We start from the raw sequence: 114,102 nt of genomic DNA, 5'->3' as shown, positions 1-114,102 counted from the left end.
TGCTTGCTACTGGTGAAATAGAAATAATTTTAGATGTTCAAGAACCTTTTAAAATTATTTTACCCCAAGACAGCTAAAAATAAACTGAATTTCTTGAGGTTGGGGGTAATTTTTTCATGAAAAGGGAAGAGATTTGGAAGTAATGGAGAGGTTACCATGTCTTGGCTACCGTAAATAAAGCTGTAATGAACATTGGAGCACATATATCTTTACAGATAAATGTTTTCGGATTTTTTGGATAGATACCCAGGAGAGGGATTGCTGGGTCATATGGTAATTCTATTCATAATTTTTTGAGGAAACTCCACACTGCCTTCCATAACGGCTGCACCAGTCTGCATTCCCACCAACAGTGTATGAGGGTTCCTTTTTCTCCAAAGCCTCTCCAACACTTGTTACTATTTGTCTTGTTGATGATAGCCATTCTGACTGGGGTGAGGTGATATCTCATTGTGGTTTTTACTTGCATTTCTCTGATGATTAGTAATGTTGAGCATCTTTTCATATGTCTATTGGCCATCTGTATGACCAAAGTGTCCTTTGATAGATGATTGGATAAAGAAGATGTGGTATATATACACAATGGAATACTACTCTGCCATAAAAAAAGATGCAATAGTGCCATTTGCGACAACATGGATGGAATTTGAGATTATTATACTAAGTGAAATAAGTCAGACAAAAAAAGTTGACAACCATATGATTTCACTGATATGTGGAGTATAAAACTGAAAACAAAGAAACGAGACAAACAAATAAAGAAACAAAAACTCATAGACGCAGACAATAGTTTAGTGGTTACCAGAGGGTAAGGGAGGTGGAGGATGGGAGATGAGGGTAAGGGGGATCAAATATATGGTGATGGAAGGAGAACTGACTCTGGGTGGTGAACACACAATGTAACATATAGATGATGTAATCAGAATTGTACACCTGAAACCTATGTAACTTTACTGACCATTGTCACCCTAATAAACTTTAATTTTTTTTAAGAAAGGAAGTAATAGAAAGTTAGTTATATAACTTGATGGACAATTGCAATATTAGAATTTTTAGTGAAAGAATGCAAGTGTTAGCTTTTACCAGACAATGAAATAACAAGCCACTCTACCTGACATTACACATATTTTAGAAATATGTGGATTAAAACAGTGTAAAATTAGTGTAGGATAAGGCAAGTAGATCAGTTGACCATAATATAGTCCAAAATTTGGCTGTTGCTTATATAGCAATTTAGTATATGATACAGGTAGCATTTCAAATCGCTGGGGGGAAAGGAAGGACTATTCGATGAATGAGGTTGAGAGTTATTATTTGAAAAAATATTAAATTAGGTCCTTGGCTTACACCATTGGTAAAAAGTTCTCGACAAATTGAACTCTTAGCATTAAGACAAAGCAAAACTATAAAATAATAGATACACACACGCGCTCACGCACACACACACACACACACACACACATACAGAGGGTGCCAAAAAATGTATACATATTTTAAGAAAGGAAAAAATTATATTAGAATTATGCTGACGGTAACCATTTTGAGCACCTTTTGTAATTGCAGAAGTCAAACATGACTTGTATTCATCTTTTGTTATTGGTATAATTAAGTATTACAATTTTAATACAGTTTTATCCTTTCTTAAAATGTGTATACATTTTTGATACCCTCTCTGTGTTTGTGTATATATATATATATATATATATATATATATATATATATATATCCTTCAAATGAAGAAGAAAAGGAGATACATGCAAATAGAAAAAGTAGCCAAAAGTTATAAATACACAATTTGTGGAAGAGGTAATACAAAGGGCCAATAAACTTGAAAACATGCTCAACCTTAGGAGGTGCAAGATCAAATAACAGCCAGTATATTTCACCCACCCCTCAGGTTGACAAGAAACCAATTTGACAGTAGCAAACAGTACTGTGAGAGAGTGGCTGCTCTCATATGCCATGAATAAGAGTGTAAAATTCCAGCACAGTTTGTTGTATCTTTTGAAATTTAAAATCACAGTGATTGCCCTACTTACGCTCTTTCTTACAGAAGCACAGAGGAACAAGAAGGTATGCCAAGGCTGTGTAACATTTAGCATTTATCCTAACAGCAAAACTTTGGATACATCTTAAACGTCCATTCAGTTATTTTGTAATCATTAAATGACCACATGTTAAGTGGTGGTGATCTGATTATATGGTCAGTGGTTGAAACCTGATGCTCAATTTAATCTGAGATTTGGATCAATGCAATGCATTTCCCACTTGTTTTCTTTGAGCTATAATCCTGTAAATGAAAAACCTTATTTATGGTAACAATCAACACCGAAGTACAGAGTTTAATGGGCAATATATATATAAGGAGACTAAATTGTGAGATGTATTTTGCTAATACCTATTTATTGGTATATTCCAACCCTTCTCCAATGAGATATCTGTTACACAATTCTTGAGTAACAACTCATTTCTTTTAACTTAGAGTAAAAGCTCTTTCAACATCTGACTTATATCCCTTTTCCATGCTCTTCTCAGCAGTGTCTGCTTACAGTTAAGCCCAGGGCCAGCATTAAGTTACTGGTTCTAATGTTCCTTCTGCTCTAAGAGTCTTTGCCAAAAATTAGCTTCCAATTCCTAAGATTCCCTTTGCCCTACCAATTTCTCTATTTTCTCTCTCTAGTGAGGAAAAGCAGAGGAATAACAGTCACTTAAGGCATCCTTACCTTTTCTAAGGTGAAACTCTGTGGTTATCTCCTCTTGAACCAAAGGAAACAACACTCCTTTTCTTCAGACTCATGCCAGAGAGGAATGTTATTTAGATTCATCTGTTCTTACATGTAGTTAATTTCTTATTGTTGGTGAGTAGTATTCCATTGTGAGGATATACCATGTTGTTTCATCTATTCTCTTGCTGATGGATAGTCTTCTTTTTGTGGACATGTTTTTCATTTCTTTTGATTAAACACCAAAAGAGTGGAATTGCTATATCAAAAGGTGTAAAAATGTGTATTTAATTTATAAGAAATGGCCAAAAAATGTAAAGACAATAGTTGAACCATTTTACATCCTTACTAGCAATATGTGAGAGATATAGTTACTCAGCATACTCACCAACATTTGTCATTGTTAATATTTATGATTTTAGACATTTTTATGGATGTGTAGTAGAATCTCCCTGTGGTTTTAATCGGTATCCTCTAGACCAGTGATATTGAATATCTTCTAATCTGGTTATTGTGTTACCAGTGCAGGGGTCCTTGCCCTTTTCAGGGTAGAAATCAAAAGAGTGGGTGAAACAGTTTTGCAAAGAAGAAAGTTTATTCAAGTGAAAGCTTGATGCACTCCAGAAAAGAATGGATGTGACCCCCAGAGGTTTACAGGTATAGTGGTTTTATGGGCTCTTGGAGTTAAGGGCCACCTCTTTCTCTTTCTTTTTTCCATCTCCAAAGTATGTTGAGGTGGGTCCTACACTGTGCCTGCGCAGTGTACCTACACGCTACTCCCTGTGTCACTTGCCTCCTTGGCGTTTTAAATCTCCATTCAGGGGTGTGTTTTCTACTATGATAATGAGGAGAAGTCACTATGGGACAGCTCTTTTAAAGATGCACAAGTATGACTTTAAGAACTTTCTCTGTGCTTGATTATCTCTCCTGTGATTATGATTCTGTCCACTTATTGTTTTTTATTTTATTTTTTATTTTTTTGACTGAGGGACGTGGCTCAAGGTTGTTTTCCCTAGCTGCAGGTTCTGACCACAACTGGACCTTCACACATCTTCTTTTTTGAAAATGTCTGTCAAAGTCTTTTGCTCATTTATGTTGGATTATTGTCTTCTTATTATTGTTTTGTATGTGTTCTTCATATACAATAAAGTTGTTTGTTGCATATATATGTATTGCATATATTTTCTCCTATCCTGCTGTTCGCCTTTTTTATGTTCTCAAAAGTGTCTTGGTGAGTGATAGTTTTAATTTTGAAGAGGACAAGTTTATAATTTTTTCTTTTGTTTTAGTGATTGTATTGTGTTTAAGAATTTTTGTCCAGGATCACAAAAATATGCTCCTACATGTTCTTTTAGAAGAGTCATAATTTTAGGATTTATATTTAGGTTTGTTATGCCTATTTAGTTAATTATTATATATGGTATGTGTTATTATTTTTTTCCATACAGATATCTAATTGATCCAGAATCATTTGTTGCAGAGACTTTTCTTTCTATATTGAATTGCATTGGGAATTTAGTCATTTGACTGTGTATATAATGGATTTACTTTCAAATTCTCTATTCCTTTCTATTCTGTTCTATTCTATTCTTTCTATTCTGTTCCATCTATCTATATTTTTCTACCCTTATGTTAATACCACACTGTCTTAATTACTGTCACTTTAAAATAAGTTAAAAAATTTGTTGAGTAAGTCCTCCAAATTTGTACTTCTTTTTCAAGATTGTTTGGCTATCAAGATTGCTTTGGTCCTTTATATTTCATATGCATTTTATTTATTTATTTATTTTAATTAAAGTTTATTAGGGTGACAATTGTTAGTGAAATGACATAGATTTCAGGTGTACAATTCTGTATTACATCATCTATAAATCCCATTGTGTGTTCACCACCCAGAGTCAGTTCTCCTTCCATCACCATATATTTGATCCCCCTTACCCTCATCTACCACCCTTCTTTCCCCTTACCCTCTGGTAACCATTAAACTATTGTCTGTGTCTATGAGATTTTGTTTCTTTGTCTTGTTCCTTTGTTGTTTTCAATTTTATATCCCTTATATCTGTGAAATAAGATGGTTCTCGACTTTTTCTGTCTGATTTATTTCACTTAGCATAATAATCTCAAATTCCATCCATGTCGTCGCAAAAGGCACTATTTCATTTTTTCTTATGGAGCAATAGTATTCCCTTATGTATATGTACCACAGCTTCTTTATCCATTTATCTGTCGGACACTTTGGTTATTTCCATCTCTTGGCCACCGTAAATATAGGTAAAATGAATATTGGAGCAATATATCTTTATGGATAAATTTCAGTTTTTTTGGGGGGGTAGATACCCAGGAGAGGGTTTGCTGGGTCATATGGTAATTCTATTCGTAATTTTTTGAGGACCCTCCACGCTGCCTTCCATAACGGCTGCACCAATCTGCATTCCCACCAACAGTGTATGAGGGTTCCTTTTTCTCCACAGCCTCTCCAACACTTGTTATTATTTGTCTTGATGATAATAGCCATTCTAACAGGTGTGAGGTGATAGCTCATTGTGGTTTTTAGCGTATGGTTAAATTTTGTTTTTTGATTCAATCTCCTACTCTGTGCCTTTTTATCGGTGGGTTCAGTCCATTTACATTTAGAGTAATTATTGATACATGAGGATTTCCTATAGCCGTTTTATCTTGTTTTCTGGTGGCTCAGTGTCTCCATTGTTTCTTTGCCTTCATGTTTCTGTTCGTTATTTTAGTTTGGTGGTATTCTATTAATTTTTTCTTCTTTTTAACGTTATGTGTCTCAGTTCTGTGTTTTTTGTTTTGTTTTGTTTTGTTTGAGTGGTTACCATTAAATTTATGTAAAAAAAAGTTTCATGTATACATTAGTCCTTTATCTTGAGCATACGTATTATCTCCATTCCCCTTGGCAACTTCAGACCTTTACTCCCTCCCTTTTTATTGTCATAAATTAACCCTATATATGCTGTGAGTTCATTTCTGAGTTGCAGAAGCAAATTGTCTTCTTTTCCTTTTAAATGTTTTTATATCCTTTACCCTTTATTTTATGTTTAAGTGTAATAGTGCCCTATTCTGTGTAAAGGTTGCCATTTCCTGCTTCTGTCTGTCTGTTAGTAATCTTACTCCTATTTTTGTATCATTTTGTCTTTTTGCTTAAAGTATAATAACTTCCTTCAGTATTTCGTATAATGCAGGCCTTGCGGTGGGAAATTTTCTCAACTTCTGTATATATGGAAAGGTCTTTATTCTTCCTTCATATCTAAAGGATAACTTTGTTGGATATACTTTTCTTGGCTGGTAATTTCTCTTTTTCAATAGTTTGAATATTTGATGCCACCCCCTCCTAGCTTGTGGAGTTTCTGCTGAAAAATCTGATGATAATCTAATGGGTTTTCCTTTGTATGTTTTTGTCTTGTTTTCCTGGCTGCCTTGAGAATTCTTTCCTTGTCATTAATTTTTGACAGTTTCACTATAATGTGCCTTAGAGAAAGCCATTTAGGATTGAGGTAATTAGGTGTTTTGTTTGCTTCTTGGATTTGAGGATCCAGTTCTTTCCATAGGTTTGGGAAGTTCTCATTGACTCTTTGTTTGAATAGGCTGTCTATGCCCTCTCTTCTCCTTCTAGTATACCCATTATTCTTATGTTGCTTTTTCTGATGAAGTCAGGTAGTTCTTGTAGAGTTCTTTTATTTCTTTTAGCTTTCTAGTCTCTCCTTCCATCTGTGTTATTTCCAGATTTCTGTCTTCAATATCACTAATTCTTTCCTCTATCCTGTCAGCTCTATTTCTTAAGCTTGCTATTTCATTCTTCATCTTTTATTAACTTCTTCATCTCCAGAACTTCTATTTGGTTCTTTTTAACATTTCAGAATCATATCATATCAGAATACCTCCCTGTGCGAGAATGTGGTGAGTGACGGGGTTCTGAAACCCTGAAATCCCAGTGCTGCCCCAGCAGCCAGATGCAGAGCTGTGAGCCTCAGCAGCCCTGGGTGTCCCTGCTGGGATCACTTGTGAAAGGGGGTGCAGGGGCGGGAGAGGCTGCTGGGGTGTTTTTGTCTTTGCTCTCCGACAAGTAATTGCAACTGAGAGACCATCGTTGCCTTGCCCCTATATCTCCTCTCTTGTAACTGGAATTAACTGCACGATGCATCTGCTACTCAGGAATTGTGTCTCTAGTTCTCAGGACTGTTGATATTCTGCTCTTTAATCTGACACTGCTATAGTTTCTTCTGGCACTGGGAGGATGTGGGGGAGACAAGTTCTGAGACGGTGAAGGGGAGGTAGCCAGGCTCCTTGACTTTGTTTTCTGCCTGGCAGTGAGGGCTGTTAGACCACAGTTGTCACACTTCTGTATTCAGTCTTTGCCCTGAGGTCTCTGCCCCCATCGCTGGGTTCAGCAATATCATATGCTAACCACTCAGGCAGGATTGTTTAGGGCCACAGAGAGTGTACCTGTAGTCTCAATCCTCCCCTCTCCTGGGACGCAGAGAGCTCCACATTGTTTACATGGTCCCTGTCTCTGCGCTTCTCCCTTTTCTCCTCCCCTCTTTGCCCCAATTCACCCACCTTCAGATGTGTTGATTCGCAGGTCTCTCAGACATGTTTGTGTGTTGTGCAGGGAATCCTTTGTTGAATTACAGCTGTTCAACTTATTGTAACTTCAAGGGGAGAGATGATGGGGGACCCCCTCATGCCACCATGTTTCTGACGTCCCATTTGTTTCTTTTCAAATAATTTCTATTTTTATTGATCGTCTCTATTTGATGTGAAATTGTCCTCAAGCCTTACTTTACTTCTTTAATCATGATTGCCATTACTTCTGTGAACATGTCTATATTGGCTACTTTGATGTCTTTTTCTGTTAGATCCAACATCTGGTGACTGTCACAGGCAGTTTGTGTCGCCTGCTTTTCTTCAGTGTGTGGGCCAAAAGGTTTTCTTTGTGTGCCTCATGATTTTTAGTTGGAAAGTAGGTATTTCAGATAATATATTGTAGCAGCTATGGGGACTGCCATCATTATCAGGGCTTGTTAGTTTTATTTGTTTTTAACTGGCTGGCTCATCTTAGTGAAGTGATTTCCCACCCACAGTCTTAAGCCTCTGATGTTGCTCCTCTGGGAAGTGCAGCTTTGGCTCGCTTGCAGTCACCTTGGGATGACAGTGGTTTTGATAAGGCTCCATTACTCTCTTTCCTTGACTACATCCAGCTGTTAAATTCCACTAATTCCTGGCTGATTGTTTTATTGTTTTTAGTAATTCCCCTGGGCATAAATGGCTCTACCGAGAGGTCCAAACAAATTCTGGCTCCTTTGAAAAAATAGTTCCAGAGGTCAGTGTTTGATATTTGCTTTCATCTCAGGAGGGCTTCTCCCAGTTATCTTATTCCATGATTCTCTCCTGAATGTTAGCTGGCCTACAGGTTAGCCTGTATCATGAATCTCTTCCTTTTACTACAACTCTACTGTCCTTGAGAGTGAACTTAGGTTTGAAGTTCTCTGCCCTCTGTTGCAAATGAAATTAGTTCCTGTGGGAAAAATACAGAAGGTCTCTATATTTTGACCTGCTTCTCCCCACCAGGCAAAAATCTCTGAGTGAGGGCTCTGGAGATGTTGGTGGGAACAATTAGAAACTTCTCTTTGAGTGACACTCCTACTCTCAGAGCTGAGCACTTGATGGGGGGGAGGGGCACAGCCTGAGGTCCTCTTGGCTTGTCCTTCTTGGTATAGAAAGTCCACTCCTCAAGCCAAGTGAAGTTTTGATCAAAACTCCAGCATTCTAAGCACACTATGCCCATGATAGAACGTCTATTGCATGAATCATGGCTGGGAAGAAGACTATAGCCTCCATCCCTTGACCACTGTTGTCAAGGACTTAGCCTGAGAAACAGGTAGCTGGGGGCAAAATGAGAAATACTGATATCTTGCTTTTCCTGAGAAGAAAGTCCTCTGGCTGGGAGCAGGGGAAAGAAGGAACCCTGTGTTCTTAGCCTAGTAATCTGAAGTACAGTCTGTTTCTCTGAGCTGGGAAAGTGGGAGAGAGGAAGTGAAATTGATTCAAATATCACAGACCCTTATCTTCCTTACAGAATTTTCATGGATTTTCTTGATAGATGTTTCTTTATTTTCTGTTTTCCCTTAGGACCATTTCCAGAGGCTTTAAGGATCAGTGACATTTCTCAGGCTGTCTTGCCAGAGTTAATTCTTCCTATAGTGTGTGTGTGTGTGCATGTGTGTGTGCATTTCTTTGCATGTCATTTTTTGTAGTTGATATATATATATATACGTACATATATATATGTACGTATATATATATAATCTTTTGTTTTCACATTACCAGTTCAAGTGAAGCATGTAAACTTTACCCCTTTAAGTACTTTTCTCTCCCCCATTTATAATTGTCTTAAATATTTCCTCTATATACATTTAGAAACACATCAGATAGTGATAACATTTTTGTTTCAATCATTAAACACAATTTAGAAAACTCAAGAAAAGAAAGTCTTTTATATCTATTTTCTTTTTTTGATTACTGTGTTTTTTTCCTTTTTAATGTTCCAAGGTTCCTTTCTTTCTGGTTTTCTTCCTGTTTAAAGAACCTCCTTGGGCCGGCCTGGTGGCTCAGGCAGTTAGAGCTCCATGCTCCTAACTCCGAAGGCTGCCGGTTCGATTTCCACATGGGCCAGTGGGCTCTCAACCACAAGGCTGCCAGTTGGATTCCTCAACTCCCGCAAGGGATGGTGGGCAGCACCCCCTGCAACTAAGATTGAACACAGCACCTTGAGCTGAGCTGCCTCCCGGATGGCTCAGTTGGTTGGAGCGCGTCCTCTCAACCACAAGGTTGCTGGTTTCGACTCCCGCAAGGGATGGTGGGCTGTGTCCCCTGCAACTAGCAATGGCAACTGGACCTGGAGCTGAGCTGCGCCCTCCACAACTAAGACTGAAAGGACAACAACATGAAGCTGAACAGTACCCTCCACAACTAAGATTGAAAGGACAACAATTTGACTTGGAAAAAAAGTCCTGGAAGTACACACTGTTCCCCAATAAAGTCCTGTTCCCCTTCCCCAGTAAAATCTTAAAAAAAAAAAAAAAAAAAAAAAAGAACCTCCTTCAGTGATTTGATTTGTTTTTTTAGGGTAGATCTGATGATGATACTTTTTTTCTTAGGTTTCATTCATCTGAAATGTCTTGATTTCCTTTTCATTCTTGAAGCATATATTTTTCTGGGTCCAAGATTCTTGATTGACAGCACCTGAAAAATAGCTTTCTGACCTCCATGGTTTTCAGTGAAAAATCTTCTGTCATTTAAATGATGACATCTTATAGGTAGATGTCGTTTTTCTCTGGCTGCTTTCAAGATATGTTATTTTGCCTTTAATATTTAGAAATTTATGATATGTCTTGCCATGGATTTCTTTGAGTTTATTCTATTTGGAGAAACTCCTTTTTGAATCTGTAGGTTATGTTACATGCCTGACTTAGATTTATTCAGCCATTTTTTCTTTGAGTGCTTTTTCAGTTTTGCTCTCTTCCTCAGCACTCTTATAACACGAACGTTAGCCTTCGAACTCAATACAATTTTTCCCCTTGTCCATTTTCTTTCAGTTTTTCAGATTTGGTTATTTCTGTTGTTCTATATTCTAGTTCATTGATTCTTTCCTCTGTCCCTCCATTTTGCCATTGAGTCCATTTACTGAGCTTTTTATTTTAGTTGTTATATTTTTCATTTCTAAAATTTCCATTTGTTCTTTTTTACATCTTCTATTTCTTTGCTGAGACTTTATATTTTTACATTTGTTTCAAGCATTTTAATAAATGTTCCTTGAAGCATTTTTACTACAGTTGCTTTAAAATCATTTTCAGATCATTCTAACATCTTTATCTTCTTGGTTTTGGCTTTTTTCCATTTATTTATCCCTCTTCATTCAGTGTGAGATCATCTTGATATGAAGAGTGATTTTCAGTTGAAGCCTGGACACTTTTGTATTATGTTCTATGATCCTGGATCTTATTTAAACCTTTTGTCTGGCTTCCTGTGACACTGGTCTGTCAAAGGAAATGGGATGGTGCCACTTCATTACTGCCACATAGAGGAACAAGTCTAGGTTTCCTTCTGTTGACACCTGAGAGGTGGTATCCTCATTATTCTTGGGTGAAGATTGGAGCTCTGGCTCCCCATATGGCCTCCTTTGTCACCACAGTTGGGGGGGTGGTCTCACAACATTGGGCAGTTGTGAAAGTGCTGACTTTTCACTAGGCCTCTTCTGACAGAGAACAAGAAGTGCCTTCTTACTGCCAGGTGGTTGGGAGTCAAGGATCTTCATGTTGTTTCTACTGGAACCATTTGTGGAGTCCCATTTCTGGCCAGCTGGCATGAAAGTCTCATTTTCTTACTTGCCCTCCCCTGACACCACCCCAGTGGGGATGTGGAGGCACCTGATTACAGCCTCACAAGGGTGGAAGTACAGGCTTTCCACTCAGCTTTTGCTGGTGATGGGGTGGGGCCATATTATTTTCTGTGTTTTTGGCTACAGTACAGCCATTATTATCTGAAAGTTTTCTGTCTTGCTAGGCTGCCCATTACTTTGTCCTTTGGCTAGAGAAGTTTTTTTTTTTTTTCCCTGATCTCACTGGTGTTTCTGTGTTGTCTCCTTTGTCAGCTCCAAGACTGGGGCATATGAGGCAAAAGGAAAACTAGGGAACTTACCTAGCTGGTCCATCTTCTCTCCACCTTTCAGAATCTCTTATATTAGGTTTATGTATAATGTCCTAAAAAGTTCTACGTAGTGGGAGGAATAGGGAAGAGTGGGTCAACTTTATCTTCTTAGAAACAAAAGTCTTACTGATTTTTACTGTTGTTGTGGTTCTACCAATTACTCAATATCCTCTGCATTAGGATTTATTTTTGGGTGATACATGTAAAATATCTAACACTGTACATGGCACATATATTAAGTTCTTATTAAATTATTATGCATTCCCCAAATAGTTCTTGAGCAATTGTTACATGATAGACAATTTTCAACTCATTGGATGTTTATCAGTGAACAAAACAAAGTCCTGCCCTTGTGGAGCTAATATTTTAGCAGAGGGAGACAGAGTTTAAACAAGTAAATTAATAATCAAGTGGCGATTAGTTGTATGAACAGATTTAAAGCAAATCAAGGAGATAAGAAGTATAATTGTCAGGGCAGGGAGAAAGGGTGGCATTTTGATACTGAGTATCCAGGGAAGGCCTCTTTAGGTGTAATATGACCAGAATTCTGCAGATATGAAGGAGCAAGCCATATGGATATGCAGGTAAAGAGTAGAGATCTTTCCTGTCCCCTAGTGAATTGACACATTACTGACCTTGTTTCTAGGGGAAGAATGTCATCAGAACCTTTCATTAGTCAGGCTAGTCTAGAAATCCAAGACAGTGCATTACTTCCTGGATGAAGAGTTAGAAGATCTTAGTCCGGGTTTGGGTCTGTCATTTATTAGTTATACAACTTTTGACAAATCACTGTCCGCTTTGAAGTTCCGTTTCCAAAAGGATTCTATTTATCTCACATTGTTGTGAGTATACAGTGATTGGCAAATTGTACATGGAAGCATTTTGCAAATAAAACAAGGAGTACTACAAATGTAAGACATTAAATTGTATTATAATTACTGACAGTGCTGCCCAACTTGGACTCAAAGACATTTAGATTGGATTTTAGCAATAATTTAGGTCAATTTCCTCATTTTATGGATGAAGAAAACTGAAGTCCGTAGAGGTTTGGCTGAAACATAGGATGTAAACACAGGGCTATATAATATTATATGTAATAATTTTGTGAAAGATTTGGTGACAATATACAGCTGTGGTTTTCAGAATATAGTCCTTGGACTAGCAGCGTTAGCATAACCTGGGAACTTGTGGGAAATGCATAGTCTTGGTCCTTAACTCAGACCTACTGAATTAGAAACTCTGGAGGTGGAGCCCAACAATTGGTGTTTTCACAAGCCCTCCATAAGATTCTGATGCAAACTACATTTGAGAACCACTGATGTGGAGGTTCACACAATCTCTAGACTCATGAGGAAGAAGCTGGCTGTCTTAATACCCAGAATCAGTCTTTGGCAAAATTGTGTGTAAATGGTCTTTGTAGATGCATTTTCTTATCTCCCCCTTTTCCCTCCCTTAGAGTTGCCTTCCCTTCAGGCACTTGTCAAGAGACCTCTTTGTTTAGATGCTTTTTAGTTGGTTTGCCAACTAAAAAGTTAGGGCATTGGTTGAAATTAGTATATTTTCAACTTAATAAGATATTAAGTAAAGTGAACATCCTCCTGGGTGCCAAGGATTCAGTCTGTAATAGGAGGATATTTAGATATAAGGTAGAAGGGAAGGTAATGTTTTAGAGTAGAGGTATCTTAAGATTTCTTCTTTTCTTGATATCTGGTTATTTGAACACTTATAAGTTGAGTTGAGGAAAAAGATTCATGATATTCCCAAGTATCAGTATGTCAATGGTCCCAGAATTCACTTTCAGTTAGCATGGTCTTTAAGTCTTCAGAGCATAAGGAAGTAAAGAAACTGGCCTTATTACAAATTCTTAGGGGATTTCAGAGTGTAACGATGCCTGGTTGGATACTAGGGCACGGTCATCTCTACCTAGTTCCCTATGTAAACATTTTAAATAATTTTAAGTCAGAGAAAAAGTCCCTTGCCCTTTGTTACATTTCACAATCTTCTTCCGGTCTTATTCTTTCCATCACAGAAACTCTTCATGCTACTTATTAGGGAGGAATCAGGCTTAAACTACCTTCATTGTTCCTAATTCAGAGCTGTTCTTGGAGGCATTGTACTGCCTTCTTGCATGTATCCTGTTTGGGTTCTCATATCCAGCATCAATAGGTTAGAAATAGTTCCCATTTCTCAGCCATCCCTCATACCAATTAAAGAAAAGACAGAGTATTATGCGTATTTCTAGATTATCATGCATGGTTTTGTTGTAAGCGATCCGGAAGTAAGTCTGTAAATAACCTAATCTGTGAGGAAGAGTATTAACCAGAATAGCTGTGACTCTAAATCCTTCCTGTTTTAATCAGTGACCCAGAATAACTGACCCATATATAGTTAAATCTACTCTCAACTTTCTATATAAACAATTATTTAAATAGTTAGGACACAGAATAATAAAGCAATTGCCCAATGCTTTTGAAGCCAATAGGTTAACTCTACAGAGTTTAATTAAAATTTGATAATAAATGCTTACTCTAGGCAGGATATTTCATTAGTCTCTATCATGACCCAGGTGAAATATTCCTTATAATTATTTTCTATCCCCTTTAAATTCTCTTTTCATGAAGGAGGCTTCTTATTACTAATTAGGATTCCCACACTGGGGAATGAGATTCCCTCAAGCAGCCTCCTCATTAGAAAGGTATATCCACCATTATAAAATAATCAATTGGTATTCTACTCTTATATATTAAAGGTCCACACAATGAAGCCAAATTGTAAGCTTAATAAAAGTATCAAAGAAAAAACCACTCTGGCAATGGCTATGATAAAATACAGTCACATTCTTTTTGCTATTAAGAAATAAATTCCCTTTCTGGTTCCACCTTAAAATATGAATGGTACTAGAAAGATCAGGTTACTTGGTAAGCAGAATTGTATATATAAATTAGAAGGTTAACAGCAATAATTATCTGAAAAGTGTTGTCATTTTTCTTAAAGAGGGAGGTCCTTCAGAGGAAAAGAATTTCCCCCCAAAGAAAATAAAATCTATAACCACGAAGTAACTGGGAGGTTTGAATGCAGTGAAACTGTTGAACTTCTTCAGTGTTCTCCCAGTCCTTTCTTTACAGTAGTGTTAGAACTCTGCTTTCACTCTGAATTTTTGTTCATTTCCATCACTATCATCTCTAATTTCTCTATTTTCATAGCCTTCTTAATAGTCATTCCAGGCTCTGGTCTTTCCTATCGTACTCTATCCTCTGTACCACTGCCAGAATTGAGTCAACTGTCCTCTTCATGGAATTTGACCAGTTTGATGCATGTTCATTATAATTTCTCAGCTCTGCATATGAGGCTGTACCCTTCTCAGTCAGGTTTTACCTTCTACCTCTGACCTCACCTGCTGCCCTTTGCTCCTGGAGCCTATGTTTAAACTATGAAATTTCATGCTCATTTTCTCTTCTTCTAATGACCAGTCCTTTTCTCTTTCACCTAATAGCTATTCATCTTTTAGGAGCTAGCTCACAGTCTTCTTTGAAAAGTCTTTTTGGATTCCTCAGGTTAGCAGCTCACTATGTTATTGTCACGTTTTGTTTTCATACTTCAATCAGAGTATATATGTTGTGCTGTAATCTGAATTGCTGTCTGTCCCACTGGCTTGAGCTCCTCAAAAGCAGAGATGAAGTCATATGTTGGGTGCCCAATTCTGTACACACACATACTTGGTATTCATTAAAATGGGATGAATGGAATTGAGGGTACATTAACCACCTTTACATCCTCTCAGAGCACTTCATTTCATTTGCCTTCTATTAAAGTTCATTCATTGCCCACATTCATTTTGTCACCATCTCCGACTGCACCAGTAGGAGCTCAACAAGTGCTGAGTAAATGAATTAGTTCTAATAGCACTACAGAGCTTGTAATTAAGAGACCCATGTCTGTTTAGATTGCAAAATTATCTGCAGATTTTATTTCCTTGATATTACAGCGACAAGTGACAGTGACAAAGAACTTCACATTTTGCGCATTTCTTTGGTCACCTTTCAGGATTAGAATGAATTACTCTTCACTTATGATTTTTGTGTGAACCTCCCGGCTCTTCACCCGCAGCTTGTTGACCTGGGACTCAGCGATGTCAGCCCGTTCCTCAGCCTCTTCCAGCTCGTGCTGGATCTTGCGGAACTTGGCAAGATTGACGTTGGATTGTTCCTCCTGAGGAAAGAAATGCATTTGAGAGTATAAGAACATTTGACGTTTTCTGATTCTTAGTGTCTGTGTTACTAGAAGTAGCTACAGGATTTGCTTCATGAATGAGAAAGTAAAAAGTTTCTGTTGTTGGGTGATGTACCCACATGCTTACCTCAATTAATGAGTGGGCTTACAACCCCCTGCCCAATCCCTTTCTCTTAACTTCTTTCCTGGCAAACTTAAGATGCTACAATGACCACTGGAAAGTCAACATAGCAGGAATCTGAATCTGTCTTGTTTCTGTGAAACAAACTTTAAAAAGTAGGCACAGTAGTAGTATTGGCTACAGAGAACCTTAAGGAAGGTTTCAGAATTAACAGGATAAGAAACATAACTGCAGCCAAATGAAAAAGAAATGTCCTGAGATGGATTTATCATGAAGTTAAATAAAACTTAAACTTCAGAGCCCTCATTTGCATAGCCCTTATGAGGGCTGGGAATACAGCACCCCCAGATGGGAGTTATAGAGTGTTGTAAATAGGGAGAGAATTTGATTGTAATGAGGAAGCATTTCCGTGTTAACAAGTCTGGAAAATTGCTTAAAGAGGTCTCAGAAGAAATGAACCTGAATCTCTAAGGCGCTAGTAATTCATGGTAAAATTTTCTCCTTCTCAAAAATAAATACTCATTTTCATACCTAATTTTGTATTCCCAATTTTGTATTCTTTGCCTTAAAAAAAGCCTCTTACATTCTATAACCTTGAAGCTCCGCAAAACCTGGACTTGCTACTGAACCTTTCAAGATACTCACAGCCTCTTCGGCTTGTCTCTTATACGCTTTAACTTTGGTTTGTAGTTTGTCCACCAAGTCCTGCAGCCTGAGAACATTCTTGCGGTCCTCCTCAGTCTGAAATAAAAAAGGTAGCAAATAAATAGTGTCAATATTTGAAAACAACTCATTTTTTTTTCTTTTCTTGAAAATGAAATTGGGGAAACATGGAGAGGCTGGTCACCTGGTAAGTGAGTTCCTTGACTCTTCTCTCATGTTTGCGAAGACCCTTCACAGCCTCAACATTGCGCTTCTGTTCATTTTCAACCTCATTTTCAAGCTCCCTTACCTGGAGGACAACAAAAGTATTTAACAATTGGCTCTAACTAGCTGTATGAACAGTCTGGGAATCGAATGAAGTGATGGAGACCCACCCTGGCCTCCAGTTTCTGGATCTGCTTCTTCCCGCCCTTCAGGGCCAGCTGCTCAGCCTCATCCAGACGGTGCTGCAGGTCCTTCACCGTCTGCTCCAGGTTCTTCTTCATCCGCTCCAGGTGGGCGCTGGTGTCCTGCTCCTTCTTCAGCTCCTCAGCCATCATGGCCGCCTGAAAAGCAAAGAAATCAAGATAATAAGGAAACGTGGTAATGGTGGGTAGCATACCTGTATCAGTAAAACAAGTGCTCATCGTGCTCACGTCAGTGATGGCCTTCTTGGCTTTCTCTTCTGCGTTGCGAGCTTCCTGGACAATGTCCTCCATCTCTCCCTGGATTTGGGAAATGTCTGTCTCCAGCTTCTTCTTGGTGTTGATCAGGCTGGTGTTCTGTTTTAAATTAATAAAAAAAGGAGAAAAGCACATTTAATTATGAATATTTACATGATCAATTTTATTAGTGTATATAGGCATAAACTATTTATCTAAGAAATGTTCAGAATAAAAACCAAATCAAAAGTTGATTTTATGTTTATGCCTACTCTTCTTTCTACTCATATTTCTGTTCATAAAAATTCTCTGGAATTCTTCCAGGTAGAATTTAATTTTTGATATCAAAGATATTTGAAAATTATCAGTGGCTACTTATAAACATAAAACATTACACTGCCCCCGCAAAAAATTTAAAGTGCTGTACTGTGTAGCACCACACAGCTCATGAATAATTGATGATTAATTTTTAGGTGTTCATTCATATTTGTTGGCTCTAAATTTTAAGTATAAAGTATATATTTAAGTATATATTTTAAGAATAGCATCAATTAATGGTACAAAAATGATTCAAGAATCTCTTATGTTTTGGAAAAGTGATAGTATTTGAAATATCTAATCTATTCAAGGATACTAATACTGAGTAAGAAAAATGTTGTATTTTAATTTGGATATAAAATTATTTATAGTATGCGATTTTAACATTTCTGTGATGGCTATTTACTTATATTGTAACTTTTAAATGTATGCAATAATAATGTTTATTGTAATAGTAGAACATACAAATTAGCAAAAAAAGAGACAAAGAATAGTTATTGTACTCTTACTACCCAGAAATAACCACTGATAATGCTTTGTTTATCCTTCTGGATGTTTCCTAGATATTTTTAACAAAAAAGATCACGATTTATATATTATTTTCAAGTTGCTTTTTTTACTTTCTATATTGTGAACATCTTTCTTTGGAAATAAATGCATACTACAATGGCTGCATATGAGCTAGTGTGAGGATAGACCACCTTTTATGTAACGAATCCATTAGAAACAACAAATGCTGGCTAGCAGTAATGATCACCTCCATGAGTCTGAACTTAACAGTTTCTTTTTATATTCCACGAAGTTAGCTTCATGTGCATACACGGTGGCTTATTCCTTCTCTATTTTATTTGCTATCTAATGCAGTTTAGAGTTGCAAGACAAAATGGCCACCTATCTTGTATGTATGGTGATTAGTAGGGGGTCTTCTTTACTTTTTTACAAATTTTCTAGAACTCAAAATTATTTCAAATCAGCATGATTATGCCAGCCCATAAGTATACTTGCGAACAAGCTAGGACCCAGTATGTACTTATTGATGAACATTTTCCAGAATTCCAGGAAGGGACTCTTGCCAAGACCACTCCTTACTATACAAACAAGCTTATCCTCTCAAGTTATCTCAGCTTCAGGGAGTACATTTGCTCATCCATAGTCCTGAATCTCACCTGGGTGTGCAATAATTGCACACGCTCACTGGCATCCAGCAGCTCTTGCTCTGCCACCCTCCTGCTTCTCTCAGTCTGTTCCAGGGATGCCCTTAGCTCTTCAATCTCAGCCTGCATCAGGTTAGCTCTGCGCTCAACCATTGCCAGTTGTTCCTTAAGGTCGTCTTGGGTTCTGATGGCATCATCCAAATGTAGCTGAGTGTCCTACACAGAAAGAAAATGACTCCTGCTTATGCTCCAATTAAAGCAAATACAAATCTAACGTCATGTACACACATTGATCTTAAATTAATATCTTAGAGTATGATTAGACAGGAAAAATCTGCAAGTCCCTTTAATGACACATCTTTTGTAGCCTAGGGTAGTAGTGCTGCTCAAAAGAACATGATGTTGTATTATTTTGGATCCCGAATTATAGGAAAATACTATACAAAATTTTGGATCAGGAAATTATCCTTGGAGATCAGCTAGTCTAATGGTGTTATTTTGTGTACTTTAAACAAATGAAGTCCAGATAAATGAAGTTATTTATGTAGTGGCATGTAACAAAACTCTCTCATCACTTCCTCTGTCTCCTCACCCCTCACTACTTTGTCTTCTCTTCAGACAACAAAGTAAACTCTATCCAGTGCGTTCCAGAATTAAGCTCTTCTTTAGCTGTGTACATAAAACTTTCAACTGATCACCGTATTATTTAGATGACGTATGGCATTTGGTCCTCCTAAAATATTAAAATTCGAGTTACCAATCATACTCAGACTGTATGACACCATGTGTTTATCCCAATGTACCTTCAGTATTCCCTGTGTGTTTCTAAGATTCTTTATTGCCTCCGCAGCCTGCCGGTTGGCATGGTTTAGCTGAATTTCCATTTCGTTAAGGTCTCCCTCCATCTTCTTCTTGATCCTCAGGGCATCATTCCTGCTCCTGATCTCAGCATCTAGGGTGCTCTGCATCGATTCCACAACTCTGAGATGGTTCCTCTTTAGCTGATCAATTTCTTCATCTTTTTCAGCAATTTTCCGGTCAATCTCAGATTTCACCTGATTTAGCTCAAGTTGGATGCGAAGGATTTTGCCTTCTTCATGTTCCAGGGATGCCTTTAGAAAAAGCAACATTTAGGTTTACCTAAGCATAAAGTTCAAAGAACTTTTTTTTTTAGTACATTATGATAATTTCAAGAAGGCATTAAAAAAACTCACAAATTTTTATACATCTTAATTCAGACTATTACTTCTTCATTCCCAAGGTACAAGTCAGTATTTCTCACTGAATCAGATGAGTTATCCCCTAAAGGTTTGCAACATGATTCATCTCTGCTATTAATTTTTCAACTTATTTATAACGCACAGGTGAGCAAACAAAACATGTACCTCTGCTTCCTCCAGGGCAGCCTGTAATTCACTCTTCTCTTGATCTATTTGTTTCTTTATTTTCTCCAATTCATGGATATGCTTTCCTCCCTCTGCAATTTGCTCGGTTAGGTCAGAAATCTCCTCTATAGTTTAATAATAAAATACCAAATTCAGTTGAGACCAATGAAACATTGAAAAGATACTTCCCTGCCATTTTTGAAATAGAAGGATTCCAAAGACTCACGCTGTAAGTTCTTATTCTCTCGCTTTAAGGTTTCAAGGTGATCCAGAGATTCCTCGTAGGCGTTCTTCACCTTGAACAGCTCAGTGCTGAGAGACCGGGACTCCTTCTGGGAGGCCTCAAGTTCAGCCTGAGTTTCCTCATACTTCTGTTTCCATTCTGATAGGACCTGGAAGTACATTGGAACTCAGTCTCTGTAACCTAGCATCACTTCCGTTTTCCCCTCGGAAGCTGGTCACTGTGGGCTACCTTGTCAAAGTTCCTTTGCTTCTTATCAAGAGCCGCGCAGGCAGCGTTAGATCTCTCCACATCAATCATGAGGTCCTCCACTTCATTCTGGAGCCGCTGCTTGGTCTTTTCTAGAGAAGCACATTTGGAATTCACAGCTTCCACATGTTCCTCGGCATCCTGCAGACGCTGGGCCAGCTTCTTCCTGAAAAGTTGGTCAGGGGGAGTGACCAAGAGCAGAATCAAAGTTACTGCCGTCAACTTTATACAGCGGCTAAGAAAACACATTTTTTCTCAAGATTCTTTGCTCCTATAAGTTAAGGTTTTCTAAAATGTCTTCTCAGCACCCACTTTATCTCTTCTAGAATTCTGTTTTCCCTAGTGAATTTTTATCTTTATCTCAGGGGTTGTCAGATATATTTACGAGGCCATTTGTTTGTTTGTGTGTGGTGATGGAGGCAGAGAAGGAGGTGGAGAGGTGAGGAAAGATTTAGCTGACTGAGAAATGTGAGGATATGGGGATGAGGAAGATGCAACAACCATGACCAAGAGTCACATCATCAAAGAATGTTGGCATTGAATAGGATCCTTAAACATTTTCTTGTATGGTCCTCTTTACAAATGAGGAAACTGGCCCAGAGTAACATGTTCAAGGTCATACAATTAATCAGTATCTTTCTGGGTTTAGTCAGCCCAGACAATAAATATTATTCCATTATTACACTTCCCAAATATCCTCCAATTTTACTGCTCCCTTCACCAGCCCACCTAATTCGTGCTCTCTCCCAACCCACACTCTAATCTACAATAGCCCACCTGCTAAAATCTCTCATTCTGTCTGGTTCTAACAACTACTAAGATAAGTTAAATTTAAAGAAGCTTCCTTCACTGGGGACATAATGGTTATGGTTTTATGTGTAACTCCCATGAGTTTTATTCCACAAACTGTGTGTTATTAGTGAAGAAGTTCATTTTTCTGGTGGTTAGTTAAAGAATGACAGAGTATGAGAGTCTTATTCTGAATTTCCAATACTCCAGGTGGGGATAAACTAATTACTGTTAATTATAATGTTCATAATAATGTACCAGGTACTCTCAATATCTCCATATTTCTTTATATTAAAGGAAATTAATTCTACTTAATTCATAAAGGGTATGCTGATAGTTATTAACCCATTTTGGTGAAAATAAATTTAAGGTCCTTTTGTAGTGGATCAGAATGGGGAGAGGGTGCTGTTCTTGGCCCACGCTCCATGGACATGCACTAGGATTTAAGAAGGAGAAAACGGTGGAATCCACCACTCTTCAATAAAATGGGCTGAAATCCTTCACCTGTCTCCACGTCTGGAATGTTCTCTTTCTTTCATTTTTTCCTTTGCTGTTTTTAAACGTTTACTTCTTTCTGACCCCTCCCCACTAAGAGCCGTACTTGGCCTCCTCTAGCTCCTCTGTGCGCTGGATGGCGTCTGTCTCGTATTTGGTCCTCCACTGGGCAACCTCACTGTTGGCCTTGGACATCGCCCTCTGCAGCTCGGCTTTACCTTCCTGCTCCTCCTCATACTGTTCCCGCAGCAGGTCACAGTCGTGGCGGGCGGACTGCAGGGCGTGGGCCAGGGCGTTCTTGGCCTGAACCAACCAAAAATTGTGCGATGTAAGTTTATCTTCTGATCATCAATATTCTCTGTGGGAAGTTTAATAGTGGCTTCTTGATGCAAAATTCCAGTGGTTAAAAACATCAACTGGAGAATTCTCACCTTAGATTCCTCTTCTAGCTGCCTCTTTAATTCCTCAATCTGTTGTGTAAATGCTTGTTTGCCTCGGGATAGCTGAGACACCATAGATTCTTTCTCATCTAGCTGTCGTGAAAATTCACCTGTGAAAGACAAAACATGAGTGATTTTGTTCTGTTTGTCTAGGTGAAGAATAATTGAAAGAATTAAATAACGTTAGACCTCTTATTTCATATAATGGAAAGACTAACTCAAGAGCTTTGAGGCTGTTGAGAAGGTTATTTCCTGCTCTTTCAAAAATGTGTGCGTTTTCTTTGGTATTTTAGGGTTTGGGTTTTTTTGAGTAATGCTGAGGCAACAAAAATTTCCTTTGCTCAGGGAGCTTGATTCCTCTCCCCCTATGATAGCTTATAAATCATTCTTTTTACCATCTCACAATAAAAGGATGAAAGAATAACAAATCAATGGTAAATGGGTATATGTGGCTCAAGAAGTAATTTGTGTTTGACAGGTATGCACCGGTGTAGGCTTGCCTTTCATTCTTCACCTCTCCACAGGCTGGTCGTATTTATTTACTGACCTGATTCTGTGTGTAAACGTGCCCTCTGGGCTGACAATTCATTTATTAAGCGTTGTTGTTCCTCTTCCTTTGTTTTCATTTCATTAAGCTGGTCCTCTAGTGTGCGGCACATTTTCTCAAAGTTTCCCTGTGGTGAGAAGCACAAACAGAAAAGAGGAGACGTTTCGATTCATAAGTCTGGGATTTGGAGAGCTGTGAGTACTTGTGGAAAGGAGTTCCATTTTATTTACTTTTCTATCTACCTCAAAGCCCTACACATGCCTTGGATGTAGAGGTACATAATTTTGTCTGAATTAATAAATAAATTATTGTAAAAATGATATTGGAAATGATTGCGAAGCATAAACATCATTTAGATTCTGCGTCATGTAGAGTGTGGTTTTTAGGTACTTAGTTTATGTTTTTCCTGTATTTACATTCTCTCACGATGTTAGTGGCAAAGTTTAAAGTGATTTCTACAAATAATATGTGAAAACCAAAATGGTTCAATTCAATATAGTGATGTCTATTAGAAATAATCTTAATATTTGAGATAACATCTTAACTGTGTACAGTTGGATTAGATGTAGTTGTATATAATTTTGATCGTTTTGAATTGTTGCAAATAAAGATAAAAAGGGGACAAGAAAGACCTTGGCTTTGGAGACAGTCTCCATGTTGCTAGCGAGGTCATCGATCTCCATCTTCAGCTCACTCTTCTCCTTCTCCAGCTTTTGCTTGACCCTCTGCAGGTTGTCTATCTGCTCCCCGAGCTCAGCTACGCTGTCCGCGTGCTTCTTCCTCAGGGTGGCCGCGGTGGCTTCGTGCTGCAGGGTGGCTTCTTCCAGGTCCCTGCGCATTTTCTGGAACTCAGCCTCCCTCTTCTTGTTCATCTCAATCTGGGCTGAAGTTGCCCCGCCAGCTTCTTCCAGCCGCTCGCTGATCTCCTCCAGTTCCCGGGAAAGGTCAGAGCGCTGCTTCTCTGCTTTGGCCCGAGAGGCCCGCTCGGCCTCGATTTCCTCCTCCAGCTCCTCAGTGCGAGCCTGGGGACAACATATCCATATTAACATGAATACATGGCATCCTTGCTTCCTGTAATGCCCAGAGAAGGTGGATGTCATATACTTACCTGTAACTCCTTGATCTTCTTCTGCAGCTGCATTGCAAGGGCCTGCTCATCTTCAATCTTGCTTTGCAGATTGCTCATTTCAAACTCTTTCCTGTTAGAAGAGCATCACTTTAACTCACAGTCAATTCTCTTAACAGTCTTCTTTTCTGTGTATAATCAAATGTCTTTATACTGCTGGTGTTGAAGAAGTGAGCAGTACATGTTTTGCAAGTCAATAATCTACTATTTTCATTAAATAAAATAGTGAAAGATATCTTTTTTTTTACATATGCCATGAAGTAATGTTTTAGGGATCTTTAAAGCGTATATATCATATGAAATGACAGATAATAAGCAGGTTACAACTGTATTATATCGTACTCACTTTTTGAGTTTCTCATCAAGCTGCTGTTTGTCATTTTCTACATCCATTGTGGATTCTTGGGCCAATTTTAGGTCACCCTCCAGTTTTCTCTTGGCTCTTTCTAAATCCATGCGAAGTTTCTTTTCTTGTTCCAGAGATCCTTCAAGCTAAATTTATAATGTGTTTTATTTACTTCAGTTCTTAAGCACTGGACGCTGTATTAGTAGCTTTCAAAGATACACAGGACAATTGAAAAAGATACACCAAATAGCCTGATAACATTAATTATTACTTCCAACAGCAGCTAAAAGTTAATGAGCATCACTTATGGTTACATGTTACAATTGTTTATTTCCTCTTAAGGGGAAACACTGTGTTTTTCACACTTACGTCATCCACTTGCTGCTCCAGCTTGGTTTTAGCTTTGGTCAGGGTGTTGACTTTGTCCTCTTCTGCCTGCAGATCATCCAGGGTCTGCTGGTGGGCCTCCTGGAGGGCCTTCTTCTCCTTGGTCAGCTTAGCTATGGTCTCATCCAGGCTTGCCATCTCTTCTGTGAGGTTTTTCACCTTTAGATTTGGACAAATATCAGGAATGTTAATGACACCTGTCCTCTTGATGAAAAACATGGTAATAATCTTAGAGCAACGTCAGCCTGATAGAAAAGGGAAACTACAAGCTAACTCAGGCCTATGTGGCTAAAACCTATGGGAGATAAAGGTCAAGGTAAATAGAAATTGTAAAGACTAAAAAGATGACATAATTATGATGGTACTTTCCTTTCATATTCAATAATTTTAAGACAAACTTTCAATTAAAATACTTCAGTAATAAGCTCGCACTTGTAAATATTCTAAAAGGAATCATGATTTGTACCTTGTTCTCTGTGGCATGCTTTTCCTTTTCAACCTTGGCTAGTGTCAGCTCAAGGTCATCGATGTCTTTCTTCAGTTCTGAACATTCGTCCTCCAGTTTCCTCTTCTTGGCCGTCAGCTCGGCATTGATCTCTTCCTCATCCTCAGCTCTCTCAGTCACTTCTTTGATCTTGGCCTCGAGCTGGATTTTGGTTTTGATCAGCTGGTCACATCTTTCCTCTGCGTCAGCCAAACCTTCTGCTTCCTAAAGGGAGAAATTAAATATTTTCATTTTCCTAAGCTCTATCTGCACATACACAACATTTATTAAAAGGTGGAAACCTCAATAACTGAACCAGTTTGGTCAACACATATGCCAACTGACTTGCCAACTTTTAAAATCAAAAGGACAAAATGTGAGTAATTTCAATCTACTGATTAAATATAATAACAGATCTACAAATATCCATGCATGGAATCAGGAAAATGAGCCTTTTGGCAAAATTTGCACCTTTGCTACTTTGGAAAAGTCACTTATTTATGGTAAGACTCAGCTTTCTTCCATTTTCTATCCCAATAAAGAAAACATAACTTCTATTTTATGCGAAAAATATTTACCAAGGAGAGAACCTTCTAATCCAAGAGACGGTTCTATAAAGAAAGGAAAACGTCTATGGATATTTTTATTGCTTTGCTCACTGACAACCAAATGATGTATGAATGTACATATGAACATATGCAGCATAATTTCTGACTTTGCATCTATCGCTTCTTTAGGTCTGAGTCTTAGTATTTTTGAAAGGCAAACAATTACAAGAAATGTTTCGGTGGAAACCATTTATTTATAAACCTTAAATTAAAAAAGTTCTCATATCAAGTCAGATAGTGTTTGGACTATGTAAGAAATGGCTAAACTATGCAACATTTAATACTCACAGATTGAACTTGAAGCTGTAAGTCATTTTTCTCTTGCATCAGAGACACCATTTTCTCTTCAAGTTCTTTCCTTTTTGCCTCCGATTTCGCTAGATCTTCTTTGGTCTTCTCAAATTCTTCCTTCATGTTGGCCATCTCCTTCTCGGTCTCCGCACTCTTGAGGAGGGGCTTGATCTTGAAATACAGCTTCATCCAGGGCCAGTGTTTCACATTCATGAAAGCACGGATATTGTACTGGATGCAGAAGATGGACTCTCTGTAAGAAAGGAAAAAAGATGCAAATGAAAAAGAATGTGGAAAGTGACCATCCCTCAACAAAAGTAATGAATGCATTGGATTCAACTGTAAAAGTGGAAGAGGACTTGTACTTGGTCCCTTACCTCCTCTCCATCATCTTCTTGAACTCCACCCTCATCAAGTACCCTCTGCACATGGCTTGAGTGCGTGTGATGAGTTGGGCCAGCTTTTCATCTCGCATCTCCTCTAGAGTTCCCAACAGGCCAGCTTTAAAGAAAACCTTGCCAAAGAACCAATTGAATACGTTATTTCCATTCATGAGAAAGTCCAAAGGGGATGAAATTATGATAGGTAGCAATTTACGTAGTTAGTACCTTGGTATGACCAAATTTGTACTGGGTGTGGTCAATGTCAATAGACCCTAGAAGTTTCTCAGAAGCCTTCTTGCTGTCAATGAACTGACCCTCTGGGATAGCACTTGCATTTAGAACCTTGTATCTGTCAGAATAAAAAGGACATTAAAGTGTGGTTTTTCTTCACTGAATTAAAAAACGGTGGAACTGTTGGTAGCTATCATTGACAAAATTATAGATTGATTTTGTTGGGGAAAAATGCATTCACATAATCGATCAGGGCTTTGTGTAGAACTTGCAAAGATATGATGAAAAATGTATGATAATATAAACCAAGACTCCTTTCTTTTATGATCACATTTTAAATAATTGCATTTCAGTGTTCAAGGAAAAGTTGAAAAATATTTGAGTGATATGGCAATATTGGTGTAGACTAGCAAATTGAAAGGAATAAATCATGAGACACAAACCTCTGTTTGAAGTCTGCATAGATGATTCTGCTGGGGAAACCCTTCCTGCAGATACGGATGCCTTCCAGCACACCGTTGCACCTCAGCTGGTGCAGAACAAGTTCGTGCTCCATGGCCCCTGAAAAGAAGATATGTTTTCTGTATAAAAGTCTAATGAAAAGTCACATTGAAGTCTTATTTGGGTATCGGAAATATCTTACCAGGGGTTTTAGTTTCATTGGGAATGAGACAGCGTACAAAGTGGGGGTGAGTGCTCTTCAAGTTGGTCATCAGCTTGTTCAAATTCTCCTATAAAACCATATGAAATATTTGAAAATAGTCTCTAGTTCCATCGACTTGAGGGTCCCTGTCAATGAATGACCTGTGGTTAATGTGCTCCCGTTTCATGTTTTAATGAGCTGTCTCAATGAAGAACAAATAATGATAGCCAAGACAAAGCACATACATGAAGTATAGTTAGAAAATTATGGGTTACACAATACAGTCAACTTCAGTTTATTTTTCTCAATCACTGCCAATCAGCGAAAATTTGTATAGAGACTTTGGTCATACAAAATAGACGTAACTGAAACCAGTGGTTGCTTTTAAGAGAGGCTTTGATTTCATGTGAAGTTTATTTAATGCCAGATATTTTAGATTTGGAGCTTAGAGAGGATACGGTTCATTTATCATCAAGTTTGATGTGAAGAGATGCACTCTGGGTCTGCTTCTTGTTACATTTTTCCTAAGATATTTCTCAGGTTTTTTTTTTTTTTTTTTTTTTTAGTGCATAAGTACTTTTTTCAGCTTCACCATAGATTTCTTTAAAAGTTCTTGTACATTTATGATAATTTAATTTTTTTACATAAGCAATCCTTTGGAATTCAAGAATATACTGTACCCTGAAAAGAGCTGACACTGTCTGGAAAGAAGAACCCTTCTTCTTGGCACCTTTCTTTGCACCACCACCACCACCACTTTCTGAAAAATAAAATAAAATAATTAAAATGATTTGCAACAGCTCTTTTAAGTACTAGCCATAGACATCAGGGCTGCCAAAATTCCTTTGGGAATTGAAATTTGCACTCATTCATGTTATCATTCCTATTCGTCTTTCCATATCTCTCCTCCTTCAACTCTAGATTTGGAAAATATAAGCATTGGCTCACATTATAAGTATTCAGAAAAACAACACCAACAACGGAAGAACTGTGTATGAGAAGAGTATACTTGGGGAAGGGATGGGACTCCTCTAATCCAAATCAGCAAAGTCTATTCCCCTGGAGGAAGTGCGCAGAAGACAATCATAGTGCCTTCTTAGTGCACACATCCGTCACAGAACAGGTAAAGGTGCCTGCTTGGTCTCAGGTAGGGGAGCCTCTGCTGACTTTCAGGGAAGTCCTGTCTTCTATTTGTCTGTATTTTTATGCTATTACTTGTACTATTACTGATCTTAGGAAACGTAAAAGAACAGAACTTCAATTTCTCAAGCACTAGTGCCCTGACAAACAATTTGCTCATCTCCAATTTAGTGGGTTCCTTGAAGGAGTCAATACTATTAATATGGTAGAAATGAGATGTATGATACTGAGCAAGTCACTTAGGCTCTCTGAGTCTCTGTTTCTTTACTGGTGAAAGGAAACCATAGACTAAATGATCTATAGTGTCAATTTTAGTTCCTAAAGTCTATGATCATAAGATGGTAGCACACTTATTAAATATACTTCATTTCATTAGATCCATTTGGCTGGTATTTTCATGTTAGGTCTTGCTATAAATATATCTGTCTCTGATAAATAGTATATTTCTGGTTTGTGAATCGAGGAACATATTCATGATATTAAAAATGACCTTCAGCAGCTGATCCCCCAGCAAAGAGGAGAGCCAGAGTCTTCATTGAAGACTTCTGGTACAGCCCGACCACGGTCTCGTTCAAGGGGTCTTTGTTCTTGTCAAGCCAGCCGGCGATGTTGTAATCCACGGTGCCCGCATAATGCACCAGCGAGAAGTGGGCCTCAGCTTTGCCTTTGGCAGGCTTGGGCTTCTGGAAGTTGTTGGACTTGCCCAGGTGCTGTTCATACAGCTTGTTCTTGAAGGAGGTGTCTGTGGCCTTGGGGAACATGCACTCCTCTTCCAGGATGGAGAAGATGCCCATAGGCTAAGAGTAGGAAAAATGGGACAATGATGAGTCCCTCAGAAAAATATGCTCCAATAATTTATGTACTTGGTGGAAACCTGAAAATATAATGTTCCAAAAGAAGACTTGGAATGATAAGAAATTAAATAGGCATGATACTACTTTATAGCCTATTGTCTACTACTGAAATGTGAAGCAATCATGTACCAAGGACATATGGGAAATATGTTAACTAGAAAACTCAATTAAAAAAAAAAGAAGCCCATCTGGGCCACTTGACAAACTTTATGTGCAGAGTATAAAATTAAATTCCAAAGCTGCCATTTGAAAGCTGAATTCTTTATTCCATAAGTGTATATATCTAAATACTTTCTTTCCTACTGACAGTGTAACTTCCTTCACTGCAAATCTAGACATGACAAAAATATAAAGAGAAGAGAGATTATGAATAATGACTAGAAATGATCCATTCCCAGTAAAAAAGTTTGTCTTATGTTGTAGCATTAAAACTCTTTGTACTTGAAGCTATATTCTCCACCACTGTGGAGTTAAGTGATGCTAATTTGGTTTTGCTTTGTAAGCAGATTGACTCTTTTCAGTGGCAAATTTGATATGAAAGCCTGGTAGAAAATTCTACACTGATGATTTTGCTTCAGTCACAAATTATCTTCTCCAAACTATTTTCAGTGTTCCAGAAACTGAAATACTACAAAAAAACAGAAATGCCTGTTTTTGAGGACCATACAGTTTTGATGAATAGTAGAGATATTATATCATCGAATTAAAATATCTTTCTCTCCAACTGGGCACACCTAGTCTGCTTTTACGCTCTCATCTCGCATATTTTTTATGAATTCTGACATCAGTTTTTGAAGTTTTCCTCCAGGGCAGTTGCATTTGCTTTTTCCACTGCTTATGGTAGGATTCACAGAGATGCCTTATTGATATCAACAGGTATACGATGAGTTTCCACTACACTTTTGAAGGTGTTTGATGATTGATGAGTTTTAACATCTTCAGAACTGATATAACTATCGCTTTACCCTCTTGATAATGCAGAAGTCAGGGCTCATTTCCAGGTAAGGCTATAGGGAAGTTCGTTGTTTATTTAGTAGTCATTATCAGTTTACTCAGTAGTCATCATAGTTTTAATGACTGTAACCTTCCAACCTTTAAGATATCTTGACATATTCTGCCTTAACATATGAACGATGATATATATATATATATATATATATACATATATATATATGTATATATATATATATATATATACATATATATATGTATATATATATATATATATATATATATATATATATATATACACAATACACCATCATGAGTTCACCAGAGTTAATTAAAATACTCAGAAGGCTAGCTGTGATTTCATTTCTTTCTCATATGTGCATGAAATCATGTAGGAATAACAGTGAAGGAAAATAACAGTGAGGGATAAACGTGACTGTGTATGTGTGTGTGTGTTGTAATCATTTTTCTACAAATTACTTTCTTCGTTAAGAACAGATCACTTGTGACGCACCTCACAACTGATTGGAGTACACAAGTATATCATAAGACATCACTGCTTGTTTTTTGAAAATTGGGAGTGCAGTTAAACATGGGAAGGTGGACTATTTGTTTTTCATGTTTTGAAGGCTTGAAAAGTCAAACAGACCTTCTCGATGAGCTCGATGCAGGCAGCCAGGTCCATCCCGAAGTCGATGAACTCCCACTCGATGCCTTCCTTCTTGTACTCCTCCTGCTCCAGCACGAACATGTGGTGGTTGAAGAACTGTTGCAGTTTCTCATTGGTGAAATTGATGCACAGCTGCTCCAGGCTGTTGAACTAGAGAAAATATAAACAGTAGAAATTACTCATAACTTAAGTATTTGTATACTTAATAGTTGTATACTACTAATATCTCCTTCTGAATTTAAGGCATTTTGGTTTATTAAATTACGAAGGCTCAGATTGTTTTCTTAATATATGAAATAATTCTAAACAAGGGAGAAATGACTCTCAGTACTTTGCTTTCCAGGGAACTGCATGAAATCACGCATACGAGGCAAAATGCAACAGCAAATGAGGACATCTTTTAAATATTCAGAGTAATTTAAGGAAGTGTTTCTATACTCATCTGCTTGGATCCAGGATAGATGTTGACTATTTTAACCTTTCATGGACCATTTTTGAGACTTCTAGACTTGAAAGACTAAAACTCTCTTTTCCTATTTATACCTATTCACTAGTTTTCGTATCTCTTCAAAGACCCTCCTTTAGCACAAGTTCCATTTTGTACTTTTGTAAAGATACTTTTGAATGCTCGAAATAACTTAGTCTTCTTTCATGTGTCTAGTTAGTTCGTAGTACAGCTATTTTCCAATATTGACAGCAGCAGCAAGATCTGTAAACTTTCCTACTATAAAGTTCCTGTTAACTCACATCAAAGATCTCAAAGCCAGCGATGTCCAAGACCCCGATGAAGTACTGCCGGGGCTGCTTGGTGTCCAGCTGCTGGTTGATACGGGTGACCATCCACAGGAACATCTTCTCGTAGACGGATTTGGCCAGAGCGCCCACCGAGTTGATCACCTTCAAGAACAATGGTAGTTTAGTTTTTGGATTGAAGACAGTGATGGACCCTCGAGTCTCCTGTGGTTCAAATCAATCAGAGAGTGTTAAGTCATCTTTACCTGCTGTACAGTCTGGCCTTTGGTGACGTACTCATTGCCGACCTTGACCCTGGGGTAGCAGAGGGCTTTGAGCAGGTCAGCAGAGTTCAGGCCCTGGAGATAGGCTGCCTTGTCAGCAACTGCACGAACAAGGTAAGAATGGTGAAACCGATCATGGCTTACACAATTTAAGGTGTGAATGACAATGACACAGAAAAAAAGTTTTGCTCAAAGAGTAGTATGTACAAATGTGGCAAAAACAACTCATTTGCTAATATCGCTTCAAAAGCATTGCTAATTTCAGGCATTTTTTAAAAAATGATAATTTGACACTTGGGGAATTGATGCTCTGTGTGATATTTGAAACACAGCTAAAGTGGACCACGGATAAAAATGATATGAGAAACTCTAATCTAGATAAATAGTGATAGGAAAATTCAGATCTATTTTTTTTCCCATAATGCATGTGGGCACACAGTTTATTCACTGGAATAAAAAACGTTTTAATCACATAGCAAATACTAGCTTGCAAATAAGCCAATGAAGAATGGAATGGGCAGAAATCATATCTCCACAAATCTGCTCAGTCATGTAAAACACCAGGCAGTGAGTGTGTGTGTCATTTCTTTCCCTTGATACTGTTTCCTGTCATTCAATAAGTCAAAGAAAGTAAAATCATGGTCCGTGTCTTTGAGGAGCTGATGATGTCAATTCTGTTAATTGAAAAATATTCACAGGGTGTAGTACCTTCAGTGCCGTCTGGCTCAGCTTGCTCTTCCCTTTGCTTTTGCTTGAATTTCATGTTCCCATAATGCATCACAGCTCCTGTCAGCTTGTAAATGGCCCCTTTTTCCTCAGAGCTGAAACCCAGGATGTCCACAGCAGTCTGGGAAGAGTTGGATTTAACTCACCTCACAATTATCGCCATGGAAGCCTCAAGATACTCCTCCCTACTTTTTTCCTCATCATGCATTGTCTTATATTTGACTAACACTTTATCATTTTCAAAAGGCACTCAGATTCATCACCATTTTGCTCCACGTAGCAACACCAAGAGGTATTTAGTAAAAGTTGAGTCATGTGGACAGTAAAGATGTTAGATGACTTGTCCACGCTCACTCGGCCAGGACTCGGAGCCATGGCTTTGGATACCAAAACCAGTGCTTTCATCATTTCTCCACATTAGCCTGGCCTTGCCACACATACTTATTGTCTCATGGATTTCCTTGCTCTTTTCTCTAGCCTCAAAAATCTGTTTGCTCCTCCTTCTCCTATGTTGTCCTAACCCAATACATAATCAAAGTCTACCTTCCCACACTAATGGGCATGAAGCATGCAGTTGGGAAGAGGATATGAGGACACCAGCAGTGGCCTGAGTTTTTCTCCACATGCCTCTCTGATATCAGAGCACAGCTCAGCTGAGCATGAGACTCCTGGCAGTGAACTTTACCTGGCAATTATTCATGTAGGTAAGAGACATTTGTGGAAAGACCTTTCTCCTTTTATTGAAATACTTTTGCATCTTTTTTCTCTATCAGATTTTGATTATCTTCATAGTTGCCCATGCTAAGCTTTGAAAAGGCTTATGCAATGGGGGCAGGCATCAGAGAAGGTAGAAGAAGGTATGGTTATTTACCACGTTTGTCTCCTAAGACGCTTTCCTCAGCTGTTCAGTTCTGCTCTCTGACTACCTATTTACAGAACCTAGACATTATTATAGAAGTCCTGGAGCAAGACTGCTACATTTGTCTAACCTCTGTCACTAGGAGCATTTCTCAACTCCATATCACGTTTGGACATATGGATATAGTAATAAGTTATAGAGAGTAAGAGCTGATATTTATAAGATAAAGGCACACAACTAGTTTGTAGACTTCTTGAAAATAATACTTTAAAAGTATATTTGCAAGCAAGTTTCAATCCTATCTTGGGAATGTTGAGATATTCCCACTGGTATTAAAGTTAGGAATAATCAAAGAAGATTGACTATTCAGAAACTCAAAAGAAAATGCAAAAGATGTATAAAGAAAATAAACCAGAGTAATAATCCTTAAAAAAAAGAGGAGGGGGGTCTCCTATCCAAGTACTAAGCAAAATAAGTCAGAAAAAATCGAGACCCATATGATTTCACTCATATGCGAGATATAAAACTGAAAGCAACAAACAAACAAGCAAAAACTCATAGATACAGACAACAGTTTAGTGGTTACAGAGGGTAAGGGAGGGAAAGGGTGGTAAAAGTGGGAAAAGGGGGTCAAATATCTGGTGATGGAAGAACTGACTCTGAACACAGTGCAATATATAGATGACGTATTATAGAAAAGTACACTTGAAACCTATATAATTCTACTAACCAATGTCACCCCAATAAATTTAATTTAAAAAATTTAAAAAAGAGGAGGGGGAGAGTATCTATAGTTTCAAAAATGAATGTAAAGGCTTCATGGAGCCCCAAAAGAGTATGTTTCAGGTGGGCAATCCATTTCTTCTTACGCTGCATAGGCAGGAGATGGTTATATTATTAACCCATGGAGGTATATTCAAAAGAAAGTTTGTATTCACATTCGATTATAGAGGAACTGTGGGAATTTCATATTCTATTACAAAAAATGTAAAAATATTATAGCTCTTTCTCAGATTCCTGGATGTAGACTCTGGCATAAAATGAAAGGGAAGCATCGTTATTGGAGTACAAAAATTGACCAAAAATGACTGATGAGATAAGGAAAAGAAAGTCAATTATCCAAGGAATGACAGAGACCTAACATTTATTACAGACATTTAAAATTTCTAATACATGTGTGTGGGGGGGGGAAAGGTCGCATTGCAATATCTTGTAATTTCATTCTACGGGTAGGAAAGCCTGAAAGATAGTATTGCCTATTTATAGTCTTTCTGATTATCCACTCTAATAGAGGAGAGTGTTGTGGACTGGAAAAGATCTGTTACTTACATCTGTGGCCATCAGCTCCTCCTGGTCATCAATGCTGGGGACTGTGATCTCACCTTGACTGACAAAGGCAAAGTCATATGGGTTGGTGCTGATCAGAAGCAGTTCTGAACACATGGAAAAGAGTAAATACAGACAGAGTTACTTTAGTTATCAAAAACACTTCAGAGGGACTTCTTAGATGGGCTGTTATTATTTCTTGGTAGAAATCAATCGAAGCTATTTCTTACCAATCAGCTCTGGTTTTTTGTTGGACATAATTTGATAAAATATGTGGTAGCTTCTCTCAGCCTTTAGCTGGAAAGTGACTCGGGACTTTTCTAGCAGATCTAGAAAGTGAGATTAAAAGGAAAGGCCCCAGTGGAAAATGAGGTGTTTGGAAAGTTCACACAACATAGATAAGAACAAGATTTTTAATATGTACCCCAAAGAAAAAGATTCTCACTCACTAATATTTATTATTACTCACATGTTTCAATATCAGCAGAAGCCAGTTTCCCTGTGGCACCAAAGTGAATCCTGATGAATTTACCCTTGCAAGAAAAAAGATGACATTATATACATAACTTGAAGTACACAAGAAAGAAGAGATTGAAATGATAATTCAGACATGCTTTCTCTGGCATTTAAGGGCTGAGTAAACCCTTCTATGTCCAAGAGACTTACAAAGCGAGAGGAGTTGTCATTCCTCACAGTCTTGGCGTTGCCAAAGGCCTCCAGGAGGGGGTTGGCGCTGATGATCTGATCTTCCAGAGTCCCCTGCAAAGGCAAGAGCCGTCCTCACATCTGGGGCTCCAGATTTCCTGAGAGCCCTGGCAGTCTTGATGCTGACTCTGCTGTCAGACTCACCTGCATTTTACCAGGTTCCTCCTTCTTCTTCTCTCCAGTGACTGCAATTGTTGCAAAGTACTGGATGACACGCTTGGTGTTCACAGTCTTCCCTGCCCCGGATTCCCCACTGTCAGGTACAGACAGAAGGAAAAGTTCAGAATCTAAGGCTGTAGTAGGAACCACTACAAGGATCAAAACTCAACAGAAAAGAAGATGTGAAATGTACATACGTAATCAGGATCGACTGGTTCTCACGATCTGTGAATGAGAAACTGAAGCTGAAGATAATGTTTAGAAAAAAAAAAACACTTAGCACATAGATTAACCCAGACCTTGTAAACTCAAAATTCTCTTTTAAAAGCCCACACTGACACAAAAATTATAACTGTATAAACTGGTGCTCTGCTTTCTTCACAAGATATTTTTTAAAAATAAGTAATTAAGTAAAAATAAAAAGATGTGCTAATTAATCAGTGTGCTAAACTCCCAATACCTTTAGTGTGATAGACTATGTAATGCATTATTTCGCCATATTATCCATGAGAATAAACTATCGATAGCAGATGGATGAATAATAGTTTCATGTCCTCGTTCATAGTTCAAGCTGCTACCATGATGCTAATAATGTCCAATCCAAAGTTTTATATAGTAATTGGGGTAACTTATCACTATGAGATTTCAAAGTTTACTTTTTAGAAGAGATGATATGTTAGCTATAATTAAAATGCATAGTTGATGGCTACATTTAGTTGATTTTGAGTTGTAATTTACATTAATTAATTTGGATTTTAGCATAGAAATCTAAGCAGTGTTCCTTATAGTTTGGGAACGGATGCATTTCATTCTAAATATATTTCCCCAATTTTATTAGTTCTATTATTATGTTCATGCTGAACATTTTATTCTCCAAATACTGGACCTATGTCTTCTGTGTTATCAGTATACAAATATTTTATAAGTGGCTATAAAAATTGTAACTGTGGGCTCACTCACCAGTCAGCATGAACTGATAGGCGTTGTCAGAGATGGAGAAGATGTGGGGCGGGGCCTCCTGGCGCTTTTTGCCTCGGTAGGCAGACACCACCTCGGGGTTGTACACCGGCAGCCACTTGTAGGGGTTGACGGTGACACAGAAGAGGCCCGAGTAGGTCTGTAGGAAATGACATGGTTGCTCAATCAGTAACCACCTCATTAATCTGCCTTGGAATTATGGAGAGAGACCTAAGTACTGCATTAGTTCTCATAAGCCTTCATGGTTTCATTCATTTGCTGCCTCTCTCTAACACCCACTGTGGCACAAAATGCTTCAGTTTTTCAGCTAATTCAAGACTTAGGTAGATGGCTTTCCACATACATATTTTCAAATACATCAGGATTTACAACACTAACCAAATGATGGGTCTTGAGATAACACTTCAGTAGCAAAGTCTGAAAATAAAGTCTAGTTTGTTTTAGCTAACAGAGTACTTGGAGTTATGGAAACGTGATGTCCAAGGGGGCACTCACGTAGATCATCCAGGCTGCGTAACGCTCTTTGAGGTTGTACAGCACCGCGGGCTCGTGGAGATGGGTCATCATGGCCATGTCCTCGATTTTGTCGTATTTGGGAGGGTTCATGGAGAAGACTTGATCGTCCTTAACTGTGACAGTCTGTTAAGAAAAGGAGAAGCCCATGTGTATCAACTAAGTAGTAGAAAAGGGTTAAAGGGTCAATTATGTCTCTCCCTCCTTTTTTTTTTTTTATATACTCACAGCTCCAGCTTCAGTCTTGGCTGTCACCTTCCCCCCTTCCCTGCTCTGCACTGTCGCTTTCACGTAGGATTCCTTAGGGTCCGCCACAAAGACAGAGTTCTTGGCATCAAAGGGCTTGTTTTGGGCCTCAATGCGCTCCTTTTCAGGCTTCCGGAGGTAAGGAGCAGCCTCCCCAAAAATAGCCATCTCGGCGTCGCTACTCATGGCTGCAGGTTATGGATGGCAGCCCAGCACCAGGTGGACCTAGAGGGAAGAAACAGAGCTGGACGATGACCCAGGGTGTGGGTGGACAGTCTCCTGTCGCTTTCACATTAACGTGCTTTATTGGATTGGCCATGTTTACTTCCTAACCCTTGCTTTCATGCCTCACTCCTGTATACCATGTAAAGTTTCTGAAAGAGTAGATCATTGCTTCGAAAGCCTCATATTAGTAGCTTTATTTTTCTAGCAGTTGTAAGTCTCCATTGTATCTTCTCTATGAGCTGAGAAACGTGGAGGAATTGACGTTTCAGTCAGCAACATTTGTAATGCCTCAAGTGTGTCTAGAATCTTTTCTTTTTCTGCTTGCTTTTCTTTTCTTTCCTTTTTTCTACATCACCCCCCTTTTTTGATATAGTGATGATACAAAGAAATGGAAAATAACTGTTAAAAATGACTTTACAATCTAAATGGACCTGTTTTAAAAACTCAAATATTTAGGCAAATTTTCCCCCTGCCCCAAATTATTAAAGTTGGATGTATAAACGAGACATAAAAAATATTAAAATTGGATGTATGAAAAGGTACATCTGTTCTGTGAGGACATAGTCCAGGTTGAAAACATCTGATTAGCACAAATAAATTCCCAGTTAACTGACAAGTGTTAGGTAAATAAAGGGAAAAATAAGTACAATAAAAACTGAAAATCTAACAAATGATTTTGTCCTAAGTCGAAATTAAGTATGTTTTATCAGTTCTTCAATTGTGAAAGTCAGAAATATTGTCTAAACGAAACATAACTTTAAAAGTTTCTTGGAGAAAAAAATGAATTTTTAATAAAATTTTTGTAGCGATTGTATATTTTTAGTCTATACTTCTCTTTGTTTTTAGCTAGATTATAACATACCAATAATTTTTATGATTCTTATTGTTGTAGCTCTCTCTCTCTCTCTCTCTCTCTCTCTCTCTTTCTCTCTCTCTCTCTCTCCATCCCTTCTTCCCTCCCTCTCTCTTTCCCTCCTCCTCTCATCTTAAAAATACCAATCCTCTAAAAATCTCTTCTGAAATGGATAGCCAGTACAAAGTTTCAAGCCAAAGTAAACTTAATTTTTTTTCCCACTGAGAAATTAATTGTGAGAAAGTAAGTCCTTTTGCCCTGATGGCAAGGAGAGGATGAGTGACCACAGTTAAACAAGGCGACTTTTGTGGAGCAGAAGAGGGGCTGGTTTCTGGAAAACAGTGTCTTGGTTGCCAATGACAACTGCCTCAAACTTTTATAGGCTTTCCAGGAATCTTGGTCTTTTATCATCAGCATTAAACTTCCTCTCAACTTACACAATGTTAAATATGGAATTTGCTGTATATTGTATCTCTGAAATCAATGTAGTTCTTACTTGTAAAAGTTTTTAGACATTTTCAGGGGACAGATGTTAGAATTTAATATGAGAGGTTTTTTTTTTTCCTTCAAAGGAGAAATGTAATTCAATTACATTGTTTTTTGTTTCTGTGTTTTTTTTTACATCAGGCGACTTTGAATTAACAACACACTATCATGTAGAAACGACTACTATATACAGTGTGTCCACAAAACAGAAAGGGTGTTATCCTTCCCATCTCATGTCTGAAATCGCTTGTTTCCTAGCTGTGGGTCACAAGCCCCCAAGGATCCTTAGGCTTGTTGTGGCAAGTCCTTGAATCCACTTGCACAGTGATAATTGCCTCAAGTTCAACAAGCAACATTCCCACACAGTGTGTCCTGTTCTTTTCTAAATGAATAACCTGATATATGAAATATAAACTCATATGAAATAATTATTAAATGGATGTAGGTTTTCATCATTATATATATCCTTAATACAGAAAGTATAGGTCCTGACACGTGGAATTGGGCGAGGTCCTTTAAATGTTATTGTTCTATAGGAGAAGTCCTTGGGAACCCCTGACTTACATCAGAGATGGCAAGAGCTGGAGGGACCCTAGCAGTCACCTAGAACACAGCCTCCTCATTTTACTGATGAGGAAACTAAGGCTCCTTCAACTAAGGAGAGTGGCAGGGTCATTCAGTGTCACAGAGGTATAAGTGGTGGTGCTCGGACATGAACCCTGTTCTCCTAAGTCCAAGGTAAGTGCTAATTCCACTGCAATACACTATTTCAAGATGCATAAATGTCAACTGGCTTGACCCAGGAAACTAGAGTCAGTGAAAAGCCTGGCTTGGTATCTAGAAATTTTGACTTCCAGATCACATATTGTTGATATTACCACTCCATCTCTCTGATATATCCTTATTGATTAAGTTGCAGTAGTAGTTCACATTAAACATTGCATGCAATCATTGCATTCTTTTGGAAGTTCTAACAACATGTAAAAGAGAAGAGTCATTAAATTGTGTGTGCTTAAATGATCTCAAAAGTCAAAATTTTATGAGAAGCCATGTTTAAAGAGCAGCTGCTCCTTGTATCTTATTCTCAATACTAAATTAAGAAATAACGTGGTAGCTCTTTAAGACATGGCAATTTAGAGATGCCTTTGTTCTTTAGAGTGTAATAATAGATTACTCTTACCTCTTGTGTTACCAGATGGAGAAGATGGCAGGCTCAAAGCAGACAACTACTGTTGAAAGAAAAAACAAACAGGGGAATGCATATTCTTTTATCTTATTTTTCTCATTTAATCACAAAATAATAGTAACTATGTGCACAATATCATTCTTAGGAATGTTGGAAAGAAAAATTAAAATTTGGGAAACAATAGCCATCTCCCTTAAGTGAATAATAATTATCAGGAATGTAAAACTAGCCAAGTGTTCTTCCACGTATACATACCTTAAAGAATTTTGAGGAAGGACAGGACAGAGACATCGCCACTCCACTTTTATAGTGACCATTCTGCCAACACAGCAGCCACCTCAGCTGTCCTATCTGGGAAACTACTTGGCAAAACCTTGTTTTGGCAATCTCTTTGCACAATATTCACTGACTGTGGCCGTGAATGGATATAATTAGAAATATTTGTTGTCACCTATAAATAATTTGATGGAGGATGATCTAGGGGTTGTTTTTTTTTTAATAGGCATTTGATAGGGGATGGGGATTCAGAGCTTCTAAGGGTGTTTCTCCAGCTTGGCTTTTGCATCATTCAACACAGAATTCAAAGCCAGGTTCCCACTCATTCTCCTGCCTATAAAATTGGTCCGACAGAATCAGCCTGATGTGAGAAGTTTAGGACGAATTGATTTGTTAGTGCTTAGAGCCATTAAGAAGCTGGGTGAATTTTAGATCTGATGCTATGATGGGAAGCAGTGACTGATGGATATTAAGGCAGAAAATTCCTAACTCAGGTCCGGAGTTTAGAAACCCTGGCAGTCGATTCTCCTTCTAAACATGAAGGAGAAAGTCAATTCTTAGATTAGGCAGTGGTGATGAACCAGTGGTGGAATCATAAGGATTTAGAATAGATACAAACACTTCTGTTCCTTCTCTGGAGGAGTTGCCATGGATATCTCCAGCTCATATGTTTTCCCTGAGGGGAGAACAGGATGCTGTTGGGGGACAACATGATGATGGGGCACAACACGGTGTTCCGTGCATGTTTCCACTGCATAATGGAAGGAGACACAAACATGCATTCCTAGTTCACGGGCACAACCTCACGACTAACTGTCGCTCTAATGAGGTGGGTATTACATATTTTTACTTAAGGTGGGAGGAAAGGCACGGGATCCACAATACTCTCTTTGTGAATTAAGATGATGAGTGGGCCATCACATATGTGCATGATACTTGTAATCTGGGCTCTGGTGGTTTTGCCACCTACACAGCTGTTGCTAAATATGACAGGAAATCTATCTAGTCTAAGTATGTCCCTAAGATCTGGTGTGATATTTTTGACTGTCATCTGCTAGCTTAAATTACTGATGAATGTGATTAGAGTGTTTATACATCCTTTTGACTTAGAATTTCTCTTTAACACATAACAGATTGAATTGTTTACACTTTTTATTCCTTTTGATTCAATAATGTGGACTAGTTGGTCAGATGTTTTTAAAAAAACTCCATGGAAATAATTCATAGAAGTCTAATGATTTACCAAAAATGTTAGGTTCTAAACCAGAAAGAAGAAACATCTTCTTGATTTTTCTCTAATTTAAGATTTTCATGATTACTCACTTATTTTACTTCTTTTGCAACTTACCATGTAAATTATAGGCATAATAAATGTACTACTCTTCTACATGTGAGTAGTACTCTCCCATGTACTACTCTTGGAGCTGAAAGATAAAGGAGAAACTGTGAATGAGACCAAGACACATAGGCTGAGTTATACAGGTATAACTAATGAAACTCTGCCTACTTTGCTTAAAAGTCAGAGCTTTGACCTATTGCAGGTAGACTGATCATTCAGAGCTTCAAAGCTCTAAAACATGACAGTAACATTGTAGTGGAGATTGGCGTGGACCACCAGGAGTGGCTCAGAAAACCTTGCAGAGCTTGGATAAGGAAGAAGAGTACCAATGCAGGAGGAGACATTTCCTTTCGACTTGTTTCTCCAAGGATTGTCTAAATAAGAAATGAAGGAAGTTAATACTAAGATTTCTTGTATTTGTGTGGTTCTTTATGATTAGATATGGGTGTGAAGGAGAGTGATTTTGGATGCTATATTTAAGCAGTCTAGATAAAAACTTCTCTCTAGCATTTCTCCCTCATTATCCTCAAGATTTGGAAATATTACAGGCATCTGTGATCTTGTACTTCTTAATCAATTAAAAACATAAATCTGGTGGAAACCTTATATTTGCTTCACCTTAAAGAGCTGTATATAAGTAACATATATTATAGATTATTATATTACTATATCATAAATGGAGACGGTATGTAATTTATATGCAACGTCCTTTAATTTATACACACACAGACACATATGTAAAATACTTAGAATAGTGTCACCAGGGGCTGTTGAAGCAGACATTTCTTAATTGGAGGTAAAGGTCGCAATGGTGACAATTTACCTGGCTGACACTTCTCCCAAGCATACTTGGAATCAAAGTGGCAGTAAAGAGCTGAAGAGAGATGGGGTTAGGAAATGTCAATGAACAAGATTATTTTTGTTGTTATGTTTTTCTTATATAAATTGTGTTCAAACAATAGTTGGGAACGAGGTTGGAGAAGATATTCGTGTCCTAGCTTCTGTGGTGTCCAGCATGACAACATGGTCTCAATAAACCCCACTGAGATTTGGAAAGTCTGACTATTGTTGTCTTCTTTTAAATTTCTCTGTGACTCCAAATTTCTCTGGGTCATCACTACTGAAAAGAAGTTGTATATTAATTTTTAAGTCAACTGTTTGTTACACTCTATAGAGTTCTCATTCTAACAGGTGGTACAGTCATTTCCTCATTTGTCTATTCAATACAGATTTATTGAATATTCACTGTGTCAGCCACTGTTCTAGCACAGGGTATTACTATAAAAACTGGCAAAGCCCATGCCCTCATAGCCGTTTCAGTGAGTGGGGGTGGATATACTCAAGCAAACAAGTCAATACATGGTGTGCCAGATAGTATCAAGTGCTAAAAAGAAAAATAAAGCAGAGTAAAGGGTATAGGGAGTATTGTACCAATGTGGGTGATCTGGGAAAGCTTCTATAACATGGTAACATTTAGGTAGAAGTTTGAGGGAAGTGAAAGAGCAAGCAGTATGACTATCTAGAGTGTTTCAGACAGATGGAACAGAAAGCACAAAGTCTCTGAGGCAGGAGCACACCTGTTCAAGGAGCAGCAAGGAGACTTGTGACCTGAGCAAAATGGGCAAGATGGAGGCTGGCAGATGGGTACAGAGGGTCAGGTAATACAGGATCTTGTGGGACCATGGAAGGACCTTGGCTTTTAATCTGAATGAGATGGAGAACCAGAGGGGAAATTTAGGAAGTAGAGCGATGTAATCTGACTGGAGATTTAAAAGAGCCACTCAGACTCAGGTGTTGAATGTAGATTATAGGCAGCAAGGGGAAGTCAAGGGTAGACAGCAGGCTATTGCTTCAACGCAGATGGAATATAATAGTGGTTTGGACTACGTTCCAGATGCTGTAGCTGCATAACAAATTATCCCAAACAATCCTTTTATTATGCTCATGAATTCTGTGGGTTAAGAATTTGGAATCAGAAGGGACATAGCAGTCTCTGTTCTACAATATCTTGGACATCTGAGAACCCCAACAGCTAGGGGGAAGTTTTATGTTTCATAATGAAGATTAGAGAACAAAGATTGTTGAGAAGGGTAGCTAATAAACAAAGTGGTCTCTGGAGGTAGCCATGGGGCCAAAGGTATGTTTGTTAAAAGATGGGAGAAGACAAGCACATTTGTGTTGATGAGAAGGATCCTTTAGAGTTAGGGAAACTGACGATGCAAGAGAGGGAGGGGATGATCATGGGTCACAGGCAGGAGGGGCTGGAGTCCAGAGGCCAAGTGCAAGGATGGACACTGATGGAAGCAACGACACCTCATGTATTAGGAAAGAGGACAGAGAATGAGGGCAAGATACAGGTGAGTTGGTGGATTTGATGGTGGGAAGATCAGGGCATTCCTATTTGCTTGTTTCTATTTTCTCAATGAAGTATAAGGCAAGGTCATTGGCTAAGAATGAGGGTGGTGGAAGAGACGTGGTGGGTATCCAGATGGAAGACATTAAGTGTTCATTTTGGAGGGTGAGGTTTGCCAGCAAGTATTGAGTTATAATCATGAAGTTAAAGTGAGACCAGTTCAGTAGGTCTGTATGCTTTTCTCCAGTAAATTTAGTTGCTTGGATATGGCCACAGAAAAGATGAACAGTGAAATATAGGGAGAAAGGGGCAAAGGAGTTAAGAATCTTTTCAAGTAAGTGATTATAATATTGGGCCATGAAAATTAAGCTTGGATGAAGAAGAAATGAGAATATGAGAGAACATATCAGAAAAAAAAGTGGTGGGGGTCAATGGATAGGCGGTCTTTGTGATGTCAAAGAATTGCAGGGATGGAATATCTGGGGGAGGTGAGCTGGAAGAGGAGGAGGTATTGGATAGAGATAGAATGGAATAAACCCTGCTTGGTTGTGGTGTGTAATTCTTTTTATAGACTGTCAGATTCAATTTGCTAATATTTGGTTGGGGAGTTTTACATCTATGTTTATGAAATATATTGGTTTTTAGTTTTCCTGTCTTATAATGTCTTTATCTGGTTTTGGTATTAGGGCCATGTTGGTCTCGTAAAATAAGTTAGAAAATGTTCTCTTTGCTTCTATTTTCTTGACGACAATATGGAGAATGGGTATCATTTCTCTTAAATGTTTGGTAGAATTCACTAATAGAATTCTCTGGGCCTCATGCTTCTTTGGGAAACTTATTAATTATTGATTCAATTTGTTTAATAGTTTTAAGCTTATTCAGATCATTTATTTCTCCTTTTGTGCTTTGGTAATTTGTGTAGAGATTAAATGGGATGCTTCAAATTGAGATTTGTTTGAAGGTACAGATAATTGATAATGACTAAGTCAATGATGGCAATATGATTTATCAGTCTAAAATCTGAACTTTCCTTGAACAGGAGAGATAAGACAGCTGCAATAATTGAAGAGGAGAAAAAAGGTAGGGTGCATTAACTGAGCAGGAGACATAAGAAAGGATGGAATAACTGAACAGAAGACATAAGACAAGATGCAGTAATTGAAGAGGAGAGATAAGAAACAATGCAATAAATGAGAGGGAAGAAGGGAGGAAGAGTAAGAGAGAGGAGACAAGATATAAAAACTGAACAGGAGAGGTAAGATAGGATGGAATAACTAAAAAGGAGAGATAAGACAACATACAATAAATGAAAGAGGGTGAGGGAGGGACAGAGAGAAAGAGAGAGGACAGGATGCAGTAAATGAACATGAGAGATAAGACAGGAAGGAATAACTGATCTGCAGAGGTAAGCCAGGATACAATAAGTGAGCAGGAAAGATAATACAAGGTGCAAAATGAATGGAGAGACAAAACAAGATGGAATAACTGGGAGAGATGAGACAGCTTGCAATAAATGTTGAAGAAGGATAAGATGGGTTGCAATAAATGAAACAGAGATAAGATAGGATACAATAAATATGCAAGAGAGATAATAAAGGATGAAATAACTAGACAGCAAGTTATGACAAGAAACAGCAACTGAGAAGGAGATATGGACAAGATGCCATAACTGAACGTAAGAGATAAGACAGGATGGAATAACTCAAGGGAAGAGATAAGACAGGAGAGGATAATTGAACAGGAGAAAGTATTAGGTAATTGCTCTAGAGAGATTCTCCTTCTTACTAGTGAAGGTTTCTTGGCCCGGTGCCTTTAAGGATGAGTAGGGTGAACTTACAAAGAGGGTGAATGGGCATTATGGTCAGAGGCAATAGGAGCAAGAAGAATATGACAATGATAGTAAAATATGAAAAAGGAACATTTAAGTCTGCATGGGTATCATAAAACATGTAAGAGTGGATGCTTTGACTCATAAGACGTTAAAGGGAGTAACATTTAAGCTGAAACTTAAAGAATGTGTAAACATTTGCCAAGTGGAAGAAGTTGGAGGGCATGCAGGAAGCAAATTCAAAAGTATGTAAACATAATTTATTCACTCTTTCAAAATATAATTATTGAGCATGTACTCTACTCAAGCACAATGCCAAATGGAGGGATACAGGGATGAAGAAGACCCCTTCCCTACACTCATGTAGCTTACATTTTAATGAAGAAGAAAGACATTATTTATAATTCGGTAAGTGATCGGTGAAGAGAACATATAATAGGGAAATCTGACCTATTTTGGAGGGTCTAGGAAGGTTTTCTTAAGTAAGTGAAATTTAAGCTGAGATTTAGAGGATGAGTAGGCCTTTTCTAGTCAAAGCATGAATGTGAGAGGTGAGAAAGATCCTTTGAAGCCAAGGGAATAGCATATGCTAAGTCCCTGATGTGAGAACACTCACAATATAGTCACAGAACTGGAAGTAGTTCAGTGTAGCTTGAAACATAAAGAGGGACAAGGAGAGTATCATAAAGTGAAGTTTGAAAGAGGGCAAGAGTCACCTTCAGGATTTTAATCTTTATGCCAAGAGCAAAGGGATGGTTTTAAGCTAGAGAATGATGTGCTCAGATTGTTCTTTTTAAAAAGATCTCTCTGGCTGTAGTTTAGATTTCACCAGAATGGTTTGGATTTGGAAAGGAAGAAGAGATGTGTGAGAGATCAGGCAGTAGATGATGGCAGTTTGCATGTGGACTATGGCAGAAAAAGAGAGAGAAGATGATGATCTTCAAAGATACGTGTATTTAGAAGTAGTAAAGAGAAAACATGACCATTGATTGGTCATGGGTGAAAGAGAACAGGTAGATTTCAAGGCTGTTTCCTTGAGCAATATTTAGCTTGAGCAAGTGAGTGGTTACTGTTGCTATCTACTCTAACGAGGAACAGTACAGGAATACAAGAGAGGTTTTAAGGAGAGGAGGGGAAGATCATGAATTCATTTGTGTTGAGTTTGAAGTGCTTTTTAGTAGAGATCTCAAGTCTGGAGCTCAGAACAGAGTGCTAGAGTTGGGATAGAAAATTGGAATTCATAGGTTACAGATGGTAATGGAAGCCCAGGGAGCAGATTACATCAGCCAGGGAGAAAATGTAAAGCGAGAAGAGAGGGGCCTAAAGTGAAAACTTAAGCCACATCACGTTGAGTTCACAAAAACATCTGATAGTTAGGCAGAGGCAGATGAGCTGATGAAGGAGAGGAAAAGAGAAGCTGGAGAGGGAGAACTATAAAGAAAGCCAGGGTACGGCAGTGTTTTGGAAATGAAGGGAAAAGAATATTTCCAATAAGAAAGAATGACCAGATGTATAATATGCAGTTGGAAGGCTGCTTTAATTAAGGATTGAGAAGAGTTCTTTTGATTTAGCAAGGAAGTCACAGGATCCTAGTAAGATCCAGTTAGGTGGAGTACGGAGTGAAAGCCAGATTGGAGTGGAGGAAAAGGAGAGAGGTAAGAAAGCGGAGACAGACTATATCTATGACTCTTCTGAGAAATTTTGTTGTCAAGGAAAATAGAGAAGTGAGACAATAACTAGAGGGGAAAAAATAGGATCAAGGGAGAGCTTAAGAAAGGATCCAGGGGTGGCTGGTTAGCTCAGTTGGTTAGAACGTGGTGCTGATAGCACCAAGTTTGCTGGTTCAATCTCCATGTGGGCCACTATGAGCTGTGCCCTCCTAAAAAAGAAAGAGACAGAGAGAGACAGAGAGAGAGAGAGAGAGAGAGAGAGAGAGAGAGAGAGAGAGAGAGAGAGAGAGAGAGAGGAAGAAAGAAAGAAAGAAAGAAAGAAAGAAAGAAAGAAAGAAAGAAAGAAAGAAAGAAAGAAAGAAAGATGAAGAAAGATCCAGTAAAGTGGGACAGATTGGGAATGAAAGTGAAGAAAAAGGATGGTCTATTGTACAAATAGTCTCAGAAGGAAGGAGGGAATGAGATTCAGAGCCAGGCAGGGGAAGTGGCCCTAATTGGAAAAGAGACCTCCACATTGAAAGGAAGAAGATGGCTTGGCAGTAGAAATGTAAGTCCATTTCCATCCGATGGCATTTACTTTTCTTTTAAGCAGGATGTGAGATCATTTCCTAAGGGCAAAAGGGAAAGTGGAGATCTGAGGCGAGTGGAGAAGGTTTGCAATAGAGAGAAATAGAGTGGTTGGGCAGGTTCACTATGTAACTCCAGCACTGAATGCCCAGTGGGGTTAGTGGTAGGAAATTTATAGTCGTACTGTTTTCTGTGGAGTGTGGAGCAGTGAATTTTCAGATTCATTCAAGGTTAGTGGTTTTAAGCTCCAGTCTGACAGGGGATAGGAGATGGCAAGGATGTTTACGGTATTGTCAAGAGAATAGACAAACAGATAGATGGTGAATTTTGCTTAGTTGGGAGAGAAATAAAGATAAAATAGGGGATGATGAATATAGAAAAAGTAAAAGCCTAGAATACTAAAGGTGCCAATGGTGTTGAAAACTATTATGCTGGGGATAGTCCAACAAGCAAGCTAGAAAATCAGGAAAGAGAAGACAGCATTTTCTGGAGTGAGGCTGTGGAAGGGGCAGAGTGGAAGAGAAGGCAGTAGAGCGTGGGAGACAATGTATTGGATGAATCATCCACGTGAACGTTGAAGGCTCCCAGAAGTATGGTAAGAATTGGGTGGAAAGGCAAGAGGTGCTAAAATCTTAATAAATGAAAGTCAGTATGCGACAGCAGTAGGTATGCAGAATAGCCAAATAGCTCGAATCTTAAAGAAGGAAGAGCTTTCTATAAGACGATAAGTGGCAATGGGGATCGACAGGGGGTGGATTTCATTTCTAGCTCAGGACTAAGGAATTCTTAAAGCATGAGGGAATAATGGTTACCTCTTAAGAGACCTTTCAGGGAAGCATTGTTTTCAGGGAAGAGGCCGATTTCAGTGTAAGCCAAGAGGTGGGGAGAAGTTCCAAGGGGCATAAGAAATCCCATGTTTTCCAGGAGGGTCAGCGTTAGGTGAGAGCACAACTGGGATTGGTTAGTTATCAGACCCTACCTAGTTGCTTAGCGTTTGTCTATGTATCTATTCATTGTCCTCATTAAGTGGATAACCAAATGAAATGGCAATGTGGAATTGGACTATTACGTTGTAACCTCTGGCAGAAAATTGGATAATATATTAACTACTGTTAAACACTGCTTTATAAATTGCTTTAACGTCAGCTCAAGGTGCAGTGTTAGAGAAATCAGTCCAATGATCAGTAGAAAATCAGTGAGGGAAAATCAGTGAACAACCCTGAGGGAATCTTCCCCAGGCGCAGAAGTCCGGAGATGTGCAGCTAAATAATTAACCTACTGGATCATAATGAAAACCATTTAATTTTGTGTTGTTTCTCTTTAATGGGTTGTATACTATTCTTGTAAGACCTTTGTATCATTTGATTAGATGAGATACTTGCTATTTTCTTTGCTCCTTGTCTGTTACAAAATGAGATAAACAGAAAGCCCTCAACACATGTAAATCTGTAGTAGTAATATTACTACATTAAACATGATAATCATAATTGCCACAGCACTATAGAAAGGCACAATGTAGTAACCACGAGATAAAATAATGAAAGTAGGGAACTGACTTTTTAAAAGTATTAATTGACCTATCCTATCCGAAGTCCTGGGAGGAAGTCTTGTAAAAGATACAGAAGTTTCCAAAGAGAAAGAAGAATTACTGAAAATATACTCAATCTTAACTTCTATTTATCATTCCAATGTAATAACAAGGGAGGAGGCTCAGTAAAACGGACAACTAAACATCTGCAGGTAACAAAAACCTAAAAATCGCCTCTCTATTTAAAAAGGACCAGAAAATCTGTAGGATGCATTTACCTCTCAAGGGACCCTTATCCCAATTGAATCCCTTAATTGCATTGTTATAGTGAGAGTTACACAGAGAGTTTTGCATTTTAAAAACTTTTGAGTGTCTAATCTAAAATTTTTATGTCCTCTTTTATGTCAGTAATTAGTGCTTTATTTTGTTTTTACTTGGTTTTGGGATCAAGACTTTTCATTTTATTAACAAGTCTGCTTTTCTGATAACTAGCTGATATTTTGCCAAGTGAGGTTTACCAAATACTCTATGCTCAGAATGCCTAAGATGTGTCATCCTCTAAGCTTCACCTGCTCCCCACAGGGGCAGTTATTCTTTAGAGCATTTACGACCTAACCAGGATTGGCCTGGCTGCTCCTACCACTTTTTATTTCTGGTGACTAAATCCTTTTCCATAAGATACAAGCAAAATGTTTGTTTCTGTATTTGATGTACAAAAAGGTAAATTGACACAGTGGGGGGGAAAAAAGAGACTCACAAGTTTTTTGCAAATAAATTTTTTATCTGCAAAAACCGTAAGTACAAAACAGAGTGACAAAGAACTTCACATTTTGCGCATTTCTTTGGTCACCTTTCAGGATTAGAATGAATTACTCTTCACTTATGACTTTTGTGTGAACCTCCCGGCTCTTCACCCGCAGCTTGTTGACCTGGGACTCCGCGATGTCAGCCCGTTCCTCAGCCTCTTCCAGCTCGTGCTGGAGCTTGCGGAACCTGGAGAGGTTGACGTTGGATTGTTCCTCCTGAAAATGAATGAAAATACATTTAGGAGCAAATATGGTTCTGAATTTCTAGTTTCTTAGGTCAGTGGTTCTTGTATTTGCTTTTTACTTAAAAGTGATTCATTCTAGTAAAACTTTTTTAAAAACCTAGAGACATTCTCTTACACTTTTTTTTTGTATTAACTCCTTTCATGCATCTTGAATTCATGGATAATAAGGTGACATTTGTCTTAAAGATGTTCTAAAAGATCTGCTTTTAGAACTTCTAAACATCTTAGAGCTACTCCTAATATGCCAGTTTTCCAGCCCCTTTTTTTCCCCCAGAATCCTGAGAATGGAACCAGACCTTTTAAAAATGCCAATATGCAATCTATATTATACCAAACTAATGGCCTTGAGTATAAATTATTGCCACTTAAGGCAGTTTAGAAATTAAACAAGAAATTGATTGTTTCATAAAATAGTCTGAGTGGTCTCTTATTGTGTTTGAATACATAGCAGTGAATTTGAGAAGGCCAGTTCTGGTTTAGTCTCTAGTAATCATTCTCTTTTAAAAGGCTCATTTCGAACCATCCAAAAAGTGGCATTCAAATTTAGAACATTAATAAAACTTAGAATCACTAAATAATAGAATGTGAAAAGAACCTCAGGTATTCCTTTTACAGATAAAGAAAGTAGGAGCTAGAGAGAAGTTAACTAAGTCTCTCTCTCTCTCTCTCTCTCTCTCTCTCTCTCTCTCTCTCCCACCTTAGAGGCCAGGGGAAAAACAAAAAAACGATAAATGAACAGAAGAACTAATTTGTGATGTATAGGTATGTATATTCATACTTCCATACTTAGGAAATTGATGTGACTTTATTATTATTATTATTATTTCAGATGAATTACAGACTGGGGAAATGAGATAAGGTGAAATGCTAAGAATCCATGGTTTGAACATAACTGAGATCTTTTGAGCTCCAGACTTAATATTAACTGCTTACTTGACACACCTTCACTTGTGTACATAATGGTATTTCAAACAATGTTTCTGAAACAACATTCCTGTTTTTTTATTGCCCTGAAAATCTGTTCCTCCCTTAAATCCCTGTTTTAGTAAGTAATATGCCACCCACTTGGTTACTCAAACCATAATTTGATGAATTACCTTTGATTTCCTTTCTCTCACCTCCCAAGTGTAATCTATTAGCATATTTTGTAGTTTCCACTTCCAAAATATCTCCCCTTCTCTCTCTATACTCCGCTACTGCCCTAATCCAAGCCACAGGACTACCTGAAAAACCTCCTAAAATGTTTCGCTGTACCTACCTGTGTTATCCGACAATCATTCTCCACATAGTAGACCAAATAGTGTTTAAAAAACATAAACCAGGGCGTGACTCACCCAACTTAAAACTCTCCCGTGGCTTTCCAGTATCTCACTGTACTTAGAATAAAAGCCAGACTTCTTATCAGGGCCTAGAAGACCCTGAGATCCTCTTCCTACCTTGCTCTTCAGCCCACGTTACTTCAACCTCTTTTGTTCTTCTGCTTCTTGAACCAAATTTCTCCCCACTCAAAAGCTTTGCATTCACTCTATGACATTTCCCCCGGCTCATCAGATGGTTAGTTTCTTCTCATTCTTCAGACATTCATTGAACCATTTCCCTTTCATCTTTCCTCATTTTACCTTTCTTTTCTTTCATCCCTTTAACTAAATTGGCTTGGACATTTCAGAGAACTGGGGCTGCCCAATCACCCCAAGGGATTCTGAACTCACCGCTTCCTCAGCTTGTCTCTTGTAAGCTTTCACCTTTCCTTGCAGTTTATCTACCAGATCCTGGAGCCTTAGTACATTCTTGCGGTCTTCCTCAGTCTGAAATATTTTAAAGAGTTAGTTTCTTGAAAGAACAAATGCATCATATTTTGTTGTACATTTGACTTTGGATCCCTTGCAGACTAGGGTGAAACCCTAGACGGGTCATTTTCCTTACTTGGTAAGTGAGTTCCTTTACTCTTCTTTCATGTTTGCGTAGTCCCTTGACAGTTTCAACATTGCGCTTCTGTTCACTTTCAACTTCTGCTTCAAGTTCACGTACCTGCAAGAAGATGGGCATTTGAAAGACATTTACTACTATCCATTCATTTAATGGATGTCTACCCTTCAAATGACCTGTAGTATTTCTTTTACTTTTTTACTTTTCTGTATGTAGTTTTTCATGCCCTAATCTAATCATCCGTCTTACATACTCTCAGGCAGCAAGGAATGTCTCTCATCTCTGTATGCCCTACATCATCTAGCAGTGCTACATATTCAAAATCATGTGTTGTATTATAATGAGATGGAGATACATTGATCAGAGGACCCACCCTGGCCTCCAGTTTCTGGATCTGCTTCTTCCCGCCCTTCAGGGCCAGCTGCTCAGCCTCATCCAGACGGTGCTGCAGATCCTTCACCGTCTGCTCCAGGTTCTTCTTCATCCGCTCCAGGTGGGCGCTGGTGTCCTGCTCCTTCTTCAGCTCCTCAGCCATCATGGCTGCCTAATAAGCAATACAACAAAATCAGTTGAGGGAGCTGAGATAGCACATCATGATTCAAGTTTGACTACCACTGCATTGCCCTCTGCTCACGTCAGTGATGGCCTTCTTGGCTTTCTCTTCTGCGTTGCGAGCTTCCTGGACAATGTCCTCCATCTCTCCCTGGATTTGGGAAATGTCTGTCTCCAGCTTCTTCTTGGTGTTGATCAGGCTGGTGTTCTGGTTATGATATCAAATTTAGATACAGTAAGTACATGAGAGCAAAATTAGGATGCCCGATGTTCTAATGAAATCACAAACGAGTTAATTACATTAACTGGTACCTCTTCTTGTTCCATAAATTATCTGAGTTGACAATATTATTTTTAAAAACAATCAAGTCAGGATGTCATAGTCCAAATATGCAAAAATATCGTTAATACAAAATATACTAGTTCTAAACTTTATCCTCCATGATGAATAAATTTTTAGTACTAAGATATGAGCAAGAATTTGATTTTCCTTCCTCTGTATTTCTCACTATTCCCTTCTTCTACTCACCTGGGTGTGCAGGAGCTGGACACGCTCACTGGCATCCAGGAGCTCCTGCTCTGCGATCTTCCGGCTCCTCTCCGTCTGCTCCAGAGTGGCCCGCAGCTCCTCGATCTCGGCTTGCAGCAGGTTGGCTCTGCGCTCCACCATAGCCAGCTGCTCCTTTAGGTCCTCCTGGCCCCGGAGGGCGTCATCCAGGTGGAGCTGGGTGTCCTGCGGAATGAACGATCATTGAGATGTCTTGTTCTCAGGGCTGCAGTCACCCCAACTGCCCTGGGACCATCTCTTCAACCCATTTACCTTGAGAATGCCTTGGGTGTTCCTGTAGTTCCTCAGGGCCTCAGCAGCCATGCGGTTGGCGTGGTTCAGCTGGATTTCCATTTCATTCAGGTCTCCCTCCATCTTCTTCTTGATCCTGATGGCATCATTCCTGCTCCTGATCTCAGCATCCAGCGTGCTCTGCATCGACTCCACGACTCTGATGTGGTTTCTCTTTAGCTGGTCAATTTCCTCATCCTTTTCAGCAATTTTCCTGTCAATTTCAGACTTGACTTGGTTCAGCTCCAGCTGGATGCGCAGGATCTTTCCCTCTTCATGTTCAAGAGATGCCTTAATGACAGCAAGAGGTGACATTAGCAGGGACTAGAAGTGTGTGGTATTCTAGAAATAGGAATTAGTTCCTACTTTTTTTTTTACATAGGTTTTAAGTGTACAGTTCTATAATACATCATCATAGATCACATTGTGTGCTCACCACCCAGAGTCTTATGTCCTTTTTTCCCTCACCCTCTACACAACACATCTTTAATCCATTGTTTTAGAAATTTCTACGACGTGTTATTGTTGATTTTACACGCTTCTATTTCCCCTGGTAGTTCGTGCCCCTGACAGAAGGGGCCTCATCTTTGCTTTCTCAGTGTCTGACATAGTTCCTGTCATATATTTATGTTACTTGTATGCATGGTCAACTCTTCATCCCATACTTAGTACACAGAGTAAAAATTATTTTTCCTGTCTCTTGATTCACCACTTTTTGCATGTAATAGACCCTAATTTCTCTCCTAATTGTTCTAGAGTGTACAATAAAGTGTCTACCTCTGCCTCCTCTAAAGCAGCCTGAAGTTCAGCTTTTTCTTGCTCGATTTGCTTCTTTATTTTTTCCAGTTCATGGATACGTTTCCCGCCTTCTGCAATCTGCTCCGTCAGATCAGAAATCTCCTCTGTTAATGAACAAAAAGTATAAACGTAGTTTAGTAAGAGAAAACATTCTTTTAACGCTTCCGTTAAAGAAAATGTAAAATGTACTCACGTTGCAGATTCTTATTTTCTCGCTTGAAGGTTTCAAGTTGGTCTAAGGATTCCTCATAAGCATTCTTAAGCTTGAACAGCTCTGTGCTGAGTGAACGGGATTCCTTCTGGGAAGCTTCAAGTTCAGCATGAGTTTCTTCATACTTCTGTTTCCATTCTGACAGGACCTGAGGGGCAAGGAATGGTCACGAAATTTAATGGAGAAAGTTTGATGGAATGAAACTACTGTTCTGGCAACTTTCAAACAGAGCTGAGGTGATCTTGGAATGAAAAAGAATTACGAATGAGAAGAGTGGAAACCACAGGACACTCCCTCCCTCCGCTACTCATGGAGCAGGAGCTACTGAGAACAGTCCTCAGATGGTTTGAATACCGTAAGGCACACTGAAAGTAGCAAGCTGTCTTTAATCACATTGGACACTGAGGCAAAAACTGGCACAGAATACCTTATCGAAGTTCCTCTGCTTTTTGTCCAGGGCCGCACAGGCAGCGTTTGTTCTCTCCACATCAATCATGAGGTCCTCGACCTCATTCTGGAGCCGCTGCTTGGTCTTCTCCAGGGAGGCACACTTGGCATTCACAGCTTCTACATGTTCCTCTGCATCCTGCAACCGCTGGGCCAGCTTCTTCCTGAAAAATGAAACAAGGACAATAGACGTGAATGGCCGTCAGCAGAATCGGGTGTTTCAAGGTGGGTACAAGAGAGTGATTTCCACAGCCAGACTCCATAACACTTTGTTTTTCAAGCTTGTTTTGTAGGCCCGGTTGTGTATTAACTTATTCCCACTCTCCTACCAATCAAATACTGAAAACAACCCAAATTTCAGTATTGCAGTGCTTCATAGACTGGCTTGAAGACAATGATCACCAAGCCACCGTTTTACTCTTTAAGGTAACTGATTTATGACTCCCTTATAGGACATTAGTAACTAGCTTGAATCACTGTCTTTTTATGTCTTGTCTCCATTGAATTTTGATCTCTTGAGGGTAGAGTCTGTATTTTGCTAATCTTTGTTTTCTTATAGGCTTTCACACATGTTAAGCACTCAAATATTATATTAACTGAATTCAAATAAAATATACTTGATTTTGTCTAATTGTCTAATTGTATTCTTTATTTTCCTAGCTTTTCATTAGTCCTTTAATTTAAAAAAGTTTCCCTAAATCAATATAAATTTTGCTTTGAGTGAGCCACTCAGAATCTCTTCCACCAAAATACTATAATTCCAACTATACAGTTGTACAGCAGCCACAGAGTATCTACATCTCTCCTTAAAGTGTCTGTTCAATAAGCAGGTCCCTTCCTGTCCAGATTTTTCTTCTTACGGTTCAGCCTTGAACTTTTTATTGCATTGAATATTTAGTCCTTTATAAAACAATTTGTTTCCTTCTTATTACAGAATTTGATGTCTACTTTTACTCTTCAATAATATATTTCTTATCCCCCCTCTTTTCAACATAACCACATTTTCACATCTCAAAAGGAGGAACTGTGCTTTAAAGCCTAATTATTTTTCTCTAACTTAAAACCTATCACGTTGAACCAATATTTTTGTTAGTTGCTAAGAGGGAGGAGAGGCATAAGAGGGTACAATTAACTCTTATTCTAGCTACACTTGTATAGATAGAATGATGTAAAAAAAGTTCCCCTTTTTAAAAATAATTATTCAGCTCCCTGTTGCCTTAGGTCCTCTCTCTTTTTAAAAAATTAAATTTATTGGGGGTGAGATGGTTAGTAAAATTACATAGGCTTCATGTGTACAATTCTATAATACATCATCATATATCACATTGTGTGCTCACCACCCAGAGCCTTATGTCCTTTTTACCCCACCCTCTAGCTTAATTTCTTTCCTAGAGTATTTGTTTTTCTTGCTTAGTTTATGTTCATGCATGTTTTTTTCCCCTAGTTTTTTATTTTTTGGGGGAGCAGTGGACATTAGCCCATTTAGTGCTTATAGCAGATGTACTTTGATTGTTAATACAGACATTTCCATTGCAACTAAGTCTAGAGCATACTTGGCCTCCTCCAGCTCCTCTGTGCGCTGGATGGCGTCTGTCTCGTATTTGGTCCTCCACTGGGCAACCTCGCTGTTGGCCTTGGACATTGCCCTCTGCAGCTCAGCTTTACCTTCCTGCTCCTCCTCATACTGTTCCCGCAGCAGGTCACAGTCATGGCGGGCGGACTGTAGGGCGTGGGCTAAAGCACTCTTGGCCTAAGAACATAGAGATTAGTGACTTAGCTTTATATCTTTGAAGCGATATTTAGTCCCTAAACTCCTGTAGGCCACCAGAAAAAAATCTGTAGAAGCAAGCAAAACATAAATTATCTCAAAAAACAAAGATAATGGCAAAAACAACAATTGGTAGAGCTCACTTACCTTTATCTCCTCTTCAAGCTGCCTTTTCAATTCCTCAATCTGTTGTGTGAATGCTTGTTTGCCCCTTGAGAGCTGAGAAACTAATGAGTCCTTTTCATCTAGCTGGCGTGAATATTCACCTATATAATGAAGAAGATACAGAAAACTCAACCTTACTTTGGAAATTAAAACTCTAAATTAAAAACTGGAGCAGGGAAAGGGTGACTGAGTCTGAAACATGATGGAGAGCATGGATTACACCAAACCACTGACATCTACTTCAATCCTGATGAGAAAAATCTATGCAAAAAATGAGAAGTATGGGATAATTTAGGGCAGATTACATCCTTATGAACAGCACAAATGATTTTGGGAGATATTTAAGATTACTTGATCACAATATAAATTGATGAAGAAACATGTGAAAAGTTATGTAAATCAAACCAAAAAAACATTCCAGTGTTTTTTGTCTAAAGCAATAGTGTTGTACTAGTTTACCTTCCATTGAAAGTTGACTGAAACAAAGAATTTAGGAGATTTTGAGCAACTTTCTCTGTAATCAGAAGTGGTGTTCAAAAAAAGTCCTGGAAACAATTTTATATTACGAAACAATCAAGTATCCTTCTACCCCTAGAATGAGTTGGTTTACGGATAACTAATCAGTTTCTAAACTAAATGGCAGTTAAATTTGTCTCCAATTCTTTAAGCACCATAATTCAGAAAATACACTATATTAAAAATAGAGGGAAACACTTCAGTACCAGTTTTTGAACTGGTTACCTGGAAGCCTTATCTCTAACATTTAAAAAGAATCACAACTTTCACTTTTTTCCCCATACCACTAAGATACTAGGAGTAAACATGTACTGAGAAAGAGAAACTACAAGGAATTTTTTATTCTTTGAGGATACAATCTTTTTTCTCACAAAGTGTGCTTACCACCTGTATAACAATAATAAAAACCTTACTTTGAGCTTTGTTCTAGAAAGAACAATATTTGAACAAATATGAAAGAGTAAAGAGGTTCTCCAACCCTTTGATCTGCTTATTACTTTAATAGTCCAGATGACCCATAAAACAATTTCCATTATGTTACCTCTCCCTTGGGGAGGTAGAACTATGGTAGAAAGATGGACGAGTGGAGAGAGGGAGGAGTAAATGCAGCGACTCTCCAATTTGGATAATCAAAATACTATTAATATGAACCTCACTTGGATGTTCCTGGGCTGAACTACAGTCCTGGATATTTCCCTCCTACCAGCAATTGTCAAGACTTCAGGAAAAAGACTGGAATAAGCATTTTTGGACAACGGCCATAGTTTGTCATATTGAAAATGGGGATAACATTACACAGATTAATGAGGATAAAGTAATAAATAACTACTGGAATCATTTTCAAAAGTGGAAATAAATACTGAGAATATACTTTGTATTTGTTAACTTTTAAAAATTTTTATCAAATTTATTGGGGCGACATTGGTTAGTAAAATTATATAGGTTTCAAGGGCACATTTTATAATACACCGTCTATCTATTGCATTATGTGTCACCACCCAGAGTCAGTTCTCCTTCCATCACCATATATTTGATCCCCTTTTACCTCTTCTACCCTCCCTCCCCCCTTACCCTCTGGTAGCCACTACACTGTTGTCTTTTTTACTACAATAAAATCTGCTTTAAAATCTTCTGGATCTCTTTATTACCAAAAAAAAAAAACAACAACAACAACAACAAAAAAAACCAAAAAAAAAACCCAAAAAAAACCCAAACAAACCAAACAACAACAACAACAACAACAAAAAAAAAACCCAAAAACAAAAAACAAAAAAGAAAGAAAAAAGAAAACAATCAACCAACAAAACAAAGCAAAACAAAAGAAAAGCTGTCCATGTCAGTGGTCAAGAATGAGTTCATACGAATAGGTGCCTCCCAGGAAGATAATCTGTGATCTCAAGTAACTCAATGCAGTTTTTCAGCAAATTGAGCATCCAAGGTAACTTTATCATTCAAGGTCAACACTGGTAAATGGCCCACCTGATTCTGTCTGCAGGCGCGCTCTCTGAGCCGTCAGGTCATTGATCAGCCGCTGCTGCTCTTCTTCCTTTGTCTTAATTTCACTCAGTTGATCTTCTAGAGTGCGGCACATCTTTTCAAGGTTTCCCTGCATTCAAAAAGTGGTAGAAGCCATCTCATACGAGTGTTTGGACCACAGAAATTTTCAGTAGTCCCAAGTATTCCAGAGGAACTGCAGTACTCATTTATTTTGAGAATAAACTATCTTTACAAATACACAAAACAACAGAAGTCTTAGATTGTGATGGGAAGCGTAACAAGACACCTAGTCTAACCATGTTGATATTAAATCACTTTGTGTATCTGCCTTTACTCGATTAACTTATCTGTGATGTGAGAATGATACTCGAGTCAGCTCATGAGATTTTCTGGAGAAGCAAATTATGTATTTGTGCTCAAGAGAAAAACAAAAAAGGCTAATCAAGGTAAGGTGTTTTAAGAAAATCTTAAAATGTATAGTTGAATCATACTAATTTTATTTGAAAGAGCTTAAGTTTTCACTGTGCACATTTGGGTATGGCTCTTTTCCCATTAAGAGTGAGAGCTTTGCCCCATCACACCTGAGTTGCTCCTCCCTCTGTCCAGTTCCTACCTTGTCCTGCCATAGCCTCCTCCTGCCAATTACTAATGGTTCTGGAAAGGCTCCCTCACACCTGTCTTACAGAAATCTCTTTGAGACTTAATGCATGATGGTACCTTGGCTTTGGAGACAGTCTCCATGTTGCTAGCAAGGTCATCGATCTCCATCTTCATCTCGCTCTTCTCCTTCTCCAGCTTCTGCTTGACCCTCTGCAGGTTGTCTATCTGCTCCCCGAGCTCAGCTACGCTGTCCGCGTGCTTCTTCCTCAGGGTGGCCGCGGTGGCTTCGTGCTGCAGGGTGGCCTCTTCCAGGTCCCTGCGCATTTTCTGGAACTCAGCCTCCCTCTTCTTGTTCATCTCAATCTGGGCTGAAGTTGCCCCACCAGCTTCTTCCAGCCGCTCGCTGATCTCCTCCAGTTCCCGGGAGAGGTCAGAGCGCTGCTTCTCTGCTTTGGCCCGAGAGGCCCGCTCGGCCTCGATTTCCTCCTCCAGCTCCTCAATGCGGGCCTAGAGGTGGTGAAAAGCACCGCTGAGCTTCTCTGTACCAGTAATTTTGTCAGGTTGAATTAGACACATGGAAATCATGTCCTTACCTGTAATTCCTTGATCTTCTTCTGCAGCTGCATTGCAAGTGCCTGCTCATCTTCAATCTTGCTTTGCAGATTGCTCATTTCAAACTCTTTCCTATCAGAAAAGCGCTTTATGTCAGTCACAGAAATATTAATAGTGAGTCCCCCATGATTTAAATCTTTGTCCTTGCTGCTTACTTTTTGAGCTTTTCATCAAGCTGCTGTTTGTCATTTTCTACATCCATTGTGGATTCTTGGGCCAATTTTAGGTCACCCTCCAGTTTCCTCTTCGCTCTTTCTAGATCCATCCGGATTTTCTTTTCTTGTTCCAAAGATCCTTCAAGCTAAAAGTTAATAATTCATGAATATAGTTCCTGGGATGTTACCTCCTTTTGTCCCATGTTGAGTTTGTAAACATTTAACTCATACTTAATCAGAAAATGCTTTTGATTTTCCTTGGAATCAGGCAAATTTGTCCCATCTATTCCATTTTCATTGCTATTTACCTAATCCAAGGAGTCACCATTTAAAAGGTGACATGCACCTCATTACCATATTTTTACAGTAAACTATTGGGGAGACATCACATCTTCTCTGTCTTCCCACTGGAATCCCTGTGATCAGCGCTTTATCACAAGGGGTGGACACTGTAGCACTAGTTCCAAACATGGTCTTTGTCATTCAAAGTCAGATCATGTTTAAAGCCAAATTTACCTTCCACATTCCTTATTTGGAATCCCCCTTGCTCCTGGGAGAGAAAACCTTATGGGTATTATGGCTTCTTTGCTCTTCTTATGCTCCCTGCTCAGAACACACTCTCTCTTCTATAACTTCCCACAGCCTCTCACCTTTCAAGCCCAGCTAACGATGCATTTTGTTTGTACAGCTTTTCTTAGTGAACACATTACCTTCCTTCCCCCTAATTCTTTTTACCCATATTGTCTGTTACAACTAACTTTGTTTATTTTTTGACTTGTGTGTCCATCTTAATTCTTGTAGCAGGGATAATGTCCTATCCCATTTCTTCATTGGAAACACTTGAAATGTACTCGTTATACCATAAGAATGCAAACTTACGCTTACTTAGTTTGTTACAAAGGTAAAAAAAAAAATTTACATGATGTTAGGCTTACATCATCCACTTGCTGCTCCAGCTTGGTTTTAGCTTTGGTCAGGGTGTTGACTTTGTCCTCTTCTGCCTGCAGATCATCCAGGGTCTGCTGGTGGGCCTCCTGGAGGGCCTTCTTCTCCTTGGTCAGCTTAGCTATGGTCTCATCCAGGCCTGCCATCTCTTCTGTGAGGTTTTTCACCTAGAAGGTTAAAGAAGGGTTTGTCTCTACTATAAAGCAGCTTACTGGATGGTAGAACTCCTATTTTCGTAAAGCAGAATATGATTCAGACCTTATTTTCTGTGGCATGTTTCTCCTTTTCAACCTTGGCTAGTGTCAGCTCAAGGTCATCGATGTCTTTCTTCAGTTCTGAACATTCATCCTCCAGTTTCCTCTTCTTGGCCGTCAGCTCGGCATTGATCTCTTCCTCATCCTCAGCTCTCTCAGTCACTTCTTTGATCTTGGCCTCGAGCTGGATTTTGGTTTTGATCAGCTGGTCACATCTTTCCTCTGCATCAGCTAAAGCATCTGCTTCCTGAGAAGGGACAACAGACACTTTTATATTTTAGTGCTCTGGACATTTTCAGGATTTTTACTAATATTTTGAAGCCAAACAAGTAAATTGTGTTTTGAAAAGCCTTAGGTTAATTTTTATTAGCTTTCCATGATTTAGGAAATATTTATCGGACACTTACAGCACTGAAGATTTTTTCCAAAAAGTAATTTAAGTCATGGTTCCTAGTAAAATTATGATACCATTATATTTTTAATGATGAGGTTCAGGACACCCTCCCTCAAATATGGCACTTTGGCATACTAAAAATCTTAAGCGGAAGGAACTTGAGAAAATGGCAGAAGCAGGAAGGTCACTCTGACCTTCTCTCCTCACCCTTCTCCCCTGAAACAGGTCATAAAGTTCGCATACAAATGGTACCCTCTCTGTACAAGGAGGAAAGAAAACATTCTTATTACCAGAGATGGGAATTTGGGAGCCGAGAAGACTGTATAAACAAACTTTGTTCAACTAACCCTATCTTCTTAGTTACTTCTTCACCATTAACTACCTCTAGCTCAAGCCCCTTTGTCTTGCCAGTTTGTCACAAATTTATTGTTTCTTTGTCTAATAGTTATAAAAGATTACTATTCTGGTCACTTCTTCAAGTCTTCATTTTCTTGTGAAGGCTCCCATGTATATGTAAAAATTCAATAAATTTGTTTGTTTTTCTCTTGTTAATCTATCTTTTGCCAGTTTAATTTTCACACTCAGCCAGGGACCCTAATAGGGTTAAGGAAAAATTTTTCCTCCCCTACATGGTAACCTATATTTAATGTGTTGGTATATAATTTCTGATCAGTCAGTTTCCTACATTTAATATTTATTTCCAGAAAAGTTTAGTATATGAAAAACAAAGTTGTTGGGTATCTACCAGGTTGCTAGGAGGGATGGGTAATGTCAGAAAAGTGACTTAAAGAGAACACGTGCCCTACAGTGACAGAGTAGCTGAGAATTAAAAGGTACCTGGAAGAACTAAGGGAAACTGAACATGTTAGAAGTGGTGCTAATAGAAGTAGCAAGCATGTTTCTCATGAGAAGAGATAGGAGTTGGACTATAATTGTTATGAGAGCAGGGACCATATTTATTGCTCAGAGTTGTACCCTTGATGCTTGGAACTTCACCAAATATTTATTAAGTGGATAGTTGATAGAATTATGTTAAAAAGGGGTCATTTTATACTCAAAGGAGAGGAATGTGCTTGGATCAAGCTTAGATACCCCCTACAATTATTCTTTGATTCTCTTCAATTTGGAAAACCCTGGTCTACATAAATGACAAGGAAAGTCACAGTGTATTTACAGTTCATCTTCTTTTAAATTTTCTAGTTATATGTCCAAAACTGATAGAGCAACCTTTAATGTTCCTTTTGTTGACTTCAGTGGTAGCAACTGAAATTCTCATGTCATTTGGGTCACAAAAATGGGTTAGACTGTGACATTTGATCAAATTTTCCCCCCAAGTCTCTGGGTATTTATTGGGACATGAGAACAAGAACATCAACTCAATCTCTCATGCTTTGCATAAATATTTACACTATTTATAGAAAGTATTGCCATTATCCTTGCAATGATCCTATTCTTTCAGGTACTAGAGAGTTTCCAAAGATAGAGTTGAGAGGAAAGTTACCAGGGGACCATAGATATAAAAGTTCAGAATATTTGTTTCAAGTTGATTCATTTTCATCACAAAGTGTCCTCCTTCTTCATTGTCAACATTATTCTTTTGTCACTGCTCTTATTTGCATTTTTCAGTAGGGAGAATCTTAGGGAGCACAGATCACCTTATTTCCTGCCCATATTCTGCTAGGGGAAATAATAGGGGAAAAGGAGAAACATTCTTCTTTTATTTTCCCCTTCTCAACAGCAAGGAATCCTATCACAGTGCTTTTTAGTAATGTTGTGTATGAAATTTTATAGAACATTCTAAGGAGTTTTGAATTAGGAAAGATTGATAATAAATCCCTTAGTAAGGTGGAATCTACACTTTTCCCTAGCAACTGCTGGACTGCAATTTTAGCATCAGATTAAAACAAATGGGTTCTGACACTCACAGATTGAACCTGGAGTTGTAGGTCGTTTTTCTCTTGCATCAGAGACACCATTTTCTCTTCAAGTTCTTTCCTTTTTGCCTCTGATTTAGTGAGCTCTTCTTTGGTCTTCTCAAATTCTTCCTTCATGTTGGCCATCTCCTTCTCGGTCTCCGCACTCTTGAGGAGGGGCTTGATCTTGAAATACAGCTTCATCCAGGGCCAGTGCTTGACATTCATGAAAGCACGGACATTGTACTGGATGCAGAAGATGGACTCTCTGTGATAGGAACAGAAATGTTCACAGTGAGGTTATAACAGCACTCAGAACTAAAAAGGGTAGGCTGATGGGGTTTAGTAAGGTGTCCCTCTGAATACCTTCTTTCCACCATCTTCTGGTACTCCACTCTTGCCAGGAACCCTCTGCACCTGGCCTGAGTTCGGGTAATCAGCTGGGCCAGCTTGTCATCTCGCATTTCCTCTAGGAGCCCCAGAAGACCAGCTTTGAAAAAGACCTGAGCATGGGTAGAGTTGCAGATCAGAAACTTTACATGAACTTCGAAGGGATGGAAATAGCAGCAGATAGGTTTTAGAGACTATTACCTTGGTGTGACCAAATCTATACTGGGTGTGATCAATGTCAATGGACCCAAGGAGCTTCTCAGAAGCCTTCTTGCTATCGATGAATTGCCCTTCAGGGATAGCACTTGCGTTTAATACCTTGTATCTAAGTCAAACAAATAAATGATATAGCTGTTGTCATCAACAAGAAATCTTCCTGCCTTACTATAGAAACAACGTAGTTGTCGAGTACTCTAACAAACACAAACAAGAAATTATATCTTTTTATCTATTCTGTGTATATTCAAAGGGTATCCAACTTTTGGCATGTCAATACAGAATCTATTAAATTTGTTTCTCTTCTTCTCATCAATTCCAATGAAAGGTATAAAGGATTCTTTCATTGAAAAAAATAAAATAAATAAGAAGATTCTCTTAAAATAATTCACGTGAGAAAATCTGACCTCTGTTTGAAGTCTGCATAGAGGATTCTGCTGGGGAAGCCCTTCCTGCAGATACGGATGCCTTCCAGCACACCGTTGCACCTCAGCTGGTGCAGGACAAGTTCGTGCTCCATGGCCCCTAAACAGGAGAATACACATGCCTCATTTCATGGTCTAAAGCCAATATGCTGGAGCTTGTCTGGGTATGAGAAATGTCTTACCGGGAGTTTTGGTTTCATTGGGGATGATACACCGTACAAAGTGAGGGTGAGTGCTCCTTAAGTTGGTCATCAGCTTGTTCAAATTCTCCTGTGGGACCGTATGAATACTGGGTTTAAAAGCGTACTATTTTCAGACAGTCATATTTACAGACATAATCATTGTGATTTATGACATTTGTTCAATTCTAATGAATAACATCCAGATTTGCATGTGCAAAGAGTCCTCACTGGAATTTCCACATTGCCAAAGTGGACTTCCAGCTCCTATTTTTGTGCATTATTTACATATTTTTCTACTAGATGTTGAAGTGGTTGTTCAGTGTTATTGAATTTGAAGCACATGTTATAAATTTTGTGTAACATTCTAAACATATGGAAATACTCTACCCGCACTCTTTTGCCTAGATATGTAGTCTGGTTTTACAAGTAATTCAATGTCTTCCTCCAAATCTCCATTTCTTTCTTTACCCAACTTTCAATTGTATCTGCTTCCCTATCAGGCTTATTCCTTGTCATAGTTAGGGAGCGAGGTCTTCCTCTGGTTCCATAGAAAGTGGCCTTTTAATGCTTCATTCTGGGAACTGACAGAAAACTGACAGACATGTTTCCAAGTGTGAGATGTTTTCCAAGGAAATCCTGGTTTTTTAAGCAGTGTCAGTTATCCCAGATGAAATTGTCAAAAGAAAAGTAAATTTTCCCTAAAAAGCTAGTTCTTATCATATCTGGTTTCTTATTCTTTTAGCTCAGCTTCCAAATTCCCTCCACTATTCTATCCTCAACTTTCAAAATCTACTCATTTCAGTTAATGCCAATATACACCTAAGCACCTACATTATTTGGAAGCTCCCAGAGTCTCAAGCAAATCTCATGTTTTGCTTAATCCTATCCCAGTAGAACCTGTGAAGTGTCAAAGGACCTTATTTCCCAGGCCCCAAATTGAATTTTACCATCCGATACTGACTTCCGCAATTCACTCTCGTCCCTCCTGAGGCCGTGTCTCCTATTTTCTACTTAACATCTCTTCCAAACTATGGCAAACTTCCCTGCCACTCAGTTTTACCACTATCTGCTGACCTATTTCCTTGAGGAACATCCAGTTCTAGAATCCTTGCAAGACTACTTCCCCTTCTCCACTCAATAAAGTAAAATTTAATTTCCTGAATCTAATTAGAGAAAAGGAAGTGTGTACCCTGAAGAGAGCAGACACCGTCTGGAAGGAAGAACCCTTCTTCTTGCCACCTTTCTTTCCACCAGACTCTAAGAAGGGCAGAGAAAGCACAAGAAATCATAGCACAACCTTTCTCTGTTTACGTTTTATGCATTAAGTAAAAGATGAATTCTATTGAAAATTACCTGCTTCAGCAGCTGCTGCTGCCCCAGAGAAGAGGTAAGCCAGAGTCTTCATTGAAGATTTCTGGTACAGCCCGACCACGGTATCATTCAGGGGGTCCTTGTTCTTCTCCAGCCAGCCGGCGATGTTGTAATCCACGGTGCCCGCGTAATGCACCAGCGAGAAGTGGGCCTCAGCCTTGCCTTTGGCAGGCTTGGGCTTCTGGAAGTTGTTGGACTTTCCAAGATGCTGTTCATACAGCTTGTTCTTGAAGGAAGTGTCTGTCGCCTTGGGGAACATGCACTCCTCTTCCAGGATGGAGAAGATCCCCATAGGCTAAAAGAATGAAAGGAAACAAGTGCCAGTTTAATTTTGTCTGCTTGTAGAAATCATAGCTAAAAATTATGATCCTCTTTGAGTAAATTTATCCTTTATTTCCTGATAGTTAATGAAAACTCATTCCTTTGGCCTGAGTCCTTAATTTAACAAACACTTATCGGGTATCTATCAAGATCCAGGTGCTGTGTCCGGCTCTGAGACGTGATGGAGAGTGAGAGAAACAAAGGGTATGCTCTGGTAGAATTTGTGTCTTTGCCCCAAAGAATTTAAAGCAATATTTATCCAAGTGTGACTTATAAATTAGTTGCATCAGAATCACATGATTAAAAAATGCAGATTCTAAGGTTCTGCCTCACACTTACCAAAAAGTATTTCTAGGGGTGAGATTAGGGAAATCCGTAATTTATTACTTATGGTGAGTCTTTGGCACAACTGAAATTCAAGAGCCTCTGCTTTAAAGTACTAGAATTTTTTATTTCAAATGCCAATAATAATGAATCTAAGGAAGACAAAGAAATAATAAGTGAATAACTCTTGTCAGTGCTCTTTTGTAAGGAAAGATGGCTTTGAATATATGGCTTTGCACTGCAAAGTGTGGGGAAAGGTAGAGGTCTGGAGTCTATAGAAAACATTCAGTCTCCTGTACCAGAACACCTACCTCAGAGACGGCAAAAGGAGTCTTCCTGATTTTGTTTACAAGTGGCAATCTTTCACAATAGTAAATGCTAAGATTTTGTGACTTTCTTTTAAATACCATAGTTCAGCAGTATAATCTGTGATCTGAGAAAAGCAAGCGAACCTTCTCGATGAGCTCGATGCAGGCAGCCAGGTCCATCCCGAAGTCGATGAACTCCCACTCGATGCCTTCCTTCTTGTACTCCTCCTGCTCCAGCACGAACATGTGGTGGTTGAAGAACTGTTGCAGTTTCTCGTTGGTGAAGTTGATGCACAGCTGCTCCAGGCTGTTATACTACAATCAGTACAAAATACAAATTAACGTTCATGTTATCATAAAACCTTCTCTTTGATAGCGGCTTTTCTTCATTGCTCTCCTAACTGCCCTCTGAGAATGCAACGGCTTCAGCCTGACTGCACAAGCCCCTCTCTCCCCGCTAGGTCTGTTTTGCTGCTGTGGGCTAGGAAGTGTCACCACACTTGTTGGAAGTATCTCTTCAACAGAAGTAAACAGGCTCTGCCTGATGCTTCCCTGTGCAGTTAAACAATTATATGGTTTTTGCAATATTTTTGTGGATCTGAGGTTTCTTGGTCATTTATGACTTTGTGGTTATATTGTATAATCAGCTAAAGTTGATACCTCTGAGCCATTGTGGTTTGTATGTTGTTATTAATAATAGGAATACAAATTCAACAACTAACATTTGTCCAACATTTACTATATGCTAGGTACAGTACTAAGTGCTTTGTACAAATTATATTTTTAAGGTGGTGCTATTTGTCCATTTCATGTGTGAGAAACACTATTAGAGAGGATAAGTAACCTGTGCAAGACCCTGCTAGTAAGAAGCATGGCAAGGGCTCCAATGCTATTTTTTTTTTTGGCAAGACAAAAATAAATAATACACATTAAGTAGACACGTTCTATGTTGTACTACAGGGTGTAAGTGTTATGAAATAAAAGAAAAAGCAGAGTAAGTTAGGGGTAACAGGAGCATGGCCGGAGTTTGGATGCTTTGACGCCAGAGCCAGTGTTTGTAACCAGTATTAGACCTTGAAGAGATCTGCTCTGCTTTACTGTTCAGGACACCTAGATCTAAACACAAGTGAGAGTGCTCTGGTCTAAGAATTATGTGGCCATACACAAACGTCAAAGGGGTCCTACCACACAGATGAACCTTGCAAACATTACGCTAAGTGAAAGAAACCAGTCATAAAGGACTACGTATTGTATGATTTCATTTAGGGGAAATGTCCAGAATAGACAAATTCATAGAGACAAAAAGCAGATTAGTGGTTATCAGCGGCTGGGGGAAGGGGAAGTGGCGGATGACTTAACGGGGATGGGGTTTCTTGTTGGGGTGATGAAAATGTTCTAAAATCAATTGTCATGATGATTGCATACATCTGTGAATATACTAAAAACCATTGACTTAAGTACTTTCAGTAGATACATTTTTATGGTATGTGAATTATATATCAATAAATCTGTTATTTAAAAAATGTCAAAGAGGTTGTAAGTATGCACTGTCATTCATTTTCTTATTTGAAAAAATGTGAATTCTTGTTCCTGCTTAGTGCAGGATTATTCTTTTCTTCCCAGGTGGGCTTGGGAATTTCTGGAAATGCTCTTGTCACTAAACCTCAGAAAGATTCCTCCTGTGTCTATCCGTTCACTCATAGAAAAAGTGTAGAAATGCAACCTGTGGATCATACACATCTGAGATATGTTGTCAGGTAGAGGACTTTGATACCCTCGTTTTCTAAGTTATAGGGGATGTATTCCTTCTTAGTCCAGATGAATCTGAGTTTATTTACAATGCCATTCCCAACCTCTGTACCTGGATAGTGCAGGGCAAATAGGAATCTTGAAACTTATCTTTGAATTTGTCATTGTTTCCCCACTGTCATCTTAGCTGTCAGTGCCACCCTCATCTCCTTTTTTATCATTTACTGAGTACTAACTATATGCTTGGGGTCTGTGCTTAGGGCTTTCAATTCAGAATTCTTGTAATTGGCAGAATGATCTCAGAAGTGAATGTGTTATTTGGTAGTGCTAGGTGACCTACCTATAGGACCTTGTTGGATTTGCCTTATGTTTGGTCAGATACCATTCCCAAGTTCACCCAGGAAGGAATTGACAGAGGTGGAGTTTGAGTCCAGATCTGTCTCATTCCAAAGCTGATGACCTTTCATAGACTTTTGGTCTTCTTTCATGTGTCTATTTGGTTTTGTAGTACAGCTATTTTTCATAGACCTTTTCCAATATTGACTACTGTAGCAGCAAGATTTGTAAACTTTCCTTCTACAAAGTTCCTGTTAACTCACATCAAAGATCTCAAAGCCAGCGATGTCCAAGACCCCGATGAAGTACTGCCGGGGCTGCTTGGTGTCCAGCTGCTGGTTGATACGGGTGACCATCCACAGGAACATCTTCTCATAGATGGCTTTGGCCAGAGCGCCCACCGAGTTGATCACCTTCATGGACAGAGTAATGTTTTTGTTGTTATTAAAGGCATGTTGAGAAGGCCAGGGCTGTGTGTGATCCATTGATGTGGTGCACTTACCTGCTGCACAGTCTGGCCTTTGGTGACGTACTCGTTGCCGACCTTGACCCTGGGGTAGCAGAGGGCTTTGAGCAGGTCAGCAGAGTTCAGACTCTGGAGGTAGGCTGCCTTGTCAGCAACTGCAGAGACACAATTCAGGTACCCAACATGACCTACTGTGCACCCCATAATTCATAGGGGCAGAATAATTAATGAGACAGAATTCAGGTACCCAACATGACCTACTGTGTGCCCCATAATTCACAGCAGCAGAGTAATTAGTGAATCACTTTATAGAAACTGTATGTGGGGATAAAGGTGGGTATGTTCATCAGAAGCTCAGCTGTGTAGGAGCCATGAGTTTGGAATGGGCTTTTTTGACCTATATTCTCTTATTAAACCCAGATGGAACTTCATTTGGTACCTTCAGTGCCATCTGGTTCAGCTTGCTCCTCACGCTGCTTTTGTTTGAACTTCATGTTCCCATAATGCATCACTGCCCCTGTGAGCTTGTAGATGGATACTCTTTCATCAGAAGTGAAGCCCAGGATGTCAATGGCACTCTACCAGGAGAGATGAGAGGACAAAAATTAGAGCAGAAGATATGAATTTATTTAGGAGAATTTATACTGTATTCGTAACAACACACCTATGGCCTGTTGTTATTGTCATTCCCATACATAATGCATTTTTTTAAAAAAAAACTGCATGAGTAACTTACATCTGTGGCCATCAACTCTTCCTGGTCATCAATGCTGGGGACTGTGATCTCCCCTTGACTGACAAAGGCATAGTCGTATGGGTTGGTGGTGATCAGGAGCATTTCTGGGTACACCGAATTCAGAGGTTATGTTTTACATTAGAAGATGTTAATAAAATGATTAACTCCTAGCTTAGAAATTTAAGTCCTTTCTTACCAATTAGATCTGGTTTCTTATTAGACATGATCTGATAAAAAATATGGTAACTTCTTTCTGCCTTCAGCTGGAAAGTAACTCTAGACTTCTCCAGAAGATCTGCAATGCAAAGTAGACATTGGATGGAGGGGGCCAGGGGGCGCTGGAAATTATAAAGTTCCTGGAGTGATTTTGGCACTTAGGATAAATAGCTAAATCTCATTGGCCCCTTGAGATTTCAGTTGAATGTCCCCATGAGGTATCAAATATTACATCTCTACAATGGCAGTTGCTCTTGCCATCTCTAAAAATAAACTAAAGCATGCTGGCCCAAGGCATGTTCATTTCTCATACAGGAGATCCTTGACATTTGGAATATAATTGATTCTTGATAACTTGTACCTCCCCAGGGTCTCTTCTCACTTTATAATAGAGGGGCTACTAAAATAACATTCATCCAGGCTCAGACGAGGAAGTAATTGCATATAGTCAAACCATAGGCAACTCATTTACCCCCCAGTTAGTTTTTCCTTAGAAAAATTTAAAATTAATTTTGAGGCTGGAATACATCAGACAAGCCCAACAGCTCCTGGCAATTTCTACAGAATCATAAGCTCATGACTGACGTGCCTAAAGCACACTGTGGACTATGGATAAGACTGGCATTAACCCTGGGCACATTTGGCAGAAGACTAGTGTTTCACAGGCTCCAGGCTAAGCAGAAGCTGCAAAAAGTTCCTCCAAACCATCATTTTTCATTCTTGGATTCTATTTAGGAGGTTCTGTTACTCACATGTTTCAATATCAGCAGAAGCCAGTTTCCCTGTGGTACCAAAGTGAATCCTGATGAATTTACCCTTGCAAGAAAAAAGATGACATTATATACATAACTTGAAGTACACAAGAAAGAAGAGATTGAAATGATAATTCAGACATGCTTTCTCTGGCATTTAAGGGCTGAGTAAACCCTTCTGTGTCCAAGAGACTTACAAAGCGAGAGGAGTTGTCATTCCTCACGGTCTTGGCGTTGCCAAAGGCCTCCAGGAGGGGGTTGGCGCTGATGATCTGATCTTCCAGAGTCCCCTGCAAAGGCAAGAGCCGTCCTCACATCTGGGGCTCCAGACTTCCTGAGAGCCCTGGCAGTCTTGATGCTGACTCTGCTGTCAGACTCACCTGCATTTTGCCAGTTTCCTCCTTCTTCTTCTCTCCAGTGACTGCAATTGTTGCAAAGTACTGGATGACACGCTTGGTGTTCACAGTCTTCCCTGCCCCGGATTCCCCACTGTCAAACAGTGAGCAGACATACATGAGAAATTAGCTATGTGACAAGTGAAGCTGCTCCCATCAGCATTTGCTACCTCTGCATCTGTTTTGACATGTCTTTGTCAGAGTCTACTAGGTCTTTCTCTGCAACCTACATATAGCTCATATAATTTCTATTGCTTAGCACTGACAAGAAGTACAGAAACTCATTCATTATTCATGGAACACATATTTCTTCAGTGCTTAAAATATGCCAGGCTCTCTTCTAGGTGGTGAGGCCTGGGCTTGAGGGTTCCCAAAGGCAGCCACACGACAACTAGGTAGTAAATGAAACAATTAGTAAAAAGAACTCTGTGAAACAATGCAAGCGTTCTTCAGTTTCCTTAGACCAAAGACAAGGCCCAACTTAGGTCTTTGGAAAAATAGACATCCTCAAAGAGGCCTTAAAAAATGAACCACTGGTAACATTTCCAAACTGCTCACCCTTCAGAAGGCTGTGTGGTTCTCACTGCCCTGTACCAGGTTCTGGCCATGCCCTGAGAAGGGGTTTTACATCTCCTACTCTCAGGTAAGTCCTGTGAAACTTTCAAGACTGGATAAGAAAGTGATGTAATTTTTGGTATCAGTTTATATTTTGATGCTATCTAAATCCTACAATAAAGTGAAAACAACATCTAGTTCCAGGCTGATCGCACCATATGGGCATTAACTAATTTCTTCTATCAGTTTGTCATTTTCCCAGTGAGAATACAATGCTAGTAAGACTCAGAAGAGTAATACATACGTGATTAGGATAGACTGATTCTCCCGATCTGGAAGAAAAACAGTTGGACAGTCAGCATGCATACCAGTTACACAAACAAAACTTTGTATAGGGAAACACGTAGGAAATTGAGCATAACTGTCATTTCCGATGGAGTTTTTCAATATATTATTGTAAAGTTATATATGGTATTATTCTCAAGCCTCTAGTTGGGGAAGAGAAACATAAAATGTTGTCATAGCTTAAATTCCTTAAGCCTCCACAGGAAGTGTGTCCTGGTTTAAAATAAAGAGCAGAATTTTCTAAAGGCAGATACATTCCCTAGTTGTCATCTGTAGATTTCAATGTCATGCTGTCTGCTGATTAATGCATATAACTAAAAAATGCGTAACATGCTAAGGGTTTGGACTGTAGTTTAATAGGTTAAAATAATATTAGTAGAGACAAGGTTGAGATTTACTTTCTAAATGGAGCAATAGGACACACACAGACACACACACACACACACACACAGACACACACACACACTCCTTTGTCTCATAGCCACAGACCACAACCCTAACTCTGACCAATCTTCCCAAAAGTATGATGTAGAGACCAAGAAAGATCAGGTGGAAAAGGGTGCCTCAATCAGAATAAAATCCTTTTAAGGGGGGAAAACAACAACTTTTGTTTATATGCTTATAGCCCCCAAATGTCATCTTCATTCAAAGGAAGGATATTATATCTGAAATGGGCTCTGATGAATTAAGAGACAACAGTACTTCTAAAAGTATCTAATTTATAATCAACAAGAAACTTAGACACTAAAATGGTTGGACATATATTTTTCATTTTTATTCAGACAATATGATTCAGTTGTTACTTAATTTTACTCTTGTTTCTTAAATACATAAAATAAATCATGCCTTTTCAAGCAGGGAGTCTAAACAAAAAACTTAATAGGGATGGAGCAGTAGCATGGTCTGGTAAAATCATGGAGGTGGAATCAGTAGAACTGAATTTTAGTCTCTGCTTTCACAGAATGTACTGCTCTGTGGTTTAGTCACCTCTTTCGTACAACCAGGGGGTTGGATTAGATTATTTCTAAAGGTCATTTTAGCTTTAACATATGTGATTAGAGGTAGTTAAATAATTCTTATGCAAGACAGTTGAGCCACTTACCAGTCAGCATGAACTGATAGGCGTTGTCAGAGATGGAGAAGATGTGGGGCGGGGCCTCCTGGCGCTTTTTGCCTCGGTAGGCACCCACCACCTCGGGGTTGTACACCGGCAGCCACTTGTAGGGGTTGACAGTGACACAGAACAGGCCTGAGTAGGTCTGCACCAAAAAGGAAAAATATATGTTATTTTATGGGAACCTTAATAATCTACTATTTTTCAAAAATATCAATGACTAGTAAGTGAACAGAAGGCCATGAAAGGCCATGAGATGGAACTCACGTAGATCATCCAGGCTGCGTAACGCTCTTTGAGGTTGTACAGCACCGCGGGCTCGTGGAGATGGGTCATCATGGCCATGTCCTCGATCTTGTCGTATTTCGGAGGGTTCATGGGGTAGACTTGGTCATCTTTGACAGTTACAGTCTGTCATGTCAAACAAAAGAGGCCAGATCAAAAAATGTCAGCACAGCTAACCCAAAATGAAGGACAATTGAAGATCTGGACATCTGGAGATGTCCAGATGTTTTACTCACAGCTCCAGCTTCAGTCTTGGCTGTCACCTTCCCCCCTTCCCTGCTCTGCACTGTCGCTTTCACAAAAGACTCCTTAGGGTCCACCACAAAGACAGATGTCTTGGCGTCAAAGGGCCTGTTCTGGGCCTCAATGCGCTCCTTTTCAGACTTTCGGAGGTAAGGAGCAGCCTCCCCAAAAATAGCCATTTCCTGGTCTCCACTCATGGCTGCAGCTTATTGATGGCAGCCCAGTAGAACACTCTTCCTGGCAGATGAAGAAAAGATATAGAAATTTTAAAACTGGAGCACTAGATTCACTTTTGAAAAAACAAGCAAACATTCTTTATTTACTGACCTGTGGAGTATGAACACCTCCCTAGCGTGGCTGAAGGTGAAATGTCAGTCTCTGTGTTCCGTGCCAGTGCTGACACATACTTAGTCAAGTCATGTGTTTGGAAAGAGACCGTTGTTTCTGGCTCACCTACCATATGATATTGTACCTGCTCTCTGAGTTTCATTTGTTATGTACATTAATCTTTATAAGCTGCCGACTATTGGTTTATACAGAACACAAAGCTAAGATGATGGCAGGATGTTCTCCACCTCTTTCACTTATAGTTCTTATCTTCCAATTGGATTATAAGCACCTTGCAGGCAGGGAGCACTTTTCCCTCTGGGGCATCCTTCACACCTCTTAGAACACATGCCAGATACAGCAAATGGCTCAAAGCTGGCTTTGTGAATTATGTTTCTAAAATGAAATATGTTTCTAAAATTCTAGGAACTATTTTGTATGTGGTGAAAATCTTTTCATTATAGATTTGGATTTTCAAAGACTGCCTAGTAAGGGAAATCGAAAATGTGAGGAGCTTTTTTTTGCATTGTTTTGCTAAAATATATTCTATTATTCATCAATTTCTCTTGTTCCTGTATCATAATTTCGACAAACTCGGCTTCTTCACCTATCTGTAGTATTTCTCAAAGACTTAATATAAAATGTTATTACTTATATTTTCTTGCTTTATTACTAATGTTATACAAATTTCACAAAAATTTTCTTTTATATTTGTCTCTTGCCACTTTAACATTCATTAATCCTGTCAATATTGATCATAGGTAACCTATTTTATAAGAATAATAAAGATATCTTTTCCAGGAAAACTTAAAGTACTTGGCCAAACTTTTCCACATTTTCCCATTCAAACTACATGGGTCCAGACAACACAATTAAAATGTTTTGTCTTGCGGAAAATGCTCACAATCATTTTCCATATCATGTTTTTTTAAATTCCATTTTACAGATTGTGAAACAACCTGCAGATTTAAGCCACTTTTCCAAGACAAGGATTCAATCTATTCAGACAGCATCTCAGGGAATTTTATATTATATAGTGCTGAGCAGAAGCTGCAGTATAGGAAATTTGCATTTTCTCTATAAATGAATAATAATATTGAAATGTTGTATTGCATATTATAATTCTATTACTTAAAAGTAAACTACAATGTGGGAAATTGAAGAGAGTTTGTATAGAACTCCTAAAGAGAAAGCATTTTCATGTATTATAAAGGCTATAAATGAATGAGAACCCATTTCTAACGTCCCTCTTGAATTCCCTTGAATTTTTCCCTTGAATTTTTCAAGGGAAGCATGAACGGCCATGAAATTGAAAAGCTTTTATTTCATAACCCCCTGGGCCCTCTCCAAACCACAGCAGAAGACTTTTTGCACCCTGAGAGGAATGAGAAAAAAAATCAGTATCTTACCTTAGAGACACAACCTTGAAGTGGGTCAGAACTGTAAGAAAAAGAACAAATTTCTTCTGAATTAAATTCTAACAGGCCCCAATAATAGCATGCATAATTCTTAACTGAGAACCAGGAAATGACTGGGAACACTGAAACATCAAATTAAAATTGCTCCCGAGTGAGTTGGTGCTTCACTGAAGGGCAGCCAGGAGCAATGGGAGCCAGGATGTGTGGCATGTGTGCGGGCAGCCAGACATCCTCTAACGTGCTTTAGAGCCTTGTCCTCACACACACTTACCTTGAAGCTTTATGAGGAAAGACAAGTCATACTCATTCCAAGGGTACTTTTATAGGCTCAAATATGGAAAACACGTAGCCTCCTCCTCTTTCTTAAAAAACCATTTGGCCAAACATGTTTTTGGCAATGAAGGTCTCCAAGCATAATTCTCCTCGTATTAAAGATGTTTGGATATAATTAGAAATATTCCCTCTCACATTAGGTTAAGTATATGAATCAATCTCCTATAAATAATTTGAGTTGTTGGCAATCTGAAAGCGATCTGCCTTTGGAATAATGTAAGGTGTTGTTTCAAAGGCAACTCTGTTCTGGAATCCCTGGACTTTGTTGCCTGCTACTCTTCTGTTTCAGAGTCGCCTGTGGGAAGCCTTGTCAACTGCCCACACAATTGCAGATATTATACTAGGAAAGGAAGTTTCTGCTCTTTACCAGTGAGGTATAAAAAGATTGTTGGTTCCTCCCAAGAAGATGTGACTTTTTAAAAAATTTTTAAATTTTTTTTTTCAAATTATTGTGCTTTTTCAAGAATGCCTGGAAATTTAATTTTAAAATTTGCTTCATGAAGAGCAGCCAAAGATAGCTTTTTTTGTTTTCTCTAGTCAGTCTCCTTTTATTCATTGTCACGTCATACCACTCCCACTTTAAATTTGCTCCAAAACTGGATTGCCTCGCAGAGTTGAACAAGGTCCAGTTTCTCTTCTTATTTTAAATGCAAGTCTCTTGAGAAATCCTATTTCTTCTATGAAATTCTGCATAGGAAAATATTAGAAAACAGGGCATTTTTCTGCCTAAAAATGCAGCAGCTCTGACTTCTCTTCCATCAGCTACCCATGGTATATATTTCACAACGATACCTGATCATGGTTTTCTATTCCCGTTTTTAATTTTAAAAAATACTTATTTTATTGTTTCTGTGGCTTTGCGTCTCTCTACGTGAGGAACTGACATCAAATTTGATTAACATGCCTTTTTTTGCAACCAGTCCTGTATTACTGTACTTATATTTCAATCAATTTAATGGAAGTAGGTTGCCTTATGAAAGCGAATGTCTGGAGATACTGATTGTAATGGTCACACAATTTTATTATCATCTAATCCATATTCCTTGTTTTACTAATAAAAGCGACTGAGATCCAAAGACTAGAAGGGAATCTTCACTAATCACACAGTAATCTAGATCCTGGTTACCTGATTTACAGTCCAGCATGTTTGGCTGGTAACATTCTTCTACCTGGAGCAGATGAAACCCAGCAGGAAGGGTCTTACAGGAGACGTTCTTCTGAGAGGGGCTTCCCTAACCATCTCTCAACATGATTTGTTACCATAGGTAAATCATTTTATTTTTTACACATTTGTGTTCTTTATCAGGCATGTGGAAAATGTGGGCAATGATTTTCAAGAAGAGAAACCAATGAAATAATGCTCTCAATAAGATTTGATGGGAATATTAAGACAACCCTTGGACCTGCTCTGGATAGTTTTTCAAGAAGTAGAAAGTAAGATAATTATTTTTATCATTATTGCCAAGTTATGAGGTACATAATAATTTACAGGTGATGTGGGAACAGAGTGAAAGAGGGGCCAGGGCAGTGAGAAGGGCAATTCCACACCCTCCCTAAGGCCAGTGTGACAGTGTGAAATCCAATTACCTGTTAAACTGCTTTTACACATCTAATTTAAATGATTGTCTCCCAGTGCTATTTAAGCCAATATACTTTTGTTTTCTATTCAAATGGGTAGTTACCCTTTAGCTTTTCCTTTATGTTGTCCAGGAAGGTTACATATTTGGCTATGCATCTCAACTGGACCCAGTAAAAATTCTTGATCCTCTAGGAAAACTTCTCTGAGTAATTCAGATTGCTACCATATCTGGGTTTTTGCATCATTACTCATCATTATGTGTGTTGAATATACACTTCAATAATCTATTTTGAGATTCATATTTTATCAACGCTTTTAATCTTTTATTCTGGCTCTTTACATGATTATATATATATAGGAGGCCATAAACTCTGGAAATATAGGCTAATAAACAGCTTATTGATATTACATTATAATATATAGAATAATATTCTTTTGGTCTCCAGACTTTACAGCTTTCGCAGAAAGAAGGGTCACATCTCACTCTTTCATGCCATACCCATTGCCCAATACACATACTGTGAATATATGGTATATTGGTATTGATAATGAAAACTTTCATGTGCTAATAAATACTACTTTGGATTTGTATTCTTGATAACAGTTATTAAAAGCAAGGAGAATTAATGACATATCTCAGTCTGAATCCCCATGTAACAACATAGCTAGTGCCATCCTTTGCATAGACCTGGAAAATTAGGTTCATATTAGGGAAAGCAGGAGTTTTCTAAGACCTTACTATACCCCCATATCAGGGAAAGTTTAGAAAAAAATACAAATGACTTCCAGATTTCTGTTCATCAAAACTTCCCTACCAAGAGACAACTTTATAGTCTTATAGTATTACTATAGACCTAAAATAAAATGAATACATAACTCCTTCTTAGTGGCAGAGTGAATGTGACTGTTTGATAGCCTTGAGATTATTTAAGCTTTGACATTGCTTTAGGAGAGAGAAAAGACCAGTCTAAGGATATTGTTTGCAAAGTACCCTATGCTCTTTATTTCCTTTGCAATAGGGTCGAACAGACAGTAAGTACAGACAGACATGACCAAAGACTTCACATTTTGTGTCTCTCTTCAGTCATTCCACACCATCTGGGCATGATCACTCTTCACTTATGATTTTTGTGTGAACCTCCCTGCTCTTCACCCGCAGCTTGTTGACCTGAGACTCGGCGATGTCAGCCCGTTCCTCAGCCTCTTCCAGCTCGTGCTGGAGCTTGCGGAATTTAGATAGATTTGTATTGGATTGTTCCTCCTGAGAATAAAAATGGAATTGTAAGGAATCTATACTGCGCATCTTTCTAGACCCTCTAGGCCTAAGGGAAGAAAGAACTTGGCATCTACCAACAAGTTAAACTATTCGACAAGAATCATGATTGTCTTACCGTCTTGCTTATCATTGAAGTTAATTTTATGATTTATTTGGGGCTTGGTGTCTCATAAATAATTATATCTGTATTTTTGCAACCAAAACATATTAAAAGATATATACCACAAGTAGAACAAGAAAAAATATAACAGCAGAGAAGAAGGCAAGAATATTAAAATCATGCTTGTTAAGGTTTGCTATAAGATGATTATTCTCTCGAGTTAGATATTCTTTACTATATTAAGGATGAATTTCTTCATAATCTCTTTAAATTGAAAAAATGTTGAATTTTATCATACATCATTTCGTCACATTTCAAAACAATTACTTTTTTCTTCTGCTTTGTATGTAATGATTATATTAACAGATTCCCTAATATTCAGGAGTCCTTCCATTGTACGAATTAAGCCAATTTAACTCTTACTGATGTACAATCCCCCAAATAAAGTAAAGGTTTCAGTGACTTAGTAATTTATCTTTACTATAACTACACTCATGAGTAAAACTGTCTTTAGTTTTTTTCTCCACATTCTCTCTTGGATGGGTTTTGGTATGAGGGTCATGTGAGCTTCTTAAAATGAGTTGGAAAGCTTTTCATCTTTTCCCATGCTCTGGAAAGATCTATCTGAACCTGAATCCATTTTCAGAAGTAATTCTGAAATAACTTTTTCAGCTAACTTAGTAATTCATATTCTCCTAGAAAAATCCCCAGTTTCTTTAAGATTTCAATTTTGTTGACAGATTTATATTTTACTTTTAAAAAAATATAAACCTACTTGTAGAGCTTATCCATATTCTCATTCCTAATGAGCATTTGTATTTTCTTTTTCCTTGATTGAGCTAGATGTAAGGGTATTCATTTTATTACTATTGTTTTATTAATTCACCATAAATTATCAGATATTACTGAAATCAGCAAATTAGGAAATAGTATACTCTAATTCATCAATTTCTACCTGTGTCTTCAACAGTACTTACTTCCATTATTTCATTATTATTTATAATTTCTTTATTGAAATGTCAGTTTATTCATTTATTTTTGATTCATAATGAAAGCATATAAAGCAATTAATTGTCCTCCAATGACAGCATTGACTGTACTTTATAAAAGAAGCATCTTACTTGAAACTTTATTTGTAATTGATAAATATTCAGCAATTATGTTTTTGTTGCTAATTTAATCCAAAAAATATTTAGGAAAGTTTTTTGGTTTTTTTTAATGATTAAGTATTTGGGGATTTTTGTTTATAGTTCTCTTCACTTTACAATTTTATCACATTCTTGCTATAGAATGTGGCCTGTATCATTTCTGCTTTGAAATTTTTTGAGGTTTCTTTGTGGATTGAAAATTTACTTTAAAATCAAGCTATTAATATTACAAATAATAAGCAATAAGTGTAAAACGCACAAACGTTTGTAAGAAGTACACAGTCTCCTATAAAGCAAATGGCTTATTTACTACAGGACTGGTAAATCTAATTTACTAGCTTTTTTTAACAGAGGACTTCTTTCTTCCCTTCTATCTTAAGGATACTTACAGCCTCCTCAGCTTGTCTCTTGTAAGATTTCACTTTTGCCTGAAGTTTATCTACCAAATCCTGAAGCCTGAGAATATTTTTCCGATCTTCTTCTGTCTGAAAGATTATAGAAACCATAGGGTTTTACTTCTAAAGCACATGACCATTGTGTCATTGCACATGAGTATTTCACATATATATGGAGAAGTGCTTAGCTGATAAAAAATTTTGCAGTACCTGGTAAGTGAGTTCCTTCACTCGCCTCTCATGTTTGCGCAAACCTTTGACAGCTTCAACATTACGCTTTTGCTCGTTCTCAACCTCTCCTTCAAGTTCACGTACCTGCAAATAAATAGGCTCTTAAGAATTTTGATCCAATAAGGCATTGGGAGCAAATGGAAGTAGATAGATATTGATACACCCACCCTGGCCTCCAGTTTCTGGATCTGCTTCTTCCCGCCCTTCAGGGCCAGCTGCTCAGCCTCATCCAGACGGTGCTGCAGGTCCTTCACCGTCTGCTCCAGGTTCTTCTTCATCCGCTCCAGGTGGGCGCTGGTGTCCTGCTCCTTCTTCAGCTCCTCAGCCATCATGGCCGCCTAATTAGCAAAGAAATCAAGATAATAAGGAAACGTGGTAATGGTGGGTAGCATACCTGTATCAGTAAAACAAGTGCTCATCGTGCTCACGTCAGTGATGGCCTTCTTGGCTTTCTCTTCCGCGTTGCGAGCTTCCTGGACAATGTCCTCCATCTCTCCCTGGATTTGGGAAATGTCTGTCTCCAGCTTCTTCTTGGTGTTGATCAGGCTGGTGTTCTGATTAAAAATAAGTTAGAAGTATTTTTTATCATGTTACCTAAGAACTTAGTGGTAGCCATTTTAGGAAAAAAATTCAGTTGAAAATTTGCAAGTCAAATGCTCTTCAATATTATTTTGTTCTGTAGTATAATTAAATAAAATGGAAATGTTACAGAATATTCAGCGTCTTCAAGAATATGGTTCATAATTAGACCAAATAACTCTATAATTTTATAACTGCCATTTACCAATCAGACCATTCATAGGGATAAAATTATAACAGATGTTTAAACATTCCATTTCTCCACAATAAAAATTTCAATATTGATAATTAGCATCAATAAAGATATTAACACGAAATAATATGGGTAATCTTAGAATAGCATAGGCAATGAATCAATTAATTGATGCAAAATAAAAGAGCAAAACATTTCTTGGTAATATACTGAAAAAAATGACAGAAGTATAAAACCTGTCTGTCAAATAAAAATTTAAGCTTATATTTTCTGGGACATATAGGCATTTATTAAAGGAGAGTTCTTTGTGCTGAATCCCACCTGGGTGTGCAGGAGCTGGACACGCTCACTGGCATCCAGGAGCTCCTGCTCTGCGATCTTCCTGCTCCTCTCCGTCTGCTCCAGAGTGGCCCGCAGCTCCTCGATCTCGGCTTGCAGCAGGTTGGCTCTGCGCTCCACCATGGCCAGCTGCTCCTTTAGGTCCTCCTGGCCCCGGAGGGCGTCATCCAGGTGAATCTGGGTATCCTGAGGAATGAACGATCATTGAGATGTCTTGTTCTTAGGGCTGCAGTCACCCCAACTGCCCTGGGACCATCTCTTCAACCCATTTACCTTGAGAATGCCTTGGGTGTTCCTGTAGTTCCTCAGGGCCTCAGCAGCCATGCGGTTGGCGTGGTTCAGCTGGATTTCCATTTCATTCAGGTCTCCCTCCATCTTCTTCTTGATCCTGATGGCATCATTCCTGCTCCTGATCTCAGCATCCAGCATGCTCTGCATCGACTCCACGACTCTGATGTGGTTTCTCTTTAGCTGGTCAATTTCCTCATCCTTTTCAGCAATTTTCCTGTCAATTTCAGACTTGACTTGGTTCAGCTCCAGCTGGATGCGCAGGATCTTTCCCTCTTCATGTTCAAGAGATGCCTTAATGACAGCAAGAGGTGACATTAGCAGGGAATGGGAACATCTGAAAGTTTTTCTGCACACCTTTCCTTCCACAAATGTTGTGCTCTTTATCTTTTTATTCAGTCCATGTGGACGGGCCTAATTCTTTTCTGAATTTGTTTATAATGCACAATTTGACCTGTACCTCTGCTTCCTCTAAAGCAGCCTGAAGTTCACACTTTTCTTGTTCCACTTGTTTCTTTATTTTCTCCAGTTCATGGATACGTTTGCCTCCTTCAGCTATCTGCTCCGTGAGGTCAGAAATCTCCTCTGTTGTTTGGGTAAAAGACAGGTAGAGATTTGGTCAGACAGAGGATATAAGAGAAAAATTCCTTCAAGGCATGAATACTATTAAAAGTGAAAGGGACTCACGCTGCAAGTTTTTGTTCTCCCGTTTTAAAGTTTCTAGCTGATCCAAGGATTCCTCATAGGCATTCTTCATCTTGAACAGCTCAGTGCCAAGAGAGCGGGACTCCTTCTGGGAGGCCTCGAGCTCAGCATGGGTTTCCTCATACTTCTGTTTCCATTCTGCCAGGATCTGAAAAACCAAGAGTGGTTACCTGCTGTAAAGGATGGAAGAAAATAATGGAGAGCAGAGGCTGCTGCAGAAATTACCTTATCGAAGTTCCTCTGCTTTTTGTCCAGGGCCGCACAGGCAGCGTTTGTTCTCTCCACATCAAGCATGAGGTCCTCCACTTCATTCTGGAGCCGCTGCTTGGTCTTCTCCAGGGAGGCACACTTGGCATTCACTGCTTCTACATGTTCCTCTGCATCCTGCAACCGCTGGGCCAGCTTCTTCCTTGAAGATTATATATATATTTGTAGAGACGTGAGCCAAAATAAGAATTATGAACTATTATCACACTGAAAAGTATTGGAAACTTCATATAAAAATATTTATATTGAAAATATCTATACATTCACTCAACAAATATTGGTGAACTCTTTAGGAACCAAACACTGGGTACACAGCAGTGAAGAGGACAGAAAAGGTCCCTGCCTCGTGAACCTTCCACACAAGTGAGAGTGATAAACAATGAGCAAGTGAGAAAATGCATAATAACATATTGCTGATATAAGTGCAATGAGGAAAAGTAAAATAGAGTAAGCGGTGGGCAACTATTCTAGACAGTCAGGAAAAGGTTCTCCCAGGAGGTCACATTTGAGTTATCTAAAAGAAATCAGAGAATGAACTAGAGGGAGATCTGGGGGAAAGTATTTCAGACAGAGGGAGCAGCAAGTGCAATACCCGGGAGTAGCACTGAGCTTGGTGTGCTTGACCAACAGCAATAAGGCCCAATTATCTGTATAATTATTTGTTAGTCTTTGTTTCCTTAACTAGATTTTAGGTGAGAAGGGTAGAGATCGTGTTTGCTTTATTCATGTCTTCTTAGGGCTTGACAGTGCCTGGCGAATAGGAGCTAATTAATGAATGTTTGTGGGCTAATTCACAGACTCTTCAAAGGTTGTATCTTTCTGATTCAATGTGCAAAGTTTTCTGCACATTTTATCATATCGGTACACATACTTGGCCTCCTCCAGCTCCTCTGTGCGCTGGATGGCGTCTGTCTCGTATTTGGTCCTCCACTGGGCAACCTCGCTATTGGCCTTGGACAGTGCCCTCTGCATCTCGGCCTTGGCTTCCTGCTCCTCCTCGTACTGTTCCCGCAGCAGGTCACAGTCATGGCGGGCGGACTGCAGGGCGTGGGCCAGGGCGTTCTTGGCCTGTGGAAATAGGTACACTTTCGTTTTACTGGATATTTAAATGTTTAATTATTAAGTTTCAAAACCCTTTAAAAGCTGATGTAATGGACTCCAGGTAGGCTCAAGTCATGGGGGTAAAATGAGTCTTATAATCATAGTTACTTTTGTCTCCTCTTCAAGTTGCCTCTTTAATTCCTCAATCTGTTGAGTAAATGCTTGTTTTCCCCTTGATAACTGAGACACCAGAGCTTCTTTCTCATCTAGCTGACGCGAAAATTCACCTGACAGGCAAAAGAAATAGCACCATTCTTTTTAAGCGAAGGAAAAATTTGCAAGCCCATATTAGAAATAAACTTTAACTTTTAACATCCCCTTCAATTGAGTGCTCAGATGATCGAATTATCTATTGAAATCTTCATGCTTAATGTCAAATTTCTGATTTTTATGGTGAAACTTATATATTAATCTGAATGAATGAATACAGCTTAGATTCTTAGTGTTCTGTCTGTAACTAATCCTTCAGAGTATATGACACTGTGAAAACCTGGTGATAAATGTCAAAGAAGGGAGCTAAAATGTCGACTTCTACCTAGTCCCAGTTTCATAAGATTTCTGAGACTGGGTTATCCATTGCCCTACTCAGAAATTTGGTTCACTGTGATACAGATAAAAAGAAGCTTGGTCTCAAACAGAAGCCCTGGACCTATGTTGGAGTGATTCCTAACCCCAAGCATGCCCTCAGTGCAGCCAGATACTCAAGACCTTTCTGGGGTAGACCTTGATCCAGTCCTACTGAAGTCTTTATCTCCAACATCGTCCCCAAGTGACCTCGCAAGTAGGTTGAGCGTCTGAGCTGTTCAGTGAATCATCCATGCTCTCAGTTGCTTTTATTAGACTTTCTCTTCACTAAATCAGTTGTTTTTAACCTCATCATCTTTACTCTTAGGCACTATAGAAGAGTAGAGTTACCAGATTCTGTCTGCAAGCGGCCCCTTTGGGTAGTTAGGTCATTGATCATCCGCTGCTGCTCTTCTTCCTTGGATTTCAGTTCACTCAGTTGGTCCTCTAGAGTGCGGCACATTTTCTCTAGGTTTCCCTGTGTGAGAAAAAGTACAAGGAGTAAATGAAGATTTTTTTAATATAATTTTGCTCTAGCTACAATATCTTTTGAAACAGAAAAAATATTTATTTTGACATATGAAATGAATTCTTTTATATGTAATATGATATACCAGAAATTTTTTCTTCACATTTTATGATTGCTGTCCTAAGTTGAAAATATACATTGGGATTTTTAAAAAGCTAATCTTGAAGCTCTGTTTAATATTGATATAAAAAAATATAAAGATTGTGTTCTAAACGCGAAATTTTGTAAGACTTATATGGTATATTTTCTAAAAGCATGTTCATAAATACTTCCTTGCCTTTATGTAGAGTGACACTTTGCTTATTGGACAATTGAGAATGTTGGAGACCTGTGTTCTTCAATTGAAGACCAAGAAAACATAAATAACCTATGTTCAAAAGTTCGTGCTTTTATTTATTAATGGTATGATGGGGCCGATGTACTTAACTTCCTTTTTTTTTTTTTTTTTTTTTTTTTTTATCTTTCTTACTAACCTCCTGGATTACTGCATAGAACAAATGACATGTGTGTGAAGTGCTCTGTGTAAACTATGATGTGTACATACAGGATTATTTTTGTTAATAACAATTTCCCAGACTCTGTAGTACCTTGGCTTTAGAGACTATTTCTACATTGCTAGCGAGGTCATCGATCTCCATCTTCATCTCGCTCTTCTCCTTCTCCAGCTTCTGCTTGACCCTCTGCAGGTTGTCTATCTGCTCCCCGAGCTCAGCTACGCTGTCCGCGTGCTTCTTCCTCAGGGTGGCCGCGGTGGCTTCGTGCTGCAGGGTGGCCTCTTCCAGGTCCCTGCGCATTTTCTGGAACTCAGCCTCCCTCTTCTTGTTCATCTCAATCTGGGCTGAAGTTGCCCCGCCAGCTTCTTCCAGCCGCTCGCTGATCTCCTCCAGTTCCCGGGAGAGGTCAGAGCGCTGCTTCTCTGCTTTGGCCCGAGAGGCCCGCTCGGCCTCGATTTCCTCCTCCAGCTCCTCGATGCGGGCCTAGGAGTGGTGAAAAGCACCGCTGAGCTTCTCTGTACCAGTAATTTTGTCAGGTTGAATTAGACACATGGAAATCATGTCCTTACCTGTAACTCCTTGATCTTCTTCTGCAGCTGCATTGCAAGGGCCTGCTCATCTTCAATCTTACTTTGCAGATTGCTCATTTCAAACTCTTTCCTTTTTGAAAAGTAACAAAGAATAACAATTGAGTTCATATCCTCCACTAGAAGCAAGTTAATAAGTAATTCTTTCATACTTACTTTTTGAGCTTTTCATCAAATTGTTGTTTTTCATTTTCAATGTCCATTATGGACTCTTGGGCCAACTTGAGGTCACCTTCAAGTTTCCTCTTAGCCCTTTCTAGGTCCATGCGAAGTTTCTTTTCTTGCTCTAATGACCCTTCAAGCTAAACATAAACAATGTTGGGTCAAAAGGATTGCTTAGCTTCCTTTCAAAAAAATGTTTTTTCTTGATAAGCTTATACTTACATCGTCCACTTGCTGCTCCAGCTTGGTTTTAGCTTTGGTCAGGGTGTTGACTTTGTCCTCTTCTGCCTGCAGATCATCCAGGGTCTGCTGGTGGGCCTCCTGGAGGGCCTTCTTCTCCTTGGTCAGCTTAGCTATGGTCTCATCCAGGCCTGCCATCTCTTCTGTGAGGTTTTTCACCTTAGGTAGTAAAAATATTTTGCATTACATGTTATATTTTGGTGCAGTCAATTTTATGCTTGCACTCAATAATATTAAGAAAAACATAAACTTTCTTTGTATATGTTTCATACCTTGTTCTCTGTGGCATGCTTTTCCTTTTCAACCTTGGCCAGTGTCAGCTCAAGGTCATCGATGTCTTTCTTCAGTTCTGAACATTCATCCTCCAGTTTCCTCTTCTTGGCCGTCAACTCAGCGTTGATCTCTTCCTCATCCTCAGCTCTCTCAGTCACCTCTTTGATCTTGGCTTCGAGCTGGATTTTGGTTTTGATCAGCTGGTCACATCTTTCCTCTGCGTCAGCCAAACCTTCAGCTTCCTTAAGTTGAAAACAAAATCAAAATTGGGAAGAAAGAATGAAATATTTCCAGTGATAACAGCGTAAATCTCTGTCGTTTGTTCTTTGTATTTAAACTCTAATGAATCATCTGCTGTGTGCAATGCAAGATACTCCACATGTTGGGTAAAAAATATTTCAAATATTGTCATATTCCTTTAGGAACATATACAGTTGTCCCTAGGTATCCCTGGGGGGTTGGTTTCAGGATGCCCACCCTCTATGGGTATCAATATCCACAGACGCTCAAGTCTCTTACAGAAAATGGTATACTATTTGCATATAACCTACACACATCCTCCCACAGACTTTAAATTATCTCTAGATTACTTATAATACCTAATACAATGGAAATGCGATGTAAATAGTTGTTATACTGTATTGTTTAGGGAATAATGACAAGAAAAATGTCTGTACATGTTCAAAACAGATGCAGCCATCATAGGTCTAGCTATATAGTACGTCAGCAGTAACATAACTTTTCTAATTTTTCAATCCACAGTTGGTTGAATTCACAGATGAGGAACACATGGATATGGATGGCCAACTGTATCCTTCAGTAAATTAGAAAGCTTACCACCTCCCAGAGCTCCCATTAATTCAGAAAGTACTTAGTGACATAAAAGATCAGAGAACATGTATCAGATATGGTTTTGTGAATGAAATGGCATTTGAGTTGGGCCTTGACAGATGGGTAGGTTTTGGTTCTGTAGAAATCAATTTATTGGGGGAAGGAACAGGAAGAGAGAGGGCATTCCAACAAGAGAAATTCAGGATGCAGCGGCTACTGAACTATTGCTCTTTGTAGGACTGGAAGACGATTTGGTTATGATGCTCTAAATTCAAGTTGAGGCATAAAGTAATAAAGAAATTCCTGGCAACTTGTTATGTTTCCAATTGAGACGGTTGGGGGTTGACAGGAAATAAGAGAGAAATTGTTATATACATTTATCAGTGAGCCCCCATATCAGTCTTTGAACATGTAAAAGAATAAAATGTGGTACACATCGTCGTGTAGTGAATAAAGAGGTGCAGGACATATTCTAAGTAGTTCTCTAGGGACAAAAAAAAAATGGATAGATTTGAAAAAAGCTCTTTTTCCTTCTGCAATTTAGAATCAGGAGTTGTTATGTCACCCAAGCGTGACAGAAAAGAACAATCTCAATCAACTGGAAAAATATGATTTTGTGATGAGTAAATAATACCAGATCAATTCAATTCAGTTCAAATGAAAGACAGTCTTATAAATTACATTTCAGACTTGATGGAAGCAGTTCTAAAATGGCTGGTTCAGGAGTGAGCAGGTTGGAGGAAGGAGAGAGTTGGCGGCATGCAGAGCGACTTAAGTGTTGCTGCAGCCATCTGGGTATGATGATGGGGCACTGACAGTGGAGACGAATTGGAAAGAGCAAATCTGACTTTTGGAGATCGGTAACAAACAATAATTCACTAAAACTTGACGTAGAATGTTGCCATTTGTCAGCTGTACATATTGTGTTTTAAGATCCGTGGACATCTAAATGGTCAAGAAAGTTTCAGAGAAAAAAAATCACTCTCTCCATGCCATCTTCCCCTTCGTATTTTATTTGGGGTAAGTTCATGTTAAAATCACTTTCAAAGATGGTCTTCAAAGGGAAAGGAAGTCATTAAACCCTGTAGTTTGATGAAACTGTGTAGTATGGAAGAGAGCAGTTTGTTCTACCTCATTGCTCAGGTGCTGGTTTGGGGTGTTTATTGGGCAGTGAAGGAATATAAGGACTATATCAGTACCATCACAATGCTTTCACTCTCTCCTTGCAGTGAAAGTCTCCCAGACTGACCACCCCGCTTAATACTGCTAGTGGCCAGCGTTCTAGCACCTGCATCCTACTGAGCAGTACCCAGGATGATACCACTACTTACAGACTGAACTTGGAGCTGTAAGTCATTTTTCTCTTTCAACAGTGTCACCATCTTTTCTTCAAGTTCCTTTCTTTTTGCCTCTGACTTGGCAAGTTCTTCTTTGGTTTTCTGAAACTCTTCCTTCATGGTGGCCATCTCCTTCTCGGTCTCTGCGCTCTTCAGCAGCGGCTTGATCTTGAAGAAGAGTTTCATCCAGGGCCAGTGCTTGACGTTCATGAAAGCACGGACATTGTATTGGATGCAGAAGATGGACTCTCTGTGATAGGAACAGAAATGTTCACAGTCAGGTTATAACAGCACTCAGAACTAAAAAGGGTAGGCTGATGGGGTTTAGCAAGGTGTCCCTATGAATACCTTCTTTCCACCATCTTCTGGTACTCCACTCTTGCCAGGAACCCTCTGCACCTGGCCTGAGTTCGGGTAATCAGCTGGGCCAGCTTGTCATCTCGCATTTCCTCTAGGAGCCCCAGAAGACCAGCTTTGAAAAAGACCTGCGCATGGGTAAAGCTGCAGATCAGAAACTTTACATGAACTTCAAGGGATGGGAATAGCAGCAGATAGGTTTTAGAGAATATTACCTTGGTGTGACCAAACTTATACTGGGTGTGATCAATGTCAATGGACCCAAGGAGCTTCTCAGAAGCCTTCTTGCTATCGATATATTGTCCTTCAGGGATAGCACTTGCGTTTAATACCTTGTATCTGTTAAAATAAACACAGTATTTTTAAAAATTTGGTTTACTGGTGACACTAATAATAGCTGAACATTAAATGATCCATTAAGAAATCAGAGCTTTTAAAAAGCTCTATTATTATATTTTGTTCCCAGGAGGCACGTTGTATATATGGATAGTCAATTTAGTATCGACCATCTATTTTTACTCTATTTTACCTTCCTGCACAGTTGCAAGTTTCCTTCCTGCCTCATCGGACTTTTTTCTCAGGAAAGGATTCTATAACCTTGTTCACATTCAGGTGTAGATGACCAAGAAAATGTAGCATGTTATCCTAGCTAGGTGCATTTGCTTTTTAAGGTCCTGAGTCCAAGAATGCAAAGTTTTCTTGAGGTATCTGGTAGAAAGTACACTTTAGGCATCAGGAACTGTCCTAACCACCTAAAGTCAAATGTAGGGTTGCTATAGGTCTTGAGAACTAAAGTTCTCTGTCAACTCCACCAGACCCAGACTTAGAAGAGACCATTTCCCTACAGCTGTTACCCAGCCTCTTTGCCTGTTATTTGATTCTCAAGATGGGTTTATCCCGGGAGGAGAAAGAGGAGCTGACATATTTCCGGGAAACTAGTGTGTGAGAGAAAAAGATGAAGATACCAAAGAAGGGATAGAAAATGACTTATTGGTAGCTATACTTGCATGGGAGAGTTCCTAATTCAGCCATTTAATAACCATGTGACTTTGGGTTAGTACCTTAATTTCTTTGAGACTCAGTTTATTCATCTATAAAATGAGGTATTGGTAGTACTTGCCTCTACTGAGTTTTTACGAGGATTAAATGAGATGATCCAAATATATTAAGCATGCAAAAGATGGTAGTACTCGTAATTATTGAAGTGAATGTATACATCTATGAGCTAACCCAGGAGCTTAGTAAATCCAAAGAAAAGTCCACAGAGTGTTTAATGTGTGGTGTATCTATATTTTAAAGATGTTTGGAGGCTTATAATTTTTTACCTTCATGTGGAAAATTAAAAACAAACAGAGGCATATTTTCGCTCAACTTTTTTGCTTGCAGTAAATGTATTTGTGCTAAACTTTAAGGTACACCATAATTAGGAGAGTCTGACCTCTGTTTGAAGTCTGCATAGAGGATTCTGCTGGGGAAGCCCTTCCTGCAGATACGGATGCCTTCCAGCACACCGTTGCACCTCAGCTGGTGCAGGACAAGTTCATGCTCCATGGCCCCTAAGAAATACATGTTTATTTCATTGCAGAGTTTGTGAAAAATGAAGTATGGCAGTCATGCTTTGTTCTTTCATTCTAGAACTTCTTACCGGGAGTTTTGGTTTCATTGGGGATGATACACCGCACAAAATGTGGGTGGGTGCTCCTGAGGTTGGTCATCAGCTTGTTCAAATTCTCCTGTGAAATCAGGAAAAATCCTGTTATCTCAGACTTTAGACATGGTTATGAGCATTTTGGTGAGGTCTATGAAATCAGTGTCTACGTTTGAGTTGAATGACCAGTGTGGAGCATTTTCACGTAAGGGAATAAGCACCTTGATATGTTTCTCATGAGATACAGTTTCTGCCTGAGTACTTATTTCTCCACTTTCTCCACATATAAAGCAGCCAGATACATGATTCTTTTTAGTGTATACAAGCGCCGTTCATCAGGGCCATTGCCTTCCCATACTAAATGGTCACACTTTCTTCTACTAAATTCCATAGTTTTCCAATAAGGAAATGCAAGCCTGCACCCCATTTGAACTTTTTCTCATAAATATAGTTCCCCCTTTCCAACTCTATCAATGTTTAGGGCATAAAGATTGTCTATAAGGGGAAACATTCTATCAGTTATAATTGAGAATTGACTGGAACGTAAGTATACCATATTACGTTCCTTACAGGCTCGCTGTTAGATTTTTCATTAGTCTTACTGACGATTTTGTCTCTCTGAGTACATGTCATTGCTTATTTTTCTGACTCAACGAAATTATGAATGGTAGAGTATTGTTTTATAAAATTTTCTATAAAATATTTTTTGTTGTTATTTGGCTTAGCATGAAAGATGAGCTAATAATTCCGGCGTAATTCTCTCCAAAGCTAGGTTAACAGAAGTCAGTCCTTTCCTAAATGACTTTTGAAAAGAAGACCCTGTGCTTTAAAAACAAATTCTCAAAATAACTGGCAAGCGTCAAGAGCAGTTTCTTCCTTACTCTGAAAAGGGCAGACACGGTCTGGAAAGAAGAGCCCTTCTTCTTGCCACCTTTCTTGGCACCACCTCCTCCGCTTGCCTCTGGAAAAAAAAAAAAAAACAAGAAAAGATATCATTCAAATATAGTTTTAAATCAACAGGGCTATTTTTTGCCTATTTGTTGATTTCTGTGCTGAAGTGCAGCTGTTTTTTTTGTTTTGTTTTGTTTTGTTTGACACTCCCGGTCTTTCTATTTGAGACAGAATGAATCTTATGTGCCAACTAAGCTTGCATCCACTCTTCTGTGATTTTTTTTTTTTTACACTAGGAAATGAAGGAAAGGGCATTCTCCTCACCAAATAGAAACAAACTCAATATTAGGACATTTGGGGACACTATAATTTAAAAAATCATTCATTGAAGCTAGAGTGGTAGACGTTTGTCATTCCGTTGCTGTGAATATCCCCAGATACTCAATATCCAGCAGATGTGGAGAAAAAAGCAGGAGAGAATCAAAGAAGCCCAAGCTTTTCTTTAATTGAGATCCTGACAGTTCTCCTTTGACCCTTTGCTCTAGGGCCTCTGCCAGTTCCGGGTGTGTAATTACATTGCAGCCTACTTCCTCAAAACTTAGTAGAGGCACAATAGGTTTGGCCCAGCAATCCTTCTGCTGGGGCTATGAGATCATCAGCCTCAATCTAGCATCACATTTTGTAACATGCAGAGGAAGTGTTGGATTTTTTTGAGTACTACCTGCTTCAGCAGTTTGAGCCCCAGAGAAGAGAAACGCTAGAGTTTTCAGTGAAGACTTCTGGTACAGCCCAACCACTGTCTCGTTCAGGGGGTCCTTGTTCTTGTCAAGCCAGCCAGTGATGTTGTAATCCACGGTGCCCGCGTAGTGGATCAGCGAGAAGTGGGCCTCAGCCTTGCCTTTGACCACCTTTGGCTTCTGGAAATTGGCAGACTTTCCAAGATGCTGTTCATACAGCTTGTTCTTGAAGGAAGTGTCCGTGGCCTTGGGGAACATGCACTCCTCTTCCAGGATGGAGAAGATGCCCATAGGCTAAAAGCAGACCACACGCAAAGTTATAATTCTATTTGAACATTTTTCTCTGTGCATAGAATTCAAATAAGATGCAATGAATAATTTAGTTGTCCACAAAACATGGTTTCTGAAGTGCAAAACAGACCTTCTCAATGAGCTCGATGCAGGCAGCCAGGTCCATCCCGAAGTCGATGAATGTCCACTCGATGCCTTCCTTCTTGTACTCCTCCTGCTCCAGCACGAACATGTGGTGGTTGAAGAACTGTTGCAGTTTCTCGTTGGTGAAGTTAATGCACAGCTGCTCCAGGCTGTTGAACTAAATAAATAGATATGTTTACTTTTCTCTTTAGCAAATTGAGCATTCTTAAATATAGGACTTTTTAATTTAAAAACATACGTCAAATAGCCTTTAGATTATGGATAGATCAAAATTATCTGTGAAATCTAATGTTTGCTACCATTTATGCAAAGTCCTAAATCATTAATACACTTTTCCTGCACTTGTTTAAGTTAACAAGCAGGTATTTTTCTGAGTTCCTACTTAAGCATTTCATGTTTCTTGCCATTAATTTCTGCATTTTCTGTTGACTCATTTAAGAGCTAATCTGTGACCCATTAGAAGCTGGAGGAGTCTCTGTTGTATGGAAGTCATCATGGTCAGCCTTGAAGTGAGCAATAACTGCCACCCTTGTTCTTCTTTAATTTGAAATGAAAAAACAATCAAGATACCAAATATTATGTATAATATGTTAACACACTTGTATTTTTTTTCACACATTTGTGTTTTTAAAAAAATGCAAAGGGTTAACATCAGCTAGATGTAAAGAGTAGAATTAATGTGGAATCCTTTTCCTTGATTTTCTATATTTTATGCAACGCCCAAGTTGTGCTTTTAGAATTAGAAAGAAAAAGATAAACTTGTTCAAAACTATAAGCAGGAAAAATGTATTTCATAATCAGATATGAGTTTTTATCCCATGATATCATATTGAGTATTAAGAGTTAATTGCATTGAGGTTATTAACACTGATTCTAAATTACTAACATTTTATCAGCTATTGTTATCTTTCTAAGTATTTCTGGATGAGTTTTCCACCATATAGTCAGAGTATATTATACATTGCACAGGTTTACTTTGATATTTTTATGTTAACTTCATTTTGCATTGTGGAATTTTTAGAGTTCCACCTCTACCCCACTATACCAAGCTAATTCCTAACTCCCTTTGGGTCATGTAAAAAAATTAAAGAGTCCACATCAAGTGCATTATTTCTCATGGAAGTGGAATTGCCACTATAATAGATGATTAGGAGCTGCCCAATCACACTGTTTTAAGACTTAGCATAGCTTTTTGCAGTGTTAAGAAAAGGTCGTAATATTTACATATTTTTTTCTCATTGACATTTCCATTGCCTTAGTAGTATACAATCCCCTTACCAACTAGCTCCCAACTCACATCAAAGATCTCAAAGCCAGCGATGTCCAAGACCCCGATGAAGTACTGCCGGGGCTGCTTGGTGTCCAGCTGCTGGTTGATACGGGTGACCATCCACAGGAACATCTTCTCGTAGACGGCTTTGGCCAGAGCGCCCACTGCATTGTACACCTTGAAAGACAAAGATACAGCTCTTGAGGTTATCAGAGGACTGCAAAATGCCTGCAGCCCCAGTGGCGAACTTGAATTATACACCTACCTGCTCTACAGTCTGGCCTTTGGTGACGTACTCATTGCCGACCTTGACCCTTGGGTAGCAGAGGGCTTTAAGCAGGTCAGCAGAGTTCAGACCCTGGAGATAGGCTGCCTTGTCAGCAACTAAAAGGAAGAAAGGGTAGAACAATCTCATTATGGCCCTAAGCAACTCACTGCTTCATTTTTTTTTTAAGCTACAGGCATTTTGTGCAATGTTTTCAGAATATCTTTGTGAATATTTCTGCCCATTTCTTTCATTGAGTTCAAGACCTGGATTATGGGTAGTGTGCCTTAAAGAACTTCAGAAATTATAGAAAATACATGTCTGTTTCACATAGTATATTATCTAGGTATACTTTAAAACTCAATTATTAAAAATGAGTGTCTTCCTATTATTAAAACACAACGGCAACAAGTTAACAATGTGACTTTCAAACAACCACAAAATCAGATGGATGACTCAGTTGGTACCTTCAGTGCCATCTGGCTCTGCTTGCTCCTCACGCTGCTTTTGCTTGAATTTCAAGTTCCCATAATGCATCACACCTCCCGTGAGTTTGTAAATGGAGACTTTTTCATCGTTAGTGAAGCCCAAAATATCAATAGCGCTCTGCCAATATAACCAATAGGATAACTGTTAGGTTATGATCCACACATTTACTATGGATAGCTCACATTCCATTGCCTGACTTGTCAGTCGAAGTGAGGAAACTACCAGTACTGATGGGGGCGGGAGTAGCGGGGGAGGGGGGCAAGGAACTTCCTAGCTTGGGTGTATAGCGAGTTGGTCAACCAAAGGCCAGCACAGAGCATTAGAATTACAGCAGTATACCCTCTGAAGATTCAAAAGGAAACTTAAGATAGAGAACAAGGATAGTAAACTTAAGGGACTTGTTATTTTGAGAGGTGGTATGGATCTAATGCAAGCAGATTATAAAAAATGGTGTAAGTAAATTCAGAAATGATAGCTCTTTCAAATACTATTAAGGGAAAGGAGGGGCACATCCCAATCTTTTCAGTTAATTCCAGGTGACACATTGATGCTCTTCTTTGAATCCGCTTTTGCTTTTTCTACTAGAAACTGAATGTTTATCTGGAGGAACCATTACTCTGAACCAACATAATCGTTCTGATTTTCTTGTATTCTACTTACATCTGTGGCCATCAGTTCTTCCTGATCATCAATGCTGGCCACACTGATCTCCCCTTGACTGACAAATGGGTAATCATATGGGTTGGTGGTGATCAAAAGCATTTCTGAGTACATGGAACAGAGCAAAAGTAAGCAGAATTGTCCTCTTAATTAAAGCAAGAGATTTCTAGACAAATGCTAAGGCACTATGTGATGCCAAAGAAGATAATCCCATATTGGGAAAAGTTATATTTGTAACAATAATTAGTACAGTGTTTACTATTTAAAATCCCAAATTGAAAAACGCCTAAATATCTTAAAAGGGTATGGTTAAGTATATTATGCTTATCTCTAGAGTGTAATATTACACAACCATCAGAAACAGTAAGGTGGAGCTATATTTGCTGACTTGGTAAAAGCCATGATATATTATTGCTCAATGAAAGAAGTAGACTATGGAAGAGCATGTAACTATGATCCAGTTAGTATATATATATATATATATATATATATATATATATATATATATATACTATATATATAGTATATATATATATATATATATATATATACACATCTGTATGTAAATATATGTGTACAGAAAATGACAAGGATGATATCCATTCAAGCGTTCATGGTGGTTATTTCATAGTGATAAAATTTGGAGGTGTTATTTTCAGTTTTCATTTGAATTTTTATAACGAACACACACAAATTTTTACCAAAGTTATAAAGGTATTTTCAAAATCAAGATGATGTATAAAATTGACAAAATTCAGTCATGGAATACTAGGTTGGATCATAATTGATAGGTGCTAGTGTATTCATTCTGAAAGGAATTATGACATATCTTACCAATTAGTTCTGGCTTCTTGTTTGATGTGATCTGATAAAAAATATGATAGCTCCTTTCAGCCTTAAGCTGGAAAGTAACTCTAGACTTCTCTAATAGATCTGGAAGGAAACAAGTAGCAGACAGGAAAAATGCAGAAATTCATGTGAGATGCAAATTTCATTTGGTTAATTTTATAGGTCATAAAAAGCAGAAATGATTGCAAAAGATATCCAAGTACATACATGTTTCAATATCAGCAGAAGCCAGTTTTCCTGTAGTGCCAAAGTGGATTCTAATGAATTTACCCTTGAAAGGAAAACTAATATTACTACTCTGTTTTTAAATCATACCAAATTTTTGAGAAACTCAAAGCACTTGAAATGCTAATACTTTAATATTAAACAAGCTCAGAGAATATTTGTATCAGGGAGGAAAAGGTGAAACTCCTATTTTGTAAGTAAAGGAATTTTATCTTTGATTTTTAAATTGTAAATAATTATAGACTATGATAGATGAGAAAGAACTCAGCTACAGTGTTACATATCTTTTTAGACTGGACTTGAATCTATGTTACTGGTGCTCAGAGGAAATAGAAAGAACCATGATGCAATATAATGTGAATGGAAAAGATTCAGAAAATGTATTCACAAATATTCCATAAATTTTTACCAGAGACCAGTGTCTATAATAGTGGCCAAGAGACTTACAAAGCGAGAGGAGTTGTCATTCCTCACGGTCTTGGCATTGCCAAAGGCCTCCAGGAGGGGGTTGGCACTGATGATCTGATCTTCCAGAGTCCCCTGCAAAGGCAAGAGCCGTCCTCACATCTGGGGCTCCAGACTTCCTGAGAGCCCTGGCAGTCTTGATGCTGACTCTGCTGTCAGACTCACCTGCATTTTGCCAGGTTCCTCCTTCTTCTTCTCTCCAGTGACTGCAATTGTTGCAAAGTACTGGATGACACGCTTGGTGTTCACAGTCTTCCCTGCCCCAGATTCTCCACTGTCAAATAGAAAGTAAGTCAGATGATGTCCCAAAGCTGGCAGCTATTGCAGCCATGAAAAGAAAGTATGAAATCTACTTACGTGATCAGGATTGACTGATTCTCTCGGTCTACAAAAGAGAAGTTATAGACTTTTAATACTGTTTCCTTACATAATTGTAAATGGTAAGTGAAACAAAATGGAATGACCTTAGTATTTTTCAAGCTTAGTATTTTTCAGCAATCCCTAGGGTTTGGTGGGCTCTAGATCTATTACCTTTTCCAGCAGCTTTTTCTCCTGCTCTCTATGGCTCCCCCACCCCCATACATGCAACCATTTAAACAGAACACTGCAAGGAAACACCAGACTTTTTATATGGTATGACTAAATAAATACCGAAGGTGGACTTGGGTCTTCCGTTGGATTTAGATGACAAGTTACTGACATATTTATTGTAGGTATTAGAGGTAATGAAAATAGGGACTGGAGATATATTTAGCATGTGAGAAGGAATAAATACAGTAAAGGTGGTAACTTTGGAAGTTATCATGGCTTAGTTGTATTTTTAGGGAAAGGTAAACATTTGTTTGGATGTTGTACTTTACTTGAAGAAGAATTCTCTAAGCCCTTTCCCCAAGGTGCATAGTACCTTAGGTTGGTCTAGCTGCGATCATATTCTAGGAAGAGGATTCATGGTATAATTGTTTTAGTACCAGATACACCTTAAAATCTAGAGTGTGTTCAGGTTGGTTCTGGGAAAAGACAATAGCATTTATGCCATCTTTAATATAAAGAGACTATTCATTGGTCACGATTCCCGATATTGAGGACAAGGCCGCAGAAGCAAATTTTACTCTTCTGTTTTTTTGGCTCTTGGTAATGGAAATACAGTTTGTATGTATGATTGTGGTGTGTGTGTGTGTGTGTGTGTGTGTGTGTGTGTGTGTGTGTGGTGTGTGTGTGGGTGTGGGAGACTGTGTGTGGTGTGTGTGTGTGTGATACACGTACATATGGATATTGCTTGTGTTTTTGCTTAAGCTTATTTAGTTTCTGAGCCATTCAAAAATAAATTATCTAACTATGGCCAACCTCTGTTGACCTTCAAAAGTTCAAGAGATCATTAGCAATTATGTAACAGTAGAGATTGCAAATCATCTTTTACACTCTTTTCTTCCTGGACCATCTGCCTCACACATACACCAGCCTCAACTGAAGGGGGCCATCTCAAAGAGTGTTGCAATGGTTAGAGTGTCTTTCTCCTATGGTTCTGCTCTAAAAAGATGCACCTATCAAACATTCAGCTCACCAGTCAGCATGAACTGATAGGCGTTGTCAGAGATGGAGAAGATGTGAGGCGGGGCCTCCTGGCGCTTTTTGCCTCGGTAGGCAGCCACCACCTCCGGGTTGTACACCGGCAGCCACTTGTAGGGGTTGACGGTGACACAGAACAGGCCTGAGTAGGTCTATACAAGGGAATAAGAAAGAATAACTATTTAAAGGCCTTTCCTATTAGTTGTACAATTCACTTATTAAATGAATTTTAACTAAAAAGAACACTTTAAATAAGTACTCTACATTTCTTTAAGGCATCAGCATGAAAACTAGTTGGAAGTTGCTACAGCAAGATAGCAAAATCCTTGAGGGAAGGGACCACAGTTTAAACTCATTATTCCCCTTGAGATTTGTTACAGTGATTTTCACATAGCAAGAGCTCCAAAAGGTTTTTGGGTTTTTTTTTGGTATGTGTAGTGTGAGACATTTTTATTGCATTTTAGGAAATAAGCATGTATTTTTTAAATAACATTAAGATAGTTCAAATTCATAAAATCACAAATTTGGACACAACCCAAGAGCCCAACAATATAGGAATGGTTAGGTGAACTATCGTACATCCTCCTAAGACAATATGTTACAGGCATTTAAAAAGGTAAACATGAAAGTAGGCAGCAATACTGGGGAAATATTTGCAAACTACTGTTAGGTTATAAAGAAACAGAACACAAAATGATGCAAATACATTTTGATTACAACAGGGGAATTTTCAAATCTTTAACAACTGATCAAGGACAGGAACCAACAAATAAGAATGGATGCTGTCTCTGAACACTAGGTATGCGTGTGTAGGTGTTGTGCAGCTGAGTATTAGCACGAGCGAAACTACACAAAAATGGCAATGTAACACAATAAATTTAATTAGAAAACATATACTGAGTGTGTACTATGCGCCAGGCCTCTGCGAGGCATTAGGAATGAAATATACAAGAGATGATGTTCCTTGAGGAACTCTAAGTCTATGTACGAGACACACATGTAAATGAATGATGGTTGAAAAACATGGTCCATGTTATTGTAGGGACAGAAACAATAGGACAGAACATGCAACATGCTGGAGCAGTTGGACAGGTTTTATCAAGGCATTCCAGTGAAGGGACCAGAACACATAGATAAAAATGCTGCTATTTTGGTGGCGCAAACAATGAGTAAAATTTGCTTTTTAAAAACATTATTTTTAAGTGCTACAACATGAGCTTGTTTTTTCCCTTTCGATGATTCTGCTGTGGGAATAAGGGGGCGGGTTTAAAAGATAGGGATGCAACTTAGACATAAGCAGTAGCTGCTCCAAGGTTTGTTCAAGGGATCTGTGGCAAACCCGGGATGTGGGCAATGGCCTTGACCAGCTTTGGATGAGAAGACAAAGGGCAAAGTGCTAACTGTTGGGTTGTGTCTTACAACAGCAATAGTGAACCTTTCAACTAGTTACACCACTTGTGAAAGCAAAGCGGGTCACTGCTTGTGACCCATTTATCCAACAGTGGAAGCATTGGGCTGGCGGAAGCCATGGTGATGATGATGAAGACCACTTTAGGATGGGGGGCACTCACGTAAATCATCCAGGCTGCGTAACGCTCTTTGAGGTTGTACAGCACCGCGGGCTCGTGGAGATGGGTCATCATGGCCATGTCCTCGATCTTGTCATATTTCGGAGGATTCATGGGATAAATCTGATCTTCTTTCACTGTCAGAGTCTGGCAGTAAAAAGGAAAGAAAACTGTTTATGTCAATTAAGTGACCAAACAAAAAAAAATCAATAAAACGTCAGCTTCTGGGACTCTACTCACCGCCCCCCCTTCGGTCATCACGGTCACTTTCCCTGGCTCTCTGCTCTGGATAGTCCCTTTAACAAAAGATTCTTTGGGCTCTACCACAAAGACAGAGTTCTTGGCATCAAAGGGCCTGTTCTGGGCCTCAATGCGCTCCTTTTCAGACTTCCGGAGGTAAGGAGCAGCCTCCCCAAAAACCGCCATCTCCTGGTCTCCACTCATGGCTGCTGAGCCAAGAGGACCTAAAAGAGATGAAACATTTCACATTAGAGATTCTGGACTACCACGTATATCCATAAATTTCTTTGTTGATGATATTTCAAGGGCCCTGTGAAAACTCCACCAGGCAGGTCCACTGTACACTATGCTATAGTTATTGAAACAAACATAATCACCAGGACTCAAATGCATCAAGGGTCACTGTGTATTCAACACTGTACTTGGGGCTTTGCATCTATTATCTTCTTTTGTCCTTCAAGACTGGCATCCTAAATAGGGAGTTGGGTTGTAGTCTCAGCATACAGCTAAGGAGCCTGTGACCTCCTAAGAAGACTGGATCTTTTTGAGCCTCAGTGTCTCCATCTTTAGAACGGGGATCACAATACCTGCCTTTCTTAATCCACAACCCATGAGATATAGTGAAGATACTTTGAAAAAAGGTTCAAAAGATGACTGAAAAAGCAATTTGAAATAGTTCAGGCTATCATTTAGATATAAAGTGTCATTTATTGTAACGTAACAACATACCATTTCTTGCCATATGATGTAAGAGAACTTTATTTCTTTCTTTAGATATTAAGCTAGAAGTGCTCACATTCAGTGGTTTTGAAGGGATTATATTTTTGTTTTCTTCTTTTTAATTGGTTGCTTAGTAGACTTTTTCTAACATAATGTCTTTGCATACTAAATCCAGTTAATCAGTTTAACGCTGTTAAACTAAACAAGGATAAAAGCCACAGCAAACATTATCTTCATTCTTCTACATTGAAGGGCTTTCTTTGCTTTCCAAATTGTCTACTAACGAATGCAGGCTTGGACTATTCCATTCTGCATTATCTGCAGGTTGCCAGTGGTATCAGTAGAATAAAAGGTTTGGCAAAAGATGCTCCTGCAGTCAGTTACATGATCAAATTACTTGAAACTCATTCTAATCAGCTACCCAACATTCTCGCTCTTTAGGAATGCAGTCTGTAGTACCATGTTTCCTGAAACTAAGACCTAGCTGGACAATCAGCTCTAATGTGTCTTTTGGAGCAAAAATTAATATGAGACCCGGTCTTATTTTACTATAACATAGACCCTGTCTTTAATATAATATAATATAAGATAATGTAATGTAGTGTAATGTAATGTAATATAATATAATATAATACCAGGTCTTATATTAATTTTTGCTCCAAAAGACGTATTAGAGCTGAGTGTCCCGCTAGGTCTTATTTTCGGGGAAACACGGTAGCAGGGCAGGTTAATACCTTTATTACATACATAACAAAAATTTCAGTGTTTTGTTTCATACAACACTCACCACTGGGTAAGATAACTTTCAAAAAGAGTTTAAAGAAGTTTAAAGGAAACATTTTCCTAGATACTTCCTTACTTATTTGTTAGATATGTTTACTAAATGAATTCTAATAGCAGGATACATTTTTGTCAATTTTGAAATTTTTAGCAAGGGAATTTTAGGGCATATTTTTTTCCTACAAAAATAAAGTAATAGTCTATTACCAACTGTTCTCTTGCTAAAATGTCACCCCACCAATGCTTGAGTCCTGGGTAAGGATATATGCATTGTTCTAAAAGGTGAATTCTCCCTCTCTCTCCCTCTCCAGAGCCTCTCCTGAAGTACAGTTGTTAAGATATTTCCTGAGTCAAGCACTTTTCCAAAGGTTGCTAAGTGACACAAATCCATCCCAGAGGCACCCTGTTCTCCTCCAGGGACTGGTTAGTTCAAAGCTTACCTCGTTAGCAAATGAGAAGATGCAGCCCGGAAGTGAGACAGACCTGTCAAAGGAAAGAGAAAAGCACCTGGTTAACCCAAACCAAAAACCAAACAAAATCCCATTTGTAGCATTATTTGCTATTGTAAGCAAAAGGCAACAAAAGGCATGGGTGTAAGACATGCAGTATCAGAAGGAGCAGTACCAAAACTAGCAGCTGCAGCCGACACTTGGCGGTGTGGCCAGCGTCCCTCTTAAAAGTCTTGTCCTGTTCCCACTTACCTTGGAGCTTTTTAAAGCAGAACGAGTCAGCCTCATTCCAAGGGCTCTTTTATATGGATAGCTATGGAAACAATGCAGCTGCCTCTTGTTTCTTAAGTCAAAAGGAATTGTTTGGCAAAAAACGTCTTGGCAATCTTGCATCCCCGCATAATTCTCATTCATATTAAGAATGGTTGGATATAATTAGAAATATTTTTCTTATTCAGTATGTGAATAAATCTCCTATGGATAATTTGAGAAGATGATCTGAATGGAAGTTTCAGGCTGATGGATAGATAGAGTGGCTGGACAGCCAGAATACCTGACTTCTCTCACAAATCCTTTTGGCTTTTCTGGGCATGCCATTTGGGCTTCCTTGTGTCACTTTTCATATTTAACATGTTAAATGATAGAAATAAAATAATATTTACTTTATTAGTGAGGGTTAATTTTCACCTCTTGATTCTTCCTTTCCAGCCCTGCAAATTTAAGCCTTGTGCCTTCAACAATGTAAAAAGAAACAAGGTCCTCTCTCTGTCCCAATATTCTTCTGGTTTGGGGAGTATCCCTACTTTCTCACTGTTTTGCTTTTGCCAAGCTTGTCCTCAATACAACACAGTTTCCTGTCTACCTACTCATTTGACTTGCCTGCAATAAGAAAAGCGTAATAGTTTCTGGTAGTAAAAGGTTCTTTTAGGGAGTACTTCCCAACATATTTCTTGTCAGCACACCAAGAAAAACGTGATGCATTAGAATAACACACTAAAGTAATGTGGAAGTGATAGGGCTATATCTATAAAGGGCTCAGTGAGAACATTTCTCTATGTAATATAAATATAATAAAGATAATATACCCAGCATTAATACTGAATGTGTCTAAAACGTCCAAATAACATCTTTTTTAAACTTTTAAAAATAAATGTCAGCTAGATTGCACAAACAAAACTCATTTATATCTTGTTTTATACTTGAAATAATGACAACATTTCATGAACAAAATAAATGATGGCATACAGTATTTGCATTCTTGATAATTACCATCATGGGGAAACTTTGCACCAAAAGGTGACAAAAATGTAAAGCCCTATTTTTCTTGTTTTATAACTGTTGAAATTATATTTTAAAAATTCACCAGCCCATTTTTCTCCTTCTTTGACAAATATAATGTTGAAACTTCTAGGATAATGAGAATAAATTTTAAATCCACTTGAACTCTTTTTCATATCAACTATTTTGTTGTTGTTGTTAAAGTTTATTGGGGTGACAATGGTTAGTAAAGTTACATAAGTTTCAAGGGTACAATTCTGTAATACATCATCTATATATCACATTGCGTGTTCACCACCCAGAGTCAGTTCTCCTTCCATAACCATATATTTGATCCTGTTTACCCCTCATCTACCATCCCCCATCCCCCTCCCCTCTGACAACCACTAAACTATTGTCTAGGTCTATGAGTTTTTGTTTCTTTGTTTGTTTGTGTTGTTCCTTTGTTGCTTTCAGTTTTATTTACCACATATCAGTGAAATCATATGGTTCTTGGCTTTTTCTCTCTGACTTATTTCACTTAGCATAATAATCTCAAGATCCATCCATGTTGTCGCAAATGCCACTATTTCATGTACTCCGATGGTCATTGCAGCTTTATTTACGGTGGCCAAGACATGGAAACAACCAAAGTGTCTTTTGATAGATGATTGGATAAAAAATATGTGGTATATATACATAATGGAATACTATTCTGCCATAAGAAAACATGTTAAGTATTTCAAAAGATGGTGAACTTGCTAATCTTCAAAAAGTCCATAAGATAGAGTCACCCCATTGCTAGTTTGGTCACCACTAAAAGGGCACATCCACCACAAATACACAGAAGTGCCTGATATATTCAAAGTCCAAGATTTGAAATTCCCTTTCTGAACTGCCTCCACCAGAACTTGCTACTTGGCCTTCCAGAACCCCTACACTGACTGGCTGCCCTCTGGCTGCATGCCCTATTCTAGGCATCCTGAAACACCAGTCCTCCCAGCAGCTCTAGGAATCTCTTGCCTACAGCTGGTAGCATCACACGGTCAGCTGGCTGCTGAAGTAAATGCCCTCCCTGGTTCCACTCAGCACATGGTAAATGCCACCGTTTTTCCAGCCTTCTTTGGGGATTCTAGGGGACACTGTCAAACTCTAATTCAGCTCAGACCACCCTCTGAGAAACGCCTGGTTAGGCTTCTCAAAGATGGAGACCACCTCCTAAGGCTCTGGCATCCCCTGCCCATCCAGCCACCCCATGACAGAAAAGAGCAGCATTCCATCGCACATCTGTAAACTGTTTGATGCCAAGACACACTGGCTGGGTAGCTTTGCCTTAAGGTGAGTTGTGATTCTGTTTCCCTATACTAAGCAGCCATTTTTAGCACCCAAACCAATACTTTTTATGTTCTCTTGTTCCATTCCCGCTGCCCATGGGCATTGTCTTTATATTTTATTAAATATTTATGTTTCTTGATCTTTACAAAATGCCCATCACTTTTAAGTTATCTTATGATTACATATACTTCTTTCTCAGTTTGTAAACTCTGTCAGTGAACACCATATGTATAAGTAAAAACTTCTAATATATTATTTTTTTAATGTAAAGAAGAAAAAGCAAAGCCCCAGTGGTTGAGATTTACACCTTAATTGTTCCCTATGCCACTTGGCTCATGACTTGTGATAGGTAAATATTATTCGAGAATTAGGACTTAAGGAATACGTCAGTCAGTATAATTTGCTTTTCCAGTCTGCAAACAAGGCAGAGATATGCATTCACTTTGGGTATTTTTTTTGATGTCACTATTATTTTGACCACTGCTCTAATGAGTCAGAGGCTTTCTATTTTCCATTGCCTACCCCTTGGGACATCTGTCACATTTAGGTCTAGTGACAAGTCAGAAATAGAGGGAATTCAAGAGTAAATACTGGTCTGTGCTGGCAAGAAGGTTCAAAGGGAACAGTAGCCACTGATCCTGTCTTCAGGAGGTTATAATCCAACTGAGAAACCAAGAGAGCACTAATGAAGTAGCTCAGGTCACCTTCAAAACAATGTCATATCAGGTTTACAAATACACAGTGCACAAGTTCTTTGCAGGAAAGGAGCCATATTTTTGCATCCATTTGATCCTCATCAACCCCTAAATTGATGTGAACATATAGAAAATGTCTTCCAGATTCTACTTTACAAATTCCAGATGCTCCAGATTTCTTTATCTTAATCATTCTTGTCACTGACAACTGAAATTGGATCCTGGATGTGACTTTTGACTACACATCAGCTGAGTATCCTTGGAAATTTACTAAACCTTCCCAAGATTCTGTTTTCTGACCTAGAAAATGGAAAATGAAGTGATAGCTAATAAAGGCTTTTGAGGAGTAAATAAAATAATAGAAGGCTTGGAAACTTAGAACAGTATCTGACACTCACTATTAATTCAATAGATATTTACAGTTGTCATTACTATAGCACCCCATCTTTTGTTACTTCTTTTCTTTTAAGTTTATTAGGGTGACAATGGTCATTAAAGTTACATAGATTTCAGGTGTACAATTCTGTATTACATCATCTATATATCACATTGTGTGTTCACCACCCAGAGTCAGTTCTCCTTCCATCACCATATATTTGATCCCCCTTACCCTCATCTTCCACCCTTCTTCCCCCTTACCCTCTGGTAACCACTAAACTATTGTCTATGTCTATGAGTTTTTGTTTCTTCATTATTCTGAACTCTCTGTTGCAGTGAAGTAGTTTCCTTTCTCATTCCTATAACATGACATACTTATTTCATTGATCATTTTAATCACCCAGTGAACATTTACAGAGAATTCCTATGTGCCAGGATCTTCAGTGAGCTCCCCACTGTGGAATGGCATCCTCTCGTTCATATCATTTATATGTCTTATGAATATTAAAATTCAGATCAGGTCTTACCCAGGCATTTTTGTGCAGTTATGCTATTTGATAGAGGAAGGGCAGTTTGGCTTGGAAAGAGACAAACAAGTGTAAGCTATTACATTAAGACAGGCATGAAGAAATGAAAGCCTGGTTGAGGGAGTTGGTGGTGGACTGAAAAACAAATGGTGCTCAAGAAATTGGTTAACTGGTGATCTCAAGAGAGGGGAAATGAATGTTTAGTAGGTAACAGGGTAGAAGGGAGATGGACATTTTATATTATACCCTTTTGTACCTTTTGAATTGTGTGCCTGGTGTGTGTATTACTGCTTTAAAAATTAAAAGTGATGATTTGTCAAAAGTGGATCACTCTAAAAATGAAAGAAAAAAAGAGCAGGTGGAATTGAAAGAAGAATGACCACAGAATTAAAGAGAAGAGAGATTAAGCCCTAGATATAGAGATCTAAGATGTAAGTTTTCCAGTGGGCACTGCTCTCTTTTTCCATAGACTGGATGCCAAGTCCATCAATCTGCATATTGAAAACTATGGGTTTTGATGTCATCTTCTAGAAACGTGTTGGTTTCCTGGTCTAACCATGGTACTTTGCAACAGTAACTCACATGTATGAATTCCCATCAGTAGAAATCTATACCTCTAAATGTCCAGTCATAGACATTTCCTGAGAATTTTCTTTATAAAGATAAAATGGCTAGCAAGAGGTCTCTGGGAATGCTCATAATAAAGTTATTGAAAGAGATGATGAGGATATTTCAAAAGCCATTTAAAATTTGGTTTGGTCAGATATCACGTGGCTATTTTTAGTAGTTGCAGATTGAGCTTTCAAATAATAAATATATTATTTAGTCCTAATTTGAAATAGATACGGGGAGAGAAGATTGTATCTGTGAGCACTCATGGGTAGAATTGTTCAGGAAGTTGCTGGAACTGTGCTGTACAAAAATACAAGAATCCAAAGGTTTCTTATACATAAAACATCCTATTAAACACTTAGGAAGGAGGAAGATGGACCATCCATGGTGCCTAACATCCAGCAGTTCTACCAGCACAAAGCATATAATCTGTGTGCCGGTAAAGGAGTTTAGTGACTCTTCCTGGAGAAATTTGGGAGAAGCAAAACTACCTGAAGACGAAACCAAAGTTCTTTGTTTTCCTAACTTGAAGGTAATATAGGGACATAGATATTCTAGAAGTTTGGAAAAAGAGCAACAAAAGAATGAAAGTCAAGAGAAATTATTTCTTAATGGTGGATGTAGAGAATAATGCATTTACTTCTGCACATCTCAATATTCAATTACCGAGTTGTATCAGTTTAATTTGATTATGCAATTAAGAAGTATAATCAGTATGTACAGTAAGTCCTCACTTAACATCGTTGATAGGTTCTGTTACTTTAAGCAAAACAATGTGTACCAAAACCAATTTTACCACAGGCTAATTGACATAAATAAGAGTTGAGTTCTTACAGCATCTCGTCAACATTATAACGAAACAACATTGAACGAAATGACGATATTTGAGGATCTGCTGTACATGGCCTCTGTTATCCTGCTTATTAAATAGTAGGCACCAATACATGTTAGTTGAGCAACTGAAGAATAAATAAACATTATTTTAAAAATTCCACTATATACATAGCACTTTATAGCCTGTAAATATCTATGGGCATTATCTCACTTTTTCTTTCAAAAGCTCTGGGTTATGAATAGAACAGATAAATACTCCTCCTTTTGTATTTGAAGAAACCATGATTTAGAGGGGTGTGAAATGGTTTGCCAAATCGGAGTGGAACACCAATGTAGATTTCCTGCTCTACTTCCCATTGCTTTAGTGCCTACTAGATGTAACTTTGACTGTGTTCATTCCAGAATTGCTCTAACTCCTTTAGGTTGACTGTTAATAAGTTAGTCCATCAAACTGCTAGTCTTGACCAGACATCTCCCACTATTGTAGGGGAAGATAAGATAATATACCATTATAAATGTACCAAAGGTTATTCCAGAATGCAGCACATTTTAAGTGAAGAGCTCCAGAGGAGATGGGATGGAGTAGCAGTTCCCTCTTAACATTTTGCTACCCTGTTCTCTAAATTACCTCAAAATTAGCACACTGACTGTAAGAGTACATGTAAATTTCTTTAATGAGGAGATGATATCTGGTTGAGGAATCTGGAAAGTCTTCACAGAAATGACATCTGAGTTGATCCATAAAGGAATGGGTAGGATTGACAGGTGGAGATCCAGGAAGAAAGAAGTCCTAGGTGCAAGAAATGGAAAACAGAAAGAAAAAAAAAAGATGGGAAGAGGGAAGTTTGAAATCTGTTTAAGGAAGAAAAGAGAGTTGTCTTGTCTGATCAGAATCGAACATATGTGTTAGGGAGAAGTCTAGGGAGACAGATTGAGACCAGATGTATCAGAAGCTCTTTCTAATGAGTCAGTAACTAATTAAGAATGAAATGTTCTATCCCTAAAACTGCAAATGAGGCTGACCAGAGCACCTGTTGCAGGAGCTTTTTGCCTTTATCCCTAGGCCACTGACCTCCTGGTGTCCTTATTTTTCATTCAGTTCTGCACTCTGATTGGTTTTCTATCTCCCACGCCCACACTTGCCACAATGGCCTCCCCACTGTTGGACTTCTCTTCTGCCCTTGATCTCTTTCTCCTTTGACCACATTCAATCATACTGTTGGGGCATCCAACCCTTTGCCTTCTTCCTTGACCATAATCCTTCCTCCCACTGATGCTTCTTGAAGGTGGAAAGAGCTATGACTTCCACTCAGCTCCTACGCTGTCCTCCCATGCCCACTCATAGCATGTGACAGAAAAAGGACCTTGAATGCTAGACACAAGTTTGACTTGAATAAAATGAATGTTTAGGCCTTTGAATACGGGGCCATTAACCAAAGCAACACTGCCCTGAATTTAGAATGCTATACCACTGAGCATTAAAATATCTCACACTCGGTTTAAAATAAAATCTACCTCACATTTGTCTGAGAAAATTTTATTTGATTTGATTGTGATGAAATTTGTAAAGTCAATTTCTTACGGTAGAAAAAGTATTCTGTTTTCTTTATCTTAGCTGCAAGAATAAAAATTCAATCAAAATACTTTTTATTTGGTCCTACCAAGATTATCCCCCATCTCAAAAAAAAAAAAAAAAAAAAAAAAAGGAGCGTGAGTTGGAGGTGGGAATGGGATTTCCATGGTTGAACAAGGAAATATTTTTGCTATTTCTGTGAGCTGGACATTTCAAGGAGACCCAAATGTGGATCAGCTTCCTCAAAACGGCTTCTTCTTTGAGCTGTTGGCTTGTCCCATCAAAGCAACTGGTGCAGTGGCAGGCGTTGATGAAAACAAGGCTGTCCTCCAAAGCTGAGGAGTATTTTTAGGTCTTGAGGAAGAAGGTCTTTTTTTATTTGAAGGAAAGGATGGTAATGTCATCCAAATTTCTAGTCCTGTGCAGGAGCTGAGACTTGGCATGACTGGAGAAGCACACTTCAAAAGGAACGCAGCCAAAGGCCAAGCTTCAAGGCACTAAATGCTATGGAGACCCAGTTGTTCTTCTTGCCTGTCTGAAAAATTGACATAGAAGTTTGAGTGGATATTCTCATTCTTTGTCCCTTTTATGAACTCAGTGAACACAGGCATATGCTCCATTTTGATTGCCCAGTGGGAGGCTCAATCCTGTATTCTTTCCCCCTTGAACAGTAAAAATAATATCAAACTGATCACTTTGTATGTTATATATGTAGATGTCTAATCACTCTGTTGGATAGCTGAAACTAATATAATATTGTATGTCAACTTTAATTTAAAAATTTTTTAAATATCAGAAAAAAAGAATAAGCTCACACACATAGAAAAATCAGTGGTATAAAAAAAATAACCATTGAAATCCCTAAGACATGTCATATCCTCATGGAAAAATGTTAGCTGGCCAATCTTGAACAGTCCTCAAAGTAAAAATTATGTGAAGAAATAATGGATTGAAGATTCGATGCCCGTGTGTGTATACATGTCAGTGTAGGGTGTGTTTACATGCCTAGCACACATGTGTGTGCTTAGGAAAAAGTGCCCCGTGTATTTAGGAGAAAGGCAGGAATGACAGAGCTACCCATCTTTCTTGGATGCTTTAGATCATCATGGGGTAGCTGAGTGTTGAGATCTGTCCTCCCCTCTCAGGTCTTACCAGGAAAAATAATTCTAAGCTGGAATTCAGGAAAATCAGTAATTTAGGTGAAATAAAGTAATTAAACTTCCAGAAACTGTCTTCAATTGAATCTTATGATGTTGGTTGAACTACTCAGGACCTGTGGGCAAAGGCTTCCAAGCAAAAGTCTTTTTTTGAAAGCCTGCTTTTAACCATCTCTGTTATTCGCTTCCTGGAGGAGTTCTTCCAAAGTTATCGTAGACTAGCTTCATTCAAAATGTGTCCTTTGGACCATTAGTTCAGTACAACTAAAGACAAAGGATTTTCTTTTGGCTACATAAGCTTAGGACACATCTCATGCTATGTCCTCCTGAAGAGTGACCATGCACTTTAGGATGATACAGTTTTAGCATAAATCTGACTTTACTCTTCTAAGTTTTTCACATACTTACTTAGTCATGGGAATTTTTTCTTTCCCATTTTATACTTGACCATTATAAGAAATGCAGGCAAGCATTAACACAATGTATAGCTGTCTCTGAACTTGATTTTTCTGTGTGTTTCATTAAGTACATCAGTGGTAATAATCAAAGTGCAGTCTGTGTGGACAGGCTGTGTTGACGTCACTTTATTAAAAATGCAGATTTGGGGTCCCAATCTCAGAGCTACTGAATTAGAATCTCTGCACGTGAGACCCAGAAATCTGTGTTTTCATAAGCTTGCCATGTAATTTTTATTCATACTAAAGAGAAGCCCTAATGTAGCTGTTCAGCCAGAACTGAAGCTGACAACTACATTTCTTAGATAACTAATCCACCAAAACTCATGGATCCTCTCCATGGTTTTTAAAGCCTTACCCAACCAACCCAAACTTAATATACTTTTATCCCCAGCCTTTCATCCTGCTGACTGTCTTTCATGCATAATTCACTTCATGGCCACTGCGCCTTGCTAGTTTTTGTGTCATAGACCCTTCTCAAAATAATGTTTTTTATTGCATACAACAAAGCATGGAAAATTTCAAAAGAAACTGGAATATGGCTATTAAAAATTTTTAAATTTGTCTTAATAAAAGAAGTAAATATATTTGCATTTCACGTAAGACCTAGAGACAGATCTGTAACTGTTATACTTTTAATGTAGGGATGTCTGTAAACAATATTTTTAAATATCGACAAGTATTGAAATATGATATGAAAATACCTGTAATTTCCTTTGGTGAACAAGTCAGTTACTGCTATACAGCACTGGGGTTTGTCGCAACCCTGTAGAGAAGAATGAACAGGAAGACAAATATAGGCATACCATGTTTTATTGAGCTTTGCAGATATTGCACTTTGCAGATATTGTGCTTTTTATAAATTGAAGGTTTGTGGCAACCTTGCATCAAGCAAGTCTATCAGTACCATTTTTCCAACAGACTCAGATGATGGTTAGCATTTTCTAGCAATAAAGTATTTTTTAATTAAGGTATGTACATTGTTTTTTTAAGACATATGCTATTGCACACTTAATAGACTACAGCATACTGTAAATATAACTTTTATATGCACTGGGAAACCAAAAAATTCATGCGACTCTCTTTATTGTGATATTTGCTTTATTGCAGTGGTCTGGAATCCAACCCACAAATAACTCCAAGATTGCCTGTAACTAGAATCCCTCCTCATTCTTTTTCGTGCTCAGCAGAGCCCTTATCCAATGTTCTTTTTTATTTATCTGTTCACTTGTTTGTGAGTTCACTGTCTTGCCCCATCACTAGAATGTAAGCTCCATGAACCGCATTCACTGCAACGGCTGACCAGCAGTAGGGTGTTTCCTAGA

The 114,102-nt window shown here is 38.6% G+C and overlaps 3 protein-coding genes across 5 annotated transcripts; all 3 read right to left on the bottom strand.

The window, feature by feature from the left end:
• Positions 1-12,188: 12,188 nt before the first annotated feature.
• On the bottom strand, positions 12,189-40,583 carry LOC308488404 (myosin-4). 2 transcript variants are annotated; one of them, XM_081028075.1, is made up of 40 exons: positions 40,368-40,583; positions 40,107-40,152; positions 37,345-37,587; positions 37,099-37,242; positions 36,586-36,742; positions 35,823-35,850; positions 35,611-35,719; positions 35,428-35,520; positions 35,231-35,294; positions 34,992-35,090; positions 34,765-34,868; positions 32,559-32,697; positions 31,833-31,951; positions 31,582-31,731; positions 30,814-30,984; positions 28,850-29,156; positions 27,900-27,979; positions 27,220-27,307; positions 27,020-27,137; positions 26,571-26,694; positions 26,340-26,476; positions 25,960-26,215; positions 25,046-25,288; positions 24,562-24,738; positions 24,193-24,338; positions 23,829-23,919; positions 23,353-23,742; positions 22,721-22,847; positions 22,165-22,283; positions 21,840-22,036; positions 20,432-20,615; positions 20,186-20,351; positions 19,960-20,084; positions 19,378-19,686; positions 18,587-18,790; positions 17,097-17,222; positions 16,836-17,006; positions 16,646-16,750; positions 16,444-16,539; positions 12,189-15,656 (listed from the first exon to the last, which is right to left on the bottom strand). In XM_081028075.1, the coding sequence occupies exons 3-40, from the start codon at positions 37,546-37,548 to the stop codon at positions 15,504-15,506; spliced, it is 5,820 nt and encodes a 1,939-aa protein (XP_080884201.1). In that variant the 5' UTR covers positions 37,549-37,587; positions 40,107-40,152; positions 40,368-40,583; the 3' UTR covers positions 12,189-15,503. The 2 variants fall into 2 exon arrangements, with proteins under 2 accessions (XP_080884201.1, XP_080884200.1); XM_081028074.1 differs by having other exon boundaries at positions 40,107-40,155; positions 40,368-40,525.
• An 8,846-nt stretch (positions 40,584-49,429) lies between these two features.
• On the bottom strand, positions 49,430-77,264 carry LOC308488403 (myosin-4). Of its 2 annotated transcripts, XM_081028072.1 has the most exons (40): positions 77,061-77,264; positions 76,781-76,811; positions 75,038-75,281; positions 74,784-74,927; positions 74,505-74,661; positions 73,362-73,389; positions 72,488-72,596; positions 72,305-72,397; positions 72,108-72,171; positions 71,336-71,434; positions 71,140-71,243; positions 70,843-70,981; positions 70,440-70,558; positions 70,201-70,350; positions 67,997-68,167; positions 66,882-67,194; positions 66,718-66,785; positions 65,529-65,616; positions 65,329-65,446; positions 64,907-65,030; positions 64,682-64,818; positions 64,328-64,583; positions 62,013-62,255; positions 61,745-61,921; positions 60,810-60,955; positions 60,636-60,726; positions 60,160-60,549; positions 59,425-59,551; positions 57,412-57,530; positions 57,050-57,246; positions 55,477-55,660; positions 55,032-55,197; positions 54,818-54,942; positions 54,023-54,331; positions 53,732-53,935; positions 53,285-53,410; positions 53,024-53,194; positions 52,648-52,752; positions 52,434-52,529; positions 49,430-50,695 (listed from the first exon to the last, which is right to left on the bottom strand). In XM_081028072.1, exons 3-40 carry the CDS (start codon positions 75,239-75,241, stop codon positions 50,543-50,545), a joined length of 5,814 nt encoding a protein of 1,937 aa, XP_080884198.1. In that variant the 5' UTR covers positions 75,242-75,281; positions 76,781-76,811; positions 77,061-77,264; the 3' UTR covers positions 49,430-50,542. The 2 variants fall into 2 exon arrangements, with proteins under 2 accessions (XP_080884198.1, XP_080884199.1); XM_081028073.1 differs by lacking the exons at positions 76,781-76,811; positions 77,061-77,264 and adding an exon at positions 75,372-75,650.
• Positions 77,265-79,683: 2,419 nt separating this feature from the next.
• On the bottom strand, positions 79,684-104,194 carry LOC308488402 (myosin-2). Its single transcript, XM_081028071.1, has 40 exons — positions 104,130-104,194; positions 103,946-103,988; positions 102,006-102,229; positions 101,769-101,912; positions 100,193-100,349; positions 98,989-99,016; positions 98,797-98,905; positions 98,614-98,706; positions 98,149-98,212; positions 97,927-98,025; positions 97,093-97,196; positions 96,411-96,549; positions 95,944-96,062; positions 95,706-95,855; positions 94,395-94,565; positions 93,958-94,267; positions 93,227-93,306; positions 92,343-92,430; positions 92,136-92,253; positions 90,913-91,036; positions 90,689-90,825; positions 90,335-90,590; positions 88,172-88,414; positions 87,882-88,058; positions 87,654-87,799; positions 87,480-87,570; positions 87,004-87,393; positions 86,239-86,365; positions 85,432-85,550; positions 85,094-85,290; positions 84,181-84,364; positions 83,938-84,103; positions 83,711-83,835; positions 83,236-83,544; positions 82,945-83,148; positions 82,280-82,405; positions 82,019-82,189; positions 81,831-81,935; positions 81,615-81,710; positions 79,684-79,962 (listed from the first exon to the last, which is right to left on the bottom strand). The coding sequence occupies exons 3-40, from the start codon at positions 102,207-102,209 to the stop codon at positions 79,810-79,812; spliced, it is 5,823 nt and encodes a 1,940-aa protein (XP_080884197.1). The 5' UTR covers positions 102,210-102,229; positions 103,946-103,988; positions 104,130-104,194; the 3' UTR covers positions 79,684-79,809.
• Positions 104,195-114,102: the final 9,908 nt, after the last annotated feature.

The sequence above is a fragment of the Rhinolophus hipposideros genome (genome assembly GCF_964194185.1).
Source record: "Rhinolophus hipposideros genome assembly, chromosome: 20".
Classification (NCBI taxonomy): domain Eukaryota; kingdom Metazoa; phylum Chordata; class Mammalia; order Chiroptera; family Rhinolophidae; genus Rhinolophus; species Rhinolophus hipposideros.
Note: the sequence above shows the minus strand (reverse complement) of the source record. Positions and strands in the feature narration are given on the sequence as shown.

What these genes read in the sequence shown, in the direction of transcription:
- LOC308488404 (XM_081028075.1), bottom strand. Translation starts at nt 37,548, where the DNA reads ATGAGTAGCGACGCCGAGATGGCTATTTTTGGGGAGGCTGCTCCTTAC. An exon ending in AGAGAATAAGAACTTACAGC is followed by an intron (nt 20,085 to 20,185) that starts GTGAGTCTTTGG and finishes ATTAAACTATAG; the next exon opens with AGGAGATTTCTGACCTAACC. An exon ending in TCCAGAAACTGGAGGCCAGG is followed by an intron (nt 16,751 to 16,835) that starts GTGGGTCTCCAT and finishes GTTGTCCTCCAG; the next exon opens with GTAAGGGAGCTTGAAAATGA.
- LOC308488402 (XM_081028071.1), bottom strand. Translation starts at nt 102,209, where the DNA reads ATGAGTGGAGACCAGGAGATGGCGGTTTTTGGGGAGGCTGCTCCTTAC. An exon ending in GGAGAACAAAAACTTGCAGC is followed by an intron (nt 83,836 to 83,937) that starts GTGAGTCCCTTT and finishes CCCAAACAACAG; the next exon opens with AGGAGATTTCTGACCTCACG. An exon ending in ACACCCAAGGCATTCTCAAG is followed by an intron (nt 83,149 to 83,235) that starts GTAAATGGGTTG and finishes TTCATTCCTCAG; the next exon opens with GATACCCAGATTCACCTGGA.
- LOC308488403 (XM_081028072.1), bottom strand. Translation starts at nt 75,241, where the DNA reads ATGAGTGGAGACCAGGAAATGGCTATTTTTGGGGAGGCTGCTCCTTAC. An exon ending in TTCTGCTGATATTGAAACAT is followed by an intron (nt 71,435 to 72,107) that starts GTGAGTAACAGA and finishes TTTGCATTGCAG; the next exon opens with ATCTTCTGGAGAAGTCTAGA. An exon ending in TAAGAAACCAGATCTAATTG is followed by an intron (nt 71,244 to 71,335) that starts GTAAGAAAGGAC and finishes CGGTGTACCCAG; the next exon opens with AAATGCTCCTGATCACCACC.